Source organism: Psammomys obesus, unplaced genomic scaffold, assembly GCF_907164565.1.
Source record: "Psammomys obesus unplaced genomic scaffold, mPsaObe1.curated_primary_1811, whole genome shotgun sequence".
Taxonomy (NCBI): Eukaryota; Metazoa; Chordata; class Mammalia; order Rodentia; family Muridae; genus Psammomys; species Psammomys obesus.
The window spans coordinates 18,866,510-19,010,688 of NW_026592118.1; the positions used below are offsets into that span (position 1 = coordinate 18,866,510).

The 144,179-nt window shown below is 37.6% G+C and overlaps 1 protein-coding gene across 4 annotated transcripts; it reads left to right on the forward strand.

Annotated features, from left to right (window-relative positions):
• The first annotated feature begins 43,255 nt into the window (after nucleotides 1-43,255).
• Cd36 (CD36 molecule) lies at nucleotides 43,256-102,472 on the forward strand. 4 transcript variants are annotated; one of them, XM_055613009.1, is made up of 16 exons: nucleotides 43,256-43,367; nucleotides 64,675-64,765; nucleotides 65,302-65,510; nucleotides 75,934-76,094; nucleotides 81,989-82,136; nucleotides 82,550-82,729; nucleotides 83,923-84,014; nucleotides 85,975-86,021; nucleotides 91,128-91,197; nucleotides 93,733-93,920; nucleotides 95,050-95,168; nucleotides 96,125-96,198; nucleotides 96,665-96,719; nucleotides 97,747-97,911; nucleotides 100,709-100,755; nucleotides 102,303-102,472. In XM_055613009.1, the coding sequence occupies exons 3-14, from the start codon at nucleotides 65,391-65,393 to the stop codon at nucleotides 97,909-97,911; spliced, it is 1,419 nt and encodes a 472-aa protein (XP_055468984.1). In that variant the 5' UTR covers nucleotides 43,256-43,367; nucleotides 64,675-64,765; nucleotides 65,302-65,390; the 3' UTR covers nucleotides 100,709-100,755; nucleotides 102,303-102,472. The 4 variants fall into 4 exon arrangements, with proteins under 4 accessions (XP_055468984.1, XP_055468983.1, XP_055468982.1 ...); XM_055613008.1 differs by lacking the exon at nucleotides 102,303-102,472 and adding an exon at nucleotides 58,263-58,316 and having other exon boundaries at nucleotides 43,257-43,367; nucleotides 100,709-102,020; XM_055613007.1 differs by lacking the exon at nucleotides 102,303-102,472 and having other exon boundaries at nucleotides 43,257-43,367; nucleotides 100,709-102,020.
• The last annotated feature ends 41,707 nt before the right edge of the window (nucleotides 102,473-144,179 follow it).

Below are 144,179 nucleotides of genomic sequence, written 5' to 3' on the forward strand. Positions count from 1 at the left end.
AAAGAACTTTTGCACATAAATACAATCTGAAATAATTCCATGGGTAAATGTTCCAATTTCAATAGAAAGTATTAATACAATTTATTAATATTCAGATAAAACTAACAATTATTTTTCAAACTTTGATTTTATCTAAGGCTAATATCTAAGGATATTATATGACATAGTTAGCACTTTCACTATATACCAATAAAAGAAAAAAGAAAACCACTAGGAACATTATTATCCGTGTTATTTTTTATTTGAGATTATAACTATAATCACATCTTTTCTCCCTTCTCTTTCCTCCCTTCAAACTCACCCATTTAACACCCCTTATTGTCTTTTAATTCTATGGCCTCTTTTAAAAAAATGTTGTTACATGCAAACACACGTATGTATGTATATGTATGTGTATTCCTAAATATGACCTATTCAGTCAGTATATTGTTGTTTGTATGTATGTTTTCAAGGCTATCCATTAGGTACTAGATAACTAACTGGTGTGCTCCTCCCTGGAGAAGACTATTTTTCCTACTCTCTGTTCTCCTTAGTTGCCTGGAGTTCTTACTGTTTGTTCTTTTATTGGTTTGTTTTTCCTTTTTGCATGAATTTGATCTGTGTGCTTAAACAGAACCTACCTCCCAATCAAAGAGCAGTGTAACATTTTGTCCCTAATTACTTGCCCTGGCTGCATCCATCCAGCTTCCACACCTTTGATACATGGTCACATAAAGATCTATTTAGTTTCCTATGCTTTTAGCAACATTGTTGACCAATTAAGCATCTCTCTCTTTGTGCATGTCCTCTGCCTTATGGACCACACAGCTTTTTAGAGAAGCACACTGCTTTTCTTTTCTACAGGGTCAAATCCTTTTTATTTTTCAGAAATTTGCATAGTAGCCATTTTCCTACGTATTTACTAATTTATTTCCGATATTTCCGATCAAAGTAGATATACGTCTCTTAGAGTACTGTTAACTTGCAACTGTATGTACAACTGATCACATATAAATTATTGGTCAGCAACTTTCTTCAGCTGCCAAATGTTTTCTCTTTTTAATGTTCAGGGGTTAACAGTGGTGCAGTTCCAAATGAGTCTGCTTCAATCTCTGTTACACAATCAATTTGGAATATAATTTTCAACTGAACGAAGCACAGCCTCGGGACGTTCATGCTGGCTGTCAAATGAGCACCACTCAGTCAGGAGAGCTTTCAACATGGATTGGTTTTGTAAGGTCATCATTGCTATTTAGAAATGCTCTTCTGCACCATAGTGTTACAACACTGTGAGGTAAAAAGCTGTTGAAGCGCTCAGGTGGAGAGGGAGCATCTCCATCATGTATTCCTGTGTTGATTTGCGCTTACAAACTGGCAGCAGCTCAATAGCTGTCGGATTGGAACTATGTGTTCAGTTTAACAGCATCCTAAGACAGCGTAAAAGGTCACCGTTAGCAATTCAAATCCAGTAATGAGAAAGGGACTATTCTATTAACTCTGTTGAAATTTCCGCTTATTGGTCCAAACACTGCAGATGAGTGGAACTTGTATTTTGTATATTGAACGTTTTAAAAAAGGAATGATGATCATCCAAAATGTAATGCATTTTGTATTTCATGGACTTCAAAATGTATTTCTAACTTGCAATAAAAATAGGAACACAAAACCAATATGATAAATTTTAAGTATGAAATACAAAAAGTAAATAGCAATTAATTAAAAATTACTTTTTTATAACAAATGTCAAAAGTTCAATTTTAGTTTTTCAGTAAATATTTAGTAAAGAAAAATGATGATTAAGATTTTAGCATATACTCTAACAAAAATACTTTTAACATTTGGTTGTTTAATTATTTAAAAGTAAAATTTCCTTGCTAGTAAAAAAAAAATCAAATTTAGTTCTCTGTTATGACTACTCTTAATACAGGATATTTATTAATTAATTAAATATAATTTTAAATGTTATGTTAAACATTAAATATAATGTTATAATGTCAAAGATAAATACCATTATAATTAATTTACATTAATTATTTATCTGTGGTGTGTGCATATCTGTGAATGAGTGCATTTATGTGGTAGGTACCCGTGGATACATCTACCCGTGCCCTTGTTCATGGCTATGAAGACTAGAGGAGGACATTAGCGGTCCTATGCCCTCTACCTTAGTCCTGGACACAAGTTATTTAGATGAATAGACACCTAAACCTGAAACTTGCAGTTTATCAGTTACATTGTCTGTCCAGCAAGTTTCAGCCATCCTCCTGTCTCCACCTTCTTTATTGCTGGGTTAACTGGTACACATAGGATTGCCAGGCTTTAAGTGACTAGACACTAGAGGTGTAAACTTGGGTCCTCATGCTCATACAAGTGATTTTACCCATTGATCCATTTCCCCATCTCATGAACACTATTTTTAAACACTAGAGGGTTTGCATGTAAACTATATTAAAAAAAAAAAAAGAGCAATAAAAAATGGTTAGATGAAGCTCGTGGTAGCTCAATAACCAATTGGTTTCCCATAGTAAGGGGAACAGGGACTATTTCTGACAGGAACTCAATGGCAGGCTCTTTGACCTCCCCAACCCCCAAGGGAGGAGCACTCCTGCTAGGCCACAGAGGAGGACTTTGCAGCCAGTCCTGAAGATACCTGATAAAACAGGGCCAGACGAAAGGGGAGGAGGTCCTCCCCAATCCGTGGACTTGGAAAGGGGCAGGGAGAAGCTGAGAGAGGGAGGGTGGGATTGGGAGGGAATAACGGAGGGGGATACAGCTGGGATACAGAGTTAATAAAATGTAACTAAAAATAATAACAATAATAAATAAAAAAATTGTTAGAAATGTTAGATCATATATAAAAACAAGCAAAACCTGAAAATTAAATTAATACTTTACATTCACTCAGAACTCTACTGTATATATGCGCTTCTATGAAAGGACAGATTTAAAACATACGGGATATGAAGCTCAGCAGTTAGGAATGCCTGTTGGTCTGACAGAGGTCCCGAGTGATAATTCTAACATACATTCAGGTAGCTCACAACTGCCCCAAACTGCCCACAGGTGCAGGTGAACTGCCTTTTCTGTCTCCATGTACAACCATAACACATATGTAATATGCTCATATGGACACAGAAATATAAATAAAAATGAATCTACAAGTACATGCATTAGGAGAATTGAACAGCAAGATTTATTTCATAAGGAATTGTCAACAAAGCCAAAACCAGTTTGAATACTTATTCCATCACTTTACAAGATGTAGGATTTTTGAGAAAAACATTGAATCAAATAAATATTTACTCACACAAATGTTTAGTCTCAGGACATAAGATTGTTACAAAGTCTAACGCAGTATCATTACTAACATGCTTTGTTCTGTGATCCTCCCCTTGCAGGGTGCTTGTGTTCCTTCCTGCTCTGTTCAATGCAGCTTCAGCTTGGGTGTGATACCCATGTGGCTAAAATCTGTGTTGAAATGTTGGAGAGGAAGATATATTTTCAAATAGAAGAATTCACACTAAAATCCTGGAAGTCACTTCATCTCTCAGGCTCACTGTGTGTATTCTTTATTTGTCCAGAAGTAATTGCTCCATTTCCCACTGTCGTTTGATATTTGTCATTACTTTTCCCTCCCTAAGGAGTTAGTAGTCATTTCATTTCACACATGTATATGTGCATGCAAAAGCTTACACGTACATACAAACACATACACGTGTCTTTTTGTGGTTGTTGTTGTTTTGAGACAAGACACCAAGTATTCTAGTCTGATCACTATGTAACTAAGGATGCACCTGAATTTCTGAGCCTCTACTTCCAAAGCGCTAGGATTACAGGTGTGTTCCACCGTGCTGTCATTAGGTGCTAGGTGCTCAGCATCAATAGAATAGAGTGATGTGAGACTGTATGGTATAGGGTGGCTCCCGGAGAAATGATGTTTGAGCTGAGATGTTGAACGAAGAGGTGGAGCAAAGCTAGGAAGCAAGCATATGAGGAAGTTCTCTCTGGTGGGCAGAGGCCAGAGGCAGAATGTAGTCTACAGTCCCCAGGAAGCCAGCAAACCATGAGCCCATGAAGTGACCGTCTGAACAGGCTGAATCAAGTGAGGGGTGATCTGTTTTGAGCCTGTGAGGATCTTCTTATATGCTGAGTTCTTTCTTAGAGTGTCACGAACTCACTTTAATTTTACGGCATGTATTTGATGAAGATCCACTTAATCTGATTTCTCCGAGATGGTGAATTTGAAGGCTTAAAATCTCCAGAAGGACTGCGCTGATTCCTTTGTCTGAAAAAGCTTAAAATACAGCAGTCCCCTTGTGGTTCAGACTTCTAGGAGTCAAAAAAAAAAAAAAAAAAAAAAAAAGGCCTCAATAAGTCAACAGGCCTTAGCTGAGGTACTGAGGTGAATCTATTCCCTTGGCTTCTCATGTATTTTCTATGCCATTTGCTTCATTTTCTACTACTTTTGTGTTATATATTGTTTTTTAAGTACGTTTTGATATGAATCATAAAATGTCAAAACTACCACACCTGAGATACTAAAATCCTTTTGTAAAAAAATGATGACTCATTAAATGCAGTATTTAAGGACTTGCTTAAGCAGGGCATAGTGACACACATCTTTACACTCAGAACCCAGGAGGCAGAGCAAGTCAGACCTCTGTGACTTCCAGGACAGCCTGGACTATATGGAGAGTACCAGGACAGCCAGGAACATGTGGGCAGACTGTCTCCAAAAATAAAATAAAGTAAAAAAATAAAATAAACAATTGTTTAGTAGGTATTGGCTGCAGGTTAAGTTAAAAGGAATAAAGTTCAACTCTTCACTCTTGCAATGATATTAAAGATGTATACTCAATTTTCTAAAACAAAGATGTAAATTTGTAATAAAACTAAGACCATATTTTTAATATTATACAAAATTATTATTGTTGGATTATAGAATTCAAGATGTCAGAGCGGAAATACTTTCACTGGATCCTTTTTTTTATTTTTTTATTCTTCTCTCATACAATATAGTCTGGCCACAATTTCCCCTCCTTTCACTCTTCCCAGTTCCCAACTCTTTTATCCCAAATTCACTCCTCTACTGTTTCTCTTCAGAAAAATGCAGGCCTCTGAGGGATATTACCTGAACATGACATAACAAGACACAGTAAAAGTAGGCACAATCCCCCCTATCAGGGCTAGGAAAGGCAGCCCAGTAGGAAGAAAAGGGTCTTAAAAGCTGGCAAAAGAGTCAGAGGTATCTCCTCTTCCACTGTTAGGAGTCCCCCCAAAACACCAAGCTAGCAACCATAACATATATGCAGACGACATAGCACTTGAGGTGTTAAGTACATTAATGCTCACTGTCTACTTCACAAAACTACAGGGTTAGTATACAACTATACATGGCATATTATATGTAATATGTACTTCATGTAATGCATTTTGTGAAAATGTATTATGGCACCTTTCTTGTAGAGTAACTGAAACGTTTTGAAGATACGTGCTCATTAGTAACTAGCTTATTGTAGCACTGACAGTACACGGAGTAACGGAAGCTCCCACTAATTCAGGTGCAACTGTACAGGGGAAAGGACTGGTTGTGGCATTTTTTTCCCATTCATCACTGAATTTAGACAAACATTTACCTAGAAAATGAAAAATTTTAGATAACAGAGATATCTGAAAAGTGAGAGATGCTATAAGGATGACTGTGAACACAGGAACCAACATGGGTCATCAAGTATCACTATAGTAGAACACGGATCCTTTGTAATTTGCCCAGGACTGGAAGAATTGGATTGCAGTTGTCTTATTTTTAGGTTTCGGGGAAACCTCAAATACTTTACTGATTTCCATAGTGTCTGTGCTACTTTGAACTCTCACCATCAGCGGAAGATATGTTCCCGCTTTCTCCACATCCACAAGTAACTTGATATCATTTACACTCTTGGGAGCTGGTTAACATGCAAGGTCATCCCAACACTGTCCTCGATAGTTCAAATCAGCATCTGAAGCATTTACTCCAAGGCTGACCACAATGAACACTGACTAAATAAAATCGGTCATTTAATTCTTTTGTTTTCTTTTGAGACTTCCTTGAGATTGTATCCACAGTTGGCTTAAAATTTTATGTAGCCTGTCAATGCTTGGACTGAATTTGTGTGTTTCCATACCCATCTTTTTAAAAAGTTTTAAAATGGTACATATTTATATTTTCACAAGAGATTAAATAATATAAAATGTACAAGGTTTAAAAATTCCCAACAACAATTTTTACAATTAGAATAGATCAAGAAATATATTTTGGATCAGTTTAGAAACACAAACAGAAGCTGAGAGAGGGAAGAGAGAATATTAAAGAAGAAAAAAGTGAAATGAAAGGGTAAGCCTGGATACAAATAGATATCTGCATTCAAAATACTCATAGAGCCAGAGTGAACAGAGGAAGACAATGCAACCAGTCCTGATGAGACCTGATAGGCTATGTTCAAATAGAAGGGGAGGAAGACCTCACCTATCAGTGTACTAGGGGAGGGGCAGAGGAGAAGAAGAGGGAGGGAGAGTGGAATTGGGAGGAGACTAGGGAGGGGGACACATGTGGGATATGAATTGAATAAATTGCAATAAATAATAATAATAAAAACATTTTTAAATAAATATAAAAATGCTCATAGAGCAAAACAACTCCAACAGAGAACTGAGAAAGGACAGCTAAGAAATAGGAATCTGAACATTACAAGAAACAGAAGAACAATATATGAAACACATTCTTTAAAAGCTGGGTACTCCAACCAAGGACCATGCGTGGAGATAACCTAAAACCCCTGCATAGATGTAGCCCATGGAAGCTCAGTATTCAAGTGGGGAACAGGGACTGTCTCTGATGTGAACTCAGTGGCTGCCTCTTTGATCACCTCCTCCTGATGGGGAGCAGCCTTACCAGGCTACAGAGGAAGACAAGGCAGCCAGTCCTGATGAGACCTGATAGGCTAGGTTAGATGGAAGGGGAGGAGGACCTCCTCTATCAGTGGACTTGGAGAGGGGCATGGGAGAAGATGAGGGAGGGAGGATAGGATTGGGAGGGACTGAGGGAAGGGGCTACAGCTGAGATACGAAGTGAATAAACTGTAATTAATATAAAAATATTAATTAAAAATCTGGATATCTCACTTACAGAGATTTACTGTGAACCTCACATCTGTCCTACTTCAAATTCCCGTGTTTTGCTAAAATAAAAGAGGATTATGCTTTGTATTATTGCTCACCAAGCAAATACATCTACAGTGTTTGATTATTATTATTATTGCTGATAAATTACCGAAACACAACATAACAAGTTTATAATCAGAAAGTGGCTACAGCATGAAAACAATCATTGAAACAAACCTAGGCTCTGTGTTTGATTTAAAAACCAGTGGGACATCTGCTTGGCTGCTACCATAATTGGCTACCAGCCTGTTGTTTTGTTCTGCTGAAAGAGGGACCTTATGTCCTGTGGATATTATTTGCTCTTGGTCCAGGGGGACCTAAGTTTCCATTAGATTACAAGCTCTATACACATAGCCAGATGTGTGTAATGCTCTTGTGATATTTCTTTAAATCTTTCTTGGTTGTTTTTCATGTCCTGGGTTTCTTGGCTTCCCTGTGGTTCTGGGTCTGCAAGACTTGTTATCTTGTTGCAGCTACCTTTAAAGGTGTCATTTAATTTGTTTTACTTTTTGAAAGCTTCCTATAAGAACAAAACTGAACAGTTCCTCAGTTCTCTCAGTTTTCCTCTAGGGATTTTTATTGTTGTTTCTTTTTTACTTGATGGCTAAGGAGTCTACAACTAAGAAGTTGTGTTAAAAAATATTTGCCCAGGGCTGGAGAAATGGCTCAGTGGTTAAGAGCACTGGCTCCTCTTCCAAAGGTCATGAGTTCAATTCCCAGCAACCACATGGTGGCTCAGAACCATCTATAATGTGAACTGATTCTCTCTTCTGGCAGATGTAAATGCAGATAGAACACTTATATACGTAAAATAAATAAATAAATCTTTAAAAAAATATATTTTCCCATAGACTACACATATCCCCAAATATATCTCAAATTAACTTTAGATAATACTTAATCCAATATAAATAAAATATAAACTTCTGAACTATTTAGCAATAATGACAAGAAAACATCTGCATATTTTCAATATAGATTCAACTTTTGTTCAAATACTTTTTGTGTGGTGGTTGTTCAGACTACAGCTGGAAACCTGGAAACACCAAGGCCTAATGCCAGTTTCTGCAACACTGATCACTGGTGTTCTCATCTGACTCAATTCCAATTATTTGCTTGCTCATGTACTCTCATTTTTATCCATAAAATAGAGTTTCAACATTTGAGCCACCATGTATGCTCATGGTTACCCAAAGAAAAAGACTTTTACAATTCCACGTAAGACCTCTTAAATAAATCTAATATTTTCCCTCATATTCAACCCACATTGAAAACCTATTTTACCTTCAAAATGCAGTTCTTTAAAATTCTTTTTAATTAATTTATTTTTTATTAATTACAATTTATTCACTTTGTATCCAATGTGTAGCTCTGTCCCTCAGTCCCTCCCAATTCTGCCCTCCCTGCTTCCCTCTTCTCCTCCCATGCCCCTCCCCAAGTCCACTGATAGGGGAGTTCCTCCTCCCCTTCCCCCTGACCCTACCCTATCAGGTTTCATCAGGACTGCCTGCATTGTCTTACTCTGTGGCCTGGTAAGGCTGCTCCCCCTTCAGGGGGAGATGATCAAAGAGCCAGCTACTGAGTTCATGTCAGAGACAGCCACTGTTCCCATTACTAGGAAACCCACTTGGACACTGAGCTGCCATGGGCTATATCTGTGCAGGGGTTCTAGGTTATCTCCATGCATGGTCCTTGCTTGGAGAATCAGTCTCAGAAAAAGACCCCTGTGCCCAGATTTTTTGGTTCTGTTGCTCTCCTTGTGGAGCTCCTGTTCTCTCCAGGTATTTTACCTCCTCCTTCTTTCATAAGATTCCCTACACTCTGCCCAAAATTTGACTATGAGTCTCAGCATTTGCTTTGATACCCTGATGGGTAGAATCTTTCAGAGGCCTTTTGTGGTAAGCTCCTGTCCTATTCCCTGTTTTCTCCCTCTTCTGATGTCCATCCCACTTGCCTTTCTGAATGAGGATTGATCATCTTACCCAGGGTCCTCCTTCTTGTTTATCTTCCTTAGGTGTACAGATTTTAGTATGTTTATCCTATATTATATATTTAATATCCACTTATAGGTAAATATGTACCATGTGTTTCTTTCTGTTTCTGTGATACCTCACTCAGGATGATCTTTTTTAGTTCCCAACATTTGCCTGCAAATCTCATGATTTTCTTGTTTTTAATTGCTGAGTAGTATTTTATTGTGTAAATTACCACTATGTCTGTATCCATTCCTCCAGTGAGGGACTTCTTTTGTTTCCAGATTTTGGCTATTAGAAATAAAGTTGCTACAAACATGGTTGAGCAAATGTCCTTGCTGTGTACTTAAGCATCTTTTGCATATATGCCTAGGAGTGCTATAGCTGGATATTGAGGTAGCACTATTCCTAACTGTCTGAGAAAACACCAGATTGATTTCAAAGTGGTTATACAAGTTTACATTCCCACCAGCAGTGGAGGAAGGTTCCCCTTTCTCCACCTCTTCTTCAGCATGTGTTGTCACTTCTTGAGTTTTTGAGTGTTTCTCTACCATTCGATATTCCTCTATTGAGAATTCTCTGTTTAGCTCTTATATGCTCTCTTTAGCTCCTGGATACACTTTGGCCAAGTTACCAGCAACAGCTGCTTTTGTCCCTCTCTGTGTTTACCAGCATTGGTCTTACAGGCTTTATCAATGCAATCAAGTTTTCATTATGTATTTCTCAAAATACTTCAAAGGTCCAATATTCTTCAAAGGTTTCTTCTTGTTTCTATGGCACAAGATTACCTTACAGATTCCTATGTCATCTCTTAGTCTTTTCACTCCTCTCATATCCATCCTGTCCTTCGTACTTTTAGTTTGCATTTCTCATGCTTCTTTCCCTCCACAATTCACTGCAGTTACTGGCTCTTGTTTTTTACATACTTTCCTAGTTGTTTGCACTTGCTACTTATTTACTCTTATACTTTAGTTAATTTCATTCCTTTGTACGCAAATACAAAATATCCACATATAGGGGCACCTTCACTAAATAATAAAATAGATGTGCAATTTTGGCACCTAACTTATCACATAAACTAATCCGTTCCTGTATAAACAATCTTAATATAGATTGCTATGAAGTCAAAGAATAAATGACCACCTAATTTTTAAAAAATGTTTCTTTTGACTCTAAAGTGTTATGCTAATTATTGGTGACCTTATTTTATCAATGAAGGTAATAATGGAAGGGATGGCTACATGGGATTAGAAGGTTATTGATAATATAAAACTTTGGGAAATACTTGAGAATTTAATAGAAATTTATCTTAATGGTATGAATTTCCTTCAATTCCATTCTTTTTAAAAAATATTTATTTTTATTTTATGTACATTGGTGTTTTGTCTGCATGTGTGAAGGGATCAGATCCCCTAGAAAAGGAGTTATAGACAATTGTGAGCTGCCCTGTGGGTGCTGGGAATTGAACCTGAGTCCTTTGGAAAAGCAGAAATTGCTCTTAACCACTGAGCCATCTCTCCAGCCCCAATCTCCATTCTTGATAGTGAGAAATAGGAAACATTTTTTTTCTAAATCCAATAGTGTACAAACATGTTACTGTAACTTTTAAAGTTAAGCAGAAGTTGTACGTGTTAATCATAGTCAGTGTAATCCTTACACACATACTTTTTAGAATGACTATTTCTATCTATCTAGTTAACATATGTCCTTCCTTATATGCTACCTAGTGTGTAGTAAAACTATTTAACTTCTCTTTCAATATTTTTTGAGAAAAATATCGTTAAAGTCAGTTCTAGGCACACATTGCCTCTTAATCACAATACTCATAATACTGAGACAGAAGAGTTTCTATGAGTTTGAGGCAACCTACTTTACATAATGAATCCTGGGCCAGTGTGAGTTATAGTGTGAGGTACTATTTCAAAATTATGACCTTTCCCCACCAAGAATATCATTAAGGAGAGGGAATCACAACATAACTTTTGCCTCAAGCTGATATTTAGACAAAGGATATTTACATGCACGGTAGTTTTAAAAACAAGTTAAGCAGAGAAGTTTAATATGAAACATTTGTCACAATTCTCCTATGAGAAAATGTTTCTTAAGAAGAATGGCTTTGAGTGACACCACTTATTCCGTGCTAAGTTGGGACATAAACCTCAAAAAATTCCATGAAATAGCTTGCTGATTCTGTGTTCCAGCCAAGCAAGCTCACAGTTATCCAAGGTGTTCCTCAAAATATGTTTTTCTGAAGCACAAGTTAGCAAGGTTAATGTTTCCGTATTTCAGTGACAATTACTCATTGTTTTCAAATAGGTCAAGGAGCCTATGCCAATTTTCCCTAGAAGGCCCCAAGCTGTTCCTTCCCTGCTATGTCACTGGGCCAAGGATTTGGAACAGTTTACCACGAACCCTCAAACAATGGGCAAGGCAATCCAAGGAAGGACATTTGTCATTTAAAAGTTTGGTTTGTCTGAGGTAATTTTGAAAATGATTATATGATCAGTCTATTTGTGATATCCAGCCTAATATATTGATTAATGACCAAGTGAACTTCATTAATGATTGATGCTGGCTGAGTGGAAGTGTAAGACGTATCAAAGTGAGGAAATCACCGAGAACTGGGAAGAAAGCACAAACGCTACTGCACCTTCAAAAGCAGAGTGACATGGCAGAGGTTCAGATGAGCTTCGTTGCTTCTTTGGAGCAAGATCTTCAGAAAGAAATGAAAAGGACATGATGATGTGTTCTGAATAGCTGAGCATTATACCATTTATTGTACAACAAAGGCCTCCCCCCCAGGTGTTTTGGCATTAACTTGTCCAAAGGTTTAAGTTTATAAGCACTAGAAAAGCAACAGGCTAAATTATGCTTCGTATTGAAGTGTTCTTTTCAAAGATAATTGCAAAAACAAACAAACAAACAAACAAACAAACAAACAAAACAATCTGATGATACTCTGAGTATATAGGGCCAGTGGTCTTGCCCAGGGAAAATATACAGAGACTCAGCATTTGTAAGGTCAGCCTTTGCTGTTGGACGACACATAGCAAGCAGTGACCAAATAATACTCGTTTATAATTTATGGAGAGGACATTCAGAATTTCTTATTTTTTACTTACAGAGCATAGTTCACATCCAGAGGTGAGGATGCTGGGAATTCCCAAGGTGTCTTGTAATTGCTGCCAGGCTCGCTGCATCATTTCCAACTGTCTTCCTCAATTAAAAAAGACTGAGTGGTTTTTAGTCCAAATGGTAGGCATTTTTGCACAAAGTATGTTTTCTATAATAATGAAAGAGTCACATTGTGTTATATTTGGTAATATATGGATTCAAACTTCACACAGAACATTCTTGCTGGCATTTGAGCAAGAAAGTGAGCAACTGAAGTCATTGCCACTTGGTTACCCTCCAGCCTGTCATCTATTTGAACTTATGTTGGCATTGAGGTGCCATTACTAGAAATGCTCCTCCGGGTCTAAGTTAGATTCTTACACAAGCTCTCAGGAGGAACTTGATACACAAATATAAGAGATGGCAAAGACCCTCCTACAACTGAGGAATATTGTGTATATTTTTGTGTTTGTTCAGACAAAATGGTCCTTGAGATTCCCTGGTAACTCTCCCTTGGGAATATTTCTTTGCTTTCCCTAATAGATAGATGGATGGATGGATGGATAGATAGATAGATAGATAGATAGATAGATAGATAGATAGATAGAGATAAACTACAAATAATCAAACCTTGGAATTTCTCATAGAATGAATGATCTGACCAAATTAAAGGGCAGGTGAAATTAGTGACCAATTTGTAACTAAGATGTACTCAAAATTGTATAGTTTAAACATGCAGATGAATCCCTTTTTAGCTCTCTCTCTCTCTCTCTCTCTCTCTCTCTCTATATATATATATATATATATATATATAAATTATATTTTCTGTAGAACAGGCTTATAACTATTAAGTTGATTGGAAAGACTCATTTGGAATAAGGGAACAAAAATTGATTGTCGCACACACAACAAAGTTCTAAGCAGGTGGATGTGTCTGAACATGAGATCTGTATTATTATGAGAGTACTCTCATATAATATTATGAGAGTACTGTTCTTGATGATTTGACAAAGAAGATGATAGGTGCTATTAGTTACAGGAGAGTTTAATGGACAGCATGGGGCTCTATGCCCTCTCTTTCCCTTTAGAGCCTTTTCAGGCCTTTCTAGCATAGAATTATTTAAAAAAAAATACCACCAATAAAGGATCATAGCAGCGTCTTGCTGTGATTTTGTTGGGCTTTCTTGGTCTCTCTGTTTAGTGTAACTGAAGAAATTCTTAATGGATAGATTATTTACTAAGTCTGTGATGTATTGATAGAAAACATGCTACTCTTTCATCAGAGTTTAACTTTGATTACAGGATTGATTCAGATTGAGGGTCAAGCTTTATTCATGTACCTACCAGTAATAGTGTTAAACAAAATTCACTGTAAATCATCTGCTGAAAACAAACACTCAAAAGATTTTAAATAACAGTAATTTAAACCTAAACACCACAAGCATTTGTGTCACATTCTAACTCATTAGCTGAGTTAAACAGGAAAGACCAAACTATGACTAAAAAGGGGGAAAATATACTAGGAAAGCTTCCCACATAGATGTATCACATTTTAGGCACTGATAGGTAATAGCTTCCCCAAGTGGCTGGAGCAAAACCCTGTTGACTAAACGGTAGTAAACTGTGGTGCTGCTTTTACAGTCGATCAGGAAAGAAACCCAAGACTTTCTCTATCAGAGCAAATGATAATCACAAGAGAAGAAAACTGACTAGTACTCATAGATCATTTTGAATGTCGGTGTTTCATAAGCACATAAACTATTTCTTAAGGAACATAACAGGGTTTCAGTAGAAAGAGGATTAAGGGTTTTATTTTCTTCAACTGAAGTACAAAATGAGGGTGATTTTTCACATTAGCTTTCATTTCATTTGGCTCAGGTGTCAGAGACCTATATTTATCTCCTCTTAGGCATAGGTCTGAAGGGTTGGAATGCTCAGGATGTCAATGGCTGTCAGACGTCAGGATAACCCAGAAGACAAATAAATGGTTGAGACCCCGTGCCTCCTCCCAGAATTCTCAGCTGCTGGGCTCTGGAAATGGTATGTTTACTTTCTGTGTCTCCTTCAACAGTCTGCCTGAAGCCAATCTTAAGAACGGGCAACTGTGCTAGCAAGCTGTTCTAGAAGTTGGTGAGCAGAATTATTTTTACTTAGGAGTGTGTCTTTGTAGTTGATGTACTGTTATCGATGAAATAATTACTTATGTTAACTCTCTGAGAAAGTGTGTGCTATCTGGTATAATAATTTAATCTGCAACATTTCTGTTAAAAAGTTTATTTGCTTGCAGTTAAAGAGATAAAGATATTTTATTTTGAACTCTTAAATTTTACATTGCCAAAGCTTCCAATTTATTCTATAAGATTTGCTTTTGGGAATTTCAGATCTCTCTGTGTATGTCTCTCTCTTTTGCTCTCTCTTTGAGAACATGAGGAAACAACCTTATCACCAACTTTTATGTGTCTTTGTATGTTTTCTATATCTTAAAAATTTATGTTGCATGGCTATCTCTTATTTTATGCCTTATTGAATTTTTTTATGTTTTAGGCTTTCTAAAATATTAATTTCTTGATTATATTACTCTAAAACGAATTAGATGATTTTTGCATCAAAATTACAGAAGTAATTTTTAAAAATCAGAGTAGAAGCTGAATGGATTTTGTTTACAGGGTCTGGAAATGTTCTCTGGGTTTGAGTAACTGCTAACTTAGTGCATGGAAACGATTGGAAAAGACTCATACTCCTAGTTGGTTAGCTCTAAGGAAGAACAGGAAAGCAGTTTTTTCACATATAAACGTGTCAATCGTTGGTGATTACATACTTTATATTGATCCTTGTCCCTTAGATATGATTTTTGTGGATCAGTAGAAGATTTGATTATATAACAGATATTTTACTGAAGGTCTGTTTCATGTACAGCAGTGCAAATAATTCTAGAGCAGCAACTTTTCCTAAAGCAAACTTAACAGCATACTTACTTACTGATGATTAAAAAGCTACTAATACGGAAATGTCAACTTTTCGGTCTATTTTGCAAAGCTTAGGACTGAATTAGATGTGTTTCTTTACTGGGAGAAGGTCACTGGCTTTTTGTCTCTGGAGAATGGCTGTTTGGCATGATGCTTACTTCTGTTTAAGGAATTCTGGCTGATTCTTACAAAAGTATAGACATCTGTGTTCCTCTCTGGGAGGAAGGAATCTGGATCAAGTGGAGACAAACAGGCCACCTGCCTTCTCAGGTGTACCTAAAGAATGAAAGTGGATTTGTGCGATCCTGTGAGCATGAGAGAGGGAAGGAAAATCTGCAAGTGATGTACTCCATAAGCACTAATTATTTGAAATTAGATCCTTTCATAAAGAGCAATAACAACTTTTCAACACACTGATCTGGTAGTTTAGAAAAAGAAAGAAAACACCAGAGGATAGTGAAACAGTTTCACCTGGGAAAAAAGACAATGAACTCCAGAATGCAGAAGTTGTATTAGACTGAAAAAAAAAAAAAGTATTTCTAGTGCTGAAAAGTTAGTACCAAAGCTAAGAGTAGGGTCATTGAGTGATAGCAAGGACAAAATACTACTAGATGGTTGGTGAAACTGCTGTTCATTGTGCTTCTGGAGCCAATTCTTCTTTAAAATTCTACTTAAAAATTTAATTGTCCAATTTTATTGTGTCACCTTTCGTTTTATCTTTTATATTATATTAATTATTGTCCCTTAGAATCCTGTCTGTTCTCTAATGAGAGACAGGAAGGGAATGGATCTGGGTGGAAGAGGGGATGGTGAGGAATAGGAAAGAGTAGAGCGAGTAGGAACCATAATCTGGATACATTATGTGAGAAAAAAATCATTTTCAATAAGAGGAAGAATGTTAAGAAAAAAGAATTTCTGTATATTGAAAGAGAAAAGTGTGTTTGTGAGTTATTGTGATTTTCGTGATAACGTTGTTTGAAGGGAAGATGTGGCATGCATTACTCTTTACACCTGGGTATCATAAACTGTTTAGTCCTTGAAATCCTTTCTCTTATATGCACTTAGTGAAAACAGGAAATGGTCTGAAACACTAAGTGCACAGGAATGTAGAAGGAATTATAAGTACAGTAAATAGTTCTACTATTTCATTTGCTGTATGTAGAAGTACAAAAAGTACCTAAGACACAGAAAGCATGTATGCAGAGCTAGGAGTCTGCTACAGATCACAGTCATTTATGTGTTTTGTTTGTTTTGAGACCGAATCTCATCTCTCCCAGGCTGGCTTAAAATTCATTAGGTAATACGTTCACCTGTAACTGAGAACCTCTTTCTCCCAGTAGCTGAGATTACAGGTATGGGCTTCCAAGCCCTTCAAACCCAGGGTTTCATGTACACAATCTAAGTTACTGTACCAACAGTAGCCAATATTTCATCAGCCTCAATATTTTTTCAATAATTTGTAAGGAGAATAGGGTAAATTCTCTTTTGTGTCTCTTACAACATGGACCGGGTGTAAAAATCTACAGCATTTTTGGTTAGTTAGTTAGTTGTTTTTTTTTTTTTTTTTTTTTTTAATTTCCTACAAAATAGTTGAAGATCTTTTGAGATGTGCCCAGAGACATTTGTCACAGAAGCACTGTTACATGAAAGAAGAAATGAAAGAAAATTGGCCATGATAATAGAAGAGACATATGAGACAACTTGGCTTTATTTACTGAGGACCAGAGTATGATCTACTAGAAAAAGACTGCTTGGCTCTTCATTGTTTCTAAGGTTTAAAAGTGGAATAAGGACATGCTTTAACATTTATTATTATTATTATTATTATTATTATTATTATTATTATTATTATTATGTCGATTATATATCTTTTCTTCAAATATCTGAAGTATAACTTTTATACTTATTTTAAAATTTTGTAGCAAATTCAAAAGGATATTGAGGTGTAGCGGACACTTTGTTCTTTGCACTCCAATAAGTTTGCCCACTGCTCAGGAGGCGGAGGCAGGAGAATCACTATAATGGGCCACATAGTCTGGGCTACAAAGTGTGAATCTGTCTGAACAAAAGAAAACTACCATCACCACAAAATAGACGATTAATCATCCTGTCGTGTTTAAGGTGTGATTTAAGCAAGACCATTTCAATTTGATTACAGTTCACTTGGAGATTTGTTTTGTCCTTTATGGAAAGTTGGTAATAGTCTATTTGAAATATAACCAATGCCATCATAAAGTGAACTTGCTCCATTTCATCCCGAGAAGATGAGAAATAATGTAATAGATTAGCTTCTTTGGTATAGTAGTTCCATGGTATAGAACCCCAAGCATTAACTGCGTAAATCAGTTTTCTCAAGATGTGACACTTGGGGGAAGCATAAAGCAGCAACACTTGTTGGGATTATGGTCTGTTAGCGTCACCCGCTTGTTAAATGAGTACTCACGGTGCCTGTTCTAGGCAGCAGGAAACACTACTACGGTGTTGGCCCCTTATAAAAAGGCAGTATCTTTTCACAAATTTTCAATTTTGTTCATACAGAACAAAACCTTCTAATGTAATTAATAAACAAAAATGAAATATTAATAATGAAAGCACGGAAAGCATTTGCAGGGATTCCCGCTACTGTTCCGACACATTTTGGAGCAATCTACTGGAGGAAAAATTCATCAAACAGGGCAACAGAAATGGGAAAGTGGCATGAAGAGGAAAGGGGAGCAGAGCTGATTTCTTTTCCTGCCCGTGCAAGTGTCAGACTTTCCCTTGCAGTGCTAGGTAACTTTGGAGAGCGCTGGAAGGCAGGCGATTTTGACTAAGTAAGGTACCCACTGAGATCGGGTCAGTGCTTTGTGGTGGGAGAGTTGCACGCGAACGCATTCAGCACTGTGGAGTTTTGCTCTGAGTAGGTGCTTTCGGCTGCAATGAAAGTCTCACAACAGTAAAGTGCTTTGCAGCGTCATTTGTCCTTTTCATGGTGTTTCAGTGGCAAGGACCCACTGAATCGATCTTGACCCATTTAAAATATTATAAATAAAAGCTTTCTAATCTCAAATGTTCACTGAGGACTATTAGTTACCATAAGGTACTATCTTGAGTATCATGTTTCAGACTTAGTTTTGAAAAAATTATGGAGTTAGATGTTGTTAAAGAATATTATTACCCACCTCACTAACCTTAGCCAAAGGTCTATAGCTTTTCTTTCCTTCTTTCCTTCCTTCCTTCCTTCCTTCCTTCCTTCCTTCCTTCCTTCCTTCCTTCCTTCCTTCCTTCCTTCCTTTTCTTTTTTCTTTCTTTCTCTTTGATTTGGTGGTCTTTTGTTGACATTTATTTATTTACTCTCATTTTTGCTTTGCAATATAAAACAGATCACCCACTCACAGCATTAGCTCTAAGATTTACTAGATTTTTTTTTTTTCCTGTGTTCCTCATTGGAACTTGATAGACTGAAAATTCTCCAGTGACCCATTCCTCAAAGCTCATTCATGTTGAGCAGTAATGATACCTTAGTCCTTTTCTCCGCTTGCATGGAAGGCATAGTCTTTCTTCTGTGTTCATTATCCTAGACTCCTCTTGTTACGTGTACCTTGCGTGGGACAAAATCAGTAAAAACGCTGAGCTCAGTATTTCCCACTGTTCGTCCAGAGATCTTCTTGAGGATTTTTTAACTTTTCCTCCTGCCTGGTTGTTTTGTTTTTTGTTGGTCACAGTTGGTACAGTGAAGTCTCTTTGTGGCCTGGCCACATTCTCCCCAACAATTTCTGGGTGTAGTGGATGTGACTGACTAACAAAAGAGCTCCATTTATCACCCAGTTATCTTATTTCCTTTCTTGGTTTCCTTGCAACTCTACTGAAGGACAACAGAAAGTTGACTTCTTCCGTCTTCTATTCTTTTGTGTGTGGCATCCGAGCCCTGTAGCCTAAGGCCGTGTGCTGCAAAACGTTCTGTTTTACCAACAAACACCAGCAACACAAAACATAAGCAAGAGAAAAGAAAATCTTTGTGCTGGAGAGCAAACGTAAAATAATCGACCATAATTGTCCCATTATCTTGTCCAACCCATTAATATTCCTTTTGAGTGTCCCGGATGCATTTTGCTTTCTTGAATCTCTTGTGCACGGCTTCTGTACATAGTGACGGGGGGGGGGGGGGGGATTCTCTGAAGCCGAAGTTCTGTAGAGTAAACAAAAGCAACTGAATCAATCTGAATGGTCTCTCATGAAAAGACAAGAATGCTCAGCAGTTACTTTCAATGCCATAGCAATGAAACTGGGTTTGTTTTCTGAGAGTTAGGGATAGAAATATACTTTCTGCTATTCCTCTGCTGCTCACATTTTGTTTTCCTGCAAAGCCATCAAAAAATTTAAAAAATGTGAATGGTTCTTCACATAGTTATAAATCAACCTCTACTGACTTTTGCAAAGAACCTGGGCTGATAGACATTTAAAATGCTGGTATACGGTTCTGAGGGGAAACTGTCATTCTCTTTCCAATTTTCTGATTATTTGGGCCTAGCCCTTCATAACCACCCATCTCCTAAAGGACCTTGTCTAAGTGCGTTGTTTGCTCTACATCTTGTAGCTCTAGTCACTTTCTAAATGTTCGACTTAACGTTTCTCTGTGCCAAGTGCTTGAGTTTCAGATGACACGTTGACTTAAAGCTGCCTAAACCCTTTCAACATATGTGTACGCCCTTTTATATAGGTTTAAGCTCAAGTGTTTCAAAAGACCAGGTTTGTGTTTTTGGCAGGTTAGTAAAGCCTTTTGTGCCCCGGATTCTCCACTGTACAATGTGGGAAATAAATGTACCCGTTTCGTAGGGTGATTCTAGAAAATTAGTACGTTACGTTAATAAATGCAATGTTCTTCTGCCAGTGACTTTCATATACTAAGTGATTCAACAGCCTAAGTATAATTTTATACACTGACTTAAAAGTGCTAAATATTAACACTACCTTAAAGGATTAAACAGAGAGATCAAGAGACTGACCCAGGGTCTTGCAGCTAGAAAAACAAGAGCTCACCTTAAACTTGGATAGCCACTCTCCTCATGCTCTGTCCTAACTTTTCCTCCCTGTGTCACCGGTACCTCCTTTAATCTCCACACTCAATCCTAACACCTGTGATTTAGTCCTTGATAGTTTCCCAGACTTGCTAAAGACATGCCATGGCCCAGCGATTTCACTGTCTCAGTGTCCATACTTCTGAAATCTTTCTCAATGTTTTCTTCCTACACACACTTGCTAGCTAAATCAGCTAAGCATTTCCTTCTCCTTCCTAGATTCTTTAGTAGCTTACTCTGGCCTTCCCTCCAACTAGTTCTCCTCAGTGGCTATTCTATTCCTTTGGCTTAAATCTGAGACAATGAATGCCTGTTTAGTGAAGAAAATTTTCTGTATTGTATGCTATTGCAAGGCCCAAGCTGTGTTCTACGTCCATGTTCTTAGTGATTTGTACTTTTAAATCTCACACATCATAGTAAAACCTTAACACAAAACACATTTATCCTGTTACATAGTCTCCTGGTATATATTTTCTTATGCATGTATCTGACAAACCCTCTTTGCTTTCTGCCCCACTCCCCTCCACCCTCTACCTGGATTTGCTTTCCACAAGCCCTCAAGTATGTTATGGCTTCCTCCACCAACTTCTCTTGTGTCTCCTTGACACTCACTCTCAACCTGGGGGTGGCTGTCACATTCTAGAACAATCAGTGGGCTAGGACTCTTCCTTCCTAGTTACCTGTGATCTCCTTGAGGAGGGTACTAGGGTTGTGGTTATCTATATTCAATTTGAAACTCCAGAATCACCTGAGATCAGTCACTAATTTCTCTACTCCCAACACCTGGAAAGCTGAGACAGGCAGATGGCCATGAAGTTTGAGTGAAAACTACAGAATGAGATTGTATCTTTAAAAGGAAGTAGTTCAGGAGCTGTGGAGATGAGTCTCTGGTGTAGAGCACTTGTTGCTCTTCCGGAGGACCCGGCCTTAATTGCCAGCATCTACATGGTGGCTCACAACTGTCTGTTACTCCAATTTCATGGCATCCAGTAATCTCTTCTGGCCTGTGTGAACACCATGTACACACAAAATGCACAGGCATATGCACTGGCAAAACCCTCGTACACATACAATAATAAATAAATAAGTAATATTATTTTAGAGAAAGAAAATAAAAAGCAAAGTCGAAGCTACGGTAGGAGATTAAGTTCATATATATTTTGCTGGTCTAAACAAGACAAAATTTCAATGGCAAGATAAAAGCCTCAGAACCAGAAAATGAAAAAAAAAAAAAATCAAAGGTGTTTGAAACAGAGTTTGTTTATGCGCTTGGTGTTAATCTGCCAGTGAAATGAGAGACATTTCGGAATATGGTTTGGGTTGCACGCATGACTAACCAGCAGGTGCTTGCTATGTAGGCAAAGGGTTGAGGGCAAGATCGGATTAGAGAAGGACGTGTACTACGCAGAGTTTGAGCCAGTGTAAGTGTTTCCAAGCTGTTAAGGACTGGAAAGCAAGTATAGGAAACCAGGCTGTGACCATATACAGCTGGGCTTAACAGTGGATTAAACCAGGCTAGGCTTAGTACGTTACTTCTCAAAAATTAGCGAACATTCAAGTGCTGAACTTGGTATCCATGATTCCTGCTTTAAAAAAAGTCATTATATTATAATAATTATTGTCACTATTGCTCTTTAAAAAAACATACATTTGTTCCTGTGTTTGCTAACACACAGGCTACTTAAGATTTTAATTTCTTCTAAATCAGGGCCTGTCTATTTCTTCTTCAACTTCTATTTAAAATTCATCCATTATGATTTCACTAGTTTTTAAATGGAAGGATCTTTAGTTCCCAAGTTACATTATGCTTTTCTGACAGACCCTTCTATAAGAACAGAATATATTAACATTGTGGCTAGGATTGTTCCCCTTAGTGATTGATGTTGTGCTGATATAGAGGAGAAATTCTTGGTCTTCTTTTAAAACAGAACTATAATAAAGCTGGAAGGTGCTGCACAGCCCCTGGGTAGGTAAACTCTCTCCTGATAACCTCTAACTCTGCTCTTCTCCTTAGCTCCATATTTTTCCTTCTTGAAAATTCCCAGATGTTGTACTTCCAAATATATCAGAGACTTTGGAGTAAGTATTTTCAGATTTCCTATTACTGCCACTGTCTTTGGTCTATGATTACCAGAAAATGCCTGTGGATGAACTTATCACTTATTACAAATAAGTGAAATATGCTATGGAACACTGAAGTTTTCCCAGTGAGAAGTTAGTTGAGTAATTTTCCATCATTGTGAAAAAAATACCCGAGTCTATCATGTTGAAAGAACAATGATTTCTTTTGACTGATGCTGTCAAAGCGCCATTATTTCTCTACTTGCAGTGAGGCAGAGAATTATAGAAGAGTTTATTTGCTAAAGCAAATCTAGAGAGAAAGAGGCATAAGAAAGGAAGAAGAAACTAGTTCCTTGCTTCTTACTAATTCTATTTTCTAAAATTTATATCCCTTCACAATACCCCTTTGAATTATGAAGACACAAATGGATTAATTCATTCATGAGGTTAGGGCCCTCATGTCCCAACCACCCTTCATATGTCCCAACTGGAACAGTGATTCATTAGATAATATTCTCAGCATGAGGACCTTTGCACATAGTAACATCTAAACAATAACAAAAGCTCTGTAATGACAAAACACAGAATTTGAATTTTGGTTGGTAAATTTGAAGAGGGATGTAAAGTTGAAGGGAGCTGAAGTAGAGAGTGATGTGAGACAATTTTATGATTGTCTTAATATTCTCTAGGGAGAGGAAAGACTAGAATGATGCTAAAGGTGTAACTGATAAAGAAACAGGTGTCTCCCTGTGTGGGAAAGGAATTGTGGTTTCTGTGGTTTGGATGTTGTTCATAATTTTCCTGTGTTCACATATGATTATAGGGTGGTTTTCTTTGTCCTTCTTCATTATGCTCTCTGAGGGTTATTATCTAAGAACATGAAAGTCTAGCTGTGGATGTCAGACAATGTCTACTGCTAGGACTTGGTCAGCTCCCATAGGTTGCCTGTTTTCCATATCTCATGGCAAGCTTCCTTATGAAGTCTGTATATAAAACATAATTTTTACTACTTTGAATAAGCTCCTTGATCACTTTTCCCTGGCGGGGGTACCTAGCCAGCCCACAGAGGAAGAGGATCTAGGCAGTCCTGATGGGACCTGATAGACTATGGTCAGACAGTAGAAGAGGAGGACTTTACCTATCAGTAGACTAGGGGAGAAGGATAGGGGAGGAAGAGGGAGGGAGGATAAGACCTGGAGGAGATGAGGAAAGGGGCTACAACCAGGATACAAAGTGAATTAATAATAATAATAATAATAATAATAATAATAATATAATAAAATATTCTAACAAAGTTTCTTTTGCAAGCTCTTCTTTAACCCATAAGCTAAACAAAAAGTCCTACACAGTTCAACAGAAAATGTCAGTTTTACTACTACCCTGATCATTAGGAAACACAGGAGATGATCAACCACTCTGTAACTTTAATATGCACACAATGTTCAGTAATATAATAAGACTGGTGCAAAAAAATAGCATTGTACTTTCTACTTTTACATTTATTGTGTTATATATAAAGCTATTTTGATTAAACTTCATAGTTTGCCCTTTTTCTTCATGATAACATATCCAATAAAGAAAAATGTTCATTCTTTTTCTTAGATATCATCCAGCATGCACTGGATATTTCATTGTTGAAGGATATTAATATTTACTATTGATTTATCTTTTAGTTAATAGCAGTTATTCCTAAACAGCTGTATAACCAAATCACCACACAGAGACTAGGATTTATTTAATTAACCTAGAGCACAATGCTGGACAATAGTTACTCCATCCTAAACCTCCAAGTCAGCATAGTTTCCTACCATTCAAATTTCACCCATTATACTTGCTTTAAGTCATATCTTAGGTCCAGGTCCGGTACATCTCTCCACATGGTTGCAGGACCTCTCCTCCAGATTCTTCTCCTCCCTCTCCCCAGCTTCCTTCCTCTCACTCCCACTCTGGACCAGGATGTCCCACCCTATCCTCTCCATTGATCAGCATTGTGGCTGGTTGTTTTAATTGACAATACAGAGAACAAATGGTGGCATGTTTATACAAACTTGAGCCAGGTAATGCTTAGAATAAGCATCACAGTGCAATGTCCAGATTGAAATCCGATAGTAGGGGAAAGAAATCAGCATTCGAATGAACAAGGGTAAATTGTATACAGTCCAAAAGAACATTATACCAACATTTCATCATTGCTGTTTTCAAGTAAAACATATGATTGTTTAATACAACCCAACATAAGTATTTACTCAACACAAGACTGAAGTTTTGATCTTAAAATATTTATTTTATTAATAATAAATAATAATAATAAATAATATAATATAAATAATATAAATAATAAATAAATAAAATATTTATTTTTATTATAACTTAAAAATAATTATAATTACGTTATTACCTGTCTCCAGTCACCCCTCATGTCTCCTACTCCTAAGCTCTCCTACTGTCTCCTACATGTTCTCAAATTCATGGCTTCTATTTGCTAGATTATTTATTATTATTCTACTTGTTAGATTATTTTGATATATATATATATATATATGGAACATTCTTTTTATATACATATATATGTATATAATAACCTATAAAGTTGACCTGGTTAATTTCATGGAGAATATTTTTTTTATTTGCATTTGGTTCAGTTGCTTGTATTCTTTCTCCTGTATCATTAAATTACCATGATATATTTATATGTTGAATGCCCTTTGTGTAATAGGATGGCCTATGCCACCAAGCCGTATTTATGTAATCACACCATTCACTGCCACCCCTTCATGAGTGGGACACAGTTTGAATCAATTTCCAGATGAAGGATGATGTAAATGAAATTATTCATATCTTCTGAGAATTGATCTGTGGCTTTGGGGAAGTGCTTTGTTTCTTGATCTTTGCTCCTGACTCTTAATCTCCTCTATCTCCCATTCAAAATCTCTTAACTCTAATATATATGACATTAAATTACTGTCCTTATTCTACAACACATCAAAGTTAGGCTTTTTAGCAAAATCTATCCCTGGACTCTAACCTGTTACCCAACATGAGAAAAATGGAAAATTAAGGTGTTATTCATGTCATAACACTAATTGAAGACTTTTAGTCCCCACTTCTTACCTCTGCTGCAGGTTAGCTCTATGCTGTCTGTCATTTCAAGTAGAGCTGGTGTGCAGGAAGTGCTCAGACGTGTTTGCTTTGATCTTCGGTGTTCTATCTGCTCTCTCTGAGGCCGTTGCTTCATTTCTTATCCAGTTCCCTTGCTTCTCTTTATCTACCTGGGCTCTTATGTCCCCAAGTGTTCTCAGAAGTGGTTAGGGAAGGCACGTCTCACATTCTCTCATGCACGTCTGATGACTCTTAAAGTCAGGTGTTTGATTTTACAGCTTTCTCTGTTCCACATTGAACCTCAAGCACATTCTTGCTCTCAAGCACATCAACGCTCTGTCTAGACTAAACACATGCAGTTTTCTTATACTGCATACATATTTTGGTTCAGGCACTTAGGTGATATTGGCATTATTACATTAAACCTCATAAAAAAGCAGTCATCCCTATTTTCTCCTTTCCGTCTAAACTTTTAGAAATACATAACACATCCTTTGGATTTTTTTTTAAATTGAGATTTATTTAACAGCACTATTCTGCTTTCAACATAAAGTTCAGATTCCTTAGAATATTACACAAGAAGATTTTGGGCAGAGTGCAGGAAATCTTATGAAAGAAGGGGAGATGGAAAGATCTGGAGGGGACAGGAGCTCCAAAGGGAGAACAATAAATTCCCCCCCCCCAAAAAAAAAGGAAAGAAAAAACTGGGCCCGGGGGTGGGGTGGGGTTGGGGACCTTAAACCCCTGCTCAGATGTAGCCCATAGACTCATTCTCCGAGTGAGTTCCATAGTAAGGGAAGCAGGGCCTGTCTCTGGCATGAACTCAGTGGCCAGCTCTTTGATCACCTCCCCCTGGGGGGTGCATCCTTGCCAGAGCAGAGAGTAAGATGATGCAGCCAGTCCTGATGAGACCTGATAGGCTAGAGTCAGATGGAAGGGGAGGAGGACCTCCCCTATCAGGCAGAGGATAGGGAAAGAAGAGGGAGGAAGGGTAGGATGGGAGGAGACAAGGTAGGGGCTACAGCCTGGATACAAAGTGAATAAATTGTGATAAATAATAAATTAAGATAGAGAATTAAAAAAACAAAACAAAACAAGAATATTACACAAGAGACACACAGTTCTGGTCTGCACTCATTTTATTTGCTTCTTGACAATTTTTCAAATGTATCACTGCCTTACTGCTTCTGAAATTAACACATCCTGCCCTGATGTTGGTTTTTTTTCCTTTGTGTTATTAGAAAATGTGTGCTCATCTATTGAAACAAATTTGTTATTTTATGATCTATTTTCTCTCATCAAACCCAGAATCTTTAAAAGACTATTTTACTTTCCTTGCATTCTAGTGCCAGGTCCTTCAGAAATTTCTTCCTTCTTAGTGTGAAGTTGCACATTTTCTTCTCTTTTCTAAGTCTACCTCTAAAAGCTTTACAGAAATTGCTTTATGAAAATTCTTAGAGTTTGCCTAATCCCTATTTCCAAAGGTAAAACTTGCATATATGTGGCATGGGTTACCTTTGAATCGAACAGCATTTCTTCAGCACACTTGTTTTAGAACTTCAATGAATTAAGTACCTTTAGCATCCCTCTGAATATGGCATGAAACTGTGCTGTGGTTAAGGTTTGAAAAACCAAGAAGAATATTAGCAATTTGAAATTTTCTTCCCCTGAAAAGGAAAAGGAAATCATTGTGATTAAATTACTGTGGCATTAATTTGCAAACATTTTCATTTCTGTCTGTTGTCTTGGTTTATAACTCGACCTCTAATACCTGCTATAGAAACCAGAATTCCTCTGCATCAAGAAACGTCACAGAAAATATCATCCTGTCTCACCTTTCTCTAATGGTATTGGCCTTAAAAAGTTCTCTGTCATGTTTTAACTAACAGTAGGTACTAAGATCTTCCTCATTTTAGGGAGTTGCTGCGTTTGTCTCCCAGGAGAATTTATACAGACACTGTTCTCCTGTTCTGTTAGAATGCCTTCTATTCTGTCTATTTATTGGTTTAGGTTTCTCCATAAACCAGAAGTCAATGGATTTGAGGAGTTTACATATCTAAACTTGTGAAGTGACCTGGAAATAGCACAGCATGGAAGCATAATAGGTCTTCTTATTTACCTCCATCTATGCTGTTAACATCAGTGTCATTTATTAGGTCCTTTCTTATAAACTTGTAACTGCAATAAGTACTTCTCTGAGTTCTCTCCTCTAGATTAGCAAATAAATTAAACTCAAGGAGGGGACATTATTAATATAAGTTACAGCAAGTTAGTGAAAAACGTAGTAAAATAAATCATGGCTGGAAACTAGCATGTAACGCTTGAAAAGGTGTGTGTCTTGGTGACAGTTTTCATTATGAAAGGTGTGAAGCCATCTCCTGTAGGTAGTGGTATCAAACCAAGCTTTTTCTGCCCATCATATACCTTGTCAGTCACTGAAATATAGAGTTTGTTAAAGGGGAATATATTCACCAAGTAGTGATATGAAAAGGAATCTCAAATCTATTTTCATAAAGAAGTGTTTAGAGGAGATAAGACACGAGAGTTGATTATGGCACAAGTAAACAGTTTTGTAGGCAAGAAAAAAATTATGTAGTATGTATTTGTGCATATAATCAAACTTCATTTGGGAACATACTCAGAAGATGGAAGTTTTACCTTGCTCTAAGGGTTTGAGTAATATCAAAAAGTCTGTCTGGTACTTTCTCAGACCCAATTGTAGGTTCAGTACTTTGAAGAAAGAAGCCAACAGGATCCTAAGATGCAACTTAGGTAACCATTGCTGCTGTGACTGGTATGTCAAAGTGTCAGCTACAGCAAAGCCAGTGGAAGGACAAGACACTGGTTATCTATAGCAATCCAGTATAATTTAATCCAGAACTGGTGATTTTTAAACTCACCTAAATCAAGTGCCGCAAGCTAAATCCAGATTTATTTGAGATTTTCTTCAATTTCAATAGCATAAGAACTGAACTGGATTAGAGGAGAGCAAATTTTTGCCTTTTGCAAAATTGCTTGATTACTTGTGTGTAGGAAAATCCCTTATAACTATTATGTCAGCACTTATTGTGGTATGAGAAAAAGAGGAAAAGCAGTCATTAGTTGAACCCTGACACAGTGACTTCTTGTACCTCTCATATTACAGAATCAGGAAGCATGAACTTGGTTCTTGTTCTTTATTTTTTGACATTGAAAAAGCAATTTCTAATATTATACTTCTCCTTCTTAATTAAAATGAGGCAGCCATGCTTGATGCTCCATGAAGAATACCCTAATGCTGTGGTTATTTGCTTTATTATGGTCCAAATCATTTAATCTTTGCTTCTGTTTTATAAACACAATTACACTGATGTTTCCTAGATTTTAAAGCTTATTTATTTTTAAACTTGTTCTTTGGAAACATTATACATATCTTGTTTTTTGGTTTCATATCCACCATACATACCCTCAAACTACATAAATGCATAAAACACACTCATACACAAAATAAAATAATAAAACATACCATTAAAAAACACATTGATGGCAGCATCAAAAAAGGTTAAGACAAAGCAGGAAAATCACAGCTAAACTTCCAGTTGCAAAATTCAACACATCTCTCTACTAACTTAAGTCCCCTTTTTAGTAAAACTAATAACACACTCAGTCCAACTAACTCCACTGACTTGTGCATGGGAGTGCTTCATCTACTTGTGCATGTAAATCTACCCATGGCTGCCATCTAAGGAACCTGAGTCTTCCTGCTTGTGTTGATCAGTTATATGCCAAGCCAAAACAAGCTAGATCCAGCAGGAAGAGAACAGTCATCAACAGTCAGTAGTTCCTTAACTATGGATGGGTCTTTCAAAGCCACTCATCATCCCATGCTAGAATGTTTAACTGCCTTGTTGTTATGAAAGTACCACTGCTATACCGAGTTTATGTGTACAAAAGTTCTGTCATTTTTCTGCATGTGGACATCCAGTTAGACCAGCACCATTTGTTGAAGATGCTGTCTTTTCTCCATTGTATGGTTTTGGCTTCTTTGTCAAAAATCAAGTATTCATAGGTGTGTGGGTTTATTTCTGGGTCTTCCATGCAGTTCCGTTGATTCTCCTTTCTGTTTCTATGCCAATACCATGTGGTTTTTATTACTATTGCTCTGTAGCACAGCTTGAGATCAGGGATGGAGATACCTCTAGATGATTTGTTGTTGTACAAGATCGTTTTGGAAATTCTGGGTTTTTTGTTTCTCCATATGAGGCTGAGAATTTTTCTTTCAATGTCTGTAAAGAATTGTGTAGGTATTTTGCTGGGAATTGCATTGAATCTGTAGATTGCTTTTGACAGGAGGGCCATTTCCACTATGTTAATCCTAATCTATGAGCATGGGAGATCTTTACATATTCTGATATCTTCTTAAATTTCTTTCTTCAGAGACTTGAAGTTTTTATCAAATAGGTCTTTCACTTGCTTGGTTAGAGTCACACCAAGGTACTTTATGTTTTTAGTGGCTATCGTGAAGGGTGTTGTTTCCCTAATTTCTTTCTCTGCCCTTTTGTCTTTGGTTTACAGGAGGGCATCTAATTTTTTTTTTGAGTTAATTTTATATCCAGCCACTTTGTTGAATGTGTTTATCAGCTGAAGGACTTTTCTGGTTGAATTTTTCGGGTTGCTCATGTGTACTATCATATCATCTGAGAATAGTGAAACTTTGACCTCTTCCTTTCCAATGTGTATCTCCTGATCTCCTTTAGTTGTCTTATTTCTCTAGCTAGGACTTCAAGTACTATGTTAAAGAAATATGGAGACAGTGGCCAGCACTTCTTAAATGATAGGAAAAACCAGGGCTGTTCTGCTAAGTGACTTTATATCCTCTAGAAATCAGTAGGAGAAAACAAGTAACAGGACAGGAGCCTACCACAGAGGGCCTCTGAAAAAAACCTTGAGATTTCACCTTACACCCATCAGAATGGTTAAGATCAGAAACTCAAGTGACAATACATGCTGGTGAGGACGTGGAGAAAAGGGAATCCTCCTCCATTGCTGGTGGGAATGTAAACTTGTACAACCACTCTGGAAATAAATCTGGCGCTTTCTCAAACAACTAGGAATAGTGCTACATCAAGATCCAGCTATACCACTCCTAGGCATATATCCAAAATATGCTCAAGTATACAACAACCATGTTTACTCAACCATGTTCATATCAGCTTTATTTGTAATAGCCAGAACCTGGAAACAACCCAGAGGACCCTCAACTGAGGAATGGATACAGAAATTGTCATACATTTAGTTTGCTTTCTTGATGTGTTATCTGACCACAGCAGTGGGAAAGGCACTGATACAGTCTTGTTACAAATGGGAGTGTAATGGTTGGCCATAAACTGGTTACTTATTAGACAAGTTGATCAGCAGTTCTGCGCTTACATCCCAATCTAAGCTCTCAGAGAGGGGGTCAAGGAAAGTCTGTCAATCTGAAGAGTCTGGAACGTATAGCTCAGTTTAGAGTGTCTGGATAGCCATGGTGGCTCCCACCTGCAGGGGCAGGATGATCACACGGGGTTACATGCCAGTTTGGACCACTGTATGAGATTATGTCTCTAGGGCTTGGGGGAGACAGGGAGCAAAACTGGCAGACACCCAAGTGGAGTCACAGCTACCACCAAGGATGAAGTGAAAACGTTTGTCTCAAACAACTACTGAGCACTTTGTGAGCCAGAAGTGCCCAGAGATTAAGGCGACACTTGATCAGATTTACAAACAACTCCAACTTAAGGGTCTCCCTGTTTTCTTGTAAGACGAACCATGCCACAGAGCAGAAATGTCTGAAAGAAGATGAGACACAGAAGTGGAAATGTGTATCCTAAGTGTTCACATTTCAATTATATTTTTCCATTTAAAAATTCAGTGGTGCCTTGAATTTGACCTCCAGTACACAAGGGGGAAAAAATCAAAAGGTAGAAAGAGAAAATAATAGGACAAAAGGAAAAGTTAAGAGCTGGCTTGCGTTCTCTTATAAAATGAAACACCTGTATCTTCAATCCTGTACATGACAACAATCCAGAGTCTGCCTCATCACAGAATTCATAAGAGAAACTATTTACCTTTCTAGCCGTGTTTGGAAAACATTAGGCTGTGTACAAAAGCATGTTCTAGAACACAACTGCCTATAAAACCAGGTTTCAGCTTGCCCCACAAAGTTGCAAACTATGAGAAAGGAGTTCTTTTGGTTTCTAATTTGGGATCACAATGGTGTTTAGAGTACAAGCATGTGCGGATAAAACTATGTTGGTATCATCCCTTCTCCACCTAAGACAGGAACTGAGGTCGGCAAACATTGCAGCAGATGGTGAGCATCGCTGTGCACGTCTAAAACGTGACAAGGAGACGTGCCGGGCAAACCTCTGTCAGAAGGAGCCAGCCGAGGAGAGCTGTACAATCAGCTTCCAACATGGTGCCATGTCACTGAGCCCAAAGCAAATAGTGCATTCCCTCTGACCCCAGGCCTTCACACAGCTTCTCCTATACTGTGGTTCTAAATATCTTATTCATGCTGTGTTTTATGTCTCTAGTCAAGATAGATCTGGGTCTCTTCTAGGCACAACTGTGTTGCAGATGCCAAAATGTGATTATATCTAAATGTTGGTGATTTAAAATAACATTCAAATCAACTAAGAATTTTTAATTTAACATTAGGAATTGTGTTTAATGTATTCATCTCAAAGAAGTTGTCACAAAATCCAAGGAAGATAGAAATTGATGCCTTCCTAACGCCATTAGCTAAGGTAATGCTTCACAATATTAAAACATTCTTATGCCTAACACTCTCATTTTACTGGAGAAACTTTCTGTCTTAGTCCTAAATTACCTCAAAGGTTTTATTCTTAGGTTTCATGATATCTTTGATTTCTTGGATGTTTTGTGTCAGAGTTTTTTTTTTTTTTTTATATTCAACATTTTCTTTGATGGATGCATCAATTTCTTCTATTGTACTTTCTACAACTGAGATTCTTTCCTCCATCTCTTGTATTCTGCTGTGGATGCTTACCTCTCTAGTTCCTGTTTCTTCTCTAAGTTCTCTCTTTCCTGGATTGGCTCAGTTTGTTCTTTCTTTATTGTTTCCGTTGCTATCTTTAGATCTTGAACCATTTTATTAATTTCCTTCACTTGTTTGCTTGCATTTTCCTGTATTTCCTTGAGTTATTTATTCATTTCCTCTCAAAAGGCTTCAGTCTGTTTGACTGTATCTTCCTGTATTTCTTTACAGATTTTTATTTGTTTCCTCTAGCATCATCTTCATAAACATGGATTTTAAACAAGGTCATTTTCTTGTGCTGCATGTAATTTAGAGTGTCTAGGGCAGATTGCCTTGAAATAACTGGGTTCTGGAGATGCCATATTGCTTTGGCTTTTGTTGATTGTGTTTTTACACTTGCCTTTAGCAATCTGGTTGTCTTTAGCATTGACTGGTAGTTTCTGGTGCCCAGTGGAGTTCTGTGCAGCTGTGGGGAGGGTGCAGAATGAGTCCTAGACAGGAAGCTGGATGTTCCTGAAGGAGCCCTCCTCAGATTGGTGGGTATAGTCCCTGACTGGTGGGAGGTTCTCAGGGGATTTCCTGAGGCCCTCCTCAGATGTATGATTCTGTGGAGTAACTGGACTCCTCAGGAGCCCAGGCACTCTCCTCTCACCAGGGGAAGTCCAGGAGGCAGCTGCCCTGCCACTGACTTTCTTTTCTGAGGTTAAGGAGCTTCAGCTGCCCTGACACTGTGCTCAGATACTGTGCTTGCTGGGCACAGCCAACCTGGAGAAGCAGTGAGCCTAGAGGTATGGTCGGCCTCCCTAGGGAGATGGGTTGAGTGTTGGAGCTATGTCTGGAGCTGTTCCTTTGGCTCCTGGGCATCAGGAACCCCTGAGACTGGAGCTGCCCTGGTACTCTGAAGATATTCACTGGCCAGTGAGAACAGCATTTAGGCGTGTGGCTATATGCTGAGAGAGGGCACCATCAGAACCCAGAAACTTTTCTGAGGATTAGTCGGGAGACCTGTTAGACCCATTTGTTTCCATCTCCATGGGCTCTCCTCTCATCTGGGAAATGAATGCTGGTGTTTTGGGGCCCTCGGTTCACTCTTATAGGTTGCTGTGCAGTCACTGCTGTCTTGCTTATCAGACACAGTGTGTGATCAGCGCCCTCATTTTGGAATCCTCCCCAAGACTTCAATTAATCTCTACTGGATTAATTTCATAGTCACTAACTTTATTTGTATGTTTTATGATGTCATAGTTTTCTATTTTACCAGTTCAATGACTATAACACATGTTTTAGTTTCTTTTTTTTTTTTTTTTTGGTTTTCTAAAGGTATTGATCATAAAATACCTTTTTATTTTAAGCCTTATTAGTTATTTGTTTTTAAAATTTATCTTGCATATATTTTGTCAAGTTATAGATGTTTTTGTCTTTATATTTAATATTATAAGAAATAAATAAGGATTTATAATTGGACATCATAGTAAAAAGATCAATAGAGTAATCATTATACACACATGACAGCACAGAATTCAAAATGCTGCTAAACCAAACTTAGAAATGCTATAAAAGTAAACACCAAATTTCCAAAATGTTACATCAAAATTTGCATTAACCATTGATTAATTTTATATTGAGTATATGTTGAATAATATCTTTATATTGGGTTAAGTAACATTAGCATCGATACCAACTGTTTATTTTCTATTTTTTAACGTAACTATTGGACTTTTCAAAAGTATGTTCATGCTTGTATTTATCTCCTTGACTAATACTCTGTAATGTAATAGGATCTGATGAGGTCTCAGTAATTTCTGCCTTTTCCCATCCCTCCTATCTTCACTAAAAATGCCAACCTAAAGAGTTCTCAGCCACAAATGAGAGATCTGTACCACTCTCAATGCTCAAAAGTTCAAGAAACATTAAAATACAGAAACAAATAAAAAAACAAATTGTAAGAGCTGGATGTCTGGAAGGACTTCAGTAAAAAGGTATCTTATGAGCATGACAGGACAAATGAGCTCACGAACAGACAGTAAATAGGGTGAGTAGAGGAGGGACATGCGAGTTATCACCCCTAATGGAGGAGCTAATGACAGCTGATGGCTTCGGAGAAAGGAAGACTCAGGTCTCTTTAAGGGTTTGTCACACCCCAGTAGATGACTATACAATATAGGTATGTGGATAACACAAATTGGAATTGTGTGTAATGATTATGATCAAAAAATGTAGATCAGGAGACACAAAATTTGGAAATTTATGAGAAAGTTAAATATAGGGTATAGATCTTTGGAGAATCAGAAGAAGGGTTAAGGGTGAATACGATCAAAGCATATTGTGTACATATATGAAATTATCAAAGAATTAATAGTATTACTGAATTTTTAAATTAAAAAAATACACTAACAATTGTTTTCTCTTGTATCATTCCATTTCTCTACAAAACAAGCATAAGGTGGGAAGTTTGCCAGAACACAGGAAATAGCACTGGAATATTGGTGTTATGTAGAATACCCTTGTAGTTCTTTCCGATACCATCTGTCCCCTAACACTATGTAGTGTAGCTTCTTGTTCTTTTTATTTGTTTTTTGTTTGTTTGTTTGTTTGTTTGTTTTGGTTTGGTTTTATTTTTGTAATACTGCTATATGACAAGGTATCTTTTTTTTAGGCTTTCCTTGGTTATTTTAAAAATTTAAAAATTTTATTTATTTATTTATTCACTTTACATCCCAGTCGTAGCTCCCTCCCTCCTTTCCTCCTGGTCCCACAATCTTTCTCTATTCTCCTTGTTCCCTCTCCTCTACTCCTCTTGTTCTTATGTCAGTTTCTGGCTCAAAAAAGAAATTTCAGGTCTTTCGGTAAGGTGACGAAAGAGAATAGACAAGCCACGCTGATGGTGTGAGAGATCTAGAGTTTAAGACATTTCCTAAAGATTACTGCCCTAGACCCTGATCCCCTTGGCTGTCCTTGTTGTTAGCTCATTGTCTCTCCTAAGAATATTTGGCACATTCTTTTCACTTCTTAAAGGCTTTTTTTTTTTCTAAGTGAAGGGATCAGAATCTGATACTTTCAGGTCATTAGTCCATCTGCTTTCTAAATAGTGTCTCAGTGTTTTGGTTTGCTTTCGTCTATATCTTTGGACAAACGTATGCTCAGCTTTCTATAAATCAGTATCCTTGCATTTTAGTGAGAATTACAGGCAAAGATGAAGGCAAATGCTGCATTAAGTAGGCCATGTTAATAAAATATTGGTCAAAATTTACAAATTTGGAACCATTCAGGTATCACGCTTGTATTTTCAGTACTTGAAATACAAACGCTGGACTGTAGTCTGGTCATGTGTCCTATGATTGGTCTCATCCATTTCCCTACACCCGTATATGGGACCTTATCTCAGTGTGTTTTCCTGTACCCATAGATATGAGCTTTTAAGTCAAACAAGGCTTCAAAAGGTCACCTGCCTTTTCTAATCCCACCAACTTTTTGGAGGCTAATAAAATCACATAAGGTCTTCTTTAAGCACTTACCTTTATTTACTCGTAACTTTCCTTCCTTCTACTTAAGCTCAACTAATCTTCTAGGACAGATTAAGGCTTTAGTGATTCTGTGAATGTATTTATCAGATTACATTCCTTATTGATCTCTCAGCTAACTTTCAAATCGCGACTCTATTTCCTACCATTTCAAATATGCTATTGTGTGGTATTAATTCAAAAGTTGGTCTCTCCTATTCTCTCCATTCTCTTTTTGGCCTGAATATATGTGAATCTGAAGATTAGAGAAAGTATTTTAGTGGAGCCAAGGAACTGACCTTATTATACTATTCACTTTTTAATAAGAGAAAACCATTATTATCTTGCCTGGTTGTCTATGCCTTTCATCCAGCAGTTGGCTGTAGGGGCCACAGAGCAGAAGTATTTCTCAGTGAGTACAAAACATTGAACGGGAACTCCACAAGCAGAGCAACAGAACAAGATAATTTGAACACAGGGAACTTCCCAGAGATTCATACTCCAACCAAGGACTATTTGTGGAGATGACCTGGAACCCCCTGCACAGGTGTAGCCCATGGCAGTTCAGTGTCCAAGTGGGTTCCATAGTAATGGGAAGAGGGACTGCCTCTGACATAATCTGATTGGCCTGCTCGTTGATCACTTCCCCCTGAGGGGGGAGCAGCCTTACCAGGCCACAGGAGAGGACAATGCAGCCACTTTTGATGAGAACTGATAGACTAAGATCAAAAAGAAGGAGAGGAGGACCTCCCCTATCAGTGGACTTGGGGAGTGGCATGCATGCAGAAAGGGGAGGGAGGGTGGGATCAGCAGGGGAGGAGGGAGGGGCTCATGGGGGGATACAAAATGAATAAAGTGTAATTAATAAAAAAAATAAAAGATTAAAAAAAAACAAAAACAAAACATTGAAGTATCATTAGCTGGGTACAGAGTGCAGAAATATGTGCTAAATGCTGAGTCTTAGAACTTCTGAATGTTATAATCCAGTTCAGTATTCTGGAAAGATTGTATGATTAAGTCAAGGAAAAGATGGCTACTATCTACAAAGTACTAGTCATGAGGGCAAAGAGACACCATAGCACTGAATTTAGAAAAGGCACCCTCTGCCTTCTTATCTTTATTAATGTAATGCCTGTCAAGAAAAATAGGGCTTGAGTTTTAAAGATAAAATGACTAAAACTGTCAATATTTTAAAGTTTCTTTTAAATGATAATAGAAAATACACTGTATTGGACAGCATGGACGTGTGGGGTAAAATTAAATGTCGAAGAATATCAGTACATTTTGTTGTAGAGCTGAGTTTATGACTCTGAAATTACTTTTTGTTTAAATGACATATAGGCTTTACAATGACTCCTTGTGACACTTCGGCCAACAACAATAAGGGCACTTTCTACATCCACTACAGCTCTCCTTTGGACCAAGTAAACTTGCTCCTTCACATTCCACCTGTTAGGAGGGCCATTCTGTTTCCCCTACTAATGGAAACATGGAATTAACTTCTTTGAATTTTTATTCACATTCTTAACACATAACAGATAATTTCTTTAGAACAACATAATATTTTGGAAAGTATAAATTCAAAGACTTGAAAATATATTAAGTCATGAAAAAATGACTTTAAGTAAGATTACTATTTTCTATCATGTATGCCCTTTCATGCCATTACATGTAAGGACCATGTAAAGACCACTTTTCTGTGTTTTTCCGCATTGTTTTATTTGACAGTATTTGGTAGCAGTGTGAAATAGGGGAAAAGAGTCTAAACCAAACAGCAAGCATTTAACTTGTCACTCAACTCCTCTTAAGCTTTAATAAGTTTCCTAATCTCCTGAGTATCATTTAGCTACTTGAGTTATCGGGAAATCGTACTACCTTCAAGCACTGAAAGCAATATTACTTTATATAATGTGTCTGTTTCTGGAATATTCCTTAACACGGGGAAAGCATTCTAATGGCTATCCATTATTGTAACATAACACAGCTTAGGTCTCTTCACAAAGGTGCTTCTAAAGAGATTATTACCATTTTGCAAGTTAGGCACAGAGGAGTGAGAATGATGGAATTATGAACACTATACAATTGTGCCACCCACTTTCTAATCGAATTCTGTCCATGTACACAAAGAGGTTGGAAACACTCATGTTAATAGCCTTAATTTTTCTTAGCCTCAGGAAAGAAAGACTTCAAGACAACATTTAGGTAGAATTTATTATTTTATTTACAATGCTATTTCCCTGGTTGTCTCTTTATGAAAATTTACTCAGTTATCAAATATTTGCCCATTTGCATAAGGCGTAGCTCAATTAAGTTCAATATAAAGCAGTCCAGTCCTCGTGTTGGGATGATAAGCATCCATTTCATGACCGGGTAAGCCACCTGCTCTGCCTTATTGCCTCATTGGGTTGAGAAATAGGAGAACGGATTCCAGGACAAACTGCAGACAAAGGCCAGGGAGTGGTGTCCACATGAAAAAGTGTTCTTGTCCTCATACTGCCCCAAGATAGCCTGACTTTTGGGAAGGTCACTAGAGTTTATGAGTGTCTGACGCCAGAAGAGCCCTCTGCTCATGTGGTGGGTCTGGGTGATTCTGAAATGAGTCAACTGTGGGGAGCAAACAGTTATTAAAACACAAGAAGTAAAAGGAAAAAAAAATTCCTGGGAGACTATGTTAAAGCTTTTTAAAAAAACTATCATTGCACAGACCTAGAATACAGGTTATTGTCATATTAGGAGTAAATAAAGTGAAAAACAGGAAAATACAGAGTTTTATTTGAATACTTTTTTTTTTTCCTTCTGTGATTTCAAATATTTACAAAAAGTCTTTTCTGGCATTTAATTCCTTTTCATGATAATATATCACTTACTTTTTGTTTTACTTGTTATTCATCCATCTTCAGTGTTTTGTTTATTTGTTTGTTTCTTTGGATCTAATTGTGAATGCTGGTTTTCCATTACCTTAGCATTCACTGTAAGGTGAAATGTTTTATCTACAGTAAGTCAGGTAAAAATGTTAAGTTGTTAATAAATAGTGTATTACCCAAGAAAGAACACAGATCTGAACACTTACCTATAGATATTTTTACTTTAAAACACTTTAGTTTTAAAAATAATTAAGCTACTTCCAGCTATATATATGCCATATATATGCCACTTTTCCATCTCATCATTTTAAATTCAAGTTGCTGTATTTTAATAATAACAATACAACATATATTCCCTCATTTTCTAAATTCAAATGGGCTTTCTTTAGTGTTTCAAGATACTAAGTATCAAAATAAAAGGCTTGTAAATGCATTCAGTGTGTTCTCTCTTTACCTTAATTATAAATTTTGAGACAATTTTTTTTTCATGAAGTTAGCATATTTAACAGCATACTAATTCCTTTTAAATTTTATAGTGAAACACACGTTATTTCTAACAGCATCTGAACTGGGTGCTTAGTTAATTTAAAATGACCAGTCTCTCAATTATTCTGAAGCCACAAAAAAAAAAAAAAAAACAAAACAAAACAAAAAAAAAAAAACAACTTTTTTCCTTCTTGGGAAGTTCTGCAGAGGTTTCTAAATCCCTCTGGGCGTGGTGAAATGCCTTCTTCCTCCACCCTCCTCTGCACTGACAGCTGACAACTGGTTGACCCCTGACTCATTCAGAGAAAGAGGCCACGCACCCCTGCTCTGTGCCTTGTCCTAGATGTCAGCCTCTATTAGGTTGTATTACTGTCTACCTTCGTTGGCACATTCCTTGTGTGTGTACTTTATAAACAAATTTATCTTTAAACTCGTTTCCATTAGCAACTTATCTCCTTTTATATAATCTGAATCAGGAATAGAAATGGCTGCTTTCTTAGAAAATGGCAAAAAATATTAGTTTCTTATGACCAAATGAACAAAGAGTAGTTTGTTAGGTATGAGCTAGAAGGTTGCTCTTATGTTAAATAACCTTAGGTTTTCTCACTAATTTTTAAATATCACATATTAACCAGATATACTGATTTAAGCTTTCCTTTTTCATATTACTACTATTAATATTATATATAGTCAACTTTCTAATTCTTGTCCTTGTATCAGTTATCAATCTAAAATCTGTGGCTCAGACTTAATAGAAAGATTTTTGTTTGTTTGTTTTCCATATATGGAGACCTGGGAGAAATTTGGCCTAGCAACAAATTCATGGTAATGTGTGAGTAAGTATTTGACTACTTGCAAATATTTTTCTGGAATTCCAGTAGTATCATATAAGGAGAATGATCCAGGGTATATCAATTGAAGCAGATTAATTTCAAATATTTCAAAGAACTTCTCAGTTAAAAATATAAAACCCTCTGACCTTAGCCTATCTGGTCTCATCAGGACTGGCTGCATTGTTCTCCTCTGTGGCTTGACAAGGCTGTTCCCCCCTCAGCGGGAGGTGATCAAAGAGCCAGCCACTGAGTTCATCTCAGAGACAGTCCCTGTTCCCATTACTAAGGAACCCACTTGGGCACTGAGCTGCCATGGGCTACATCTGTGCAGGTGTTCTAGGTTATTTCCATGCATGGTCTTTGGTTGGAGTATCAGTCTCAGAAAAGACTCCTGTGCCCAGATTTTTTGGTCCTGTTGCTCTCCTTGTGGAGCTCCTGTCCTCTCCAGGTCCTTACATCTCCTCCTTCTTTCATAAGATTCCCTGCACACTGCCCAAAGTTTGGTTATGTGTCTTAGCATCTGCTTTGATACCTTGTTGGGTAGAGTCTTTCAAAGGCCTTCTGCGGTAGGCTTCTGTCCTCTTCCCTGGTTTCTTCCTCTTCCGACGTCTATCCCGTTTGCTTTTCTGAGTGAGGATTGATCATCTTACCATGGGGCTTTCCTCTTGCTCAGCTTCTTTAGGTCAGAGGGAAGGGGAGAAGGAACTCCTCATCAGTGAACTTGGGGAGGGGCATGGGAGAAGATAAGGGAGGAAGAGTGGGATTGGGAGGGGATGAGGGAAGGGGCTACAGCTAGGATACAAAGTGAATAAGCTGTAATTTATACAAAAATAAATAAACATTTTAAAATCTACTGAAATGAAAAGTTTAAGCTAATTAATGCCCTTCTAGCAACTGAGTACAGTTGACAATCCATAGAAAACCCTAAGATATGTAAATTATCCTGGAAGTGTGGATAAAGTGAATTTGTGTCACCAAAACCAAAAAAATAATAACATGCACAGAAAACAAGAGCAATGCTTTCTGCATGGGGCAGAAACTTGGATACAAGAGGACAAGAGAGAGAACAAGAGGAGAACATGCCAGTTTCGGGAATAAGGCAATACACTCTGTAGGCTTTCAGCATCATGAATGGACTTTGAAGTGTATCTCAATTTTTGGACATCTGAAGGCTCCACTGTTACATGATCATGATTAGACAATGAGTTGCCACAGCTCTGTCACCTCCTGTAGTGTTAGGACAATGAGGAAATACTGCATGTATCACAGGTAGACTGGATGAGAAGGGCTGTGGGCTGCAGTAACAAGGGTTCATGTCTGTATAAATGTGGATTTTATGACAATCAAGACACCTCATTTTCTCTAGGAATTCCTGTTCTTCATTTTATGAATGTTTGTTTGTTTGGTTGGTTGGTTTTGAGAGAGAGAGGATTGCCCATACTCCATATTATCACTGAGTTCACTATAAAGCTGAGAATTACCTGGAGCCTCTGATTCTGGTCACTACACTTCCATCTCCACTGACTGTGCTAGAACTACAGACAAGCAACATCATCCCGTTTTATACCATGCTAGGTGTCAAGCCCAGGATTTGATACTCGGGAAGCAAGAACACAACCTATTCAGCCTCTCTCGGGCCACAAAGCCAGCAAATCTTAGGTACATAGACTCCCAAACATAAGATGTGTGTCTCCAAAGTGAGATACTAGAAACTTTCTAAGCACAGCAAGGTTTGACAGAAGCTGTCAGTAGATAGGCTTGGCTGTGTTAGCAGATTCAAGAAATGGCAGTTCTTCTAAGGTATGCACTTATCTAACTGTCGATAACGGACCTGATCACTGGCAGCCATGACTGCCATAAAACACAAGGGCAGCCCCAGACAAGCTTTTGACAACCCTGCTTTTTTTTAAATGCTGACATGTGAGGGTGGGGTTTAGTAATATTTCTATTCAATTCATAAAGCTTTGAATTTGTTCATTTCTCCAGTGAAAAGCTCATGCTCCGTGTCATGATATCAATCTTGTGAGGAGAGGGAGATAACTAAATAATGAAAGATTAAATTCTAGGTAACCCGCTTTAGACTGAATGCTCTAAGCCAGGGAACATTTGCTTTTCATAAGATCAGACTGGACTCTCTTATGCCTCGTGGAGAACTGCAGTGATACTTATTACACAACAATTTGCCATAGATACGTGTTTCTTTCCTCCTGGCTGTGTTCTGAGCACAAAGGGCTCACATGATAAATGGACCCATGAGGAAGAATGTTGTCAACACTGATTCTTGGAGATGTATAGCCTTAAATGATTATGGAGAAATATCATTAATACCTGGACTTACTTAGCATATATTATAAAGATACTTTCTTCAGTATCTTTATGTTTCATATTTACTTGATATATGTAAAATGTATTATTTGCTGCATACATATATAGATAGATAGAGTCATACAGATTAGACTCACCAAATATCATCTTTAATGGCATATGTTACACAAGAGGATCAAAATTATCTTAAGTCTGAGCTTGGTAGTTTTACGTGGCTTAATCCAGTGCTCTCCTCACAAGCAATGCCATCCTTGAATGTAGTGTTCTTCATCTCAAAGACAAATGCTCGTGTCTTTCTGAGATAAATATTCTGAGTATAATGTCCTACATATGCCTATGACACCTGTGTGTCTTAGGCAAGAGACTTCTGTCAAGGGACTTGCTGTGAGGATGTTAGTGTAGTTTTCCCTGGAGGTGTATCCGTTGCTCTGTTCTTTGAAACTCCAAAGAGTAATTCTTTTTTTCTCTCTTCATTCCTTCCTTCTTTTCTTATTTCCTTCCTTCCTTCCTTCTTTCCTTCTTTCCTTCTTTCTTTCTTCCTTCCTTCCTTCCTTCCTTCCTTCCTTCCTTCCTTCCTTCCTTCCTTTCTTTCTTTCTTTCTCTTTCTTTTTTAAGAGCAGTTCATTTTCAAGCTAGACAGGTTAGCAAACACTGGGTGCCAAGGTTTACTTTGGTTTAGAAGCTTCACTGCCGCACCGGAGTGTCAATCAAAATTCCACAGCCATTCTTGGATACTTGGAGGTGGGGCTGTGTGGTGAGCAGCTGTGATTTGACCCAGCACTTGGGGCAAACAGGACCGGAGTTATCAATGTGACTCTCTAACCTTGCAACTGCATTTTGACAGTTCCTATAAACGTTGTGGCCTTGCACTCTGCCATCGGACTTCTAACTGGTAATTACTTCTGCGTAATTAAGTGCAAATTATGTAGACTAAAGCTTTGATGATCAAACTTGTGCCTGCAAAACTAAAACCTCTTACTTTGATGGGATTATTTGCTTGTTCTTGTACAGTTTAGGGTATAACTGGGTTTTTCTCTTCCCACAGAGAGAGGAAAAAGTAGGAAGTATTATGTACATTCAAATATCCTGTTGAACTTTTAATTAAGAAATAAAATAGGTATTTGGTCAACTCTATTTTTACTGTAATCTCGCTAGTTACTATGTTACTACATGATACAAGAGAATTCAGAAATATTCAAAATTATTCAAATGTTAATATATGTATATCTATCTGTTGAATTCAAGGCACATCTTAATGGGGTTAAAAGGTTTATTTATGTACACCTCTTTATTATCTATCATCTGTCTATCTACCCATCTATCCTAAGAAGACTGTTAAATGCAGATTGTCTTTTTCTTTCTAAAGAAAGAATCAAATAAATATTATAACTGAGGTTTTAGCCTATTAAGATTTTGCGGCAGTGTGGTTGTCTTGGAATCTTTCAGAAAGAAGAATATGTCTTTTCCTGCTTCTGGTGGCCGATAATAATAAACAGAGGTCACAGACAGTCCCTGCTGCTGGCTTTCCTGGCACAGCACAAGTCAGCCGGTCATCTAAGTAAACTATTTGAGAGGTGATTTTGCAACTTCGTTTTTTTTTCTCAAGTTAGATGTTTCATCACTGCAATGTAATTCAACATAAGCTACTGAAACATTGATGAAATGGTCAGGAGGGCACATGAATAACACTAAAATACTAAAATTAAATAAAAGTTTTCAACCTGCAAATCGCTACAATAAGATGTTTTCATGGTAACAATTTGGTTGTATAGAAAGTATACAAAACCAGGTGTTGGAATTAGGCAAAATTGAAGACACAATTGCTTTATTGGTAACATATCACTCTCCTAACTGATGTTTTATGTTTTAATTTATATTGTGATGCAATACTCTGTAGCAATATCTGAACAGATTTACTGTAGTTGTATTAAATGGTCGGCAATACTGCCTAGGGAATTAAAATTCAGGGCAGCAGGAATAGTTAGCAGGAATGGTGGGCACTGGGGTAATACAGGGATGGACACATTCGGAAGAGAAGATGCTAACAGTTGTGTCTTCCAAATCACGGCTGTGCTGTGCTTCGAGATCTGTGCAATTCCTTGTCTCCTGGGCACCCAAACGTACTTATATATCGTAGATATGTTATACTTCCACAATATCAGATAATTTTTTACTTCATATGATCCAGCTTACCTAAAACTGTAATTACTAAATACAAGTTGAAGTGATATAATGTACAGCATGCTACAAAACATTTTATATTAAATGGCAGTAAGTTGATTAGTCTGAAAATTATGTAACTGACTCTCTCTGAAGAGCTAGATGTTGTGTTTTGTCTTGTTTGTTGAATGAATACTTCTCTGAAATACTGATAATTTTCTATACTTAATTTTATGCACTTAACGCCGTAAATATTCACAGAATTCCTGGTACAAATACTGTGTCATGGACAAGTATACCCACACAGGGGATCTTTGAGGGTCACTGATCTACTAGATAGTTAAGAAATCCGTGGCTGAACTTGGTACCACAACAGTGGTATTCATTCTCTAAAGATGATGAAAGATTAGCGGAGTCCTAAGTATGTGCAGTCTGTGGAGCCTGAGGTTGCCTAGAAACTCAGTGACTATGAGCTTGCCATGACAACCCAAGTTATCAGTGAACGCAAACTTGGCTGGCATTCTGCTAAGTCTCCATATTTTGTTGGTAAGAATATTCATGTAATATCTTCTGTATTCTCAGTATTCTTATTATTTATGCAGTCGTGATAAATGGTATGTCAATAGATTCAAATGTGAAAATTTTATGATAGCTTATATATATTAATATATCTATATATGTGTATATATAGACATGAAATTGATTTTTAATCCAGTTTCTGTTTTATTTCAAATTTGAGACGTCTGTTTGCTATTTTATCATCCGCGCTATATATATATTCTATATCTAGAGAGAGAATATACTGTTATAAGATTTCTCCTTAAGATCTTAATTTAATAACTTAATGTAATTTGTGTAGTTTGTCACAGCAGTGTGTTTATGGGGCTGGGGTTTTTCTGTGGCTCTGCTCTTAGATTTGAAGAGCAGCTTCATTGTTCTACATTTATACCATGTAGAGGCTGTGTTCTTGCTTGTACCTCTCCCGATGCTAGTTGTGTTCTTGGCTTATCTCTGTATTAATTCTGACTCGGTGTTTATCACCATCAAGAGGCAGAAGCAGAGACTCTCCTGAGACAAGCCGCCACAAGGCTCTATTTACTGTTCTTTTCTCCTGGGTATTATCATTTATGGCTTTTGTTTTGATATTTAAGGGTTCATCCTGTTAACATTTCTCTTGAGAGAAGAAGCAATTTGACTCACATTTTCACAGAAAATGCCACAATTAATACTTTTTCATATTTGTGATTCTGCAAATAGTCAACATCTGTGCATTGCTTAGTATTTTAGCTCAGCTAGATGGTGTCTCTGGAGATGGCAATAAGCTTCAGCTCATAGATGGGTACAAGTATAAACATAGGACTTTGGGCTGTTTCCCTGGAATTAACCATCCTTTGAAATCCTAACCTAGAGCTCTTTAAGATTCCAATGAACATTCAATAAGTAAATCATGCATTACATAAACAACCCCCCCCCCATATTTAAAAATACAGGTTCTTAGCTGGGCTATGGTGGTACACTCCTTTAATCCCAGCACTTGGGAGGCAGAGGCAGGCAGATCTAAGTTCGAGGCCAGCCTGGTTATAGAGAAAGTTCCAGAACAGCCAAGGCTAACCAGAAGAACTCTGTCTCCAAAACACAAAATAAAATAAAATAATAAAATGAAATTTCTCATACAATTTAGATAATATATTCTGATTACAGTTTTTCTGCCCTCTACTCCTCTCACTTCCTCCCAAAGTTTCCTCCCATTTGACAGTCAATGTTTAGCTTGTTACCAGTTTACAATAAAGTTTGCATACGTTTGTTTGTTTGTTTGTTTGTTTGTTTGAAATGGGGTTTCTCTTTGTAGCCCTGGCTGTCCTAAAACACGCTCTGTAGACCAGGCTGGCCTCAAAATGACAGAGATCCAATGGCCTCTGCCTCTTGAGTGCTGGGATTAAGGAAATGTGTCACCACTACTCAGCTAATAAATTCAAAGAGCTGATATAGCTGCCACCTTTTTCATGCCATCAAAACGTTCATATTGCATGGTGGCCATGTTTCTTTCTGCCTGACATCTTGAAACTCATTTTCACTCCTATCGATATGAAGCCTTCTTTTATAGATGTCTTTTATAAAATTGGCACCCAAGATCATCTGAAATATTTAGGGAAAGCATTTCATAGGAGGATGTCATTCATTTGTGCAGTGTAATTATGTAACAAATATCATATAGACTGGAAACATTTTTACTATATATAAAAATATTTTCTGATGTGGAGTAAGCCTATGGTATATATTTAACACATTCAGTTTTTGGCTTAGCCAGACTACCCTGGTTATTGGTCACACTGCATGCTTAATGACAACTAAACCAAAAGATTTACATCTAGGAAGTTATTATTCTTCTAAATTTTTATATCAGATAACTGGAAAAGGCAACTATTTAATATAATTGTGCTTTTTTTAAGTGCATACATTCTTTGATGTTTAAGCTATTTACCATTCATTCAGCAGACGTTTGCCTCAAATTATGTTTTGGTTACTGTTTCAAACACTAGGATATTTGGTACAAAATACAAAAATAATTTCCAGTGAATATGTTACAGGAACTTGTTTTATGATTTTCTACCTTACTACCATAAATTGAACTTGAGGATGCACAAGTTCTATGGCAGAGACACTCAAGTGTTGTAAGTATACGTAGAATTATACAATGTAGTCATATGGTCTTTTACTATGTATTACCACCTATATATTGTGTATATTATAGAATCCTATATATATATGGATACGTTTCAAAAAAAAAAAGAAACATCATTTCAAACACTCTTCCTGACCCCACAACATGAATTAAATGATCGTTTACAAATTAGGTTATTTTTTGTCTGTTTAAGGACACCTGATCAGGCTGAAGAAGTTCCTCTGTGCAACCGTGAGGACTGGGGTTCAGATCCCCAGCACCCATGCAAAAAGGCAGAACGTTAGTGCACCCTTTTAATCCCAACACTAGAGAATAAGAGACAGGCAAACACTTTTAGCTATGTTCCAGCCAGGCTGGCAGAATCCACAAGTTTTATGTTCGATGAAAGACCCTTTTCCCAAAAAGTGATGTGGACCACAATTGATGAGGACACACAACATAAACTTCTAGCTCACTCTCACGGGAAGGAGCAGCTGAATGCACACACATGTATTCAAAAGGGAAAATTTTGACAGTACTTTACACAGTATCAAAGGTCATCTCTGCAAGATAACAAGCAGCACAAGACTTTTAGAACTGCAAGTTCTAAATTACTTTGTGATAGGTCTGAGGATATTAATTTGGAAAACTTTCTATTAACTTTCTTTTAACTAGAAAAGTCTTAAAATATTGAAATATTTTTTTAAAGTTTATGACTTACTGAGTAGTGACAATTAACTTACTAAAATGTATAGATCAAGGTTCATCTTTATAAAGTAAATCAAATTCTTCAAAACACAGTCATGAATTAGGTTCTTCTAAAATAAATTATATGCCATTATTTCATCCTAATTTTATTTACATAGGATTAGATGAAAACACAATGTATGATCTAGTCGTGGACAGTCATTTTATAAATAAAAATCATTGATTTGCACCAAAATTCATAAAAGAATATATTACCACAGTGTGTTTCCTTTAGCAAAGTTACATAGCTGGTGAGCCAGAAAGTGCTCGGCAAATAACACAAATTCAATGCTTGTGTTCAATTTTTAATTTTGATCATTTGAAGCATTTCACATTAGTTTTTACAACAGAATGACGTGTATGAGGTGGAGAGAGGAAGCAGCAGAATACACTGCAGTTTGGGCTGAAACACATTTCACATTGTTTAGAGGTGGTGAGTTGCCACTGGAAGCAGTAGAATAGAAACATCTGTTAAACTGATAAAATGGGCATATCTATAAAAGGAGTCAAGGACCACAGGAACTTGTGATTTCCTCTAACCTAAGAACTTGTACTCATGTATGTGGAATTGTAATATATTGGTTTGGATGCAATCCCAAAGTCATGTACTTAAAAGCAGCTGTCATTTTGAAAGAAAATTAAATCCCAAACAGGATATCAAAGAGTCAAAAATAAACAAGAACTCGGTGAATGTGAGACAACTAAGACAAGAAAAAGATAAGAAAGAGCTAAGACCATTCTGGAAACATTCTATGGATTCTGTCTTCTTCTGACATACTCATCCTTATAGGTTTTAATAGGTTTGCCAAAAAACCAAACCAAAACAAAACATGATTACTGTGTTTAATTCATTGATTTATTTCACTTCCAATATATACTTACCCTTATCCTCTTCCCTCCAACTAGTGTGATTATCAAAATTTTCCCCAGGGGACTGTTGAGAACGAGAGGAAAAACAGGCCTAGCAATAATCTTGGATCACATCCAGAAAATATTTTTAGTTCTTACAACAAATGGAGGATGGTGCCACCAGCCTTATACACTGAGCTTGGAAAAATATGTGACATCTTTAGGATATATAGTCTGAATACCAAAACACCATGTTTCTAACAAAGACAATATCACAGCACACCACAAAACATACTCTGATTCCACAAGCATCTCACCTTACACTCTCACCCACGAGCTGGAGGCATTAGAGAATAGAATGGTTAATATAGCTAACTACAGAATGGCAACTACAGCCAGGATACTGTGGGCCTCCAGAGCCCAGAAAACAAACCCGTGTCCTGAAAGTCCTTGACCTTTGTTCTCCCTAAGCAGTACAAAAGTCACAGAACTTGCTCACTTGTAGAGTCACTTGAAGGTGACATTCCATAGTTCATAATGTTCTACAACTGGCCACTGTTTACTTAAGTTATAACCAGAAAGAAAAGAGAAAAGTTACATTTAGGAGTATGGGAGGGGACAGCCACAATGAGGTTGACAGATGCTGGCATAAACACAGGATTCATGATGCCTAAACCTACCTCACAGAGACAGAACGATGATTCCTTCTGTGTAGTCCACAGAGTGAAATCCATGAATCATTGCCATTGCTCAATAACTGGAAGCAAACATTAATGTTGCTGCTGTGGAGTCAGGGATAATACAAGACTGGATGAGTTAGTAACATTTCCGTTACCCACAGCTTGATTGTAGAGATCCTAAAGTGAGCATTTTCTCTTCTGCTCTTTCATCCAAGCAGGTAACAACATCTATCACAAGTCATACACAGGGCAATGGAGAGTTCTGTATTTTAGGATGATTCTGAACTTACAATCTATCTGTCCTATACGCACTATAGACTGAGAGCTTGCCACTTGTTCATCTTCTGGAGTCTAATGCTTTCTAGGAGGTATTTGTAAAACCACAAAACAAAAGAGCAGTTGTGGTGCAGTCCCTTAATCCCAGCACTTGAGAGACAGAGGGAGGTGGATCTCTGTAGCATTTAGTTATCTTTGTTTTTATTTTCCTTTTTGGTTTTTCAGGACTATTGATTTGCTGTGGTTGATATCCAAAAAAAAAATTAGTGTGTTCCTTAAATTTAAAAAACTTTCTGCTCTCCAGATTATTTATCACATTTTGCTGTTTCTGCTCACATTATAAATAGTATGCAACACATATGTTTTCTTACATGTTCTTACTGTAACGAGTTTATGTATGTAAATATATGTTTGCATGTACATGTACTACTAGTTTCAGTTCATGAGATTGTAAGAGCCATGTACGTAAAGTACATGCTCACTAGTCTATGTATAAAATACAAACAATACCAATGCGCAGCTAGCATCAGATATCCCGAGAACTTTTATATTTAGTTGGATTCTAAAGAGATACTTAATGCTTATCACCTGCATGTAGAACTTATTCTACAAAGAATTAGTGAAGGTAAAAAGGAGTAACAAACAGCAAAACCAAAATAGAATACCATAGGAAACACTTCCAACTTGTGTAACTAGCGAAATATTTAGAAAAGAAAGTAAATTATTTCAGCAACTTATTAACCATTCCTAGGAAGCTGATGACATTTTGTCAGTTCCCATAATTTCTTTCAGATTGAAATCTGAATCTGTGTGAAACCACGCACTTATGTCTGAACTTCATAGACACCCAAAGCATATGTTAAATATGGGCATCTCACAACTTGAGTCATAACTAAACTGAAAATTATAACATTTGGTGTATTGAATATAGTAAAAGTCTTTATTGAGCCAGGTGGTGATGGTGTATGCCTTTATTCCCAGCACTAGGAAGGCAGAGACAGGTGGATCTCTGTGAATTCGAGGGCAGCCTGGTCTACAGTATGAGTTCCAGGGCAACATAGTGAAACCCTGACTTAAAAAAAACAGATAGATAGATAGATAGATAGATAGATAGATAGATAGATAGATAGACAGACAGATAGATAAACACATCTAAATGATTCATAGCATTCCAAGAAAAACATTTTACTCAGGATATATATATATATATATATATATATATATATATAAACATTCTCATATAGAATCATTATATGAACCTTCCATGTCTATATAGTTGCAAAGTATTGGATTATACTTTGTTGAACCTGAAAAAACATTCTTGGAGTATAAGGTGTTCCCGTGTTTAATGTAATGAATGATTGAAAATCATAAGCACACGGTTTTTCCAAGATTTAGTTATTGTATGTGTATGACTGCTTTGGTTGCATATATGTATGCACACAGCATGTGTTTTTGGTGCACATGGCCATTAGAAGAGAGCGTCAGATCCCTTGGAATTAGAGTCATGAATGGTTGTGAACTACCTACCATGTTTGTGCTAGGAACCAAATCCTGATCCTCTGCAAGAGCGGCAAGTACTCTTCGACTGCTGAATCAACTCTCTAGTCTCCTAAGCACACTTTTTAAGAGCTCTAGGGTTTGCTTTGAGAAGTAGCAGTTTTTTGAAAGACATTATATATTGGCTCTTCCAAGAATAGATCTTCAAGAACCAATCTGGAGAAATGAGGCGTTCTTTCACTGGGCTTGACAGATGGTTTTTTATATAAAACTACCATCTGAAGCCACTGTGTCACTCAGAGGCAGTGGTCATGCCAAGTACTTCTTTGAGTATCAGGACAGGAAGATCATACTTCTTCATTCAACAGCAACCAAAAGCATCAAAGATGTATTATTTTCTATGTGGTGAAATTTGAAATAAGCCATTGTTAGGTAAGATGCTTCTTAGAATGGATCTTCCTTGCCTTTACAAGGAAGTCTAATTAAGTTTCTACCCGTGCCTTCAAACAGCCAGCGACTCTGCCTGTGGGCCAGCATGCGTACTTAACTCTTTCAGAAACTGAGTGCTGCTGTTGAGTTTTTTAATATAAGACACAAATATCAATGCCATTTATGCATTTTTTGTTTTTTTTTTTAATTTTTTTTAAACACAGACTGGTCAGTTTCATTAAAGGTGCTTAATAAATAGAACAAAATCACCAAATCTGATATTTAATCAAAAATGCATATATTTCTGTCTTAATACATTTATTGTGTGCTTCAATTCTATTAGTGTTTAAACAGTGTTAAATTGTATTATTTTAGACCTAAAAAGCATATTATTTTGTTTAACCCAAGGGCCAGTGCAGGCTAAGCCATTATTTTTTTTTTCTAATGTATTCTTTATTAACTTTCTTTTTAACACCACACTTCAAGAACTCTTCTGTAGCCTGGCTCTGCAACAAAATACCTCAGCATTAAAATTTGTTTTTTCCTCAATTATAATAAATGCTTTTGTTGATTTTCTGCCACATATACCTTCAAGCTAACTATCTGAATAATTTTTCTCTTTTTCTTTTTAATTCATGACATACCTGCTCAATGCTTGGTTTAACTGTTAATTAGTGCCACGTCCTGCTATTTGAATGCACTGTACATTAAATTCTCTCTCTCTCTCTCTCTCTCTCTCTCTCTCTCACTTGAATTATTTCTCCTTTTACCCCTTTGGCCTCATTTTGTACCATATGAACAAATATTGCATTCTGAAAAACTATATTGAAATGAACATTTCCTTAGGGCTTTTATTTTCATAACTTAAACATTCACTTTTCTTTTCCTCTCCTTGGACAGTTAAGTCATGTTAGTAAATTGTTCACGTAAGAATTGTGCCTGTCAATACTTTTCATTACTTCATGAGATTTGCATATTGACCTAGCCATGCCCACATGGGACGGTTCCCCAAATACAGACGTGTTCTCTGTTCATTCTTTCTCATTAATGCAACAGCTCCTCCCATGCGTCTATTAAGCATGTAAGTAAGGTTATTTTATGTTTTTAATGTGGGATGCTTCTGTTACACTCTCTCTTTTGGTTCTTTTGGGTAATGTTAGGCTACAGCGTGCCTTCATAGTCTGCATTTTGTTTTTGAGAGGATCCTTAGAATTTTCTTTTGAAAGTAATGACATTTATCTTGTCAACATTTTATTAGAATTGTTCTGCAACATATCAGTGTTCTGTTTCTTAATGAAACAAGCACTATATATCATGTGCTCAGTACTTGCATTAAGTCAAGAAGCTAGAAATTGAAAAGCCTAGATGTATGCGCATATTCTACATGGGCATCCATGTAATACACAGGTGCAAAATATGCCTGCATGGATAATTTTTATTACCCTCTGAACATTAAGTAATGAATGGTTTCCTTAGTGTTATTTTGTTAATTGATGGTTTGAGATATAATTTATAGGACATTAGCAGGCAATTTTATTTGTTTTGATTATTAATTATTACCTGCTCATTGCTCATTGTTTGTAGTGTACATACATATTATTCCTCTTAATATAATATTAGATCATCTCAATTTCATTTCTCAGCATGTAATTTGAAAAGGCTATATAAAACCAGATATTAAGAACACATTTATTATTTCCTATTTTATTTAATGTGCTATTATTGAGTTTGGTAGGGGTGGGGCTTGTGTCTACCATGGCTCATGTGTAAAGGTTATAGGACAGGTTTTGGCTGTCTTTTTCTAACTTTCACCATGATTTCCAGGGATTAAATTTAGGTACTTGTGTCTGCATGGTAAGAGATTTTACCCATAAGCTATCTAGCTGGACCATTCATCATTTCTTCCCCAGGAAAAGGATTTCATGTTTTGGGTTTTTTGTTTTTGTTTTGTTTTGGCAAACATCACCCTGGAGACATTAAAATTTTCTGAAAAGGCTAGTGAGGTGGCATGGTAGAAAACTGAAGGAATCCAAATGAAGTAGTTCACTGTCTAGCAGATACTAAATGCTCGCTGTGTCAACAACTGTCAGTTTATGACTATCTTAGTAGTAGGAATTCTTGTTATCTATACAACCTACAATTATAATCCCAGTTATACAGAGATGTTGCTTTTCATTTGCTGAAGTGTCAGAGAAAACAACTCAAATTTCTAAAACAGTTGTCAACTCTTGTGAATCACCAAAAACGTATATTTTCATAAAAACATATGCTTTAATGGTTATATCCGGCATCTGATTATCCATTAAGCTTGAAGCTGTATAGAGACTCTGTAGGCTTCTTCTTCCACTGGTGAAAGACAGCAGTGACAGAGGGACTTTGTCTTGCTGGGTTTCAGATCCTATTGTGACCAAATGGGAGTCAGGTGTGAGTCATGTCCCTACTCTTCTGTAGCTCTTGTAATGCATCTGTCTTCTGCCTCTCAAATATGTCCCAATATTTGAGTTACTCAACTGATTACACTTCCTCTTTTCACAAGAGCTGAACTTCGTGAATCAGCTCTTTAAAGTACTACTATGAAGGGTTTTTAAAAGTCAGACTGTTGGGTAAGGGGTAGTATTTTCATGATCTCAAAACAAAGAGAGACATTGTAACTATGACACAACCTGCAAAAGCAAACGACAACACATCACTGAATAAAATACTAAATTCTGCTGTTCAAAGAAATATTTTTAAAAGGTGTAACATGTTTAGTTAAACCTCTTTTTAAATCTCAGTTGTTAAAATATTTTCTGCTTTGCTACTAATAAATAAATATATATATATAATAACTTCTGGAAATAGAAAAAAATGACATCATTAAAGTGTCAGAGTAAAAATAGTAAATATACTTCAGAAAAGAGGTTAAAATTCATTTAAATATTTACATGAAATCAATAGCAAAGCCTGACAACATAATTACTAAAACTCAAAGCTCTGAGTCAGTGTGGACAGTGTTTGAAGGCTTCTAGGATGTTATGGACATGACCCTTCTTTATGGAGCAAACACACTAGCTGATGTATAAACAGGACAGGAGCATGTCAGTTGTAGGTCTTCTCCAACCATGGTAAGGGACCTGTGGGAAAACAAGATGAAGAAGAAATAAAGGTGTGTGTGTGTGGACTCAGGAATGGCAGTGTTGAGGATGGAAAACCGGCTGGCAGGCAGCTTCCGGAATTTGTCACATATTGAATCCTACACAACTTATTAGCTTTTCCTTTTTAATTTTCTTCACTCTTTGATCAACAGAAGAAAATTAGAAGGTGCATTAGCCATCTTGCTTTGACAATTGCCTCACAAGGCAAACATGTCAGCTTACTGTATACAGATTGGATATTTTTCATGCATAACTTGACAAAGTTTCAGAACAAACCAAACCAAAAAGATCAAAAGGGGTTGTTATCTAATTCCTGATGTACACTCAAGTTAAATCACACCTAGCAAGAACGAAATTCAAATTTACTTCTGACTCATGTTCCCCTAGTGATACGACTTCCCAAAAACTTTGGGCCTTAGATGATTTATGCCCATTGATATTGCTAATCTGCCATTCATATCTGTTCGTTCATTGTTGTAGTAGATATCTAAAAGACTAGGTATACTTCTTGTAGAACACATTGGCTCACAATACTGTGTTCAATGATCTTTAAGGATGGAAAACCTGTGCTTTGTGAGAGATAGCTCAGTCAGTAAAATGCTTGGGGATCTGAATTGCATTCCCAGAATGCATGTAAAAAGCCCAGGTCTGATGTTTTTATTCCAAGTACTTTGGAGGTGGAGACAGGCAGATACTTGGAGCATTATGGCTAAGCATCCTAGCATAGTCACTGAGTCCCTGATGCCAGTGAAAGACCTCGTCTCATCAAGCAACAACAAAAAAGTGGACAGCACCTAAAGAGGAATAATACCCATAATTGTCCCTATCCACCACATACATTTGCATATACGGACACATAGACCTGTACTGATACACAATATGATGAAAACCATCCCAAGTCTTTGTTCTTAAATGACCATAGTATGTGCTATCTTATTGCTCAAGTTGTTTCTTTCTTGAAAATTCATGGCGTGACTATGATTCCACTGTGTGCTTTCTGTGTCTGGAATAGAAGCACTGTTGACTATGGGCTTGAAGATTCATCAGTGACCTCTAAGAATGTAAATTTGGTTCTTTGGCCTGCTCAATGTGACATTTTGTTCTCCAAGTTGTAGATAACATTAGATTGCTCATTAAAAAACATTCCAAGTGAATTCCATACACATTTATGCATCTATTTTCAGAAAATATATTTTTTCTATTACTGTTCATATTTTCATCATGATGTGTCACTCTTGTTAATATTGTTAAAATATTCTCTTTAAGACTGACCTTATCCTGCTTTGTGGTCTAGCAGGGCTGATCCTCCCTTGGGGGGGAGGGGAGAGGTAAAGGAGCTAGTAATTGAGTTAATGTTAGAAATAGTCCCTGTTCCCCTTCCTAGGGAAACCCACGGGGATATTGAGCTACCATGGGCTACATCTGAGCAGCGATTCTAGGTTATATCCATACATGGTCCCCGAGGGAGGATCAGTCTTGCTAGACCACAGAGGAGTTGGCAGCCAGTCCTGAAGATACCTAAGTTAGGGTCTGATGGAAGGGGAGGAGGACCTCCCCTAGCAGTGGACTTGGAAAGGGGCAGGGAGGAGATGAGGGAGAGAGGGTGGGATTGGGAGGGAATGAGGAAGGGGACTACGGCTGGGATACAAAGTAAATCACCTGTGATTAATATAAAAAAATTAATAAGGAAAAAAGATAAATCTAGGTAAAAGGAGAAAATTAATTGTATTTCTTTGAAAATTAATAAAAATTGTTTGGTTATAAAAAAAATACTGACCTTATCTACCCTTTTACTGTAAGCTATCTCTGGATTGTCATGTTGGTATTTATAAGCGTGAGAATTAAATTTGAGAAAAAGTTTTATATCAAAAAGATTGAAGTTCACAATAGATATTTAGATAATATACAATCTCAGTCAAAATATTTATTAAGATATTCTTTATTTTTTCTTGTCATAGCATGCAATGGGGATAAAATAGTCACAGTCGTAAGAAGATTGCCTATGGTATCCTGTGCTGTGAATAACTCTTCCCATATCAAAAGGAATACTTAATTTATATTGAGTATATACACGATAGTTTCTGCTTTATGCCAAGCTAGTAGTCTAAAGTCAAAGTGAAAACCCCAATAAACCTTTTTTAATGACCCTTTGTTAATACTTAAATGAATGTATTGGCACAATCACCCAGGAAAACACAGCAAAGTTTAAGGCCAAAGGGAGCTTAAGGTTTTTATCCAGTGACATTTCATGTCTGTAAGTGACAGGGAACTCGGCCAGTGTGACACACCCACAGGGACAGCAGGCACAGTCAAAAGCCAAGGACCGGTGTAAACCTGAGCTTGTGGGCTAAATATATTCCTGCCCGTGACTTGACTTTTAGGCTGATTTATTTCAGGAGAGCTGGAGATGGTTTTCTAGTGAGGTTGCCAGCTCTAGGCCAGGATAACCTTAAGAAGGTTTTGCCCATTTGGTACTGGTATCTTTGTTGAGAGAAGTCTTCACATTGTAATCTTGCTTTTCCTGTTTTAGTTAGGGACAAGCATGATGACTTCCACAGAAAGTGATTGTGGTACATAAACTTTTTGCACTGAGACACTCTGTGCAGTAGTAATTGGATTTGTGTGTTACTTGCTGGTTCTGTTTTGGATGGAGATATAGAGTTAGGCTATTTTTTTTTTTTTTTGATAAGCATTTCATCATCCTCATGAAATTTCAGCAAAATTAACACCAAGAAAAATGATAAATAGTTAAGAACTTCCAGCTAGAACAATGGTCTATTTCCTTTTGTTAAGGTCTGCTTGTCGTCCTGTTGATTGACAGTTTCCAATTATTTTTCCAAATTATGAATCTGAGAGCACCTCAGGTTCATGCTCTCCAGTATAGAAAAGTACTCTTCTTTTCATTTAGTGAGCTGAGATTTGCAAGCTTATTTGTGACACCAAGTGAGTTCCCTAATTTACTTTTGCCCTTGTTTCATTCCAACGCCTGGAATAATAATTGCATTTGAAAACAAAGTATAGACGGGGTGGTTCTCTTATTCAGTTCCTTTTGCTTCTCTGGCCTCTGACTTACTTGGATGGGAACATGGCCAAAAAAAAAAACACACACACACACACACAAAAAAAAACTGGGAAGTGTCTCCAATGTAGGTGATGGGTCTTCACCAGAAATAGACCCTTCTGAGCTTAACCAGAGTGTGGATTTTTTTTTTTTCAATTCCGCTGGCAGCAAACCACAAACTGGGATCTCACATTGAATTTTTTTTAAAGCTTATTTCAACTCTCACACACATAAGTAATGAAGACTTGAGGGTAGGGGTTTTCTGCTGAGGACCTTTTCTTTTTCACAGCTGCCTTCTGGAATGCTTGGAGCAATTGGTGCCTGGTTCCTTAACCTTTCCAAGGTAAGTTTTATCTCTTTTCTTTAGATTAAAAAAAAATGAGTTTTTTCTACTTTTAAAATGAGAAGAGGCAATAGAATTTTAAAACACCTTTTCTACCAAAAATATAAAAACAGAGAAAGTAAAGTCACAGCTGTCTTAAAAGTCTCCAGGCTTTATTTGAATGACTATGTGTTGTTAAGGATCTTCCTATATTTTTGCAGAATAGTATGAAAATTATGTTCACTGGCCAATGGCATTTTAATTTATGATTCTTGATATCATGTATATTTGTCAACATTCATGTGTCGATATTTAAAATGATTTATAATCCAATTTGGGTTTTGTTCAAACTTGTCTAAGCATGATATCTACTTTAAATTATGATGAGGAACATTTTTAAAGAGCATCAATACAGTGAAATTGGTTTTTATAAATGACTTGTGAATCTTATACCAAGTGTGTCTTATATATAATTTGTTAACTATTCATTACTGTTCATTGTCATTAGCTTTTTTGAATTTTCAATCTACAATTTTTAGGTTTTTATTTTTTTGCCACAAATTTAGAAGTAATGTGGGAATTATATGGACATTTTCCAAGCATGTTTCTTTAATGAAAAAAGATATTTTATTTGCTAACAGGACTGGATTACTTCAAAAAAATGACTTTAAATTTAATTAGTGTAAATTAGTATGCAACTTAAATGTAACAATAAAAGAAAATTAATGCCTTTGAAAATTCAATAGGTTTGTTTCAGATATAGTTATCTTTCTAAATTACAATACTGAGTTTAAAGGTTAAATAACTTATTTTAGAGAAATTGACTATCTAATTATAATTAATTTTATAAATAATGATAAATGTCATAGATTCTTTACAGTAAATTTGAAATGCTTTTGGAAATGAGTGGATTCCAGGACTTTCCAATAATTTTCTTAAATAATTTTAAGTTTGCAATTTCTTTTAAAAATGTAAGAAAAATTATTATAAATATTGTTTTGTCAATAAATGAAAATAAAATCTTCGAAAATATTTTCTAGCTGATTTACGGGAGTCTTTTAGAGTTTAAAAATGAACAAAAATACAAAAACCCTTTCTATCAAAATCATTATTGAACCAGAACAATAAACCAAATTCAGATTATCAGATAACAGTGTGGCCTGGGAAAAATATTAAAGTTAACAATGGGAGGTGTTTTGTACAGAGTGTACTGAAAACATTGAAATTCATTCTGAAAGTTATAGTTACATCTCTTACCTTTAATGACAATTACGGTCATTTTCATGCAATTCGAATAAATATGAATTTTCATCCATTTTGCTTTTGATTTTCCAAAGAAACCAATTATGTTTTCTGATTTAGTACCAGATGTTATAGTTAATTCGCTAACATTTTTTTAAGTAGCATGGTCTGATGGAATGGCTAGTCCACCGCTGAATAAAAGTTTAATATTGTATATACATAGTACATAGATTAAATCTTAATGAAATTTGAAAATATTTGTCACTTTTATGTAATCATATTTACTGGAATTCTACAAATCATGCCATTGGGAAACATGAAGTAACAGTTATTGCTCCATTACAGGAGCTTAAAATAATATTGCATAATACTTCACACCCATTATGTAAAAAATTTAACTTTTTTTTTTCAAAATTTAACTTTTTATGATAGGATTTCTTAGACTTTATCGTACCTGATTTTATTGGACACTTGCAATCTTGTTTAAATTATGACAAACTCAGAGTAAACAGAATCACAAACTAATTTATGAAAACCTAGAACTGAACACATATTCCCCATTTTCATATTTTTACCTCTGAAAAGCCTTGAAGTAATATTCTAACTAGAGTAGACTGTGGGGTAAAGAAAGAAATATTAATATTACCTATGGCCGAATGATTAAAAATATTTTTACCAATGGCTCATTTTTATGGTCTCAACAGGATCCAGATCATTCCTAGGTCTATCCATTCTTAAAATCTGGTATACAGTGACTTCAGTATACAGAAGTCACAAAAATTGATTTCTAAGGGTAGGAAAGCAAATGATACTCCTTGGACTCTCCATTTGACATTCTAGGAATTTATTGCTCATTGAATAAATTTTCCTGTTATTAAGTTTAAGTCAGTATGTCTAGAGGAATCATTTCAAACCTGTAGTAATCCCAAAAAAAAACTTCTAAAAGACAGGCTTAATTTTTGAAGTATTTTGGGTATCATGTGTGTGATACAACCTATTAAATTACATAAGGTTATCACAGAGGCAACTTTTTATTGTAATTTGAGTAGTTTAATTAAGTGAAATGATTCATTGACATTTTAAACATCTGTTTGTTTATTTACTGTTTGCTGTAAATGTATGCCCGTATATAAACTATTCGGATGCAAACAGACACATGAGTAAGACAGAGGAGTGTAATGCCTTCAAATGGATGAGGTTTTGGAGATCACCTTCTCAAGATAGTATTAGTTTTCAGCAGAGCCCTTGAAATCTTCAGTGGTGGTACAGAACCCATGAGAGGCACAGCTGAAAGTAATATCATAGTTTCTTACCTTCCTCTACCATTTAATTCTTGTCTGAGCTTTTGTTTAAAGCCGAGTTATATATATTCAAAATATAGAATCCACTCACAAGTTCTGAAAAGGAAATCTGAATAGGGGATAGGAGATTTTCCCCCCTTCCCCTCTTGATTAGTTATATATGAAATTTAACCTGAGATTCCCATTTCTACACATAAGTTTACAAAGATTGGTCTTAGGCCTTTTTCTTCAGCATGATCAAATATTACCAGATAACTGAACCCTTTCCCATTATGTTTGCTTGAATGTATATATTGTGTTTATAGAACCATGGCTTTGTAAATACCAATAGACATGGTGAAGGGTAATATGTAAAAAGGATGTAACACATTTTGAAAAATCCTGTACTCATATCCCACCTGTTATTCATTAAATTAGCCTTAGTAGTGTGGCCACATTAACTCATCATGGATAGGTGGTCCTCTTTTCTTGGGTAAGGAAGATTCTGTACAAAAAGGTGACAGGTTTTGCAGAGTTGTGTGGCCTGGTTGCCTTTCTTAAGAAGTGGAAGAAGCTTTATATGCAGAATAGGAGTTTTTAACTGTTAGTCAATGAAGAAAATGATAATAATCCTTTATCCCAGTCTGATTCTGAAACATTTTCACATTTCACTCTTCACATCTCAGCAAATCTTACCTGTGGGCCATGCCTTTTCTGAGTGGAGTTTCTGAGGGAACACGGCCTGAAACACACATGGGGATAATTAGAGATTCCCCAGGAGCGTTTGCTCTACTGTTTGGCCTATTTGCTAGTGAGGCTGCAATAGCTCATCAGACCCAGGCTTTGCCAAGCCTCTCAGGTCTACTAGCTTCCTTCCCCATGTAATGGAAGGCAATGTGCTTCAAAGAAGGTCTCTGTCAATTTGACAACATTGGAGAAAGAAAAAAAAAAAGTCCACTTCCCTTGCTTCTTTTAAAGACATTCAAAATATAGAATCCACACACAAGTTCTGAAAAGAAAATCTGAATAGAGGATAGGGGATATTCCCCCTTCCCCTTTTGATTAGTCCAAATAGTTCTCCATTTCTAGTTATTTTTTGCTTTCTAAATTTCAACACTTTTGTGTGTGTGTGTGTGTGTGTGTGTGTGTGTGTGTGTGCAGTAGGTACTTTATTGGCTGAATTACCCTACCTAGTCCTGAACAATGTACTTTTGAATGAATTTAATCAGAGGAAAATAAATAAATAATATTATATTATTAATGGTTATCAAATTTTTAAAATTAAAATTAAAAATCAAAACCCTGAGAAAATAGTGTATTGCAAATAACATCTGAACTAAAGAATTAATATTAGTAAAAAATAACCTAAGGTTAGAAAATAAAATGACCTATTGTAAAATATCAACAATTGTGCTACTGAGAAAATGTAATCTCCTCAGACCCAAATTTTGTATTCCTTAATAACTAAATTGACAGAAAGTAGTTTAAGAGGACTATACTTTGTCTGAAGATAAATATGGATGGCCAAGCTGCTGGCTAGAATGTGCTAGCCTGAGCATTCGTGTCCTCAGGTCAGTAAAACATATTCAATTTTATTTCATGTACTATGAGAAAAAATATATGATTACACTACGAATCCCTCATGACTTGTAATGTCAAGACACTAAATGATAATTAGTAAACCCAAGTAGCAGAAAGTATCTGTCCGATTTGTAGTGCAAACACAGAAACTTAATTATGACACAACGAACGATAATGATTCAATCATTTAACATATGAACCAGTGGAAAAGCTAATTTCTTCCACTGTCAAATATCAGCATGTGGTTAAATAAAGGCTTATATTAATGTCTAACATCATAATGCAACAAAATATGTTTCTTGTTACTTCTGTTTATTTCTAAGAAATCTGACATAACATCAGTAGGATGGAAGCATTTTCTCACTTCTGTTTGAAGCAGACATAACTCAGATCATACCCACCTCTGTCTGTTGCTTAAATTGCTGGTGCACATGTCTGATTGATTTCTAGGCTTTGGAGAGCAGGTTCTGTTTCTTGGATGCTCCAGTGGATGCTGTTATAACTTTTCATCTCTTGTAGAAATTATTTCCTGGCTTGCATAGGAATACTTCAATAAGGAAGAATGATTCTGGGAATGCCATATTCACAACTTTATTGTAACGTAGGGGCAAATATGTGCATGTCTAGTTCAGAAACAATAATATTGTAATTTTAAGGTCATTTGTACTCTGTTTGTCAGAATAGGAAATACTAATACTGAATAATTTCTGGCATTTATTTATTAAAGTGTGTGTGAGTGAGTGTGTGTGTGTGTGTGTGTATAAAACTTGCAGGGTTTAATTCTGTTTCCACCCTGTAGATGCTGAGGATCAATTTGACAGACTCGGCAGCAAGTGTGCTCATTCACTGAGCCATCTCATTGCCCCAAATGGATAATTTTAATGATGTTCATACGAGGATTAAATAACTCTCCAAATGAAGTAACTCATTATGCATTTTACTTAGAGTTAATTCATATTTATCATATTTCTATAGCACACAGGATTTCCTGTCTCAGTTCTAAGATCATGGGCCACACTCTAAAAGCACGTTTTCTCAAAGAGGTTCTCTTAAAGTTTACTGAGAAGTCTTAAGCAGCTACGAAGTCTGTCAGGAGCAAAGGTCTCTGTTATCATATTGCTTTGTAATCATAGTTGCTATGCCTTTTGGTCTTCCATTCAACAACTTGGATAACGACCAAAATAGGTGTACAACCATTTCTGCTACTTACATAGGAAACTGCCGCTTTAGCTTTAGAACTTATTTTGAGACATGAGAAAAGTCAAGATATAGAGAGACCAAATCATTTCTTCATTGTTACCTGGAAGGAGAGTGAAAGGTCAGGTTTTATTTCATCTGCAATCTCTAATCTATACTATGTCACATGGATGACTCTGCTTCGATTTCTGCTTCTCAGGTATGGTTTTTTGTTTGTTTACAGCAGGCAGAACTTGAGTTCTGTGGCTGCTTGAAAGACTGTGATTTGAGAAAAGTCTCAGACTTCACAATTGAATGAAGGGGGAGGGGCTAGAGGGAATAAAGTTGCCAAGAAAGATTCTACTCCATTTGTGAGTGCTCTTTGATCTTTGAAGAAGGTTTATGTTTTTACAAGTGTTGTCAAGATATTTTACGTGCCCCTTGTCTTTTCTTGGATCTGTTGACATCTGTGTTCCTCTTGGCCATGGGTATTTTGGTAGGAAACAAAACTGTTATAAACTATACAAACTATCGGGACAGCACAACATCATAAATCTGTCACTGAAACCTCTCAAAATATTGATCAGAAATGACACAATTTTATTAATTTTGTTACAGCAGGATTCAGTGTTTCTGTAAATTGCTTTTCTTCCCATGTTATGTAATAACTGCATAAAATATGATATTGCAAATTAAACTGCCTACGTAGAGTATATAATAGCAACACTACTTTATTTAAGAGAATTGACATGAATTCTAAATAGAAAAATCAAATGCCACTATAGTTGTATATGTAAAACAATCTTTGAGGATAACAAAAATCAAAACCTATCACTAAATCTATATATAATATAAAATATGTCTGCCTTCAAATTCTTTAACCTAGGTTTTGTCAAAATCATTAATGATAAAAATGGAAATCACGCATACTTTTAAATGTTTATTGAATGTTTTCAGGACTGTCTGTAGAAAATTTCAGGCATGAACATAAAGGTCAGGAAGCAAGTGGAATGTTCTTTGAGACTGATGATTACATTAACTAACATACTAGTATTAATTTTGTGATGATGTGTTTTTCCTCTGCTCTTTTGTTTTGGCAGGTAGCTTACAAATGATTTGAAGTGTTGATTCTTTCTGAGTCTCACCAAATTTCTCGTTAAATTCATATATTGCTGTTTGTCCCTGAACAAGGTATGTTACCACTGCTATCGTGGGTTAATATATAACATATTAGCACATATATATACATGCTAATATATATACATCATATATAGTATATCATATATAGCATATCAGCCTAGCCACATTTCGTTTGCAGGAGAATGGCTGACAGAGCATTTGTGGTTTTGTTTGAGTGGAGAAATCATACAAGGAGGGAGGTTATAAAAGAGCACACCATGTTATAGTAGGCATATGAGGATGAGACTATGTAGAGGTGGCGCTCCTTACAAAGATTGTAATATGTGAATCACCCACCGAGGAAAAATTCAAAACAGAAAAATTAAAAAAAAAAAAAAGTTCCTCTATGATATTGTTTCTGCTTCGGGTGGGTTTCTAGGAACAAGGGGAAGGAGAAGGACCTAGAAAACCATCTTGGTGAAACAAACAAAAAGTGCTTGCTTATCTTGAGGTGGCAAAATCATCTGTTTCAGTAGCTTGTTTCTTTGTACTTTGATCTTTTTGTACTGATACTTGAGTGTCTTTTTTTTATGACCTCTTTCTAATAGTGTAACAAGGCCACGGAGAGAACACTGTAATCAGCCCTGGGAGTTGGTGAGAAACAAGTGCTACGCTTCAGTTCTCCTGCAGGAGGAAAATGGGCTGTGACCGCAACTGTGGGCTTATTGCTGGTGCTGTCATTGGAGCAGTGCTGGCTGTGTTTGGAGGTATCCTCATGCCTGTCGGAGACATGCTTGTTGAGAAGACAATCAAAAAGGTAAAAGGAACTGAGAGAACTGGTTGTTACATGTATTTACCCTACCAAGTCTCTCGTTGTTGTCGTTTCTGTTACCTGGCAATCTGGTGCTTTGAATGGGAAGGTGATTGTGAATCACACACAGTAAAGCAAGCATCTGCAAAACATTACAGTGTAAAGCAAAACGAACCTATATACGTTCTGTGAGTATAATGTAAATTGAACATGGACACGTTAGTAAATATATCAAATTTTTCAGTGTATAGCCATGTGGCTTAGTAAAAATAATTATCTCTGTGTTTGGAGAGTAGACTGACATGCTTTTGAATAGAAATAGTGTATTTTGTAAGGGCATGCTTATAAAAGTAATTGAATTTTCATTAATCATGAAAAAATGCATGTATCTGTGTGGATGTGAATGTTAAAAGGTGTTTAATATTGAATGAGGACCTCTAGAAAACTGCTCTTTTAAATGGGTCTAATAGTCATTACCAATAAATAGTCCCTGTATATGCACCTTGGGACTTGGCTCTGACAAAATTTCAGAAAACAAATATCATGTAGGACACATTTTGTCATACATTAATAAATTGAAGCTTTAACTCAAATTGGAATGATTTAAATTTATGGAAATTCAGCAGTTTGGAAATGGAGGCCACAAGTGAAATAAAGCTGTCTAGACCAAAACGAAGGGTTGAGGAAGGACAGATGTGAACTCAAGGGTTTCAGCCCTGCCCAGGGGCACCCATGCTCACTTTGAAAAGTTATCAGTTAATTGTGACCAAATGCCATATGTAGGAGCCCTGTCACCTCCCAGATTGGTTTTGGTTCTAGCAACCTAGACAGAGAATAACTATGCTGCCGAAAGGAGAGTCAGAGAAATGGAGTAAGCATATTAATTTGCACTGAAACTTCTGCTATTGACAAGAACTTTAGTCTACTTGTTATTTTTGGCACCATGGCCTTTCTTGTGATATAAGCAAATGTCATGTGCAAACACAGGAGCATTGGCTTATGGAATTAATAACAAAAAATAACTTCAAATACAGTTGCTCACAAATAGACTTTACTACTTTGTGATTTAACTTTTTCTTTTCATGACAAATGCTAAGCTTTAAGATGAAATACATCTTCCCACTGAACTATTTTCACTGCCATCTCACTGTGCAGAGTAGCAAAGGTAAAAATGTCTATCTACATATACTATATTGCTCAATAATTGTACAATCATCACTTCTATTATATGTCTCAAACTGTTGGCATTTAATGAAAAATAGGTTATATTGTACAATACATGTATTGAAATATATATGCTATCCATAGTATATATTATTTTTATTTTTTAATTAAATTTTTATTATTTTATATTAATTGTAGTTTATTCACTTTGTATCCCAGCTGTAGCCCCCTCTCTCATTCCTTCCAAATCCCACACTCCCTCCCTCATCTCCTCGCATGCCCCTTCCCAAGTCCACTGATAGGGGAAGTCCTCCTCCCCTTTCCTCTGACCTTCTTTAGCCTATCAGGTCTCATCAGGAGAGGCTGCATTGTCTTCCTCTGTGGACTGGCAAGGCTGCTTTCCCCTCAAGGGGAGGTGATCAAAGAGGCAGCCACTGAATTCATGTCAGAGATAGCCCCTGTTCCCTTTACTAGGGACACCCACTTGGATACTGCGTTGCCATGGGCTATAACTGTGCAGGGGTTCTAGGTTATCTCCATGAATGGTCCTTGGCTGGAGTATCAGTCTCAGAAAAGACCCCTGTTGCTCTCCTTGTGGAGCTCCTGTCCTCTCCATAGTCCCTTCAGTGAACTCTCTGATTTTCCTTGGTAGTATTGATATAGAGTTTCAGAGAAGGGTAGAGGTGAGAAAAGGCTTGCTTTACCAGGTGGATGGAACTGCCACTGCTCCAGCCCTTTCTGCTTTGTGATTTTCACCTGGATCACTATAGACTATTGTCTCTGTTTACCATGGACTGGAACTGTCTTTTGAACAATCTTCTAAAGCCACAATCTTCTAAAATACAACATTATGAATAACAAGAACAATGGCTGACTACTGATCAGTTAATCTTTTCTTTATGTAACAAAACTAGCTTATATATACTTTGTTGAGCAGTATGTAAGTACTAACAGCATTATGAATTACATATTTAGGAATTTTCTTTGAGTTCACAGTGAGAACTCATAAAAAGAGAGTTTTAGATATCAAAGTATAATTTTGTAGAATGAATAGTTGAGAGCAAAATAAATATTTACTCAAAACCTTTTAAAAATATATATGAAAAGGTGTATCTTATGGAAAAAAATACAAACCTGTGCAAACACTGGGTGAAATTTTGTATAATATTGAAAAACTAGAACATTCATGAAAACTAAGCGTAATTTTGCTAGATTTTTAAGAAATCTTATGGGCTTTTGAAAGCTCATAAGACTAATTAATGGTAGGGGGAAAGCTGTGAGCTACAGTGAAGAGGGTTGGGCTTGTGAATCTATGTGGAGGAGAAGATAGAAAGATTTTAAAAGTCAGGCAGTCCATAACCCAGGGAAACAGTGTCTTCAGGCACAAGACCTGCACAGGTTCAAAGCAGACAAAAACTCAGCAACAGGAAGGGGAAGGGGACACAAAGTCCCACCCCTAAACAAGAAGCTATTTATAATCAATACCTGCAGGGGAGGTGGGTGGGTGAATCACCTTTCTCCAGCAGAGTGTCACTGAGTATTTAAACTACACACCAGGACAGGTCCCATGCCATAGTAGCTGGCCAGCACAATATGGACTCCATGTTTTAGTGTGCACTTTATTATTTTTTTTTAAATTTGATTTAGGGTTTCTGTTTTGTTTGTCTTATTTGTTTTGTTTCTGTGTTTTGATTTTCATTTGAGAGATGAATGAATGAATGAATGAATGAATGAATGAATGAAAGAAAGAAATTTGGGTGGATAGAAGGGTAGTATCTGAGATGAGTTGGATTTGGGGGAAAGAAAAAACATGATTAAAGTTTATTGTATAATATTAAACGGTAGAGAACTTAGCAGAAATACTAAAATAATAAGAATAATAAGAGAGATGGGTATTAAGCAATGGATATTTGGCTTTGAGAAGCTTTAAACACCGTGAAGAAGAATAACTAATTGGTAATGTAATAAACATAGTTGGTTTTTTTCTGTGAGATAATATGCGTAAGGAAACATGCATTTAGATATGAGTACCATCAACAGACTAGCGGTACAATTAAGAGCTTTCCATATAAAAATTCTTTTAATAGTCATGAATAAACATGTAAGATTATTTCATCAATTTTATAATCTCAAGATATTAAATCAGCATTCCATTTGACCCCACCAATAGGAAATATTGGAGACTAAATGGTATAACCTTACATGGTATGATAATCTTAAGGGGATGTAGCTGGGATGTGAGGACATGGAAGCAGCAAAAGAATAAGTCTAGTGGCCCCGATCTCTATAAGAGAGGTTAAGGTTGCTTTTGTAGAATAGAAATGTCTTTGTTTACAGGCCCATTATATAGCAAAAGGCCTGAAATCATGAAACTTAGGAAAAGAACTGATGGATGTATTCATCAGTTATTATAAATCCATCAGATATTAGAATTTTAGTTAGAGGAACTAAGTCAGGGAAGAAAGGAATAAATGTGACAATCCATAAGTTGTCCAGTTGACTTGTTGATAGAAATACAGCTCCCAACCAATGAAAGATACAGGCGTTCTATAAGTGGCTTGGTAAGAACATCATTCTGAATTCCCATCATTGCTGGGAGATTACAGAGAAACCTAGACAAACATGCTACCTTCTAGGACTTGGATGTCCAGAGCATTGCATACTACAAGAATCTGTGCATAGTCAGATCAAAGAAAAAAAACAGGAAAGGAAAAAAATTTATAAAGAAACTGAAAAAAAAGTGCAATTTCTTAGAAGTTAAGAAGGAAACAGATATCAAGGCAAAACAAAATGAAATATTTCCTTGCTGATGAATGTTAAAGAAGCAATGGTTAGGAGCTGTGGAGATATGGAGACAGGTGAATTCCTGGGGAGTTCTGACCAGCTAGTCTAGCCTGAGGTCCAGGTCATTACCTTGCCTCAGAAAGGACTGTGGAATTGGGGAATCCTGAAGAATGGCAATTGAGACTGGGTCTCAGGACACCACATGCAAGCGCACACTGTTGTTGAAATGAAAGGTACATGTACAATCTTTATAAGGCAAAATGGGGCAACACAGAACCAGAGTCAAGAAAGAGGGAGCACAGAACTAAACGTGGAGGTGTGACTGGGTTCCACAGAATGTGAAACAACACTTTATACCGGATACCGCCTGTGCCTACCTGGAGACCCTAGACTCACCCCAAGAATCTGTATGCTACCTTTAAGGCTAAATGGGATTTTTTTTTTCATATGAACATACTACCCAGGCCAATTTTAGTTATTTAAAGAAGCCATTGGGCCTGGCTCTGTCTGAGTTGGAGCACAAAAGAGATTAGTATGAGTGACACCTGGGCTCAACCCTCAGCACCAAAGAAAACTATGAAACTGAGACTTTTATTTTGTTTGTATAGGGGTCTCTCCTTTAGTTTATGAAGCTATTTGTACAATGACACCAATGAGGCTGGGAGGTGTCTCAGTGAGTAAAGGCAACTGTCCCTCACCTAAAGTTCTGAGTTCAGTACGTAAAGCACGGCTGAATGAGAAAACTGGCATTTGCACGTTATCCTCTGATCTCCACAAGCACACCAAAACATGCCCTCATGTATGAATATGTGTGTGTGCACACACAGGCACACACATACATGCTTATACACACATGTCATGGCACACACACACACACACACATGCACAAACACAAACACACATGTACATATGCCCAAATAAATGTAATAAGTTTAAATGATTCCAGATTTTTTTCTGGGTACAGGACTAAAATCTGTTATTTCTCTTACTTTTCACACAGGAACATTCCATGTGCTTTTATTTTCCAAACATAAAAGTTTACATCATGACAACCTTTTCTGTCTTTCTTTTTCCTTTTTTTTCTAAAAGAAAACATTTAAATTTATCAGCTTTTACTTCATTTAATTTAATAATACAACATTCAGAAATCTCTTGCTTATGACATTCCAAATGCTTTTTCATTATAAAGCATAAAGTTATACATTATTGCACTCTCTCACTGCAAAAGATGATGCCATGCTGCTCTCATTTGCAATGATTAAAGCGGTCCAGAAAACATTGGCCAAAATAGTTCACTTTTGCTGTTTGTTTCCCAAGATATGTTTTCCGGAGACTTTACTTTGTTTGTAGATTAAAACTATAAATCGTTTCCCACCAGTTTTTAGAGGCTTCATCGGTCTTGTGAGAACAGCATGTTTATATTTTCTTGCCGGATAACGGAGAAACAACGGCAGGTGCTGCCAGGAAGGTGCTCCTGACAAAGCCCTGGACAGAGCCGCAGCTCTGGTCTACTGGCAGGTGGTGCTTTCAGTGTTTGGTACTCTTAGTGTCACACAGAAATGTTTGGTGGCTTTTACAAATGCCACTTTCTCCATGGCATACAAAAATACAATTAAATTTTGCCTAGTAGTACTAAAATAGTCATGTTCAGTGATTACACAGTTAGTCATGGCACCATTTTTTTCTAACCATTCTTTGAAAGAATACTCCTTAAGTAGCTTTGAAAATAATGTCATATTTAATAAGATGAAATGATTATAATGATAAATTTTAGGTAGTCCGCATTTGGACAACATATGAAGTATTCCTGGAATTATGTAATAGTTCACACTTTTTCAGTATTTAAAAGCTTATTGAAAAGTGTCTTTAGACACTAAATAAGTAAGAATTGTTTTTTCTCTATAATGCCTGGAGATGAAGGAGCAGTCAAATAAGTAACTTAAAATAACAACATGCTTATAACACATATGCTTCCATATAGCTACAAAACAAATGGCTCACCATCAATGCTTTGGAAACAGAACTCAGCACAAGTGGGTTCCTTTTTCTTTCTCAGCTTAATATCATGTAGTTCAATTCTCAACCCTAATGAAAAATTTCCATTTTAAGTTCTTATATAACTTCTGAAAGAATAACATTTGAATCTATGAAATCTTAAATTATTAAATCTTAATGCTCCAATATACATAAATACATTTTATTCCACATTTTTAATTGATTACAAGCTAATGCTACAGCTATCTGTTCTTTTTAACAAAATTGTCACTAATAATCTAATGAATTATTTTTTCACTTTATAAAGGTAAAGAATAAATGTGACAAAGTTTATTACCTTATATTAATTGGACATGCCAATGTGTTTCCTTATGATATTTCCTACTTTCACAGAATGCATTTTGATCATATTCACTCCTCATGGTCCTCTTCGTCCCCTCTCAGTTGTATATTTTCTCTTCAAGCAGTATTCCTACCTGACATTTTCCTTTATTGCCGACAAGATGAGTTCAGTTAGTGTTGAGGAGAGGTGGGATTTGATGACCCCTCCCCAGTGAAATGCTAATGAAATGCTGCTGCAACCAACCCTGTGAGCATCATAGTCAGGTACTAACGACTCTGACGTGTTCATGAGTAAAGCAGCCATAGCATGCCTGGGGACAGCATATCATCATATTCCTTCCCTTCCTCAAGCTCTTCTGGTTTTTTTCTAGTCCTTCCTTTGTGATGTTCCCTGAGCTTTAGAGGAGATCATAAAGATGTCTCATTCAAGGCTGAGCCAGTAGGAAACATTCACTTATTCTCAGGACTTTCCTGGTTGTAAGTCTCTGCAACAACTACCACCTACCTCAACAGCCAGCTGTCCTGGAATGCTTGTCTGTGATCATGGGTAAATGATAGGAAGGCAGATGGAATGGCAGTTTAGCAAAACAACAGCATCTGATGGTTCCTACAGCCTCTACAGATGTGGTCATTTGACCAGATTTACTATAGCAAGAGAGAATTCCCTCCTGGGTAAAGGAGCCTCAAATCAAAGCAGAATGAGGTTGGCCATTCCCACCATAGTCATGGTGCTTTTGACCATGCTGTTCTCACATAGAACCAGTACTAGGAATATTGACAGTATAGTGAGGGAGACAGATGTCTACCTTAAAAAATTATTTATTTCTAGCCGTGTATCAAAGCAGATACTGAGACTCATAACCAAACCTTCGGCAGAGTACAGGGAATCATATGAAAGAAGGGGGAGTTAGTATGACCTGTAGAGGACAGGAGTTCCACAAGGACCAAATATATGTGGGCACAGGGTCTTTTATGGGACTGTTTCTCCAACCAAGGACCATGTGTGGATATAACCTAGAACCTCTGCTAGGATGTAGCCCCTGGTAGCTAAATATCCAAGTGGGTACCCTAGTAAGAAGAACAGGGGACTATTTCTGATATGAACTCAATGGCTGGCTCTTTGACCCGCTCTCCCCCCCGCCCCCCAAGGGAGGAGCAGCCCTGCTAGACCACAGAGGAGGACAATGCAGCCAGTCCTGAACATACCTGATAAAACAGGGTCAGATGAAAGGGGAGGAGGTCCCCCCCCTATCAGATAAACTTGGAAAGAGGTAGGGAGGAGATGAGGATGGGAGGGTAGGATTGGGAGGGAATGAGGGAGAGGAATACAAAGTTAATAAACTGTAACTAAATTTAAAAAAAAGAAAAAAGAAAAATTATTTATTTATTACAATTTATTTACTTTGTATCCCTGCCGTAGCCCCTTCCTCAACTAGAAGATGCAGCCAGTCCTAATGAGACTGATAGGCCAGGGTCAGATAGTAGGGGAGGAGGATCTCCTTTAAAGGCTAAAGTTTTTAAGGAAGTGTTTAACACAGAAGAGATAAAAATATCAAGTGCTTTAGTAACAGGAAAAAATGTGCCCTGTAATACTGTGAGTACACATGACTGTGTTAATATGACTATCGGTTGATCAATACTTGAACCAAGATTTTGAGGAAGGAAATGAGGTTAGAGTTTTACTCTACTGTGGAGTCTAAATACAGTCAGCACTTGCTGAATGTTTGCTGTGTGTTCACGCTGCTCACATTCACATTTCTTGGTTGTCTTCATTTGTGAGGTAAAAGCAAATCACATTAAAATGTCGTCACTGTATTTCACCTCCAGATCTGCTAAGTTCATGTGGCTCAAAATACCTTCACTTTACATTATAGGGAAAGTAAGACATAACTAAATTAAATAATCTGCCCAAATTCAGACAAGTCTGTAGTGTCAACTTGCTAGTACAGTTTCTAATTTCACTGTATACTGCACCTTCTATACATGACTCTCAGTTTTCACGGGGTCTTCTGTGAATGACATGATTTTTTCCTTTAAATTTTTGTGCTCCACTTACTCTAATACAAAATATATATATGTGAGGGTGCTTTCATTTTTACACTAACTTTGACTGATAGTGAATAAGAAACATATATACTTGGTTTTGCAATTATAGTAAAGGAGCCCTCAGCCATATAACCGTCAAAGATAGCGTGCATATCTCAGTCTTTAAGTGATATCTCTCGTTCTGACCCACCCTAACAGCAAGTGGCTTCTCTGTTCAAAGACCAAGACAAAACAAACAAGTCAGAAACTATTTCTAATTCCATAAGTGTATACTGACTTATTTTCAATAAGGACTGAAATAAATTTGTATTTTGAGTGACACAAGATAAATAGTAACTATTATGTTGGGCCTTGAAGTTTTTATGATCTGTAGATTCCTAGTCTTGTGTCGTAGATCAGTACAGACATCAGCTTTAACATTCACAGATACCTTTATCTTTAGGAAAGTGGGTGAAACCAGTTTTGTGACTTTGCTCTAGTACTGGGCTAGTGTAGAATTAAATATTTTGGCTGCATATTTTTATAGGATGTTCTCATAGAAAAGCAATAGCGATCTGAACATCACATGAGACGCTCTTGTTCCAGTATACTGGGTTACAGTACTACAGGATTTTCAAACACATCCTGCCCTGCGGCCTTGTTCTTCGCTAAGGACTTCCATTATTCCCTGCGTTAACCAACATGATTTCACATCTACCAACTAAGAGCAAAGCATGACCAGGGTGTGTGTATGAAACAGAAACCCAGTAACTGCGCGAAGCAAGAGAGCACTGGCGTAAGGGTCAGTAGTACAGATTTTCTTATGACTGTTTGTTTGTTTATTTATTTATTTATTTATTACGACTGCTCTTATTTCCCTGGGCTGCACTTGTATCAGCAATGTGCTTTCTTAGAGACTCTGTGTACTCTGCAAAAGCAGGTTACTTCCCCCTATCCTTTCTTGATCCTATCATTCAAAGAATTGATATTTCCAGGTGAGGAAAAGAAAAGTGGGTTAGGTTGTTCCTGTGCTCATGGACTCTGCTGGGCTAATTTTCTGCGAAGTCTTTCTTCCTCTTCCCCTTGAACACTCTTGAACCTCGGCATTCTTCCCAAATTACTTAATTGGAAGGTTTACCAGCAACAAACTCTCCCTGTTTGCACCAGTTACTATGACTACACAGACTTCCTGTTCAGAGAGTGAAAGCCCTGGAAAGGAGCTGGGCAAGCATCTATGGCAACTCTCTTACCTTGCAGACAATGAAATGGACCCTAAGGGGTTTAGCGGCTTTCTGCTTGGTCCCAAAGCTCCTAATAGAAGGTCTTTTGTGCCTGTTCTTCTGGTGTATTTTCAGCACAACTGGTATACATGGTTTCTAATATTATCATGCACACACACAGACACAAAGACACAAACAGAAAGACGGACAGACACACCCCACCCCTTCTTAATTTTGCTCTTTTCTTTGGAAACTAGTGATACAATGACAAACAAAGCAGTTGTACTGTTTGAAAATATACAATCAGATGATCCAAAAATATACCGATTTACAGAGGTCACATTGAATGAAATCCCCAAAAGAAAAATCTGTGCATATGTTAATATATTCTCAAGCATTATAATCCTTGTTTAGTGAAGATTAGCCATAATCTATGGATTTCCAAACTTTGGAAGACAGGAGTGTTGTGGTTTGTTGTTCAAAGCTCCCAATAGTACTCAAGCTTTCTCTTAGCTTTTCCCTTTTGCCTCACCGAAACATTTTCTCAGAGTTAGATGATCATACCTGGCAACAGCATCTCTTGTATAATGGCTGTTAGAATTAGCTTAACTTACTGTTTTGTTGACTAAGGGAGTGTTGCCACAGGTTCACTGGAAAGCTTACTTTAAAAGCGACAAGGATGGCTTCTCCATTCACACACTGGTTCTCTTCATAAACATTAACCAAGAGAGTTTTTTTTTTTTTTCTTTTAAGGTGGACAACATTCCTGCTTCGAGTATGTGACAAAATTACACAAGTTCTCACAGAGTGTTCCTTTTGTTCTGACTAAGCAAAACAAGGTCCTAGAGGGGTTCATGTTCGTTACAGAGAGTCAACTGAACTTGTTTTCTTTTTCACAGCAAGTTGTCCTTGAAGAAGGAACAATCGCTTTCAAAAACTGGGTTAAAACAGGCACCAACGTATACAGACAGTTTTGGATCTTTGATGTGCAAAACCCAGATGAAGTGGCAAAGAACAGTAGTAAAATCAAGGTTATACAGAGAGGCCCTTACACATATAGGTGAGTGAGTGAGTTCTTGAGAATCAGTAGGGTTCTCACCTTGCTTTCAGAAAGCTTTTTCTCAAGCAGCATCATTGTATTGAATTGGGCTATTTTTTTTTTTTTTTTGCCAAACATTTACCTTGAAATGTTTTTCCTCTGCCTGTAAAATAACTTTTCATGTTGCTATACACATATGGTATCCAAATGCTACCAAATATCATATGAAAAGAAAAGTATAGAACTTTTAGAGAAAAAAAAGTGTAGAATTTCTTAGGTCAGCTAGGGTTTCTCTGTGTAGGCTGTCCTAGAACTCGGTCTGTAAACCAGGCCGGCCTTGAGCCCACAGAGATCCACCTGCCTCTGCCTCCCAAGCTCTGGGATTAAAGGTGTGTGCCCCCACTGCCTGTTTAATGAAGTGTAAATTTATTATCAACTTAAGGCTATCAAACAACTCCCCTACTCAACAACTTACGAATGATTTGTTTGAGACTTCTTTCATGCTCCAAGCTCTTCTTTCATGTCCAAGTGGACATGCTGAGAGTTTTGTGCATAGGTGATGAACATTTTAAAATGAATCAAGTGCCTTACTTCTGTGATTATCAAGGTGTGGTTTCTGGGCCAGGAACTACAGCAACACCCTTCACTCTCTATCAAAGACTCTCCCTGTGAATTTTAAACTGCTTTGTGTGATTTACGTACATATTGTGTTTTCAGAACCACAGGGCTAAAATGATTTTGCGTAATTGCAGTTCCCTGCTAAGCACTGATGTCAGCTAGGTATTGAGAATTACATAGCAATTTAAACCTTAATAATTTTTCACTATGCTATACTTTTATTTTAAATGCTATTATGGTTTATTTAATACAGTTATAAAAAGACTCTTAAGTTCTAGGAGAAATAGTCAGTCAGAACCTTTTATTGTAAGAAGAAAAAGAAAAAAAAATCATACTATCAAATTAGAAGATTCCTGTCCACATTCACACAGAGCTAGGAACTGGTAATCATATCTCTGTATATATTTTCTTCTGTTTAAATTATAGACTGTCTTCTTTTCAGCTCTCAGAGTAGCCAAAGGCACTGGAAACTGCCTTAACCAAGGATTAGGAATAGCTTTACTTTCCCAGGAGAACACAGTTAAGTCTTGTATATCATTCTTTATGCATGAATGTGATCTCCTCTCAAGAGGAAACACTACTACTTATACAACATGATGGATTTATATCACAGATGGTTACATTCCTCATACACTGAATTATGCACAGCTATAGTTATTATATGTTCTAAACATTAAATGATTGTACTCTTTTACCCTCTTTAAAGCTTGTTTTTAAATTAACATTTGACACTCCAAATTATGAAGAAATAGCAATAGTTGCAAGGGTCATGCTTGTTATGACAACATGTGATTATAGAATATCATATTTTAATAGTCTTCTTAGTGAAAATATCTGTAACAATTTACAATTTGCCTAGAAAAGCTCTGTTTTGTAAATTCAAGAAAAATATTTTTCAAGGTATTAAAGTAATTATTAGCAAAAGATTGTGTAAATATTTTATTTCTAAGAAATGTGATGATATAGTCTGTACCTACGAAATCTGTAATCCAATTTAAGGCTTAAGGAAAAAAAGTGCAAAATATATGCCTAAGAAGTACAATGAGAATAAAATAACTAAGTATGAGAATAGAATAGTTTTTAAAGAACCTTCTATATCTTCTCTTTCTCTCTCTTGTATTTATCTTAATTTCTGTATGTTTTAATTAATGTGTCCAAAAATTCCTTATTGTCATTTCAGTCAGATGCATAGTATCTCTTTCACATAAATAAGGGATTTTTAAAATTGACACAATATTTGTACATATTTGTAGGTTACATTGTGTTAATTTGATACTCATGATACAATGTTTGATTATGACATCTGTATAATTAACACATGAATTTGGAAGGGAGCATTCTCAATGTGAATTCAAATAGGACATTAAAAATAATATTCCTGGTAAAGGACACTAACTTACCATTTCTACAGGAGAAGGGTTGATTCATTGGTTAATGAATCATATTTTACCCAATTTCTACCAATGGTTATAAAGATATGAAATGAAGTCAAAGAGACAAAGGACAAGATTCTAGAAAATAAGTCAGATCTTCAACCTAACCTAGGATGTTCTAGTTGCCCAGAAAAGATTAGTGAAGAGAAAGAAATTCAAGAAAATGCTGATAATATTTCCAAACTCTATATGGGTTTTGAGTTCTTGTTCATCACAGAAAAAGTTTCCCTTCACATTACTAAATGTATGAAATTGGAAAAAATTATTTTCCAAATTTGTATGTGACTATTATATAATAGACGATATCACTGGCTATTCTAGTTTCCTTTCTGTTGCATCGACAAACACCTGATCAAAAGCAACTCAAAGAAAGATAGAGTTTATTTGGCTTATAATTCCAGTCCATAATTTGCCACTGAGGTGGATTACACGGAACTCGAAACATAAACCATAGGAAGCATTGCTCGCTGCCTCATTCACAGACTGGCTTATGTTCCGTTAGCTTTCTTAGACACCTGCCCAGGGAACTGTGCCGCTCAGTGGGCTGAGCCCTCCCACATGAATTAACAAGACAGATCTCCACAGACATGGCCACACATCAGTCTGGTGTAAAAAATTCCCCAATTGAGACTCCATTCTCAGGTGACTCTTGTTGAAGGAGAAAGATTCTCTGCTTTTTGCAGGGTATTAGTTTTATTTTTATTTTTTAATTTTCTGTTTGTTTAGGGATAATGATTTTAGCTTTTACGGATTTTGTGTGGCCTCAAAGAAATGTAAATACGTAATTAAGCCTAATTACATTCTCCTATTAGAAACATATTTATGTACACATATATATATATATATATATATATATATATATATATATATATCATATAGGATTTATTCATAAAACGGATAGCCTAAAGGGGGATAGATCAGGTATACCTCTTTAGCATGTTAAGGCAACACAGACAGCTGGGAAGGAGTAGGATTAATAGATTCAATTTACAGACAGCAAGCTCTTCTTTATACGCCAATTCTAAACTGGCGGTGACAAAAGTGTGGATCTCAGGCCATCATTAAGCTGGAATTTCCTTAGCTTACCTAGGTGCCTTAAATAGAGGAAAATCAATTTAAAACCCTCCCTTTAAAAAAAGTTACTATTTTGAGGGTCTTCTATGTGTTGGGTGAAAGCATGACTCATCATTGCTGACACTCCGAATCCATTTTAAATTGACGATGTAGAAAAATGTGCCCCCTGAAACTGAACCACTGGCTGGCTTGGCAATGACTACTAGAATGATATTGATGAAGTATTGATTGTCAACAAAACACGGTCTAAGCATAAAATTACCTGGTTTAATACCATAATTACATCCCAGTTTATAATAGAGACTATTATTATTATAATATAGTTATTATAGTTATTATATATTATTATTATAGTTACTTCTGAATATTTTAAACTTTAAAATTTATGTTTGCTTTGGCAAATAGTAATGAAGGCACTGACAAAACATCTCGGGAAAGTTATTTGCATTGGCCTTATTTACTGGTACATCCCAAAGCTTCCAATCTTTTATTTTATTTTAAATTTTATTTAAATTAAATTAAAATTTTAATTTTAAAAATTGAATGATTATGGTTTTTTTTCAAAAGAATTTTCCTAAGACCATGTTTACCAATTTTTTTTCTCTTACTGAGTGCCATCTACTGGCCTGATGTTGTAAGTGCCGTTTAATGGAAAACTGAGTGAGTCCCAATTATTTAGTTTTTCTTTCACTTAGGCATAACTGCATTGAGGTTCCTGAAATTGCTGTATCCTTACTTAAATAGTTATTAATAGGTACCTTAATTTTATAATAGTTACTTTATGAGAAAGACATTATTTTTATACAGTGTAAATTACTTTTTTGCACGCTTTATTTCTTTTTTAAAATTTTTTATTAATTATTTATTACAATTTATTGACTTTGTATCCAGGCTGGGGCCCCCTCCGTCGTCTCCTCCCAATCTCTCCCTCCTCCCTTTTCTCCTCCTATGCCCCTCCCCTAGTCCACTGACAGGGCAGTCCTCCCCTTCTATGTGTCCCTAGCCTATTAGGTCTCATCAGGACTGGCTGCATTGTCTTCCTCTGTGGCCTGGCAAGGCTGCAACATCCCCCACCCCTCAGGAAGAAGTGGTCAGAGAGCCAGCCACTGACGTCATGCCAGAGACAGCCCCTGCTCTCCTTACTAGGACATCACTTAGAGACTGAGCCTATGGGCTACATCTGAGCTGGGGATTTAGATCCTCTCCATGCATGGTCGTAGGTTGGGGTATCAGTCTTTGCAGTAACCCCAGGGCCCATACCCTAAGGAAGATGCTCAAGCCTCATTCAGAAGGGCAAGTGTGATAGACATCTGAAGCAGGAGAAGACAGGGAACAGGACAGGTGCCTACCACAGACAGCCCCGGACTCTACTGATGGAGATATTGAAGCAGAGGCTGAGACTCATAGCCAAACTTTGGGCAGTGTGCATGGAATTTTCTGGAAGAAGAAGGAGATAGAAAGACCTGGAGGGGACAGGAGTTCCAAAAGGAGACCAACAGAGCCGAGAAAGACATATTAAGAATACATTGCTGTGGGTTGTTTCAGATTTTTTTAGGCTGCTTAAATATCTTACTAAACAGAAAATAAATAATAAAGCTTTGTACAGCCTTTATTAAAATAGTGTTCCTCTTTTTAAACCATGTTTTTAAAATAATATGGCCATTAACTCTCTTTTCATGGAAAAGTGAGAGCTAGCTGTGATGGCCCACCTTTGTGATTACCACACTTGGAAGGTGGGCCCATAGTAAGTTTGAGACCAGCCTGGCCTACCTAGTTCAAGCCTGTGCTAAAACCTACCAAGAAGTATGCAAATATTGAAAATACCCAAAGCTCATGTGGGGACCCATATCTTACATTCAAGAGGAATTCATGCGTTTTCTATCAAACTTGTAGGTTCAATCTATACTACAGTTGTAACTCAGCTCATATAATTGATATCTAGCTATAGAATAGTGTACTGAGTGATGTCTACCTTATTTCGTTTTTAATGGATACTTTGTACCAACAAAATGGTTTTCTACAAAACCGTCACCTTTTAACACACTCGTGAAAAGTATTACAATTGTTAAATCCAAGAGATTAGAACTAAGAATTTAGTATGTAAATTGAAGGCATGGAGTTAGCTCTGGACCGCTTTAAGTTGTAAATGCTTCTCTGTCGTTTAATGTTGGTTTCGTGAATGTACTTACAACAGGAATGCTGGATAGACTACAACTTTGAGAGGTCTTTCTAATAGGAAGAATATACGCACACTCTCTGACCCTCCTTACCTCAGGGTGAAGACTGTCCTTTAATTATATAGCCCTTTATGTCTGAAACCTCACTTTGTGACTTTCATTTCCACCAACTGTTCTTCTTTCACTCTACAATTAAATGACACTCAAACACTTGACTTTCTCAAACCACATCATCATCACCTTCGGTATTTTAAGCTTGCTACTTTCAGACCTTCTTACGCACCCTCCTGGCCACTTGGGCCACCACATAAAAGCGATTCCAAAGTGAGTCTTCAACCCATTCATTCCACTTTGACCAGCCCATGCCCACTGTCTAGTTTAACTCACTTCATCCAACTCTACATTAGAATTCCCAGGTTTATGACCCCTTCTGATTAGATTGACAGGAATAGTAGCAATGGCCAGTTATTTGTAATTGTAATTCTGCAAATGTAAATTGTGACTTGTTCCGGGTTCAAATAGTATTTGTTGAATTAGTGGAGACATTGGCTACTGAGTGGTTACACAAGGCATTGATTTTCCCCTTCATTCTGTTGACTTCTGTTTATTTTAGAGTTCGTTACCTAGCCAAGGAGAATGTTACTCAGGACCCGGAGAACAACACTGTCTCTTTTGTACAGCCCAATGGAGCAATCTTTGAGCCTTCACTGTCTGTTGGAACAGAGAATGACACCTTCACAGTTCTCAACTTGGCTGTGGCAGTGAGTAGATAGTATCTACTGTGTCAGACATTGCAGAGCCTTCACTGTTAAGCTCAAAATGACCCTCATCGCTTGGATTTAGTTATTTTACCACGTTATAAAAAGAATGCTTTATGCTATTATTTCTTCTGGAAAGATGGCATGATCATGATAATAAATTTACTTAATGGGTTGCTTAATGAGTGTCATTTTAAAAAATACCTCTTATTTTGATTGTCTTCCTGTGGTTAGAAATAACTCAGAAAAATGTGTCATATAGTGATTAGGAAATACATGACACAAATTGGAATTTTAGTCTAAGCAAGATTTTGAAGATTTAGTTTAATTTTAATTAAACTCAGTTGTTAAATTTGATCCATTTATCTATGAAATATAATATATTGATTTCTCAGAGAGTAATTATTTTTCTTTAGGCTGCACCTCATATCTACCAAAACTCATTTGTTCAAGTTGTGCTCAACTCCCTTATCAAAAAGTCCAAGTCTTCTATGTTTCAAAGAAGAACTTTGAAGGAACTGCTGTGGGGTTACACGGATCCATTCTTGAGTTTGGTGCCGTATCCTATTTCTACCACAGTCGGTGTGTTTTATCCTGTAAGTACACAGAGTAAATGACTGTGTTGTTGTGTGTGAATTATGTAAAAAAAATGTCACTGGAAAAAAATTTATAGTTTTGCCTATTAACGTTACTAGTTAATCTGATAACATATTACTCATTACTTTTAGAGTCTGAATCTTACTTGCCATCAGTTTTGTTAGTGAAAAATTACCTAATGAGTTTGACTAAATTAATCTTAATTTAAAAAGTAAAGAAATTTTTATTCCTATAGACAATTGAAAACTCATTTGTATATATGTAAATCTTTGCATGTCATATTTAATTTTAATGTTTTATTCTAAATCATCAAGGTTATTATTATGTTTTTGTACTAAAAATCAAACATTTTATAGAGCTTTGATTTTTTTTAAGGTTTTGATTAAAAGGTTATCATGAATGCTCACTTGAGATATTCAGGCAGCTTCACTTAATGAAGACCATGACTCAGTGTTAGAGAGTGGCAGTTTGGCAGTACCGAGTTCCAATACCGAGTTTCAGGCTAAAGTTTTGAATTGCCAACAGGATGAGCTTGAGATGGCTAACCCAAGTCTCTGTTTTGACTATTATATCAATAGACACTGTATAGGAATATTGCTTATGTTTTCCAGTTCCTTATTGTTAACATTTCATATTATACAGCTGTATATTAGTTAACTATTAGTTGGAAAGCTTGAAGGAATTAAAGTCCATTATTATTTGAACCAAATTATCACAGCTCTTTCTTTGGCTGGGGGAATTTTTAATTTTGTTTGTGTTAAGTTTTTTTTTTTTTTTTTTAGTTTAGTAACTATTAATGATTTGAAAGTTTAGAACATGTTTAGAAATCTAAGTTATTGTAGTGTATCCTTACCTAAACTAAATAGGAACAGTGAGCAACATTGAGGCTGGTTAACTCACAGCAATGCTGGAACTTGTGCTCATCACCCTCTGTTAGTTATTTTCTTATATTTCATCTCAGCATCTAGCATTTCTTCTATGCAGTTTTTACATTCTGCCCTTAAAATACTGATGGTTCAAATTATATGAATTCAAAATGCGGTTCAAAATATTATGAGTAAGTATATCATGAATGATATAAAATGATTCTGAATGACCCCTATTTGAAAAATGTGAAAGTGATTAGTCGCACATGTAATGACATAGTAAATAAAACTTGATCCATGTGTAATTTTTTATTCATATTTTTCAGTACAATAATACTGTAGATGGAGTTTATAATGTTTTCAATGGAAAAGATAACATAAGCAAAGTTGCCATAATTGATTCCTATAAAGGGAAAAAGTAAGTAGCTCCATGTATGTTGTGTGTGTCGGGGAGAGAGGGGATATTTTAATATACTGTTTATTGTTTCTTTACTGTTACCACTAAGGCACAAGTACCAGCCTATGACATAGAGAGCAATCTTCGCAATTGTTGTCTTACCAGACACTAAATTCTTCTTCATGCCACTATCTTGTTCATGACCAGTCGTATTGACAATCAGCAGCATGAACACATGAAAGATTTGTCTTTACTTGTAGCTTTTCTTAGTCAAGATATGCAGTGTTAAATTTATCTCGGCGGCCTATCTAACACCACAGTGCACCCATACAATTAAGTGATAACAAATTAAAACATCAATATAATGAGGTAGGCTGATATAGCTTATTGTGCCTTTAAAAATGATTGGATGAAAAAAACGTACTTTACAGTGATCTGTGATAAGTGACTCCAAACAGGTAAATATTTAAAATGAATCTATGGAACTTCACAATGTTACTGCCATGCCAACTTTTTACTGATGGAAACATAAAATTAATATTTCAAAGACAGTAATAAATGTGCAAAATGTATACTATATCACCTCCGGAAAAGTGAAAGAACACAACAGGTTCATGAAGCCTTACTTTTCTTTCTCACGGTTCCTGACAGTTCATCTGAAAAATTCATAAATCTTCATATATGTAAAATAGAAAGAAAACTAAGTACCAGAAGAAGGGGAAAAAAATCTTCTTTTTTTTTTTTTCAATTCATGCTGTAATTTTCTTTAGTCCAGTTATTCCTTGAGGAGCCCTAGAGGTAGCAAAATTAAACGTATAAGCGATTTCATTAACAAATGTAACTAGCTCCCAAATGCACACTTTTGTAGTTCTAACATACAGTGTTTAAAGATTTAATGTTGTACAGTTTTGCTTTTGAAAAAGGAAGATCACACTACATGATTTTATAGGGAAGACTAGTGGGACAAAGTAATTCTGTGTGCTTATTTCTGGGGATATCATATCAAAGCTTGCACACTGAGCAGTGCGCGTACGCCCCAGGTTTCAGATTGTACAGTGGTTTTGGAGAGGGGCTCTTGAGCACTGAGTGGGTTAGAACTGAACATGGCTGATCCATGAAGCTGCAGATTGTGTCTTCGATTTACATCCCTGTGTTCTGAATGAGTATGATTAGCAGCACTTCCTCTAAAGAATAAAAGTAAACAACAGCATATGTTGATATCCTAGTAGACGATCTAATTTTTAGGAATGGACATCACTCATTAAGGGTTTTTTGTTTGTTTTCTCACTCAATATGACTAAAAAGAGATTTACAGAGATTTAATTCTAGTATTTTTAATCACTTCCCAATGTAAAAATACCTAGATGATTTAAATAATAAAAGGTGAATAAGTTCTAGTACATTCTAGTACTAGTCCCCAATGATGCTAAAATAGAAAAATATGAAACCTGTAAAACGTATGATGGCTAAAAACTAAATATTTACATATTTTATGTTCTATGTATCCAAACAACTGCTTCTCTTCTTTCTTCTTTTTTCACTCTCTCCACTTGTATATCATGGTGAGCTGTGTCGAGAACTTCCTTTGTACATTCATTCTATCAGTATGAACACTGAACAAATTACCACATAATTAATTTCTCTCAAACAAAATTCCTTTGTACAAATCTATATTTCTCTTATTTTCTCCCAGTACTGTGTCTATCTGAGTATCTGTTCTAATGAGCTTAGCCTTTAGCAAGTTATGTTTTATGGTCTGTCCTCTTAAGGCTCACAGCAGTTCCTTTATTTCAGTAAGATTAGGGGATCAAACAATCATGGATTGAAGGAGGTGGACTGTTTATTAAGTCTTGGCTGTCATCAGCTTGATTTTTTTTTTTTACTGTGTTGATATAAGTAGTGTTTCAAAGTAGAAAGAGTACTGTGATTATGATGTGTTTGAAATGAGAGCACTTGTTCATCTATTTCTTTTATTCTTAAGGAATTTGTCCTATTGGCCAAGTTATTGCGACATGATTAATGGCACAGGTAAGAATCTTTGCTGTAATAACCACAATAACCTTCTCCCACAAGTTTACCCCTCTCCTGACCAGAAGGACCCAGGTTGAGGGGTTGTGATTACTAGTCAGCATATCTCAGAGTCTATATATTTGGATAGGCTCAGGAATGGGCTGTCTCCTTAATGGATTAAGAATTTTTAGATTAACCCTGAAAAATAAGCCTAGTTGAATTACAAAAAAAAAAGAAGAAAAAATGTCTTGTAAAAATATCTCACTTAATAATGATCTAGCATCCAACAAGTGGTTAAAAACAAATATAGAGGTTATCTACTGGTCAGCTTTCTCTCAATATTTGACTGATGACTTAGATGTAAAGAAATATAATAACAAAAATAAAAACATATCCCAGTGAGATTCAGAGCCGAGGTGGAAGCAGCAAGGTTGGAGAGCAGAAGCTACCCTGTTTTGGAGAAAAACAAAAATTAAACAAGGTTAGATGTCTATCCTTCATGAAGAGTATATGCAAAAAAATGTGTTCTCTAAATTAGATTTTGAATACAAAGAAACAGCTAAAATCTTTGACTTAGGCTATAGTTCTGTTGGGCTTATTATTGTACGCAAAGGAAAGCAAAGCATACACTCTTCACCCATGTAAGAACTATGATTGTACAACACAATGGTAATCAAATACCATGGAGTAATTTAAACCAAAGATAAGCTTTTACCTACCAATAAGCCCATACAGAATGTTTACAAAGTAGGTGAGAAAATACTGGGTAAGAAGGTGATAGAATGAGGATGATGAAAGTTAAACAAAAAAGTAAGCATGGGCCTGTTTATTTTTCCAAAGGCACAGTCGAGTATTTGCAGGTTTAAGTTTGTTCTGTCTCACAGGGTGGAAAATCAGGAGTAATGGTAGTAATGTTTTCTGAGTTCGCTTTCCTAAATCAATTGTCAAGTGTTATCGCATTATATATCTTTCGGAGATTCAGAGATTCAGGAAACCAGCCACATGTGGTTTTCAGGCACTTGAAATATGGCTGCCGTCCCTCTTTTAGTGTGTAGCTGTGGCATAGCACTCTGAGAGCTACACAGGGGAGAAAGGATTTATTTGTCTCATTCTTCTATTTCTAGTTCATTACTAGTTCATTACTGAGGGCAGCCAGCGTAGGAGCTAAAGTCAGGAATTTTGTTGCAGAAATTATGGACGGATGCTGTTTGCTGGCTTGCACACAAAGTCATTTTTAGACTCATGCTTAGCTAGCTTTTTCATATAGCCCAGGGCCATCATCCAAGGAAATAGTAGAACGCATTGTGGAATGGGTCCTCCTCCATTGATTAACAATCAAGACACTCTCTGTCTTAGTCGGTGTTCTGTTCGCGTGCAGAGACAGCGACAGCATGACCACAAAAACTCTTATAAAAGGAAGCATTTAGTTGGAGCTTGCTTACAGTATCAGAAGTTTAGTTCATTATTATCATGGCTGGAGGCACGGCAGCATGCAGGCAGACACGGTTGTAGAAGGTAGCTGAGAGTTCTACATTTAGATGGGCGGTAAGCCAGAAGAGTGAGACACTGAGTCTGCCTTGGGTTTCTGAAACCTGAAAGCCCACTCCCCGTGACACACTTCCTCCAACAGGGCCAACCTACTAATTCCTTCTGCGTAGTTCCACTTCCTGATGACTAAGCATTCAATTATAAGCCTATAGGAGACACTGTTATTCAAACCCCCACATTCCACTCCTGGGCCTTCATAGACTGGTACATATCATAACGTAAAAATGCAGTAAGTCAAACTTCAAAAATCGCCATAGTTTATCACTCTTAATGAAGTTTAAAAGTTCAAAGTTTCTTCTGAGATTCAAGGCAATACTTATTTTTTTTTCAAATTTTCTTTTATACTTTTTATTGGTGTTTTATAAATGTCACATCATGAACCCCATTCCCAATCATCTTCCCCTCCCCTCATGAACTGGCCCTCACACATGTAACCTCCTGCCCAACAACAACAACAACAAAAAAAATCTTATTGTGGAAGCTGTAGTGTGTCAAAGCGTAGGCTGTAGCAAACTCTTTTGCCCATAGTTATTTACTTGCAAATGTTCATTGCAATGAGTCATTGGTCTGTTTTAAGGCCCCTGGCTTCTGCTACTCTATCAATACTGGAACTTCAATTGGACTCCTTTTAGATTGCCTGTGTCATGGAGATCCTGTTGTTTTGGATCTATAAAACCAGCACTCCAGCAATACGGGGTAGGTGTTGGGGTCATCCAACTCAAAGCCTTGAATCTGGGCCTGAAAAGTATCTGAGCTGATCAGCCCACTGGCTTTCTTGCTTTCATGCCCAAAAGCCCAGCCCACCTGCAAACCCCACATCCAGGGCCAGCTCTGCTGTGCTGCCTAGGTAAGGTGCAGGACTCATTCTCCCGAGTGCTGCAGCAGGTAAGGGGAAGGGTTAGCTTTCGTGCTCTCATGACCCCAGGTCCAGCTCTCCTACTTTACTGTAGGTGGTAAGGGGGGCATCTCTTCCTTGTCCACTCTGCCACAGAGGGGACAAGTGTGTGTCTGTGCTCCTTCCATTTATCTATCTATCTATCTATCTATCTATCTATCTATCTATCTATCTATGTATCTATCTATGTATCTATCTATCTATGTATCTATCTATCTATCTATGTATCTATCTATCTATCTATCTATCTATCTATCTATCTATCTATCTATCTATCTACTTTACAACCTGATCCCAGCCCTCTCCCTTCTCTCCTCCCAGACCCACTCTAATGCCCCATACTCCAGTCTCCTTCTCAGAGAAGGGGAAGTCCACAAGCAGTACCAACTCACGTTGGTACCTCAAGTCGCAGCACGACTAAGTGTATCCTCTGCCACTGAGGCCTTACAAGGCAGCCCAGCTAGGGGAAAGGGATCCAAAAACAAGCCACAGAGTCAGAGACATCTCCAACTCCCACTGTTAGGGGACGCACATGATGCTACATTTGTGTAGGCGGCCTAGGGCCTAGGTTCATCCCATACATGATCATTGGTAGTTGTTTCAGTCTCTGTCAGTCTCCATGGGCCCAGGTTAGTTTACTTTGTAGGTATTTTTGTGGTGTCCTTGATCCCAAGTTTTGGAGGCAATATTTTCATGGTCATATCTTCGGAGCTGGTTTACCTGTGCCATCTCGGTCAGATAGAGTATGCTGCCCTAGGAAGTTGCTGGGCATGCTCTCCTGAGGGCTGCAGCAGGTCAGAATCAGGGCCAGCTCTGCTGTAACTTCCTGTAAAATCAAAACTTAAAAAAAAAAGCAGGTTGTATATTTCCACTACACAATTGCACAATACATTACCATTCCAAAAGGAAAGAAAGGGATCATAGTAAGGGAATACTGGACCAATGCAAGACGGAGGAATCTCTGATGTCAAATGGTTCTTCAAATCTCCAGTTCATTTCAGCTTTGTTGATTGCAACATACTTCTTACTCTTGGGCTGGTTCCACACTGCATCTGCAGCTCTCCTTGGAAGGAGTCCCGTGACTCTGGCATCTCTAACATCTTGGGGTCTGCAAGGCAACCCAAGCTTCATCTTCACAGCTTTATGCAATAGCATCTCTTGGGCTCCATGCAGGGATACTCTTGACATATGCCTGGCCTCAGCAACTTTCTTTGGCTGCAGAGATTCCCTTGCTACTTTCTTGTATCCTTGACTCTGAAGCCAGAACCAGGTGGTAGCGGAAGCTGCCACATTGCGCTGCTTGCTGGGACAGGAAATTGACCCTCTATTTCAGTTATGTTTGCATCAACCTTCTGTTGTTGATAGTTTCCTTCATTGCATAGGTTTTTTGTTAAATCCTTTTCACAAGTTGGAAGCTGGCTGAGGTCACCGCTCCCTTTAATTCCCTTAGAGTCAGTCTTTTCTTTAAACTCACACACTGAGCTTAGCACAGTTACACTTCCTGGTGTTCCTCATCTCCTCAAACTGTACATTTTGTATTTTTTTTCTTTCCTAGCTTGTTCCTTTTCATGATTCCTCTGCATAAGTCTCAGCATTAATAGCCACATGACAAAGTCAATACTATGCTTTTATGCTTTCTTTAAATCTCCTCTGCCATTTGCCATTAATCCAAAACTCCTTACTTTAGCCTCAGGCAGATTTTTTTGGACAAGGACAGAAAACAGCCACATTCTTTGCCAAAATAACACAAGAATGGTCTCTGGGCACTTTTTTTTTTCTCTAGAACATCATAACTCAAGCCCCACTGTTCACATCATCTTTAGCACTGTCTTCCATGTTCCTACTAGTTTGGCCCATTAAGCCCTGCTAAAGAAAAGAGCTGCTTTCCTAGTCCAAAGTTTGAAAATTAGCCTTCCACCTAGAAGCAGCATGCTCAGGGCAGCAATGCCCCAGTGCCTGTTACCAACTTCTGTCTTCATGAATATTCTATGGCTGTGAAGAGATACCATGACCATGACAACTTACAAAGAAAACTAGTTAATTGGGCTTGCCTACAGCTTCAGGGGGTTAGCTCATTGTTATCATGGAGGGAAGCATCCTGACCCACAGGCAGTAGGAGCTGCAAGACACTGAACCTGGCTTGGGTTTTTGAAACATGAAAGCCTACCTCAGTGAGACACTTCTTCCAACAAGGCCACACCTAGTAATCCCTCCCAAATAGTGCCAGTCCACGATGAATAAACACTTCATTTTGGACCTGTGTGGCCATTCTTATTCAAATCACCATACTATCTTACAAACATGTTCCTGGGCCAATATGACCTAGGCAAAACTTTTTAATGGAAGTCTTCCTCAAGTCACTCTAGGCTGTATCAAATTGATAAAGATAGCTAGGACATCTATTGTGTTTGAAATGATATAAAGAATCCATGTGCTACAGTTTGACATTGAAATATATTTTGGTTGATTAGGTATATTGAAAATAATAACTTGTATATACTTGAGTAAATGAAATATACCTCTTTTATTTTCTGAAAATAAGTAGCCTACTAGGTAACTTTAAAATTGTATCTATAGCTTGTGTTTTATTTCTTTTGATTATACTAGAAAGAGAGATTTATAATTTTTCTAGAATTTACAACACATACAAACACTTGTCATTGGCTTTATTTTTTTAACAGATGCAGCTTCCTTTCCACCTTTTGTTGAGAAGTCTAGGATATTGAGATTCTTTTCCTCTGACATTTGCAGGTAAGTTTCTGAAGTGTAAACATTAGATTTTTTCTGTTCTAGTTTTTAAAAACATGAGAAGCCTAACCATTTGCATTATTTGAAAAAATAGAAAACTATTTATTTGATTTATTTCTTTTTTTAGTTTTCACTTTATTATTATTATTATTATTATTATTATTATTATTATTATTTATTACAATTTGTTCACTTTGTATCCCTTGTCTCCTCCCAGAACTCCCTCCCTCCCCCATCTTCCCCTATTCCCTTCTCCTAGTCCACTGATAGGAGAGGTCCTCCTCCCCTTCTATCTGACCCTAGCCTATCAGGTCTCATCAGGACTGACTGCATTGTCTTCCTTTGTGGTCTGGTAAAGCTGCACCCCCCAGGGAGGGGTGCTCAAAGAGCCAGCCACTGAGTTCACCTCAGAGAAGGCTCCTGCTCCCCTTACTAGGGAATTCATTTGGAGGCTGAGCTACCTATGGGCTACATCTGTGCAGGGGTTTTAGGTTATCTCCATGTATTGTCCTTGGTTGGAATGTCAGCCTCTACAGGCCCTCCCTGGGCCCAGGTTTTATTTTGTTTTGTTTTGTTTTCTTTGTTTGTTTTTGCTCTGTTGGTCTTGTGGAGCTCCTGTCCCCTCTATGTCTTTCAGTCACTCCTTCTTCCATAAGATTCCTTGCACTCTGACCAAAGTTTGATTTATGAGTCTCAGCATCTGTTTAATAACCTGATCAGTAGAGTCTTTCAGAGGCCCTCTGTGGTCACCTCCTTTCCTGTTCCCTAAGAATAAATCTCATTATATGGAATTAATATTTATTTATTCTTTCAAAGTAGCCTAAACATTTCAATAGTCTTTTCTGAAGATAAGACTATAGGCAATTATTAGATACCTCAGAATCATTGCCATACGTATGAAATTGCTGCAAACAGTCCTTTGTCACATAGGGGTAGCTGGGTGTCAAAAAGCGTATGAAATGAGCTCTGACACACTGGATTGAGCATGGTGGACACAGGGTAAATGATGGAAATGTGCTCCAAGCATACTCATGCACACAGCCCAGCAAGTGAGTGGCTGTTTCTTTAAGCTGTTCTTGAAAGATGGAAACTTGATTTAAATTGGGCACAAATAAATAATTTGAGAAAGACATATAAATATTTGCTGCATAGAAGAATTTAAATGTAAGAATCTTATCTTGCTTTTATCTCCCATGACACTTCACTTGTAAACTTGACCTTAGAATATTTTTTATTGATTACAGTTTATTCACTTTGTATCCTAGCTTTAGCCCCTCCCCAATCTCTTCCCAATCCCACCCTCTCTTCTCTTCTTCTCCTATGCCCCTCCCCCAATCCAGTGATAGGGGAGGTCTTCCTCCCCTTCCATCTGACATTAATCTATCAGGTCTCATCAGGACTGGCTTCTTTGTATTCCTCTGTGGCCTAGTAAGGCTGCTCCTCACTCAAGTGGCGGCGATCCAAGAGCCAGCCCATGAGTTTATGTCAGAGTTGGTCTCTGGTCCTAATATTGGGGAACCCTCTTGGACACTGGGTTGCCTGGGGCTACTTCAGTGCAAGCGTTCTAAGTTATCTCCATGCATGGTCCTTGTTTGGAGTATCAGTCTCAGAAAAGACCCTTGTGTCCAGATATTTTGGTTCTGTTGCTCCCCTTGTGGAGCAAGTGTTTCTTCCATGTCTTTCTATCTCCTGCTTCTTTCATAAGATTCCCTACACTCTGCTCAAAATTTGGTTTTGCATCTCAGCATATATTTTGATATCCTGCTGGGTGGAGTCTTTCAGAGGCCCTCTGTGGTAGGCTCCTGTCCTGTTCCCTGTTTTCTCCCTCCTCCAATGTCCATCTCATTTGCCTTTCTGAATGAGGATTGATCATCTTACCCAGGGTCCTCCTTCTTGCTTAGCTTCCTTAGGTGTACAGCTTTTAATATGATTATCCTATATTATATGTCTAATATCCACTTATAAGTGAGTATATACCATGTGTGTCTTTCTGCTTCTGGGATACCTCACTCCAGATGATCTTCTCTAGATCCCACCATTTGCCTGAAAATTTCATGATTTCCTTGTTTTTAATTGCTGAGTAGTATATCATTATGTAAATGTACCACAGTTTCTGTATCCATTCCTCAACTGAGGGACATCTGGGTTGTTTCCAGCTTCTGGCTATTACAAATAAAGCTGCTACAAACATGGTTGCACAAATGTCTTTGTTCTATACTTGAGCATCTTTTGTATATATGTGCCTTTGAGTGGTATACCTGGGTCTTGAGACCTTTGAATATTTTTAAGAACTAAGACATGTGTATTTCATACTCTTGCTTTTTAATCGTGTGTGTCTTAAAAATATAAAGACAACAACATCAACAAATTTTCCTAAGAATTCAAAAAGGATGTAAAATATTATTAGGAATATATTGTTTTTTAAATAAGTTAAAGCAATAATATATAAACTAATTTAAACAACAAAACAAAAAAACAGATCGTCAGAATAGGATTCAGGCTTTTAGTAAGAAGCTCTTTTCTTGAATCCCCATGTAGGTCTATCTACGCTGTATTTGGATCTGAGATTGAACTTAAAGGAATCCCCGTGTACAGATTTGTTCTTCCAGCCAAGGCCTTTGCATCACCACTAGAGAATCCAGACAACCACTGTTTCTGCACTGAAAAAGTAATCTCAAATAACTGTACATCGTATGGTGTGCTAGACATTGGGAAATGCAAAGAAGGTGTGTAGACATGCTCATTATCAAAGTTCATGTAAATTTGTACTTAATTGTATTTTGGAGTTTTATTCTTTAAACTGTAGCATAAAATTAGAAGATTGTATTATGTAAAATAAGCCATATTCATAATGATAAATAGCACAGATTTTGTCTTATAAACAGCATGTAGGGTTAAATCTATCTTTCTCTCAGTCACTCTCACTCTCTTTCGTGTGTATGTGTGTGTGTGTGTGTGTGTGTTTGTTGTCTTGAAACTATAATGGGGACCATGATAGGGAAGGATGAGATCTTAAGCTGGGGAAAAATAGTAATAAAATTCCTGTGATAAGAAAGTTTAAAGCAAGGGCTCCTAGTTGGGTGAAAGAATACAAAAAAATTAAAAAAAAAAAAAAGAGGAGATGGATGAATAAGAATAAAGTATCATGACGCATTACGCAATATTAATCCGTAATTCCTTTTTTATTGAACATTTAGAATTAAAGAAATCAAGGACAGAAGGTAAACTTTGGTGGCAGTGCATTTTGTGGTGCTTTTATATGTTTCCTTTTTAGGCTGTGTGTGTGTGTGTGTGTGTGTGTGTGTGTGTGTGTGTGTGTGTGTGCGTTTCAGTATTGCAAAATTTAGTTATTGGGAAAATCACACTGGTATTCTGTCATACCAGTTTTGCTGGTAAGGGAGAAAGGAAAATCCCTAGTATACAGTGAGTTTCCTCACCATCTGCCATGGGTGTATTAATTATGTCTCTAAAGTAAAAGTTGAAAAGCAAAGACTCCAGAGTCATCCTTGTCTTGTTTACATTCTTTGTAGTATAGTGAGAATAAAGAAAGGACAAACTTCAGTGAAGTCAAAGTACCACTTGAAGTTTGAACATGTTCTAATTTAGTTTAATGGGGAACATCTGACTTCTGGAAATTAGGGTGGGAAGAAACAGACAGCAACTGGCTGCTTAATAAAATTTCACAGTTTTGTGTTATTTTGCATAATAATAACAACCAGCTGTAGTGGCCTTGCCATCAGCACTTAAAAATTATATTTTAATCTATAAAAGCTTCATCACTTAGCAAATAGTTTGAAAACTACGTGAGGTACATAGTAAGCTATTTCCAATTGTCTCTTAAAAATGTGTCTTCAGGAAAGCCCGTGTACATTTCCCTTCCGCATTTTCTACATGCCAGTCCTGATGTTTCAGAACCTATTGACGGCTTAAATCCGAATGAAGAAGAGCATAAGACATACTTGGATGTGGAGCCTGTAAGTCTTATTGATCTGATTGATCTGACTTGGTTAATATTCTTCTAATTTTTTTTTAATTATACCATTTCCCTGGATCATAGTCTTAATCTCAATGAAACAACCAATGAGAATAGTATTTATTTTTTTCCTATTCTGACATATAAATAACAAGAAATTCAGTTTTGGTTTCGACACATGAGACTTTTAAAGGCTTTTACTGGCCTGTGGATCAAGAATTCTAATGATAAAAAGTTAGCATAATTACCTTACTTATTGCTCTTAATTGGAATTGCTTTTGTGAGAAATCACTGCTAGCAGGGATCAAAAGATATTGTTTATATGTAAGTTTCAGACAAAAATCCATAACAAGAATATTGTGTAACAGTTGCAATAGTGCTACTATTAACATTAAAGATTATCTTGACGCTCTCTTTGATACTTTGAAGGGAGACAATGAATGTGGCTCTTGCTAAGCATGCAAGCTCTGATGAGCTCTCAGCACCTGCCAGCTGTGGGGACACATTCCTGCTTAGACAATGGAAGTCCATAACACTGCTTTTTACTGATATGTAAACTCTCACTAAATTTTAAGCATGTGGACACATACTTCAGCAACTAAATGAACCATCTGAATTGGTCTTTTCATACTGTGCTATTGTTGTTTTTTTCTGAACCAAATTTAGATTTCACAATCTAAAGAAAACGTTAGTATTAACTAAGACAAAGAAAATTTCTCTCCATATATGTGTATATATACATGCATATATTATATATGTAGATTTCATGTATGCATATGAATTCATGTCGACCACGATTAGATGCACAAAGTTCAAAAGACTCTAATTTCTCAGTCTTAAGAATTCTTCCATTTTTAAATACAAACTGAATCTCTTTGTGTCACAGAAAAGGAAAAATTTGACTATTATAAAGTAATGTTTTAGAACTTTGTAATTGTTTAACTTTGCTGTTTTTAGATAACTGGATTCACTCTACAATTTGCAAAAAGACTGCAGGTCAATATACTGGTCAAGCCAGCCAAAAAAATAGAGTGAGTCTCTTTAACGATGTTGCTTTTTTTATAAGAACGGGGGTAGGTGAATGAAAGCGGAAAAATGCCTTATGTTTGTTTTTGTTTTGTTTTTTTTTTTTGTTTTTTGTTTTGTCTTTACACCATTACAGAATTATTAATTTCTTAGGCCACATTTTAATATTAGTTGAAAATTATTGGACGTACATCTTATGTTCCCCATATATCCAATTATCACTAATATAACTTCTAGATCATATACTTTCCTAGATTAAAGTGTGTACCTATGAACCTATAAAAATATAATTAGGAATCTACCTTAGATATATGAATGGAGACGATGAGAAACATCTGTTTTAAAATTGATTCATTGAATAGAACAAAATCAATAAAATTCAAGAGTAATTGATTTCTGAACATTTATTTATTATACATGTCTTTTAAGTACATATAAATATACTAATAATTATTTTTATATGTATTATAGAGCATTAAAGAGTCTGAAGAGACATTATATTGTACCTATACTTTGGCTCAATGAGGTTAGTATTTTACTATTTAACTATTTTACTATTAAACTCTTGGAATAGTTTATATAAGATTTTGGTATTTAAAATGACTTGGAGCAAACTTTGTCTCTGGCATTTTATTGAATTATTAGCTCATGCTACAAGTGCAGATTGATAAATTCCTTGGTGACATTTCTAGACATGCATATTTCATGCTTGAGTCTAAGCAGTTCTCCATGATAGCTGCACATACCTGTCTTTCTTTTTCCTCTTTGTCCCCCAAAGAGCCTTACCCTTCCTATTAATCTATAATTTATTATTTATTACAATTTATTACAATTTATTAATTTTGTATCCTGGCTGTGGCCCCCTTCCTCATCTCCTCACAATCCTAACATTCCTCCCTCTTCTCCATTAATGCAGCTTCCCTAGATGTATTATAATATTTGAGGATGTATTTACATTGCCTAGCCATATGATCTTACACTGCAATGTGTTAAGAAAAAAAGCTAAGTTACATAGATGTATTTGTTAAATTTTATGCTTTGCTCTGCAGACAGAAAAATAATTTTACCTATTTTACCTGTCATAAGTTTTAAGAAGGAGGCATTCATATAACACCACAGAATGTATGACTCATTAAGTATAATAGTGATAATAAAAAACAATTATTCCTAAACAGGACAGATGAGATAAACTGTTTTCCTGTAAGCTGCTAAATTGATCAGTCACAGAATTAGAAAGTGCATTGCATTAACCTTCAGAGCAAGCACAACTGTTGCCCTTTGTAAAACAACATCGGTAACGTTGTGAAATATTTCAAAGAGTTGGAGGATCAAGTGAAGGTTGGCATACTGCTGAGCTACACAGCACAATCAAGGCAGAAGGGAGTCATTACTGTTCATTGGTGAGCAGTGTGTCTACTTTAGATGAAAAGTGAATTTTACTGACTTTCTGACACTGATGGGTGACACTAATGCATATGTTTAAAGAAGAGGATGCTATATTATTTTGTTTCATTTATTTATTCAAATGATGTTAATTGTTAACTCGATTGCAGACTGGAACCATTGGCGATGAGAAAGCAGAAATGTTCAGAAATCAAGTGACTGGAAAAATAAAACTTCTTGGACTTGTAGAAATGGTCTTACTTGGGGTTGGAGCGGTGATGTTTGTTGCTTTTATGATTTCATACTGTGCGTGCAGATCCAAGAATGGAAAATAAGTAAGTGCTCTAACAAAGTATGTATTATTTAACTATTTTCATCTTATCAAATTCTGATTATAAATTAGGGCACCAGTATTTCTGGACATATTTAGCCAGTTATAAACATTTTAATTTATGTCCCAATTTTTTATCTGATTGTTGTAAATTAAGAAAAAATTATAGTGAAATTATGACCATTATAAAATTAGCACAGATGTAGCTATTGTACAAATTTAGACTTCCTTATTTCTTTTAAGACAATTATTGAAAATTATAAATGCTAGTCAATTAGGTCTCATCAGGAGTGGCTGCATTGTCTTCTTCTGTGGACTGGTAATGCTGCTTCCCCCTCAGGGGGAGGTAATTAAAGAGCAGGCCAATCAGTTCATGTCAGAAGCAGTCCCTGTTACTATTACAATGGAACCCACTTGGATACTGAACTACCATGGGCTATATCTGTGCAGGGATCTTAGATTATCTCCATGCATAGTCCTTGGTTGGAGTATCAGTCTCAGGAAATACCAGGATCAAAAGGAAGGAAAAGAAGACCTCTCCTATCAGTGGACTTGGGGAGGGGCATGCATACAGAGGGTGGAGGAAGGGAGGGATTGGGACTGGAGAAGGGAGGGAAGCACAGGGGGGATACAAAGGGAATAAAGTGTAATTAATAAAGAATTAAAAAAATAAAATAAAGATAGGACTGTCTGGATATAGAAAAAATAAAAATTAAAAAAGAAAATTATAAATGCTTTACGAAAATTATAAATGCTTTATGAAAATTACAATTAGAAAAATTTTAGTAGATTAAAATTCATAAGACTAAGACAAAAAGATGAAAATACAGGAATATATAAATTCTGATGAAAGACAGAGGATAATATTATCATCATAAAACTTTGATGGCTACCTGTCCATGCTTTTTCCCAATCATGGGTTTGTAGCATGACATTCTGATGATGAACTAAAAATCACTGTCTGAAAGTTAATTCAAACTTGTAATTCTAAAATTACAAGATAATAAGATAATTAATTAATTGAGTCACTCAATGTAAAGAAAAATCATGCGATTGTGGATAATACTTAAGAGTCTTGGCAAAACTGTAGAGGCTGTTTAGGGTACTGGGATCTAGATATTAGTATTTTTCTATATAAACAAAAATGAAAGCTTAACTTACTTGCCCTGGCCTAAATGGAAGTGAACTTTGAAAGAAATTTTCCCAATCCCTGTCAGAGAAATGCAGTATGAGTAGAAAATGCTTAGTTTGAAAAATCACTTTAAAATAAATAAATTTTTTCTATTTAAGCCAGAGATGGACCATAAACTATCTTATGCTTCAATTTTTATTTTAATTCTAATAACTGATATTGAACAAATACAGATCATGCTAAACATTTCACATGAGTTATCACATCAACCCTAATTGAACTTTGTATGTTTCTAATAACCTGTTTTAAATATTATGATGTATCTTCCAGAGGCATCCTAGAAAATGATAACAAATGCCAAAATGTTCACCTTGAAGTCTAAGTTAACCGTGTTAATGTTTTCAAAAATAATGTGGAAGTTAGTTACCAACATTTATTTTATGGGAAGTTAAGCATTTTTATCAGAGAAAGCTGCTCACTGTTATGTTCTGGATCATTTCTGCCACTCCTTCTAAAACATGTTTGCAAAACATGTGTTTAAAAGGCTAACCAAACATGTTCACATTGTAATGCTCACAGTCAGAGCTGGAGAGATGACAGGGTGGTCTTTGCTCTTTCAGAGGGCCCTTTCTCAGTCATTTCTTAACTCCAGTTTCAGGGTTGGTGACCTCTCCTGGCCTCCACAGTCATTGCACACACATGATAATGATCAGGCATACATGCAGGACAAATACCCAGATGCATAAGATAAATCATCTAAACACACTGTGTGAAAACATTAATATTCAATTAAAAATATGAGAAAAATAAATAAATAACTTCTCAGTAGCCCAACAAGCACTTATGATGGAACAAATGTGTACATGTGGCTACATCATAGATTAAAAAGAATATCCACTAAAAATTGATCAAATACCTGCTCAAATACATAATATACCTCACTATTAATTTGTTTAGTTAAATAATTTAACATTGCTTAATGATCCTTGAGTCTAAGGTTCTTTGAGTTCACATATGACTAAGTGATAAAGGAATTAAAAGCTCCTAATGTCTTCATCACAGTCTGTTTTAATCATACTTTCCACTCTAATAAAGAAAGAAATGTCACCTTTTAGGAAGCATTTTTCACCTAAATAGATTTTTTTCTTGGCAATTACTTGACTTTACGAGGCTTAGAATTATGAGAGGCAGGTTTGCTGAACATTTTGGGACATTCTAAAAATTACGCCTCTGGGAAAATCTGTGCACAGTTTTAATAGAGGATAGATGAACAAAAAGAAATAGGGTAGAGTGCTACAGAGAGAGTGGTTTTCTGCTTATAGGTTATGAGAATACACCAAGATCACTTTGAATGTAGTAACATGTGTACCTCTCCATGGAAAAGGGTCTTGAGTGTACGGTGAGACTCAGCAGCAAATTTAATTAGCTACCCCAACACCCTGTCCTAATATGCTCAGCTCCTGGAGGTCAGTAAGGAGCTTCCTGTATTATTCCTGAATGGGAACATGTGTCCTCTTACTGAGAAATCTCTTAGACAACTTCTCTCTTCAGCTTGAGATATTGGGCTGCCCAACTGAAAGAATCGTGTTTGGATATATAGGAACAGAACTATCTTAGCTCTTTCTTATCCCACTGCTTTCTGATTGGTATCTTTTCTTCTACTTTACAGGCGGAAAATGAGCCTTCATTTATGCACTGGCTACATCAAGATCTTTGGTAAAACCAATCTACGAAATGGAGACTTAATATATGCTTTGTTTTTACAAAACACACCTATCTTTAGTTGAAGAAATGGTTGTGTCCGTGCTCTCTTACTCTCTTTTTCTCTCATTGCATACATATGCAATAAGCCACAGCATATTTCAAAAAGATTAATATGTCACTATAGCCTATATTTTTTTTAATAAAATACAGCACTTTGTAAAAGTCCTGCATTTGTAACTCTGAGTGGACTATATTTTCTATAGAACCAATGATTTTTGTTTGGTTCTGATTTAGTGATTTATTTCCCTGTTGGCAAATTTCAAGATTGTCCATTCTAGGCAATTTTTCTTTTCCTTATCCAAGGAAAAACACTATCTTATCTGAGGTGCTCCTTGCATTTATAGCAAGTGTATCTTGTGACTGTCAGCACGCATTATGTCATAGTATGAAATATTTTGAAAGATTTAAGCGTGAATAACTGGCATATGAGCCATTAATTATATATTGGTTAAGTCTTTTCCTCCGTGGAGTCCGTGATCTGATATCACAGTGATTTTTTTTTTTTTTTACTATCTAACACTGAGCCTATATGTTTTGTCCCTCACTGTGAAATGGACATTCTTAGTGCACTTTAGCTCTTCGTATTTTAAGTATGTTGTCATATCCCGTGCTGCATATCTGTTCCAGAAACTGGATAGGTTTTCCTCTTTCTGCTCAGCTGAAACTAACACAACCTCAGAGAGCTGTTATAGTATTAAGAGTTGTAAATGATAATAAAGGAATTATTTTATGGAATATTACAAAAGCTAGAATGGGCTTTAACATGTTTTTTAATATGTCCTGCTTTCATAGTCACCTAAAAAAGACTGGTTTCTAACATTAAAAAAATGTGGTTCTTTAAATTTAAAAAATTTTGTGTAGTTTCTATTGTATTACAAAATGTCATTATTTTTCTGGAAGATTTTTTTTATCTAACACCATATGTATTTCTGAATTGCTTAATCTCTCTACTATATCTTAATTCAATTAGAATAAGAGACTTGGTCTTAATTTTATAGCAGCAATGCGAGACTGAAGAGTAATTTCTTTTCACTGTAGGACACAGTGATATTCCTTTCTTTAGCAGAAAAACCTATTGCAAAGAATGTTAGTCCCAACAAATTCTAGTGCAGAAGAGAAAACAAGAACAACTATTTTGTGTTTATATATAGAAAAATAAAAGGAAAGGGGAGGAAACTTTCCTTTCTAGACATAGAAATAATAAAAAATAGCATGACAACTTGGGGCAAGAGGGTCGAATCAGTGCTTTGATGTTGCTACAGAGGAGCTGGGATTGGCTGCCAGCACTCGTACGTCTGCTCACAGCACCTTCGCGTAAGAGTGGATGCCATGTTTCCACATGCATGTGGCAGACATACATGCACCCAGGCACTCACACGCAGATGAATTAGAAAAGAGTAAGGAGGAGTGTGGGAGAGAATTATAAGGTAATAAGGGAACGATGCAATTATAAATCCTAAAATTAAAGGAAGCTTTTTTGTTTGTTTCTTTGTTTCCAGGCAGGGTTTGTGTATGTAGCCCTGGAAGTACTGGAACTTGCTCTGAAGACCAGGCTGGCCTAGAGCTCAGAGATTTGCCTATCTCTGCTTTCTGGGTGCTGGAATTAATGGTGTTTACAACCACCAAAGAAACAATTTAAATGAATAAATGGTAAAAAATAAAGAGCTTTTAAGAATAATAATATAGCATCTAGATATAAGTTTTCAGGTTTTTTTAAAGTTAACTCTGACATTTATTTATATGGGTTGACCTATAAACAGCATACATAAAGATTTTAATTTTTCAATTTCTTAGCACCAGAAAGAAACTAATGAATAACTTTAAACAACTAGGAACACACTTTATATGCTAGTGATAAGTATCATTTAGATACCAGGGATTCTGAATGTGTTTACAATAGCCAGTATTACATCTCACATTGTGACATGATAACAGAAAACCCCAAATCTCCCAGGGATTGGCTTTCGGCTGAAGAAAAGTAAGTGCTCAATTACAGAGTATGTTCAATTCAGTATTTTTACTCTCACTTGATAACACAAAATGCTTCAGAAATAATATTGATAATTACAAAACCCAGAATTGGGTTTTACTGGTGATGATTCAGACTTGAATGTGATTTTATGTTCTTCTTTAAAACACAAGGGTTGATGTGGAGGAGGGAGAGAACTAGTGAAATAAAAGATGAGTAGAGAGAACAGTGGGAACACAATCTCAACACTGCATAGATTTTGGATGTCTTACTAATAAAATGTGAATCTTGGCACCAAAAGAAAATGAAGTTCATCTAGCCACATTCTGTCCCTGATGCTGTCTTCATGGTAGGCACCAGAAGCAGTAGAAGAGAGGGAACAGGACAGAGTTTTTTTCTTTTGTTTGGTTTGATTTTTGTTTTTAAAAAATTCTATTAAAAACCTCCAGTTAAGCTAATACCTTAGGAGAAATCATTTTAATCTCTGAAGATACACAAAACATAGAGATTGGTGTCTTTTCCTTCAATGAGGAAGGGACAATCATCACCCTAAGATACTGATAGAAGTACCTTCATGAGAATTTAAAAACAAGAGGTAAGATCATACAGCATGGCTGTAGTACACTATTAAGAAAGGATGCATTGAAAGGGAACCTAATGAAAGAAGGGGGAGAAAGTAAGACCTGGAGAGAACAGGAGCTCCACAAGGAGAGCAACAGAACCAAAACATCTGGGCACAGGGGTCTTTTCTGAGACTGATATTCCAACTAAGGACCATTCATGGATATAACCTAGAACCCCTGCTCAGATGTATGTAGCCCATGGCAGCTCAGTCTCCAAGTGAGTTTCCTAGTAAGGGGAAGAGGGACTGTCTGACACTGAACTCAGTGGCTGGCTCTTTGATCACTTTCCCTTGAGAGGGGAGCAGCCTTGCCAGGCCACAGAGGAGGACAATGCAGCCAGTCCTGATGAGACCTGATAAGCTAGGGTCAGATGGAAGTGGAGGAGACCCTCCCCTATCAGTGGACTTGGGGAGGGGCATAGGCGGAGAAGAGGAGGGTAGGTGGAATTGGGAGGGAATGAGGAAGGGGGTTACAGCTGGGATATAAAGTGAATAAACTATAATTAATACAAAAATTGGCAAAGTTCATATTACTCACATCACTTTCTCTCCAAACTCACTGAGAATAGCATGGAAGAAAGACTTTTTACCATGCAGAGAGGGAAGCATAAGCATTAGACTTTGCTGTAGATTTTAGCATCAGACGTATCACAGCAGAGCCTAACACTGGGCATCACCTGCCTCCCATGTCCCATAGAAATGCTGATACAGTCCTCAAGACTAACCTGCTACCTATCAGGCACCCAACATTCCATCATGTTGGACTCCGTTTACAGCATGCATCAATACTAGAAAACTATAGTGGCTTTAGACTTCAGAAGAAACCCAGAGATAGGGATATTTCCATGGCTGTGAATTTCAGACATGTGCATATGTCAGTAATCATATGGATTCTGTGTGCAGTTTTATGGGCCTGGGGAATTTACAACACAGAAACAGACAAAGCAGCATGAAGAAAGGTAGTCAGTTCTACGTTGGTTATTGATATAGCATTTAATGACATTCTCACAGAAAGATAGCCTATAAAGAATGGAAAAAAAAATACTTGCTCAGGTGTTGTGCTCATATTGTTATATGGCCACAACCTTAAAACCAACAGGAATCATGAAGTGTGAAAAGATGGAGACATGTACAGATCACCTGGTAAGAATTCAAAATAACTCCTCTATAGGTTGTGGGGAGTTAAAGACATAGAGAAACAACTGAGCTTAGTAAGACAAAAATTTGATAGAGATAGAAACAGCAATAACATTGAAAAATCCCAGAGCAAAACATAGAAAAAGGCATTAAAATTTTTCAGTAACATGCATCAAGATCACATTTGATAAGGCTGAAGAAAAAAATCTAAAATCTCAGTGATAAGTTATTGGAAAATTTAATAAATCTCTCCAAATCCAGAAATTCTGCTTCTGTGACTCAACAATATAAAAGGAAAAAATACTATTTATATTGTGCATGCACAGATTTTTATTGATATACCCTAAACAATACAATAACTATTACTTATGTAATCAGTAGTCTAAAATTATCTTACAATCTGTGAAGGGAGGTGATTAGGTTGTAGGCAGATGGTATATGATTTTATATAAGGAATTGGAATGTTTGCAGATTTGGTATTAGATGATGTGTCAGAACCTGTAGACATGTATAATGAAAAGTCATAAAGGAAATACAGGTATTTATAATAAAACAAAACAAATATTTAAGTCAAACAAAAAAAAGGAAATTAAAGGGGAAGTACACTTGTTTAAAGAAATAGGAACATAAACCATTCCAAGCTACCCTGGCCAAGGGAGCAGAAAGGTCCGCCATAGATCTTCACGTCTCCCTTAGTTGCTCTGAAATCAGTCCTCTAGATTTATCCTCAGAAGCATAGCAGGCCACCTACTGCAGCCTTCCTTCCAGTCCTGCCCCTTTCTTCAGAGGATCACACAGATTTTCTTCTTCTAACTTCCCTACCCTCACTCATTGCTTTATCCCTTCCAGCAAGTAATCCCTGGGGACACCCAGGCCACCCTGGCCAGGAAAACAGGTAGGCTAACTGCAGATCTTATTCTCGCCTCGATTCTTCCAAATCCAGTCCCCTTCCCATCCCAACCAGAAGTAACAGACCTTCTAGTTAACTTTCTGCCTGCATTCCCAGGGCACTAAGCAGATCCTAGTGGAACACACTGCTTACCTCTCACCTGTGGACACCTTCAGAACCGCATCTTATTTCCTAAGTGTTGGCTCCTAATACCTACAAGTCCTGGGTTAATACCTAGGATCTCAGAAGAATTTCATTCCTGGCAACACACACCCACCATACCCTCCTAAGAACTAGAGAGGGCTGCAGACACTACAGAACAAAACATTCACCCAACAAAGAAAAGTCCAGATAGCAACACCTAGAATTATACTCTTCCCAAACCAAGATGCCTATGTGCTGTCTAAAAACACAATCGATAGCATCCAGGACATTATGTCTCAACTAGAGCCCCAGCAACCCTACCACCGCAGGTCCTGAGTATTCATCATCATAGCTGAAGCACAAGAAAAAAACTAGAACTAGCCTTTATAAACATAATAGAGGTCCTTAAAGAGGAAATAAATAATCCCTTAAAGAAAACTGTGAAAAGCACAAACTTTAGAAGAAAATGAAGAGAAAAGTTCAGAACTGAAGGTGGAAATAGAATCAATACAGAAAACCTAAACTGAGGGAAATCTGGAAATGAAAAATATAGTAACTCAAACAAGAACCTCAGAGACAAGCCTCACCAAGAGAATACTAGAAATCGAAAAAAAAAAGACTATCAGACATTGAAGACAAGATAGAAAAATGGATATTTCTCTCAAAGAAAATGTTAAATTAAATACACTCCTGGCACAAAACATTCAGAAAATCTGGGAAAATATGAGATAAAAAATAAGCCAAAATAAGAATAATAAAAATCATCCTGAGTGAGGTATCCCCAAAGCAGAAAAATATACATGGTATATACTCACTTATATAGACATATAAGTTATGATAAATACACTGAAATCTATACACCTAAAGAAGATAAACAAAAAAGAGGACTGGGAGTAAGATGATCAATCCTCACTTAGAAAGACAAATGAGATGAACATTTGATGTAGGAGAAAACAAGTAACAGGAAAGGAGCCTATCACTGAGGGCCTCTGAAAGACTCTACCTAGCAGTGTATCAAAGCAGATATTAAGACTCATAACCAAACCTTCAGCAGAGTGCAGGGAATCATATGAAAGAAGGGGGAATTAGTAAGACCTGCAGAGGACAGGAGCTCCACAAGGACCATATATATAAGGACACAGGGGTCTTTCATGAGACTGTTTCTCCAAACAAGGACCACATATGGATATAACCTAGAACCCCTGCTCGGGTATAGGCCTTGGTAGCTCAGTATCCAAGTGGGTACCCTAGTAAGGGGAACAGGAACTATTTTTTTCTGACATGAACTCAATGGCTGGCTCTTCATCCTCCCTCCCCCAAGGGAGGAGCAGCCTTGCTAGGCCACAGAAGAGGACACTGCAGCCAGTCCTGAAGAGACCTGATAAGCTAGGGTCAGATGGAAGGGGAGGAGGTCCTCCCCTATCAGTGGACTTGGAAAGGGGCAGGGAGGAGATGAGGGAGGGATGGTGAGATTGGGAGGGAATGAGTGATGGGGCTACAGCTGGGATACAAAGTAAATAACCTGTGATTAATATAAAAAATAAAATTATTATAAAAAAATAAATGAAAGAGAAGAATCCCAAGTCAAAGACACAGAAAATACCTTCAACAAAACCATAGAAATAAATTTACTATTCCTAAAGAAGAACATGTCTACCAAAGTACAAAAAGCATAAACATCACCATAGACTGGGCCAGACTACAGACTACACCATAGACTAAAGCACACAATAATCAAACCTGTAGACATACAGAACAAAGAAAGAATATTAAAAGATGCAAGGGGAAAAGACCAAATAACACATAAAGGCAAACCTATTGGAATTACACATGACGTCTCAATGGAGCCTCTAAGAGCCAGAGGGACTGTACAGGTGTTCTCTAGACCCAGAACACAGATGGCAACACAGAACACGACACCCAGAAAAACTTTCAATCACAATAGATGTAATGATATGCTAATAAAAATAAGTGACCCTAAAAATTCCACCTGAAACTAAAAGCTGATAAACACTTTCAGCAAAGCAGCTGGGTTCAAAATTAAGCAGGAAAATCAGTAGCCTTCCTATATACAAATGACAGATAATCTGTTGACAAACATAAGGAAACGAAATCTTTCACAATAGTCTTAAATAATATAAAATATCTTGAGCTGAGCAAGTGAAAGATTTACCTAGAAGTCCAGATAAATATCTAGGATCCCAGAACAATTTCTTCCCTGACAACCCACAACCACTACAGCCTCCTAAGAACCAAAGAGGGCAACACACACCACGGAACAAAACATTCGCCCAACAAAGAAATCTTTCACCATGCAAGTGAAAACTTGTATGATTAAAACCATCAAGTCTTTGAAGAAAGAAATTGAAGAAAATATTAGAAGATGGAAGGATCTCCTATGCTCATGTATCTGTATAATTAACATAGTATAAATAACTGTGCTACAAAAAGCAATGTACAGATTCAATGTAATTCCCAAAAAGTTCTAACATAATTCTTTATAGATCTTGAAAGAATAATTCTTAGTTTCATATGGAAACACACACACACACACACACACACACACACATACACACACACCTCCCACAGGAAACCTAAAACAATACTGAACAATAATAAATGATAAAAGAACTGCTGGAAGTAAAAAGTTATATTACAGAGATATAGTAATAGAAATAGCATGGTATTGATACAAAAATATACACTTTTATCACTGATCAATTGAAGACCCAGACATAAATTCACAAACCTACAGACCCCTCATTTTTTTAAATAAAAAGTCCAGAAATATACATTGAAAAAGACAGCATGTTTAACAAATGGTTCTGGCCAAACTGGAAGTCTGTGTGTAGAATAATGCAAATAGATCTATCTTCATCACCCTGCACAAAACTTAAGTCCAAGCTGATCAAAGACTTCAACATAAAAACAGATACACTGAACCTGATAGAAGAGAAAATGGAGAAGAACCTTGAACTCTTTGGCACAGAAAAACTTTCTCAACATAACACTACTAGTACAGGTACTAAGATCAACAATTAATAAACGGGACCTCATGAAACTGAAAATCTGCATAGGAGAGAATAGTATCATTTTGGTAGTGCAGCAACCTACAGAATAGGAAAGATTTTTACCACCTACACATCTAACAGAAGGCTAATATTCAAAATTCATAAAGGAAAAAAACCTTGCCATTGAGAAACCAAACAATCTAAATAAAGAACAGATATAAACAGAGAATTCTCAAAAGTGGAAACGCAGATGGCTGAGAAACATGTAAAGAAATGCTCAACATCTTTCACCATCAGAAAAATGCAAATCAAAAACTGCTTTGAGATTCCATCTTATACCTATCAGAACAGCTAAGATCAAGAAAACAAGGGATAGCGCCTTCAGATGAGGGTGTGAAGTGAGGAAGCCCTCATTCATTGTCGAGGTGTGTGTGAACTTGTACTGACACTATGGAAATCAGTGTGGTGATTTCTCAGTAAGCCTGGAATTTAACTATCTCCAACTATACTACCCACAGATGAAAACCAGGAGGGTGCTTCATTCTGGCATGGAGACGTTTCACTCAACCATATTCTTTGATGCTCTATTCATAATAGCTAGAAACTGGAAACAAACTAGATGTCGCTCAGCAGAAGAATGAATAAAGAAAACATGGTACATCTAAACAAGGGAGTATTATTCAGCAGTTAAAAAAAATAAAATCACGTAACTTGAAGATAGATGAAACTAGACAAAAGTCATTATGAGTGTGCTTTTTCAGACCTAGACAGAGAAATGTGTTATGTGTTCACTTAATTCACTTAAAGAGGATATCAGCTATTGAGATGATAACCAAGCCACAATCCATAGACCAAGGGACATTAGATAAAGAGGATCTCTGGGGGAAAGCAGAGATCTCCCTGGGAGACTGAAATACAACAGATTTTACAGGCGGGGGATGGGAGTGCAGGAGTCAGATGGGGGATGTAGGGTAGAGTTCTGGGAGAGAGGACTGGAATTGGGAGGTGGTATTTGGAAGGTGGTATAGCAACCTAGTGCAGTGGAAACCTGGAATCTATGAAGTCCTGATGAGGATTACTATTAATGGGAAATACAGTCTCAAATGACCATCTCTCGTAGCCAGGCAAGGCTTAGAGTGTCGGTACCAGGTTAGGGTCATTTGAGTTGTTGGTTGAGGGGATCCCATGGAAATCCCAAACAACCAAGACTATTGCTAAGATGATGCATTTCTCTCTGCAAACTGAGAGGGACCACATTGCTGATAATGACACCCTCTCAACTCGCTGAACATGGAGAAGTTTCCTGGTCATATATGGAGCATTCACACCTATCTTCTAATGTTTTTGGTATGGGAAGGTTCTCTGCAGGCTACTGAAAAAGAATTGAGGACACCAGCCCAGCCACAAAATCTTTGACCTACAAAGTACGCTAGGTAAACCTAGAAACAACTTTTGAGGATAGACAACCAATGTCTAATTTGACCTAAGGCTCACTTCATGAGAAGGAACTCATGGATAACATTGCTTTGGTAACCAAGAACCAGAGACTAGATAACCCAGAGACATACAGTAAAACAAAATAGTGGTGGCCAAAAAAAAATAAATAAATTAAATAAATAAATGAATAAATAAATAAATACAATGGTTATTTTGTTGTTGTTATTATTATTGCTATTATTATTTTACAATTTTATTCATTTTGTATCCCTGTTGTGGCCCCCTCGCTCATCTCTTCCCAATCCCAGTTTCACTCCTTCAACCTTCTCTGTTCCTCTCCACCTAGTCCACTGATAGGGAAGTTCTCCTTCCCTACTATCTGACCCTAGCCTATCAGGTCCCATCAGGACTGCCTGGATCCTATTCTTCTGTAGGCTGGCTAGCTTGTATCACCAGGGAGAAGTGTTCAAGCATCAGGCAGTCGGGTTCATGTCAGAGACTGTCTCTTCTCCCCTTCCTAGGGAACCCACATGGAGACTGAGCTGTCTGTGGGTGACATCTGAGCAGCAGGTCCAGGTCTTCTCTGCATGGTCTTTGGTTGATGCATCAGTCTCTGCAGTCCCACCTGGGCCCAGGGTTTTTTTGGCTTTGTTGGCTCTTTGTGGGGTTCCTGTCCCCTCTGTGTCCTTCCATACACCCCCTTCTTCAATAAGATTCCCTGCACTCTGTCCAAAATTTGGCTGTGAGTCTCTGCATCTGCTTCAATCCCCTGCTGGGTGGAGTCTTTTAGAGGACTTCTGTGTTAGGCTTCCATTGGGTTCCCCCTCTTCTACCACTTCGAATGTTTGCCTCTCTGAATGAGAATTAAGCATCTTCCCTGGGGTCCTCCTTGTTGTTTAGCTTCTTTAGGTCTTTAGATTTTAGTATGTTTATCCTGTATTATATGGCTAATATCCACTTATAAACAAGTTTATGCCCTGTGTGTCTTTCTTCTTCTGGGTTATCTCACTCAGGATAATCTTTTCTAGTTCCATCATTTGCCTAAAAAAATTCACGATTTCCTTGTTTTTAATAGCTGAGTAGTATTCCATTGTGTAAATGTACCCTTTCTTCCGTTGAGGCACATCTAGGTTGTTTCCAGATTCTAGCTATTACGAATAAAGCTGCTACGAACATAGTTGAGCAAATGTCCTTGGTGTATGGTTGAGCATCTTTCAAATGTATACACAGGAATGGTACAGCTAGGTCTTTAGCTAGCACTATTCCCAGTTTTCTGAGAAAGTACCAGATTGATTTCCAAAGTGGTTGTAAAAGTTTATATTCCCGCCTACTCTGCCATACTCATAGAGATGTGGCTTATCCAGTCATCATCAGAGAGACTTTCTCCTGCAGGAGATGGGACAAATACCAAGATCCACAGCTAGACACTATGTGGAGAGAGAAAGATTCTAATTTGGGGTGTCCACCAAATCTGTCCCCTCTGAGCACAGAGAATCCAGTGGACAAAGAAGTGGAAAGATTATAAGACCCAGGGGATAGAGAGCACCAGGAGAACAAGGTCCTCTGAATCAACTAAGGAAGGCTTACATGAGTTCACAGAGACTGAAGCAGCAAGCATAGGGCCTGTGTGGGTCTCCGCAAGGTCCTCTGAATATATATTATAGTTACTAGCTTAGTATTTTTATGTGACTCCTGACTAGAAGAACAAGCGGATCTATGACTCTTATGTCTGCTCTTTGGACTCTTTTCCTCTTGTTGGGTTACCATGTCTGCCTTCCATGTGATAGTCTTTGCTTCATTGTACTATTTTGTCATAGTTGGTTGTTATCTCATAATAGCCTGTTCTTTTCTAAAGAGAGACAGAAAGGGAGTGAATCTGAAAAGAGAGTAGTTGGGGAGGAGCTAGGAGGAGAAGAGTGAGGAGAAACAACAATCAAAATATATTGTATGAGAAAAAAATCTGTCTTTAAAAACTAATAGAAAAAAAATTTCAATTTCAGAATAAATAAATGCATTCTTACCTTTAAAGTCTATAGATTTTTTTTTTAAAAAAAGTTTTCCATCAAAGACACAGTATAGTGAAGTACTGAAGATGTAATTCAATGATAGGTCTATGCAACAATGTGCCTGTACACACATATTCTCATACACACATGTGTGCATTTGCATGTGTGTGTGCACAAAATACACAGTTTTTTAAATAAATTAAATAATGTTGACATAAGTAGAATATTATTGCAATTTTGGTACTCAATAGGTAGAAGCAGGAGATTCGTGAGTTGAGGCCAGCATGGATTAACAGTGATACAGTCGCTCAGAAATAAATAAAAAATAAACAATTAAAAAAGATTTAAAAGCAAAAGACAGCGTCGTCAGAACAAAACGACAGCCTACAGACTGGGAAAGGATCTTCACCAACCCTATATCTGACAGAGGGCTGATAGCCAACATATATAAAGAACTAAAGAAGTTAAAAAGCAATAAATCAAGTAATCCAATTAAAAAATGGGGTACAGAGCTAAACGGAGAATTCTCTGTAGAGGAATATAGAATGGCAGAGAAACACTTAAAGAGATGCTCAACATCCTTAGCCATCAGGGAAATTCAAATCAAAATGACCCTGAGATTTCACCTTACAACCATGAGAATGGCTAAGATGAATAACTCAAGTGACAGCACATGCTGGAGAGGTTGTGGAGAAAGGGGAACCCTCCTCCATTTGCTGGTGGGAATGTAAACTGGTACAACTACTTTGGAAGTCAATTTGTGCTTTCTCAGACAATTAGGAATAGTGCTTTCTCAAGATTCAGCTATACCACTCCTAGGCATATACCCAAAATTTGCTCAAGTACACAACAAGGACATTTGCTCAACCATGTTTGTAGCAGCTTTATTTTTAATAGCCAGAACCTGGAAATAACCTAGATGTCCCTCAATGGAGGAATAGATACAGAAATTGTGGTATTTTTACATAATGGAATACTACTCAGCAATCAAAAATGAAGAAATCATGAAATTTGAAGGCAAATGGTGGGATCTAGAAAAGATCATTCTGAATGAGGTATCCCAGATGGGGAAATCCACACTTGTTATACACTCACTCATATAGTCCTATAAGATATGATAAACATAATGAAATCTATGCAACTAAAGAAGATAAACAAGAAAGAGGACCTGGGGTAAGATGATCAATCCTCACTTAGAAAGACAAATGGGAGGTGCATTGGGTGTAGGAGAAAACAAGTAACAGGACAGGAGCCTACCATAGAGGGCCCCTGAAAAACTCTACCTAGCAGTGTATCAAAGCAGATACTAAGACTCATAACCAAACCTTCGGCAGAGTGCAGGGAATCATATGAAAGAAGGGGGAGTTTGTATGACATGGAAAGGATAGGACTCCACAAGGACCAAATATATCTGGGCACAGGGGTCTTTTCTGAGACTGACATTCCACCAAGGACCATGTTTGGATATAAACTAGAACCTCTGCTTGGATGAAGCCCATGGTAGCTCAGTAACCAATTGTCTTCCCATAGTAAGGGAACAGGGACTATTTCTGACAGGAAGTCAATGGCAGGCTCTTTGACCTCCCCACTCCCCAAGAGAGGAGCAGTTCTGCTAGGCCCAGAGAAGGACTTTGCAGCCAGTCTTGAAGATACCTGATAAAACAGGGTCAGATGAAAGGGAAGGAGGTCCTCCTCAATCAGTGGATTTGGAAAGGGTCAGGGAGGAGATGAGGGAGTGAGGAAGGGTTTGGGAGGGAATGGGGGAGCAAGATACAGCTGGGATACAGAGTTAATAAGATGTAACTAATAAAAATTAAAAAATTAAAAAGAGAAAGATTTAAATATTAGATGTTTGATAATGTATATTTATTTTACTGGTAGGTAGGATGGCATACACTAAATTTATTTTTCCTAGTGAAAATAAATGATACCCAGAGAAGACATTTGTGTACTGGTTGTTGTTGATAAATTAATTTGTGGGTTTGTTCCATACAAAGAAAGTAGCATTTATTCAAGAGGCACTTATTAAATGAAACCTCAGTTATGTTTATTTATAAAACTACAGCTGCTCTTTATAAGTTGAGTTGAAAAGTCAATCATATCTGAAATTGGGCTTAGAAAAATACAACGAAATTTCAGAATGGGTACTTGCATATTGCTGCTATGGCAAGAGGACGGAAGGCCTGTAGAAAAAAAGAGAAGCTGAGGGTAGGAATATCTCTGTGATAAGTTGGAGACTTAAGTCAGGCTAGGCTCCTGGGAGGAAAAGAGGGGGATTCAAGCAGAGACTCCTAGAGCAGATGCTGTAGAGACTGAAGAGGACACCCTCTAACTAGACTAGTCTAGTAGAGGGAGGGGAACACCAACCCACCCACAACAACTTCCACTCCGAATTTATCCTGCTTACAGATGTACAGGGATAAAGATAGAGTAGACAGAGCAGAGACTGAGGGAATGTCCAGCCAATGCCTGGCCCAAACTGAGACCAACTCTATGGGAGAGAGCCAACACTATGAATGATACTCTTCTAAGCTTGCAGACAGGAGGCTGTCAAAGTTGTCCTCTGAGAGGAACTACCCAGAAGCACCTCAAAACAGATGCTGTGACTCACAGACAAACATTGGGTGACACTTAGGGATTCTTGTGGAAAAGTAGCAGGAAAGAGAAAAGGACTTGTAGGTAACAGGAGCTCCACAAGAAGGCCAACAGAGCCAACTAACCAGGGTCCAGAGGGGCTTGCTGAGACTGAAGCATCAACCAAGGACCATGCATAAACTGCATCTAGGCCTCCTACAAAGATGTTGCAGATAGGCAGCTTAGCCTTCATGTGGGTCCTCTAGTAAGGGAAGAGGAGACAACATCAGACTCACCTTCCAGCTTTTTTTTTTTTTTTTTTTTTTATCACTTCCAGCTGGTTGGACTCCCTTGCCAGGCCACAGGGGAAGAGCATGTGCTTATTCCTAATGCAACTTGATGAGCTGGAAAATTCCTATTTCTGAGGAATAGGCGAGGAGAGAGAAGGGCAGGAGAAGAGAGGAATGGTGGAACTGGGAGGGGAGGAAAGAGGGGACTACAACCAGGATGTAAAGTGAATAAAAAAAATTAATTTAAAAAATACAAACAAGGACATGAAAAATAGAATTGCAGGTTGTCTCTGAAAAGTTATCTACAAAAATACTCAGATAAGTAAGTGTGCAACAGCTATCAGTCTTTTAATCATTGTCTGAGCTACATCACACCCTTTCTGGATAGAGTTCACGTTAGGTGTGTTGCAAGCACAGATCAGTGTTTTTGCTTGAAGCCCTGTGTATTTGAGATACTGAAGCTCTTCTGTGACCTGCCTCTTTTAACTCAAAGAATTTTGAACTGAAATGTTATCACTATGGTTCTCTCATTAAAAGAGCAAAATCACCTCTGGTCTTTTTTGTTGTTGTCATGCATATGTGATTTGGATGAGCTAAGCTAATGACCTAAGAGTGAGATATATTTATCTATAGCAATGATAAACAGTAATGCTTTGCAGAATTTTTTTTGGGGAGGGGGCTCCAAGGTAACTATACTGTTTTTTTGAAGAAAGAATTTATTGTGGCTTACAGTTTCAGAGGGTGGGTGCAGTAATGTCATGGAAGGGAGCATGTGAGTAGGCAGGCAGGCACGGCTCTGCCCAGGACAATGGACACGGGGTAGATGCATACCTGGGATTTCCAGAGTATGGTACCGAAATACATTAGTCAGAGGCTTATGAAGGCAAAACCCACAAGGCTACATATTTCCTTTCTTCATCTATTCAGGGACAAGCTACATGCTAGTGTACTTCCTGCCTGTGAACCTCCTGCCCAAGTGTGGTCAAGCCCATCCTCTGCAGTTGGGGCAACCAAGCTTGTTTACAGAAGCAAAAACACAAAACATTAAGACTTTGCTGTTATTAACAGGATCTTACTTGCTATTATTTTTCAACGTACTTGACTTTCATGCTGTTTGAGGTTGCTATTTTAATTTTATATTGTCTGATCAGGAGACTTTTCCAATTTACTTCTTAGATGCTCTAAGACAGCATTTAATAAGTCTTTTGTTTCACATGCTTTTGAAGGGAGACTACGATACAGCCAGGGCTAGTATAAATATTTTGAATGGTTGTTGCTTCAATTATGTGAATTATGGGACTTTAGAAGTCTCCAAATCATCTCAGAACCTGTTAAAAATGCAAAGCCTCAGGCCCTATACCAATCCAAACTAGTAGTGTAATGTAGTACAAGACTGACTATGACGTGCCAGAGGCCTTGAAAAGTGAGGGTTAAGGTCAGGTGGAGCTGAGTTACTTCTAAGACTTTTATTTCCCTCTTGCTGGTATTAACTTGATTTATGATCAGAAGGACATAAGAGATCAAAGCTGGATAAGCATATTGAGCTGAAATGAAACCCATCAGACTTGAGAATGTCACTATAAATATTTTCCTGTGTGTCATTTACTCCATTCAGCAGGTAAAATGATATTTGCAGGCAGCAATAAAGCTAATGTAGATGGCAGAGTGGAGGGTGAAATGGTACTAACTTTATGTTCCCCGGGTTTGACGGAATGTGTTATGTGATTTGCTGGACATTATGCATGACATATAGTCATATTTACCGCACATGAGCAGAAGGAAGGTGAGGAGGTAAAAGCCACTGAATTTTTCTGTCTTTATTGCAAGTTTGCTGAGACAGAAAGGATCCACATGGAAAGGAAAGCTTTCAGGATCCAGTAGTTCCATATAGAGGATATCAAAATAGTCAACAGAGCTTTAATGTTGTCAAAACATGGGCTGGATCATGTAGTTACTTTATGTCTGTCCTAGGGCAGTGAGCAGGAAGAGCAAAAATATAAGGAAAAAAATAATTGGGGCTGCTGAGAAATATGAGCTTGAACGTGGACAGCGAGGAAGGCGCAGCAGAGCTTGTACGTACGATGGCTCAAGGTACCAAGTGAAAAATTATATTTCTGCCCCAATCTTATCTTCATTCTAAACAGCTGAGGCCTAAGGCATTTGTAGGAAGATGGTCTATAAACCTTGGAGAGGGAAGTGATATATTCTCTTTTCTAGTAAGTGAAGAACATTATTTAGATTTTGGTGATTTGCATAAGAATCACAGAATGAAAATAGACATAAGAAAGGCTTTAAAATCTCCTGATACAGATAAGAAAGAGAAATCTGAAAACGTTTTTTTTTTTTTTTTTGGCTGGGATCAGTTTGAAATGTCAGTATGTGTCAATGTTGCATATTTCCTCACTGATATGTCTGAAACTCCTGGAAAAGTATACAGCTAATGTTTGTGTCATGGTGCCTATGCACTAAAAATTTACTAGCCTATCCTTCACTCCTGGCCTCCGCATGATGGCTGTACAGCCAGCTAATATGGACTCTCTAGAAAAGTAAAAAAAGGATTTGAGGCAAAAGTAAATGCTATTAGGAATGTCTCTGTTTTTAATCTAATAACATCTTGTCAAAATCTAGGGTGTTACTTTGCTGTACTTTTTATCTTTTCTGTTTTATTTAAGACTGCTAACTCTACTAACAAGGAAGAAAAATGCACGCGTAGATGAAAATGTTAAAGGAAACGGGTAGGTCAACATGTGAGATATCAAGTACAATTTTGTTGTTGAAAATAGCCAGGGACAGAACTAGGGAAATTACATAAGACCTGAAATGGGCAGAGCACTTGTACCCACATGTGCAATAGACATATCACAATTAACCCCTGCTGGAAAACATGCATGTTGCAAACATCAATTATGTTTGGCTCTGGGTTCCCTCCAGACATGGCCAGGTGTCCCTGATCCATGCTCTCTATACTTCAAGAGTACATTTTGATGCCACACACATATTTTATTCTTACTTTCTCAAACCCAAACTCTTGTCTTGTTTTAATATTCTCTAAGTTTAAAACAAGTCCAATAAGATCACACACACAGAGATGCATATATTCATAAACAGACAAACATAGCACATGCGGAACCCTGCTGGACTGTTGAAGTCTGACATCTCCGGATAGTCTCTGTGCTTAACCTATAACGGTGGACTCCCTTTTCTCAATGGGGTTCTCTCTCCGCCCTGCCTGATCGGGTAACCTAGATCTTGTGAGGAGTGTCACATAGCCTTCAGGGGAGATTACAGGCTGGACCTTTTCCGATAGGAAATCCTGTTTAGCAAGCTCCTGGGTATCCTGAAGATACCCAACCTATGCGAATAAGATGTCTTGATATCTTACCTTTCCACCAATGACCCTCAATTGTACTTGGAGATTTTTCCCAACCCATAGAATAATTAAGTTTTCCTTCTTGTGATTGAACCATGCCATGCATGTAAAAGAGAGACTGTACTATACTACATGCAAATCAAGTATTCTCTAGCATTTTTAGCCCCAGCGAATCAAACACACTCACCTTGGAAACCCCTCCCACTGCCCAAGGCTTGTAAGTCCCTGATTTCACATGAAATAAAAGTGCTGGGTGCTTCATGTTTTATGATACCAACAGCTTTCCACCATGGCTGATGGAGATTCTTCATTTATTCTGGGGGAGGTAGGGCTCCTCTCCTCTCTGGAGATTCACTGCTAAACTCCTGGGTCTTGGCTGCCAGTTAGGCTGGCTGGAGCCTGCCCGACAACCTTGAGCTTCTGCACTGACCAGGACTTGACCGCTGGTTGGACGGCCATGTGCTGCAGGCTAAAGTGAGCTTCCAACATTCCTTGGCCCGTGGAACTGCCTCGGCAGCCTTTGACTCGTGTCTCGCCTGGCTTGTGTTTCACCAGACCTGCCTTCCAGCCTGCTGAGCCTGGGTCTCACCAGGCCTGTGTTTGGGTTACAAGCCAAACAGGCATGGGCTTTCGCCCACATCCCTGCCTTTAATTCAGCGGCTTAGCGAAAGGGTTGCAACACTTTGGGATCATCACAGGCTTCTGGAGCTCCCGAATTTCCACTGACTCTGATACTGACAATCTCATTTAAAAGAGCTAACTGTAACAGCCCAGTGGAAAACTCTTTATTTCCACCTCCCGAGGTGAGACCAGGAGTCTTGCCTCTTCTTAAAGTACTCCAGCTGTTCCTGAGAGAAATGGAACCAGGATCCTGGTAGCTCCGCTCTTTGTCTGGAAGCTGACAGCTGGGATGCTGACTTCTGCTAGATGGAGAATGACAAGCAATATTTGAAATGTCATTTATGCTCTCTTCTCTCATGTTTTCACTGATATGGTATGTGTCTGACACTGACAGCGACTGTGTAGTTTTCTCTCTGCACTGTACACCACATTGCTGGATTACACAGCTGCAGAACGAGAAGGGGGAGGACACATCAAGATAGATACGGTGAGAGCATCGGAAAAGCTGGAAAAATGAAAGTGTCTTATGAACCTCATCACTACAAAGCACACATGCCAATAAAAATCTACCAAAAAAGAAAAAAGAAACAATGTTAAATACACTGACATAATAAAGTCCTAGCATTTAAGAACTACAGCAGCCCACACATGCTGTCTCCTACAACAGTTAGCTAAATAATTACAAATACTTTATGGGAAAATGCCCCATAATAAAATGTTTGAGAAATATTGCACACTAAATGCAATCGTAGTCACCAGACAAATAAATAAGATCAGTGTTCTTACACACCATAAATCTTCTCCTTCAGTGTTTTTGCAAACTTAAGTAGGAAACACATTCTATCTCCAGCAGATATCTGTAGCACTGACTTACAGAATTCCTACTGTGCAAATATCAACACAGAGAAAACAGTATTTTAAGGCTTCTGTATTCTACCAATCATGCGTATGCTACATAGTTGACAGCTCCAGGAAAAACAGTACGATATCTGAAAAATTCACTTCAACTTTAACTCTCTAACGTATAGCAAATTTTTCCCGTTACATACAAAATTGTGAAGTATAAAAATGGCTGAGAAATTCAGAATTCGTTTGATATGCCCAGAGACCTATATGTTAACATATGTAGTTGTGTATGGAGAGGTGTGTTCATATAAGAACATAAAAGAGCTTGTTTCACTGAATGTTTCTCATGTGAATATGTACATGTGCTATCATTTTGTAAATCTAAAGGATTAGACAAAAACACAGCATTAGTTATTTACCTTGAATCTGTATTGCACCAACTTCCAGTATCATCAGATCCTATTTTGTTCTTTTTTAAATTCTCCTTGAATTATATTAAGTGATACGTGAAACTGAAAGGGAAGGCAGCCGTAACTAAACTATACTGCTATCATGAGGATGGTCCAAAATGACTTTTTCAAGTATGGGCACTGTGGTGAGAAGAATGGACCCAGCATTTCTATTTTAAAATAGTTATTGCCAGACCCTCAGTGTGTACAATGATGAGTTACTGCAACTATGTATGGTTCATGAAAAGGACTCTGGAAATGTAACAAAAGTTTTAGTTTGCTATGGCTGAAACTGTAATGTCTTCTAGGAGGCTCTCTATGGAAAGGTCCTGGCAGCTTTGAGAAAAAGAAGCTAGTGGGAGGGATTAGGTCTTGGGGCTGGATATTTATGGCCACATTTCCTTCATGTCTTGCTCTCTACATTTTTGCCCACAATGAGCTTCTCTGTCATGTCTTCCCCATGGAGTCAAAATAAATCCTCCCTCTGTGGGGTATTTCCTGTCTGATGGGTGGGCCAGGAGCTGGAGAAGTAACAAGTACCCAAGATTTATGGCAGGGAGATTATCCTGGATTATAGCAGGCTCCATCATAGCTTGTGACTATAGAGACCAAAGAGACCCAGAAGGAGAGAACACAGTAAGGTTCCTAATGTACACACACACACACACACACACACACACACACACACACACACACACCAGGATTCAGGGGAGAAAATAAAAAAATTAGGATAACTGCCAGCGGCAGACAGGCTTGTGATTGGTATGGCTTGCCAATCCCTGGAGATGATTGACTCAAGAAAGTTGACTTTCTCACCATCAATAACAATCTTTCTTTATAATGGGAAATAGCTCATAATGTAGAAAAGACCCTCAGATCTTTAAAATGAAATGAAATGAAACTCAACAAAAAAAGACATGTCCTCATTTTGGGAGAAGATAGCACCTTACATGGCCATGAGTAATATTTACAGCCCTGACTCATGGACCCGATTAATATGGAAAATCAAAACTATATTCCCACCCTTACCCACCTATGACTTCTCAGAGAGAATGGAGAAAATGCCACGAAAGTCGTCAGCCTCACCCACCTCTATTTCCTCCATCCAACTCTCCTGCTGCCGACAGGACTTCAGTGTAAAAGTACCTAACAGGTCACCTTCCCCTCCTCCTATTCTACTTCCAGCTACCGCAGCAGAGGGAGTGGTCCCTGCTTCCCCTCCCCCTAGCTAACAAAACCACACACCTTATCTTTCAAAAGCCTGCCAAAAAAATTAAAAGAGAGGCCTAAACCAATGGGTTGTGGGAAGGGTTCTCCCACAACCCTTCACAAGACAACAGCTTTGCAATCTCCGGGATTCCTTTGCAAAAATGAAACAACAAAAAAACTCAAATTAAAACTCCAGCAAACTCCATCTCTCCTTCTGATCATGACTCTGAAGGGGAGCCAGAATTTCAGGAATCTCAAGCATTCCCAGTTAATATTAACCCCACACAGAATAGAGCACCTTACTGGTATCCATACCAGGCTGCAGATTTTAAAGAACTCAAACAGGCAGTAAGGGAGGATGGCATCTACATACCTTGGACAAAACCACTCTTACAGAGGTGATTGGCACCTTAAATACCCCAAAGATGGGCGGCAAATTTGTCACTCCTCCCTACTCAATCCACTTTTTTTTACAGTGGGAACCTCATTTCAGGAATGAATGTCTCCAACAAGTTAGGAGAATTTAGGACCAAGTTGGCATCTTGTTGGCCTGGGAGCCTTTTCCACAGGAGCACAGAGGGGGACATTGTCAACAGGTTATGTTGACCAGATTTGTCTCTGTGCATTTCAAGCTTGGGATAGAATAACTGCTCCCTCTGGCTTAAAAGATCTTACTTTCCCTGCAGGCACCTAGTGGTGCCAGCCCTGCCTGTGCCATCCTCACCCTTGCTCAAGGCCCTGGTTGCTGTGCACAGCCTGTTATGGGCAATGGGCAAAGCTGGAACTGGTAAGATGTCACTGGCCCTGCCCCAGGTCACCAGGCTGGCGGTCATAGCAACAGCATCCACCAAAACGGGGCCCTTCCCAGAAATCATCCCAACCATGAAGTCAAGGGCGTGAGGGACCTGGCATGCTCTGACTCACCCTGCCCACTCGAGGTTCCTGGTCAAAGAAGGATGCCTGAAGCACTTGGGAATCCTGACCCCCTCTCCAGTCTCCTCCCCGCACTGACATCCTGAAGGCAGTTGAGGAGGAGCTGCTGGACTCCGGGTTTCCAAAAAACTTGTTTAAATACCTGTTCGTGCTTTTAACCCAAAATTGTTTACAGATTACAGACAATGGTAATATGAACAAATCTAAAAATCTCTCTTTTTGTAAGCTTAAGAAGGCGCTTTCTCAGACAACTAGAAATAGCGCTTCCTCAAGATCCAGCCATACCACTCCTAGGCATATACCCAAAAGAGGCTCAAGTACACAAAAAGGACATTTGCTCAACCATGTTTGTAGCAGCTTTATTTGTAATAGCCAGAAGCTGGAAACAGCCCAGATGCCCCTCAACTGAAGAATGGATGCAGAAACTGTGGTACATCTATACAATGGAGTATTACTCAGCAATGAAAAATAAGGAAATCATGAAATTTGCAGGTAAATGGTGGGACCTGGAAAGGATCATCCTGAGTGAGTTGTCCTAGAAGCAAAAAGACACACATGGTATATACTCACTCATATAAACATACAACATAGAATAAACCCACTAAAATCTGTACATCTAAACAAACTAAGCAAAAGAGAGGACCCTAACTAAAATGTTCAGTACCCATCCTGAAAAGCAAAGAGGATGGACATCAGAAGAAAAAGAAAATAGGAAACAACCTCCGGAACCTGCTACAGAGGGCCTCTGAAAGCCAGAAGAAAACAGGAAACAACCTGGGAACCTGCCACAGAGGGTATCTGAAAGCCTCTGCAGTATAGACTGTCAAAGCAGATGCTGAGCCTGATGGCCAACTGATGGGCAGAGTGAATGGAATTTTATGTAAGAAGTGGGAAATAGTAAGAGCTGGAGGGGACGGGAACTCAAGGAGAGCAACAGAACAAGAAAATTTGAACACAGGGAACTTCCCAGAGACTCATACTCCAACCAAGGACTATTCATGGAGATAACCTAGAACTCCTGCACAGATGTAGCCCATGGCAGTTCAGTGTCCAAGTGGTTTATATAGTAATGGGAAGAGGGACTGCCTCTGACATAATCTGATTGGCCTGCTCTTTGATCACCTCCCCCTGAGGGGGGAGCAGCCCTACCAGGACACAGAAGATGACAATGCAGCCACTTCTGATGAGAACCGATAATCTAAGATCAGAAAGAAGGAGAGGAAGACCTCCCCTATCAGTGGACTTGGGGAGGGGCATGCATGCAGAAAGGGGAGGAATGGTGGGATCGGGAGGGGAGGAGGGAGGGGCTTATGGGGAGGTACAAAATGAATAAAGTGTAATTAATAATAAAAAAAGAATGTTTATAAGCCTCAAAAAAACCATCTTGGATCCACCTCACAGGTCAAATGGACTAGATTAACAGCTACTAAAACCAGTTTATTTTTCAAAGAGAAGCCATGACTGTCAGATATATAATTAACAATGAATGGTGTTTTGTTCCTCAATTACTTTAAGGAGGTGGGATAATAATGAAAGAAGCTGAACCAGGATTGAGGTTCCTCTAACACTTTCTCAAGGGCCTACAGATTCTCCTGTCAGAAGAAATGACACTGGTCAGGACTTTCAGAACATTCCTCCTTTTTAATCAAACATCTACCCTACCCCTTCCTCTCTCTTCTAGGCCTGCATGATGCACTGCCAATCAGACTATTACTGGATTAAACTGTGCATTACCTGCGTTTTTCCTATGGTGTAAAAATAACCTTCTGCATAGATGTTCCACTCCCTGGCATCTTCGATCCCTGTGATTATTTCTCAGGCCTACGTCTACAAGGAAGAGGAAACTATTACCCCAGACAGAGACTTGCCATTCCCCTTGGATTTGCCCTGACCCCAACAGTAGTCATCCTGCAAACCCGCCTGGAGATTTCCAAGACAAGCTTGAGCAGGTGATGACTCCCACCACTGACAAGCCTTGAATTCCTCCAGATGAACTCACTTGCTGGGTCCTGCTCCAAAACAGGAGAGCTAGACTTAATGACTGCCACACATGGGGGAACTTGCACGGTAATGAGGAAAATGCATTGTCTATGTATATGTATCAAATGTTATTTGAAACCATTGTTAACACCCTCAAAAAAACTCTGTACAGACTTGCCCTTGAGATGTCAACCCACTAAGCAGTTACGTTGGTTCAGTAATCCTGTGTGCTCCTGCCCCTGCCCTTTATTAGCCCAATGATAACGCTGTGTTTTATTTTGATGCTTGCACCCTGCCTCATCCAGTTTTTAAAATGGCCGATGAATAACAGTGCAGAATGACTGTCAGATTCTGGTTCAGTACCAAACCTTTCCCAACATAGGATCGGGACACCTCTCCTCTATAAAACGAAAGGAGTTGTGGGGCTTGTGGACTGTTCCTGCAGGGGAATTGGCATGGGACTGGTGAGACTGGAGCGTGCTCAGACCTTGGAAATCTCAAACTTGCAGCTGAAATCTCATCCTCAAAACAGAAGGTGTGGAACAGAGCTCTCTCCTTGTTTTCCGTGCCTTCCTCCGGAACACACGACACAGCTACCCAGGTTACAGATGATCACTCAAGGTTACAGGCGGGCAGTCACGTGAGCTGGTCTCTTGTTATCTTTCCCCATGCAAATACAGCCCTGCTAGCATCCTAGACCCAGCCAATGATTCCTCCCGTTGCCCAAGGTTCATAAGTCCCTGTTTCACATGAAATAAAAGGGGCCAGCACCATCTGCTTCATCAAAGATCATCTGAGACCCGTCATTTATTCTGGGGAAAGAGGGCTTTCTTTCTCCTAAAGGATTCCCCAGGCTTAACTGCTTGCTAGTCAGGCAGCCACGAGCTGCTGGCTGCCTTGGGCTTCCCCCACTCACCCTCAAGTCCTCTGCCTTTCATGCCCACCATAGTGCTCTTCTGCGGAAAGAAGCAGCTAGCAGTTCCTGAAGCAGCCACCAACTCGCCCCAGCAGGCAGGGCCTGCATTGCCACCTGGCTTGGGTTTTGGATCCTTGAGCAACCTGCTGCCACTGGCCTGAGGCTAGCTGCCCAGAAAAATAAGCAGTAACACTTACTGCAGAGAAATCTTTTCTCCAGCACCTCCAGGTGAACTGGAGATCTTCTGGCACCAATCTTGTTCCGTGTTCCTGGTGTTCCTGGGAGCGGCAGAATCTTTGACCTCACACTTCACCCTTTTCTGCCTGGAAGCACTCGGGCCTTCCCTCAGAAGAAGCTGGGCCACGGAGTACAGAAACCAAAATGGCCAAGACTCACACAAAAGGAAAGAAAACGTCTTGCTTCTATTACCTCACTCACCTAGAGTCTCAAATGAGAACTAAGAAGGATTTCTCTCTTTGGGAAGAGATAGACAAGAAGACAGCACCACTTCTTCTCTGCTTAGGGCAATTCCAGTTTTTACTGATGGAGACTCTTACAATCCGTGCAGGCTCTGAACCCAGCTGACGGGAGCTCCTGTACATACGGATGATGAGCTATCCTGAAGACAGAGATGACGCTGTGTGCCCTGCTCTGACCATGGCCCACGGTGCTGTCCCACTGTAAAACTGGGCTCACTGCTAGAGCAAGTTCTAGTCCATGGACAATCAGCCTTTTCATTACTTTCTCCCTGAGGCTCAATACAATGTTTTAGGCTCACTTGGCGGAACAACATCCCTGAGTAGGAAGCTAGCAATGCTTTGTCCAACCCTATAGCCAGGCTACACTATGAACCTTAATCCTAGTTACTGATGCCCTTTCCCTTTAGTGTCAAATTAGGTGGTATTGTCCTTGACGGTCTAGGTCTCAAACTAATGAAAAATACTATACTGTACAGTAAAGCTAGCAAGATACACCCAGGACATCTAAGGAAGCTGAGCAGTTGCACCTGAGCAAAAACACAGGTGACTCAGGAACAACAATGTGATATATGCTGCTATGTTTTCTGGGAAGAGCATACTCTGTGTGTTCCAGGGAATCAGACTTGACTGGGTCTTTCTGTCCTGCACATTGCAGCCTTTGTGCTGCAGGTAAAGTAGCTGCAACTGAACTGACTCTCCAGACTGAAGCAGCCCAAGTTCTTCTTCTCTTCCCCAAGCAGAGTCAATGCCATTCTACCTAGTCCAGCCACAGCTGCACCTTTCCCATCTAAGCCTTGCTGTCAACATACCCAGTGGATATCGACACACCCAGGATCATAAAACAAGAGTAGAATAAACCTCAAGGCAATAATAGCAAGTGAATGCAACACTGTACCATGTCACCCAGATCCTTGCTCCATGTCACACACACACACACACACACACTACATACATACATACATACATACATACATACATACATACATACATAATATATAAAAAAGAACCACCAAAGTTACATGACACTAGAGATCATATGGTGTTAAGAGACAACCACACTATATTCCATTCAGCTGCCTCAGACTAGACATTCTTCTAAGCTGACAGAATGCTCTACAAGATGAAGCAGGTTTTACATGGTAAAATTAAAATAATTTGTGTATTTTATCCGGTCACAAGAAATAAACTAGAAACCAATCACTATAGAACTACAGAAGACATCTAAACAAATGGAGATTAAGCAATGAACCATTGAGTGAACAGGCCACTAGTAGGTAAATCAACAGGGAAATTAACAAAAATAAAAACAAAAAAAATCTCAACAACAACCCTCCAATCAAATGAAACTAAATTCATAACTCATTAGTTATGAAATTTTGTTTTGTTTTGTTTGTTTCCTGAGACAGGGCTTCTCTGTGTAGCCTTGGCTGTATGGAATTACTTTGTAGACCAGGCTGCCCACGAACTCACAGCAATCCCACTGCTTCTGCCTTTGCACGTGCTGGTTTTAAAGGCGTGTGCCACCATTGTCTGGCTTCAGTTACTGAAATGTAATGAAATCTGTTCAAAGAAGGACATTTGAAGCTGCAAATGCCTACAGCAAAAATAAGAAAACTAAAATGAATAACCAAGTGAAGAAATTCAAAGGTTTTAGAAAAGCAAGAAACTAAAAAGGCACTAAAAATAATCAGAAAAACAAAGATTTGATTATTTAAAAAGATTGAGTAAATGGACAAGCAGCCAAAAGGAGAAGGAAGAAAGGGGGAGGGGTGAAGGGTAGAGTAAAAACGCTTGGATTACCGTGCTGTTCAGAGGGTAGTTATATACCATTTCTAAATGTATAGTGTAATAAACAAGACCACACAAAAGACATCAGTAAATTTCTAGACAAGTTTGAACCAAGATGGAAATTTACTGTATTTATAGACAAATGGGTTTGAAACCCCAATACAGAATTTTATAAATTTTTACATGTGATTTGTCAATCTTCCACTAGATGGCAGACAAAATCTAATATAAACTACATGAGAAAGAAAAAAGAGCACGTTATTCTCTGTTAAGAACAGTCTTCTGACATTGAAAGGTTTATTTCAATTTATTTACATAAAATCTAGTAATAATTGAACATATGTAGATGTACTTTATATAAGTACTCTGTAAACACCTTTTAATTGAAGCCATTACACATTTAAACAGAAAGTTATTTGGCATACTGGATAAGGAAAAAAATGAAACCTGGATCCGGGTATATTTCTTTCTCTTTCCCTTTTTCCTTTCTTCTTTCTTTTTGATTTTTTCTTTTTCTTTCTTTTCTTTTCTTTATGTTTTTTTTTCACATAGAATCTTATTATATTACCTTGACTGGCTTGACACTCACTATATTTGACCAATATAAACTCTCAAAATTATAGCCATCTTTCTGATTCTAGCTACCAAGAACCGCGAGTACAGGCAGGCAGAACCTCATCCACCTTACATTTTAATTGTCACGTAAGGTCCCTCAAATCTCTACCCAACTAAGGTCTCCTGTTATCTTTTTGTCATTTGGGAAAATATACAAGATTTTTGTTTTTTGTTAATAAACGGAGATAAATGATCTGCCAAGGAAGAAACAATCTGAAAGACTATTTTCAGAATGAAACAGGCTACTGAGTATATAAAATTGACTTTGATGGCTTCAAGAGCATATCTTACTTCTGCAAGTAGGTGTTTTCCAGAGCAGGAACATCTGGAAGTTAAATTAAGATCACCTAGACATGTTCCCGTGGGTCCTCCTTATTATTTACCTTCTTGGGGTTTGTACATTGTAATATGTTTATCCTGATTACCTGGTTAAAATCTGCTTATAAGTGAGAACATACCATGTGTGTCTTTCTGGGTCTGTGTTACTTCACTCAGGATGATCTTTTCTAATACCATCCATTTTTCTGCCGATTTCATGATTTCCTTGTTTTTAATAGCTGAATAGTATTCCACTGTGTATATGTATCACAGTTTCTTTATCCATTCTTCAGTTGAGGGACTTCTAAGTTGTTTTAAAATTCTGGTTATTACAAATAAAGCTGCTGTGAACATAGCTGAGCAAATGGTGCAGCATCTTCTGGGTATATGCCCAGGAGTGGTATAGCTGGGTTTTGAGGTAGAGCTATTTCCAGTTTTCTGAGAAAGCGCCAGATTGATTTCCAAAGTGGTTGTACAAGTTTGCACTCCCACCAGCAGTAGAGCTAAAGGTGACAAGAGCTCCACAAGAGACTAACAGAGTCAATTAACCAGGGCCCAGAGGGGCCTGTGGGGGTGTGAAGCACCAACCAAGAATGATTCATGGACTGGACCTAGATCTTCTACATATATGTAGCCAATGGGCAGCTCAGGCTTCATGTGGGTGTTCTAGTGAGAAGAGTGGGGTCTGTCTCTGACCTGGACTCTGAGGCTTTCTTTTTTTTTTGTCATTTCCCCTGATGGGACTGCCTTACCAGGCCATAGGGGAAGAGAACAAACTCAGTTCTCATGCCAAGTGATGAGCTGGGGTGGGGTGGGTGGGTAGGCCGACTTCCCTTTTCTCAAAAATAGGGGAGGAGGGGAGGGAGGGAGGGTAGGATTGGGAGGAGAGGAGAATTGTAAAGTGAATAAATAAATAAATTTTAAAAAGGTAACCTAGACACAGCATCCTGTACACATTAGACACTTCATTATAGGAAAACCAAGCAACTAATGATGATTACTCTTGATTGGATTGAGACGCATCTAGGTGATTGCAAAAGAACTTCTCTGGGTATGCCTGTGAGAATATTACCTAAGAGGATGTACTCTCTCGATGGAGGTAGCATCATCGCACAGGCTATGAGAGAAAGGCAAGCCAACCCAGGCAATTCCTGCTTCCAACCCACAGTGGTAAACAGCTCCTTGGCTCCCTCTCCCACTGCACTGATGCTCTGCCTGAGCATCTATAGACTGAACAATTGAAAATGTGAGGCCCTTCTCCCCCCCCCCCAAAAAAAAACCCTCTTTCCACTTTTCAATTATTTATGTCATGTATTTCATTACATCCGCAGGAATGCTAAACAATCTAGTATATATATATATATTAATGAGAAAAGCCCCAAAATTGAGAGGGATAAGGAGATAACTTGCAAAACATGGTGCGAATGTGTTGTTAAATAGCTTTTTACCTGAACAGTTCTAGCACGAATGGCAGCAGATTTTGCAGCATGGATGGAACACTGTGAATAAGGTCAAGGGATACATACATCAGTAACCCTGATGCCCTGGGACTGGAACAAGAGCTTCTCAAAAGTTCAAAGAAGGCGACTAGGTTGTCTCTTTTGTACACTGATACAAGCTTCGGCTTTTCCATTGTATTAGGAAGAAGCAAACACATGAACCCAAGAGAGTAAGGACAAACTAGGAATTGGAAGATTCTTCCTGGCACTACAGCAGAGAGTAAATTAAAGCCGAGGACTCAGGAGGTGACACGAGAAACACAGCACTCTGCTTTCTGTTGTTCAACAGTCCTGTGATCACTCCCTCGTGTTGTTCCATTTTAGATAAGCTCCCTTTGACCTCTTCTTCCAATTAGCACCATGCGTACACACGCAGATGATTTTCCACAGGGTGTGTATGGTGGCTTTAAAACAGGTACATGTTTTCTGCCCTTTCTGTATGGGAAAGGGTCCTGGTTCTCCTTTCTGTAGGGGTTGGCTTCAATAACTAATTTCTAACTAAAACCATGTGCTGGAAATGATACTGCTTAACACAGGTCAAATCCAATTGTGTAGCTTTGTCTTACTGTTGAAGCATGCCATTCTGGACCATGAGGCCAGCATGAGATCATCTTGGTTACACTGTGTAAAAAATAACATAGAGGAAGTCACTATGGATTTCTGACACTGCCATTCTCCAAGGAAGAAGTGAGCTCCCCATCGTCCTCAGCATAAAGATGAAAGGAAGCTTTTTGGATGGCTTCAGTCTCAGTCATAATCCTGCTGTAACAGAGATATGAAGTAGTCAGCACAGTTCGGCTAACATGATAAAAATGTCATAGGCAGCCGTACTTGAAAAACTGCATCCATTCACTGTTCTGAAGGCTCTAGATGAAGGTGTCAGCACATTTAAGTTCTGCTGAGGGCTTGTCTTTCTGAATTACAGTAATCTTCTCATGGGGACTTTATATGATAGATAGTGAATAAAGAACGTCCATCAATCCAGCTCCTCATCCTAATGATTTCAGCTTATCCTATTTCCCTCCCCCAAAGCTTTATTTCTATGTACCACCATTTTGGGATTGAAGGTTTCAACACAAGGATTGGGATCATGGTAGGGACAGATGACCAACTGGTAAACAGCTGCTTTGGGTTACTGGATACAAGGGCTGGGAGAAATAATAAACAACTGTGGTTGTTTTTGCCTGAATTAAGCTGCAGATAATTTGAGACGTGATAGAAACACCAACTTTTTCATCTTTTAGATTTCTGTTATTTCTGCAGGAATGAGTTTTCTGGCTTGCCCCTCCTCACTTCTTCCTGCCAGATGGAAGGCAGACATTCTGTCTATATAATTACTCCCAAGCTTTCATTTTGCTTTAATACAACTTTTTTATTCCCCAGAGACATGGTTTCTCTGTACAGCCATGGCTGTCCTGGACACGTTTTGTAGACCAGGCAGGCCTCAAACTCACAGAGATCCACCTGCCTCTGCCTCCCTGAGTGATGGGATTACGGGCGTCAACCACTTTTAATAAAAGATTCATCACATAAAAGTGCTTTTATGTTTTCTCTATAATATAACCTCTGAAGCATGAAGCAAAGAACACCCTTGGAAATTCTGTTTACATTTACAACATCATAGTATTCCTGGGGAGTATAGTTGTAAGTTAAATACACAAAAACATTCTTTTGCAGGACTGTATATTGCACTTAATTTAAGAACATTAATTTACTCCTTATATTTCTATCCCCCATAATAGTAATAAGTCAGCAAGAGAGCACTAGGAAAGAAGAGAGCACAAAACAAACAAACAAAACCAAAACCAAAACAAAACACCTCTCCATTCTCCATGCATGGTCCTTGGTTGGAGTATTGGTCTCCACAGCCACCGCCTGGGTCCAGATATTTTGGCTGTGTTCTTCTTGTGGAGTTCCTGTCCCCTCCAGGTCTCAATCTCTCTCTCTCTCTCTCTCTCTCTCTCTCTCTCTTCCCTTGAAAATGTTCTGTTTCACCTTTCTTATTTTAATTTCTTTAAAAAAATTTTATATTAATTACGGTTTGTTCACTTTGTATCCCAGCAGTAGCTCCTTCTCTCATTCCCTCCCAATCCCACCCTCCATCCCTCATCTCCTCACATTCCCCTCTCCAAGTCTACTGATGGGGGGTCCTCCTCCCCTTCCATCTGACCTAGCCTCATCTGACCCTAGATCTCATCAGGACTGGCTGCATTGTCTTCCTCTGTGGCCTGGTAAGGCTGCACCCCACTCAGAGGCCCTCCTGGCCCCTTTCTATCTCCCCCTTCTTCCATAAGAATTCTGGCACTCTGCCCAAAGTTTGGCTATGAGTCTCAGTATCTCTTTTGATACATTGGTGGGTAGAGTCTTTCAGAGGTCCTCTGTGGAAATCTCCTGTCTTGTTCCTTATCTTTACCTACTTCCAATGTCTATCCTGTTTGCTCTTCTGAATGAGGCTTAAGCATCTTGCCTAGGGTCCTTCTTGTTGTTTAGCTTCTTTAGGACTATAGATTTTAGTATATTTAGCTTATTTTATGTGGCTAATATCCACCAATAAGTGAGTATATATCATAGTGTCTTTCTGCTTCTGGGATACCTTATGGATGATCTTTTCTAGTTTCATCCATTTGCCTGCAAATTTCATGATTTCCTTGTTTTTAATTGCTGAGTAGGACCTAACTCCCTGTGCAAAGGAAGCCCATTGGCTTCTCAGTTTCCAAGTAAGGGGTACATGTACAAGTAGGGGTACAGTTCCCTAGTAAGGGGTACAGGGTCTTTCTCTGACATGAACTCAGTGACCGGCTGTTTGACCACCTCTCCCTGGGGAGTGCAGCCTTGCCAGGCTACAGAGGAAGATGATACAGCCAGCCTTGATGAGACCTGATAAACTAAGGGGAGGAGGCCTGATAGAAGGGGAGGAGGTCTTCCCCTAACAAGGGACTAGGTAAAGGGCATGGTGGGAGAAGAGGGAGGGAGGGTGGGACTGGGAGGAGCTGAGGGAGGGACCTGCAGTGGAATACAAAGTGAATAAATTTTGATAAATAAATATATAAAAAATTAAAAAAACACATAAGAATGTGTATCTACAAATCTGGTCTATAAGTCTCCATTAATCTGAAGGCTTTGCAGACAAACAGAGGGTATGAAGCTTCATGCTTAGTTTGTATATAACTATAAAAGAATTCAGCAAAGCCACAGATGGTGATTAATACTATAAACATTAAACAGAAGAGAAAGTCCAAATGCACTCAATTAATCAAAGCATATTTAGTAAGTATCTGCTGTGTCTGCATTTATTTCACTTGCTATGGAGGGAATAATAATATTTTCCAGGATTTGGTTTACTAGGCAGTGAGATAAGAGAAAATTACCTACTCTGGAAAGGCCATAGGTAGGTTTCCATGGTCGGCTATAACAAAATACGAAATAATCCATGTAAAATATGTCTAATGTTATGCTCAAAACATTTTTTTTTCACTAGGAGATTTCTTGGGTGGGAAGAGGAAGACATGGGAAGACAGAAGGCAAAGTATCAGAATAAAGGATGGATAAGTCTGAAACTTAACATGCAACCTGAGAATGACAGTGAATGATATATCAAGAATTTTTGCTAAGATTTTAGCTGTTCCCGTCATTAACAAAATGGTGGCAATGTTATATAGTCAAGATGTAGCTTGTTTCTCTACAGTGACCATCTTATCTGCATGCATTGTGTGACATGGTGTTGCAATATTTTAATATGATTCATTAACAGATACTTTTGAAAACTATATGATTTAGCAGTCAATATTCACCATGCCAACACAAAATGCAAAGGGACTGTTTTTCATATCTTAATATAAAAATTATATGCAAATAAGCATTCCCTGATTGGAACAAAAATACCAGGATGTTAAACATATAGGGATTAGCAGGAAACATTTATGTTAGTTTCCCTGTTTCAACCTTTCATTTACATAAGGACATTTATATAATGTTGCTCCTTGGGGTTTTTAAGTCTCCGGTGTTTAATTTTTTCCCATTAGTGTATAGAAAAAACACTTTATTAAATTTTATTTGAGCTATCAAGTAAATTATGAGTAAGAATTTCTTTTTGTTTTCATTTTTACCCCAAGGCTCAAATCAGTAATTTTGTTTGATAAGAATATAAAGCTTTTCTTTCAAATAAAATGAAGTTAATATAACTTCAGAAGTTGCAAAAAATACCTAAGAGGTGAGACAGTACAGATAATTAATTTAGCACATTTATATAACTCCCTATCCTGTTTGTTAGTTAGTTAGTTAGTTTGTTTCTTGATAAGAATTAATGAGTTCTTCACTTATCCTGCTCTGAGGAAGATCAATTTAACTAAAGATTATTTTCCGGGCATGCAAACAAACAAAACAAAAAAAAGGACATGTCAATATATCGTTACCTCTTATGGTAAAAACAGGGTGGAAGCTCATGGGACCAAGGAATGGGGGAAAAAAAAACAAGAAAAAGTATAAAAAACATAACTATGGATAAAAACAAATAAAGGCCAATTCTGTGAAGAATTAAAATCATGTGAAGATTCACAGGACAAAAAAAAAAAAAAAAAAAAAAAAAAAAAGGTTAAAGGAGCCGAGGCAAGCTCATTTGCAATAGTGTGAAAGGGATATTGGAGGCTGACCACAGCAGAGCTGGTAGAAGGATATAAGTGTGAAAAGGGAAAGGCTCCAAGAAGCAGGCTAATGGCTGCTGAACTTACTGACTGCAATATAGAGATACAGGATTTTAAAAGGGAGATTGACGTCATTGTAATATTTTAGAAATATTTTACTGAAGAGCATTAAATGAATGATTGTTTAACAAGTCTGATGTAAGATACTAGCAATCTGAACCACGACAATGAAGTTTGAAACTGAGATAAATTCTACTCAAGAAACACCAATGGAAGCGAATTAAGATTTATAAAGATTTATTTAAAAATCTGTATACTTAAAGAAGCTAAGCAAGAAGGAGGACTCTGGGTAAGATGATCAATCTTCGTTCAGAAGGGGAAACAGACAGACATCAGAAGAGGGAGAAAACAGGGAACAGGACAGGAGCCAACCACAGAGGGCCTCTGAAAGACTTTACCCAGCAGGTTACCAAAGCTGATGCTGAAACTCATAGTCAAATTTTGGGCAGAGTGCAGTGAATCTTATGAAAGAAGGGGGAAATAGAAAGACCTGGAGCGGACAGGAACTCCACAGGAGAGCAACAGAACCAAAAATTCTGGGTACAGGTGTCCTTTCTGAGACGAATACTCTAATGAAGGACCATGCATCGAGATAACCTAGAACCTCTGCACAGGTGTAGCTCATGGCAGCTCAGTGTCCAAGTGGGTTCCCTAGTAATGGGAGCAGGGACTGTCTCTGACATGAACTCAGTGGTTAGCTCTTTGTTCACCTCCCCCTGAGAGGGAAGGAGCCTTGCCAGGTCACAGAGGAACACAATGCAGCCAGCCCTGATGAGACCTGATAGGCTAGGGTCAGAGGAAAGGAGAGGAGGACCTCCCCTATCTGTGGACTTGGAGAGAGGCATAGGAGGAGAAGAGGGAGGGAGGGTCTAATTGGGAGGGGACGAGTGAAGGAGCTACAGCTGGGATACAATGTGAATAAACTGTAATTTATAAAAAATAAATAAGCTTTTTAAAAAAGAATTTTTAGAAGTTGGCCCTTGTGTAAATGGATGGATAGACTGATATCCATCACTTACATGGCCATTGTAGAAATAAAAATAATTGGAAATGAGTAGTGTAGATTAGTTATGCTTGTTGTTTGAAGCACTAATATTTCTGAGGTACGTATAGAACTTGTCAAGGGAACGGAGTAGAGAGGAAGAAAGTGATAGGAAATGGGCATCTTCGTTTGACTCACTTGACAGAGGTAATTAAAATCCAGGACTTGAATGAAATCACTCAAGGCATGAGAATCAGTAAAAATATAAAGTAGTCTAAACAGAAATCTGAGGAGCACTGACTTTATTGATGGGCTGGAAGCGGAAGCACTTCTGACAGAGATTGGAAGGAATGCTAGAGAAGAGCCACAGAGCCAAGAGAAAAATGGAGCTTAGAAAGCAGGCTTGGCGGGCAGCAGCCCCCATCCTGCGGGAAACCTGTTGAGGGGAATGTGACAGTGGTGAGCGGAGGTGGTGGCCAAAGAATGATTAAAGTGCTAAGTGTCCAAGAGAAAATATGTCATTGTGTCCAGGGCCTGGAAAAAGGTCATTATATAGACAAGTCAAGATTTTCCAGTCTGCAGGATGGCTCAGTGGGCAAATGTTTTGCCCACAGCCTGACCAACTGAATTTCATACCTGGAACATACATGGTGGAAAAAAACTGAATGCTGCAAGTTGTCTTCTGACCTCCACATATCACAGACACACACACACACACACACACACACACACACACACACACATAATGAAATAAAATTTTACTTTAATAATTGCTTGCCCTGAAAAATTTAAAAGCAAGTATCTTGGGTTTTATGACAGTTTCTCTGCTGCTACAGTTTCCATGCTGCCTGAGTGACATTGTGTCAAAGTCTACTGACAAGTTTTACAAAGCCATTAAAGATCTAGGCTCCTTAACACTCGCCTTTTTGTGATAAATTTCTAATACCTTCACATTTTTCCTTGGTAAAAATTAAAGACTTGAATTTTCTACTACTACCAAAATGGAAGTGACTCAAGCCAGGTACTGGCAAGAGCCTCATGTTTGGTCAAGACAGGAAGAATACAGGTTTAAAGTATGTCTTCTAGAATCTCTAGGAGCCATTCTTAAAATATTACCTTAACTTGGTCAACCTATTATGGCATTTAGGTATTCTGAAAGCCTCTTCAGGAAAGGAAGTACTTTATTTGTTTATGTTTTTAAATGAGTTTCAAGGCTTATTTTCCATGTAGTTTGACTGAGCTCTTTTAATCATCTGACATCAATAGGCACAGTCACCTCCTCGAGAGCAGTCCTGGCAGGGTATTATACCCATGTCTTTTCCTCTGCTGAATTTGTGAAGACACAGCTACATTACTGTCATAACTTAACATAAGCTATCACCAAATTAAACCTGTGAAGCGACTCTGCTTTTGATGGGATTATTTTGACTCCAGTGCCTGCCTGCCAAGGTTATTTCAACCAAATAACAAAAAAAAGACTACAAACTATGAACTTTGTTCAAAACAATCGGTCCAATGGTAGATAACAGAATTTTGATACTCCAAGAAAAGAGAAAATGAATTGAGCTGGTGGTTGTTACAGAGTTTCAGTTTCTTCAAAAATTGAGTTTTAACTCCTTTTTGGTAGACTGCCCATGTAATTTTATATACAACTGGGCTAGTATGAGTGTTTCTTGCACCATATAAAATTATTCTGGTTTGTCTAAGTTACCAGAATTAACATAAACTTCATATCTTTTTTGCAAACATCGGAACAATCTTGATCCAAAATGCTTGTATGCAAATCCTATATCTGTTTCTTAGTAGATTTGCAACACTGGGAGAAATAGATTAATCTCTCTGCCTTCAGTTTGCTCATCTCTAACATGTTGATACTCATGAAATCTTATCCACTGGCTTAAAATTTAGTGAGTTAACATTTCAAAGAACTTAGACTGGGACATGGTACATAAAACCACATAGTCTACCTCACACATAGTACATAGTAAAACAGAGTGGAAGGAAGATTTCCAAACTCCTTCGTGAAGGTAGAGTTACACTTACATCAAAGCCAGATAGAGATACCACAAGAAAACTAGGGACCAATACTTACGATGACTATGAGACCAAGTGTTCCCAATAAAATCCCATGAACAAAATCCAATGATACATCTATAAGATCATATAACATGAACAATTTGGACTGTCCTTGGACACAAAAGGAAATCAGCCTACATGATACCCTACACTAGCAGACTGATTGATAAAACTATATAATGCATTTATCAAAATTTAGCATTCTCTTAACTACTCAAAGAAAAATTCCTTCAAACCCATAAAAACAAGTTTTGAAAATCCCATAGTTAATATCATAGTCAAATGGTGAGAAGTCTGAAAATATTCTTCTAAGATCTAGTACAGGCAAGAATGTCCACTTAGCTACTTTGTCAACATAAGTTAGGGTAAAAATAGAGATCAGGTGAGAAATAAAAGACACCCAAATCAGAAAGAACTAAAATTATCCCAGTTAATGTATTATGCAATCTCACATGTTAAAATGTCTAAAGGCCACACCAAAAATGTTAGAACAAATCAATGTATTCAATGAAGCTGAAGGTTATAGAAATCAACACAAATTATCTATATCTTTTCTTATCCAAATACCTGTATTTTATTTAATTTATTTTATATATAGATTCTTAAAAAAGAGTTAAAATATTTGTTACCATTTGTGAGTTACAGTGTGAGGTTTTGTGAATATGTATATATGTGGGTATATATATGCATATATTCATTAAGTCAAGGTAATGAATAGATCAAGCTACTTAAAATATAGCTCCCAAGAGGAAAATAACATCTGCACCTCATGTTCATTGTCATGCTATTCTTAAAGCTAAGGAATATAATCCAAATGCTCTATCAACAGATAAACAGAGAATGAGGTACCTATCCACAATAGCGTTGAATTCACCAAAAATGAGGAGGTCCTGTCATTTGTAACAATGTAGGTATAACTGAAAGCCATTATGGTAAATTTAATAAGACATGCACAGGAGTGACATGTGACCAAATATATTGATTATTTCTCTTTACTTTGATCACAGTGAGGTTGAGAGTAGAATAATTTGTGGCTCAAAAGACTAGAACTGGAGAAAGGTTGATCAGTGAGGACTGAAAATAGAGGGAAGACATTTTATCATGCTATTGAATAGTAGTAGTTTCGCAGTTATAATAAATGGCTCTAAGCGGAGTCATCATAACAACAATAAACCTGAAAAGTCAGATATGTGTAACCTGATTTAAGTTTTACGTGATGAATATATGGATGAAAACATCACATGGTACCTGTTAAGTGGGTGTTAACTCTGTTAGTGACAGGGTGGTTCAACTGGGAAAACAGCAAAGTTAAGAGCATGTAATTTTGTGTCCTATTCATTAGTTAAAATGACTGAAATTGAGTCAGGTGTGGTGATGCATGGCTGTAATCCCAGCACTCGAGGAGGCAGAGACAGGTGGATCTCTGCGAGTTCGAGGCCAGCTTGGTCTACAAAGTGAGATCAGGACAGCCAAGGTAGACAGAAAAACCCTGTCTTAAAAAAAAAAAAAGTACCTGAAAAGCAGCAAACCAAGTAATCCACTTAAAAAATGGGGAACAGAGCTAAAGAGAGAATTCTCTGTAGAGGAATATCAAATGGCAGAGAAGCACTTAAAGAAATGCTCATTAGCCATTAGGGAAATGCAATCAAAACAACCCTGAGATTTCACTTTACACCCATCAGAATGGCCAAGATCAAAAACTCAAGGGACAACACATGCTGGAGAGGTTGTGGAGAAAGGAGAACCCTTCTCCACTGCTGGTGGGAATGTAAACTTGTACAACCACTCTGGAAATCAATCTGGTGCTTTCTCAGACAACTAGGAATAGCGCTTCCTCAAGATCCAGCCATACCACTCCAAGGCATATACCCAAAAGAGGCTCAAGTACACAAAAAGGACATTTGCTCAACCATGTTTGTAGCAGCTTTATTTGTAATAGCCAGAAGCTGGAAACAGCCCAGATGCCCCTCAACTGAAGAATGGATGCAGAAACTGTGGTACATCTATACAATGGAGTATTACTCAGCAATGAAAAATAAGGAAATCATGAAATTTGCAGGTAAATGGTGGGACCTGGAAAGGATCATCCTGAGTGAGTTGTCCCAGAAGCAAAAAGACACACATGGTATATACTCACTCATATAAACATACAACATAGAATAAACCCACTAAAATCTGTACATCTAAACAAACTAAGCAAAAGAGAGGACCCTAAGTAAAATGTTCAATCCCCATCCTGAAAGGCAAAGAGGATGGACATCAGAAGAAAAAGAAAATAGGAAACAACCTCCGGAACCTGCTACAGAGGGCCTCTGAAAGCCAGAAGAAAACAGGAAACAACCTGGGAACCTGCCACAGAGGGCCTCTGAAAGCCTCTGCCATGCAGACTGTCAAAGCAGATGCTGAGCCTGATGGCCAACTGGCGGGCAGAGTGAATGGAATTTTATGTAAGAAGTGGGAAATAGTAAGAGCTGGAGAGGACAGGAACTCCACAAGGAGAGCAACAGAACAAGAAAATTTGAACACAGTGAACTTCCCAGAGACTCATACTCCAACCAAGGACTATCCATGGAGATAACCTAGAACCCTGACAATGCAGCCACTTCTGATGAGAACTGATAGACTAAGATCAGAAAGAAGGAGAGGAGGACCTCCCCTATCAGTGGACTTGGGGAGGGGCATGCATGCAGAAAAGGGGGGAAGGGTGGGACTGGGAGAGGAGGAGGGAGGGGCTTATGGGGGATAAAAATGAATAAAGTGTAATTAATAAAAGTTAAATAAAAAAATTTAAAAAAAGACCAAAAACAACAAATAAATAAATAAGAATTAAACATAAATATATAGTTCTTCTGTTTGTTGCAATGTTGTTCACAGGAGTAATGATAAAGAAATCAACTGAATACCTCTGGAGGTGTGGATGGTATAATGTAGCAGTGTTAGGCCTTACCAAAAGGACATATGGCCATTTGCAAGATCACGGACAAACCTGGAAGACTTTATATTAAGTGAATAAGCCAAACACTGTGATTTGGCATGGGGGTGATTTTTTACTATAGGCAAAGAACCAGGGTAAACAGGAAGGTTTTGTTTAAATGCACAGCTTCAAAATAATATGGGTTGACTCATATCAGCCAGCAAGGGTGCAGCATGGTAATCAATGTTGAGCCTACCGCATGTCAGAAACACCTAGGGTGGTTCGAGGCACTTCTATGAGGTTACTTTACTGCTTAGCAACATAACGTGCTACTAACCTTAAGCACATCTCTTATTATCGTTAATTAAAATAATTCTTACACAATCTAAATCACCTCAGTCGGGTTCAGTCACATCTATTTTGCAGGTTACTGAGGCTAGATTCTTGTGGTAGAGTTCCCTACGTATTATTATCTGTGTTACCTGCACAGAGTAATGTTAAAATGGCATTTTGTTGATTTCAACTTTGTCCCTAATAGTAAAAGCCTGCGTAACATTGAAGAATTAGAACCAGGAGATATTCTCTCTGCATGCCAAAAAGAAGACAGGGCTCTGGGATGTATTGTAAGAACATGAGTGTCCCATATGCAAACAATGGGATTTCTGGTCAGAGCTGTAATATTCATGCTAACGGCAAACATTTCCAAATGCCGAAAGTGTGATAAATGCTGCTGTCGTGACTGTTATGAATTTATATTTATTATTACCAAACAGCTCTGGCTCACAGTTGAATTCTCCCTGACCTAAATGTTATCCGCTCTGTGTATACGTGACTCAGTTTGATGCTTCGGGTCTCAGGGGCATCCTTTGGCACCGCTCCCACAAGGCCTCTGTGGTGCATTCAGCACAGCACACACCTCATCATCAGGCACACCCACCTGAACCCTCTTTCCCCTGGCTGGAGTGTTGTCTGGATCTTGCCAGCCTCTTCATCATCTCCCTGAGTAACTATTCCTCGGTGGCCTTGCATGAGGCTGAGGGACTTGGGGAATTACAAGTCCAGCTCAGAATTCCTGGATACTTCTCACTGCCAAAGGGATTAATCAGCATCTGTGCTGGACAAGAAAACCTTTCAGCTTTTTCTGAACTAAGGAGTTCAGTGGGCTAAGGGTGTCTGGAATGACAGCTGATCACATGCAAAATCCCCAAGCCAGTGCTTAGAATTTTTCATTTCTATCTCATTCTGCAGAACAAGGTCACACCCATACTCTTTTCTTTAGCCATTACTCAGTGAGGATCACCCTAAATGGAACGCAAAGGACTTTTATCTTTTCATGGGATTAAGAAGCAAGGTGGAAGTACTTTAAGGCGATAAAGAAGCTTTCTAATTTGGCGAGGCTTATTTTACTTTGGACATGAGTGAAATTTAAATTGTTGAAATTTCTGTTCTCCTCAGGGTTTAAGTACAATTTCCAACAACCATTCATGGTATTTATCAAAGAAAGAAGGAAAGGGGGAAGGCACTGGGTGGGAAAAATTCTGAGCTATGCTGGGTGGAGAGCACAGAATCTAAGATTTCCTTCCTGCTAGATTCTTCTGGCATCAGTGAATACCAGCATAGTACTTAAAAGATCTTCCTCTAGGGACATGGCTACTGACAGGCTCACAGGGTGCTATGCAAGCATCAGCTATGAAACTGGTGATTATTTGGCTTGCGTTAGCATGGATATTGAGGACAATCATCATCCACATTTTGTACTGATTTGGACTTAGCTCAGCAGAATCTGTGCTAACTCACTTAATTAGGTTACAGGTAAACCAGCTGGGCACACTAATATCAAGTTCGACTCAGTTTCTTTATCCAGACCGAAAGCAGCTAACCTGTTTTCTTTCCCCAGCCAAGTACTTAAGCTGCTTGACATGATCACTAAAGAGCCCATATAAACGGACAAGTTACAAGATAAGAGACACCTGAGAAGGTGTAATTTCCTTTTAGAAACAAAATTAAAAGCTGGTCTAATTACCCAGTGACATATCTTCTCTTTGTGTTTCTACACTTGACAAAATAATCAAAGATGGACAAAAGTACAAGTCAAGTCTCTGATGAGTTCTCTTCTTGCAGTGGCACAGCTGAGAATGACTCATTTTTTGGAAGACACAAAAAAAGAGAAAAGTTTCTACTGTCATATTGTGATCAGACGGAGAGTGAGGGCTGGCTTAAAGAAGCAAGAAAGTGATGTGTCCAGAAGTCTTCAATGCTGTCCCTTGAGAAAATACTGAGTGATCTTATGTGTGCGTGGAAGGGCTTTGGGTTCTTAGAAAGGAGAACACAGTTGCCTAAAGAGTCTTGTTAAGCCTATTCAATGGTTTTCAGGGTGTATTGCTCTCTGACATGCTTGGTTAGTTCTCTCTGGACCTGTAGATATACTGTTTCCATGTTGCCACACAAAGCAATTGTATCATGTAACAGTGCGACTTAAAATAGTGTCTGGTGTGGCAAACTGAAAGGACAGCATCAATTCATTGCAGCAAGAAGAGCAATCCAAACTATATCTCCCATCTGTAGAAGGCACTGTGTCAAGAAGGTGAAAACTGAACTCTGTCAGACTTAGCAATCTTTGAGGGCTTCATTATTGGAAAATAAATAATAAAACCTCGGTGAAAAAGGAATACCAGTACTGGGAATATGGCAATACAATGTTTAAACTATGTTAGCTGAGATCTTATATAATAACATATATTAAAATCCCACACTTAGGTATTAAGCTTTAGTTTATATAATGACTATAATAAAATAACATATATTTAGTAAGATACATTTGATCATAACTTGTAGTAAAATATTTGGGAAATAAATAGTTGATGAAGATAATATGAGCCTGTAAAAATTCAGAGTGAGAGTAAAATGCTATTTGATCATGGTAAAGGGATTCACTTTTATCACTATGTATGTGTGTATATATAATTAAATAGTAGAAAAATCACAAATATCCATGAATTCATAAGTGGAGAAACAACTAATGGTGGCATATCCACACAGAAATATTAAAAAATAAGAGAGGAATGAAGTAATGGATGACACTCCTACAGAGTACAGGGTATCCTTTGAGGATACAAAAATAGACTACATGATGATGATTGTGTAGAACTCTGGGTATACTAAAAACTACTGGAAAGTACATCTAAATGAGTAGTATACATATTTTATACTGAAAAAAGCCATGCATGCGATAGTGTTCTTATGCCATAGAATCATTTTGCACAATTGTTATATGATGATTTAAAGGTCTTTGTGTAGCAACTGAAGAAAGAACGCTGAGTTACCTTAAATTAACTGCAAGTGTTTTCTTCTACCTCTTTAATCTTCAAGTAATTCCAACTTTTCTTCGATAACCTTGGGAAGCACTTTCTTATCTCTCTCTCTCTCTCACTCTCTCTCTCAAGTTCTGTATTTTGTTGACTGTTGCTGTACTTTTTTTTAATGATAGAAATATTTGAAACAATTTCTGGCATTCTGGATTCCTGCTGGTTTTAAAAGTATAAACAAGAAGATTGTTCTTCATTGCCTTATATTGGAAGTAATTCAATGTGGCAACATGCTAT

What these genes read in the sequence shown, in the direction of transcription:
- Cd36 (XM_055613009.1), top strand. Translation starts at nt 65,391, where the DNA reads ATGGGCTGTGACCGCAACTGTGGGCTTATTGCTGGTGCTGTCATTGGA. An exon ending in CGACATGATTAATGGCACAG is followed by an intron (nt 86,022 to 91,127) that starts GTAAGAATCTTT and finishes TTTTTTTAACAG; the next exon opens with ATGCAGCTTCCTTTCCACCT. An exon ending in CATACTTGGATGTGGAGCCT is followed by an intron (nt 95,169 to 96,124) that starts GTAAGTCTTATT and finishes TGCTGTTTTTAG; the next exon opens with ATAACTGGATTCACTCTACA.